Source organism: Solanum pennellii, chromosome 1 (genome assembly GCF_001406875.1).
Source record: "Solanum pennellii chromosome 1, SPENNV200".
Taxonomy (NCBI): domain Eukaryota; kingdom Viridiplantae; phylum Streptophyta; class Magnoliopsida; order Solanales; family Solanaceae; genus Solanum; species Solanum pennellii.
In genome coordinates this window covers 107,857,917-107,988,579 of record NC_028637.1, presented here as the reverse complement: position 1 = coordinate 107,988,579, position 130,663 = coordinate 107,857,917, and the positions used below count along the sequence as shown (strand labels likewise).

The window sequence follows — 130,663 nt, the reverse complement described above, 5'->3', positions numbered from 1 at the left end:
ACTAGCCCCACCCCACCCCCACCACCCAAAAAAAAATAATTTTATTTTTAAAAAATATTTTTAATTTCATAAAATAATTTTTATCCTAGTAAAAATAAAAGATGTCTCTCAAAAACATTTTTAATTCATAAATTAAACACTAAAAATCATTTCCGGAAAATATTTTTCTAGTTACCAACCAAACATGAGAAAATAAGTCCAAAATCTACTTGTTTTTCAGGAAAACATTTTCTAGGAAAACATTTTCCTCCATACCAAACACACCCTTAGTAATATAAATTTTAAATTATTTCTTTTCATCGAAAAATTAGGTGATTTCTTCTCATATGTTTACTCACGTTGAACACACACCAAAAAAAAAAGAAAAAAGTTAATAACCTATGTCGTTGTGGTTTCTAATTATCATACGGTTTAATATTTTAATTTTAACATTAAAATTTATTTATACATCATTATAATTTTTTTGGATTTGTTAGATTTTTATATTAATACTTTCTTTATTTTATATTAATTTTTTTATGTCGTGTAGGATTCATTTGTTTATTTATTTAAAAGTTGGATAGTTAAAATGTCTGATTGTACATTATGAAAGTTAGAGGTCAAAATTAAAATTTAAAACTAAAGTTTATAATTTAATATATGTATTATGATTTATGCCTGATTAAATTAACGATCTCTATTTTGATTTAAATTTTAAAATAAGGTAAATATATATACCAGAAAATCGGGGAAAGGAATATTGTATGCTATATTTGATTGTTTCATTAAAGATTTTGTGTGGAACCCAACACATCATCATTTCCACCTTTGGTTTTATCCTTTTTAAAAAAAAATAAATAAGCAAAGTTGTGGTTTGGTAAAGTAGTTGGTTTTTTAGTTCTTCATTCAGCATGATTAACGTTTACGAGTATTTTAAAACTCTTAAGAAAATTACGCAAAATTATTTTTCATACTCAATTTTTAAATTTTAAAAATAACTTTTTAAATGTTTTGTATGTAAAAAAAATTAGTTCAAGAATATTTGTATATTATTTAAACAAATATTATAAGAGGTGGGAGTGAAAATTTTAAGAGTGGGAACATGGATAAATATAATATACGTTGTAGAGTTGGGAGGAGATCTAAATTTTGATTTTTCCTAAAAAAAAATATTTACCAAAAATTTTACTAATAGAATATAGAAAAAATATTTTCTTCCATACGAACACACTTTAAAAGTTTTTAGATTGTTCCATCGAAATATTTAATACAACTCTATCCTATTTCTTTAGGAGTCATTTGATGTGAGGAATAATAATTCTAAGATAAAATATAATTAATTTATTTATCCGATTTTGATTAGGAATACAAATTAGTCTCATATTTATCTATTCCATATGTATATTATATTGATAAAATAAATTACTATATATAACGATAAAATAATTAATTTCATAAAATATCTCTATCCGAAAATTACTTTGCGTATCTAATTTCCCTATCAAACAATCTTTAAAGTTAACCACCCACTTTGTTTAAACTTTAAATTAAAAAATAAAGAGTACACGTATTTAAAAAAATATATGAACATATTATAGGTCATGAATATAGGAGTAGGGCAAAAAAGAAAAAGAGCATACTGAAGTAGAGGAAATGGCCAAAATAGTCCTTGAAATTTAGGTTTAGACTCAAAATAGTCCCTTAAATATAAGTTTGAAGCACTAATAGTCCTTATAATTTTGAGAAATGGTACACTTTTTAGCTGTTATTATGGAAGGAGACTACTAACAATACCAAACAGAACACATGTTTTCTCCCAATTAGAGTAAAATAAAAAGTATCATTTATTGGCCAATTTTATTACTTCTCCTAATAAAGCTAAAAAATTTAAAGAATAAAATATCAACACTAACACTTTGTTTGGATCATTGTTACCCATTGTTTCATAATTTATTGTATTGTATTGTACTCTATTGTACTGTATTGTATGGTAGATACAATGTTGGCTAGATTGTATTGTTTGTTGTTGTTCAGTAACATTTTAATTGTTTGGATTTGATTGTATTCGTATTATAATTTATAAATTTACTTAAATATCCTTAATTATGCTAGGGTAGGAGGTTTGACTAGATTTAAATAATTAAGGTACAGGATAAAATAGTATTTTAATGTATTATGTAAGATATAATTAAAAAAAGAAATTAAGTAACAATTGAAACACACCAAATTAATTTTTCTATAAAATAGGGATTTCTATTGTTACGTAACAACGAAATTTAATAATACAGTATAATATATTTTAAGTAACAATCAAAACAAATATTATAGATAATGTTGATAAAGTATAAATATACGATGAGACTATTTCCCCTATTTTAAGTCTTAAGTCTAAATTAAGTAATTTATTAAAAATTTAAATTCAGTCAAAGTTCGTTACCGATATTTTAGCTTAGCCCACCATCGAACAATACAAGGTTAGCTCAAAGACGACAAAACATGTGCGATGGTCTCATTTTATTGGGTACCAAGAAAACAACAATTCCTTCTAGAACACTTAATTTTAATTTTAAAATAAATTATTGATCGTATAAAATTATGATGTAAAATTAGATTGATTTGAAGGTAAAATTTTATTTGGACATGCAATTTAGTTTTTTTAAAAAAAATTATACTTTCCTTCTAGAACTCTTATTTTTAATTTTAAAAGAAATTATTGTTCTGTTTGAACATGTAATATAAAATCATGATTTAAAAATTAGATTGATCTGAAGTTGAAATTTTATTTGGACATGTAATTTATTTTTATTTTTTAAAAAAGTATACTTTTCCTTCTAGAACATTTAATTTTAATTTTAAAATAAATTATTGATCCGTTTGAGCATATAATATAAAATCATGATTTAAAATTAGATTGATTTGAAGTTGAATTTTATTTGGACATGCAATTTGTTTTTTTTTTAAAAAAAAATTATACTTTTTTCTCATAAACACAAACATTATAAATTATGAAAACTATCAATGTTTTTTCATTTTATACAATTTTATCAAATGAACAAATTATATATGATAAACACAAATCAAAATATAATAAGAAACCGCATTGAAAAACCACAATCTTTATGTTTCTTCTACTAGTCAACAATAACAACTAGTTAGTAATTCTTTACTATAATTTTTTCATATAATATAAACAGTCAACAATAACAAGAACTAGTTAGTAATTCTTTACTATTTTTTTTCATATAATACAAATAATCTCTTTAATTATGTTCCTCAGTCTTTCTTTTCAAAATTAAAATAATAACTTTTTTTTAAAAAAATATATAATATAAACATATAAAACTTCACATTTAAAATAAAATCACAAATTATGTTATTTAAAAAATTTAAAATATAAAATCATTACTTCAAATCACATGTTTGAAATGCTAATAATTCAAAACGATGATAAATCAGACGCAAAAAAAAGTATTTTTTTAATTACAATATATAAATATGATAATGAGTAGTTGCTATTCCTTACCAGCCATATTTATTGACGTAAACTTGTCACTTTGTTTTTTTCATAAAATTTTCACGTGCCCAATTCAAGTCACTAAATGCCACATATAATCGGTTTATTTTATTGAAATTTTCGATTTATATCTTGGTGATATTATTTATAAGATATTATTTGAGATGCAGAGACTTCAACCACTAACATTAACAGAAAGGGAAAACAAAATTTTATATAATCTGATAAGAGAAATGGAGCTGTCAAAGCCTATGCAATTGAGTAATATTAGGAGTAAATAATAATGTAATACCCAGGAGCTGATCTAAATCATTTATTAAAAAAAATCAGATCTCTACAAAAATGATTAAGATCTAAAAAACAAATATATTAAACATAAATAATTAGGAAATGTCCAATTACAAATTAATTAAAATTAATGAGACGACAAATTAAATACATAAAAAGTTGAATCTTCTCCCTCAGAATATTATTGCAAATCATTACTCCCTTTGTCCCATATTAATTTAGCATCTATTTAAAAATATTTATTTTATATTAATGGTTCACTTTACTAGATCAAAAAATCTTTAAATAATTTTTTCCTATATTATCCTCACAATTAATATTTTTTTTCACAGTATTCACATTTGCTGCAAAATTTTAAAAGTTTTAAGGAAAAAATTAGTAAAATTATTTCTTGTTTTTAATATGAATGTAAAATAAAAATGATCGACTAACATAAAATAAAGTGAGTAGTTTCTAAGCATCCTTGAGAATAATATGTATAACAAAACTTCACTAGAGCGTTCTTAAACAATTAATATAATTCAAATTAAGGATAAGGTTGTACACATAAATTCTCATTGTTTGATTTTTCTCTAAATCTCATATATTAATTAAAAGTTTAATACACTGAACTGTCTAAATTAGAGAAATATCAGATCATTAGCAACTCTGTATGCACATGCGTCGAGATTATATTTCAACAACATGATCAACTAACGTTTCCACGTGCTAACTTAATCATATTATATAAATTAGAAAAATACATTTAAAAAGACTAGAAAAATCATAACACGTACAAATTATGAATATTTAGTACAAAAACAATTAGTTGCATTATCAATGAATGTGCATGTATGTACTGCAGTACTGGCGTTTTAATTAATTATGAAAACTTGCAATAATGATGAGGTCCCAATTGCTTAATTATATACGATGAATATAAGAAATTAATTGAATGATATATTCGACTTTATCTTATACTTATTTTCTACTACTAATATTTAGTAACATCGCATGTTCATATGTAGTTGAGTACACGCTACAAACATGTAAATAAAATGAAAGAAATGAGGTTAAAATGGGATTTCAAAAATAAAGGCAAGATATTTATTCTTCACCTTACATCCAGTGTTTAGCATTTGGTTCATGGACAATTTTGATTTTTGGGGGCCTCAATATTAGGTGAGACGGGCTCTGCTCTGATACCATGTGAGATTAGGTTTTAGAATTAACTCACGTCCCAAAAGTTAGCTCAAAAGGAGGAGGATTGTCTAATTCTTATAAGAAGTTCACGCATCTCATTAATCATTGATATGGACTTTTGTCATTCTTTAACAATTAACAGTTAATAATAAAGATCAAATTGAAAAAAATATCTTAATTTATTAAGAATATACTAAGTAAAAGGAAAATATATTTTATATGCTGGACTAATAAAACATACTGGAGCAGTAGGAATTTTTTTTATAAATATATATTTTCATCATATAGTTTTTAAATATCTAAATATTTTATTTAAAATATCAAATTAATATAATATAATTTAATTTTAAAACTAAGCGTTTTTATTTTTTAAATAATCCCAAGGTATAATGTGCTTGGGATTGATGAACTGTAACGTTCTTTTTTTAAAAATTGTCGAGACTTATGTTTTACGAAGGTACAGACACAGATATTTTGCGTCTTAATTTAAATTTGACAATTTTTTCTTTTTTTATATTAATTTTTTCATACTAATAAATATTATATAAAAAATAATTTATTTAACAAATACTTTTAAAATAAATTAGCACAAATACGTGTGTTTTTTATCCAACAAAAATAAAAATCTTCATTTAAGCTGACCTACCATTTTTACCAAATATTAACTCTTCATCTCCATTTGATCTTTATCAATTCACGTAGATTTTTTCCTCACAATAACCCATCATTTTTCGGCAACAAGTTCTTCAAATAAAAGATAAAAATGAACTCCCCAAGAGAGAAGTTCGATAAGAACAATCAGATTTTGTTCTTGATAAGCATTTTCACAAGCGAAGAAGAAACATCATCCAACGAATAGAGATAAATCGTTGAAAATTATATCTAAACTTTCATATATATGGGTAAAATTGTCACATCTAAATTAGTTTATATTTATTTTAAGTAGGTTTAAAGAATGATTACAAGTAAATGGAAATAAGAGAGATCGACATAATATTGTAAATCACAAGAGAGGTGAATGTTATAGAGCGAAACCTGAAGGAAAATCTCTGAAATTATTCCAAAAATATATTTATCTTGATGTAATTTTTACCGATCCAACAATATATATAAGTTTTGATTAAATTTGTTGTTTTCTTCAAAATATAATAGTCCGACGATGTGATGGGATTAAAACAATACTCAATTTTTTTTTGGTCTAAACTTTTTGTCTTCTTTCATTATATAATTTATATTACCTTCAAATTATAAACACAATATATATTCTACACAGGTTTGATTTAGTGAATTTTTTCCTTCAAAAAATGCTTTCAAGTTAAGAATTTAAGCACAATTTTATTTGATACTTAACTGGAAGTTGAGGTAAATAATGATTTGACTTCTGAGGTGTAATAAGGTAATTAATATAAGATAATGGGAAGAACATGTAGTCATAATAGTTACATGATCTAACAAAATTTTAATGACGGCATCTATCTCCACTTTTCTTTAAAGAAAGATGATTGCGTGTACTAAACTTTCATTATATTTATCGTTCATAAACGAATTAGATTACAAAAATTTATTATACACAAATATATTCTATATTTATACGTAAAAAATATTATTTTTCAGATCACAGTAACATCTTGATCACATTTATTTATCAATATATATATCTTTTCCACTTTATGCCTTCTTATATACTGTATTCTTTAATATTTTAATATTAAAATACTTGAAAGTCCAACACAATAAATAATTAACATATAGAAAGCAGAAACATTAAATATAATGGCGTGTCGTAGAAAACGTAAAAGAAGAAAATGAATTTGGTCATGCAAAGCCTAATGCACGTTATAAAAAAAGAAAATAAAAAAAATACGGAGTTTCTTAAGAAGTTTAAGTTGACATTCAATATTAGTGTTATATTAGTTGTTCATATTATTAAATAATTATTTTAAATTATTTGTCAATAAAATTACTTATCTATTCCCATTTAACCCTTGTCATTAGTACTAATTATGCTTTTCATGAAGTAATTGAATAAATTCATAAAGTTCTAAAAGATGTCATGTTAAAAAATAAATTAGCGAAACTACTTTTCTATTAATAATTTTTAAAGAGAAAAAGAACGACTAATATAACACAAAAGAAATAATAAATCTATACACTTTATTTCAGAGGGCTGCCTATCTTCATTAATTATTAATCACGCACTAAGTTAATGTTGTCATTAACTGTCTTTTTTTCTAAACATTTTCGTGTTGCTTCATAGTTTACAGAACACGTTAGTTACGTTATTTTAATATATATATTTTAATTCCAATTTGGTAGGCTATAAGAGTCTGTAATATGTATACAGTGACGCAAAATAAACCAACCTTTTACTTCATCTTAGATGAAATATTTTGAAGTAAGTTACTTCTGAATTTGCACCTTGAATTGGTCAAATTACATTAATTGTGCCATGAAATTAAAACCTCACTTAGAAACATAAGTTATAAAATAATAATATCGATATATTAAGTATAATTTCATAAATCATATATCGGAAGAATATTATGTATATACAGATCTTAATCATTATCTCTATTTCTGTGAAGTTGAAGTTGTTTTCAACGAAACCCTCATCTCAAAAGAAATTTATTTAAAGAAGAGCTGCAAGAATATATGACAAGCAAGATAACAAAATACAAAACAAATGAAACGATAAATATAATACACGTTGAATAAAAATTAAAAATATGTAATTACTAATTATTAATATTACTGATAAGGATAAAAGGAGGGGAGGCTAACTAAGCCCTTACCTCTCCTTTGTAAAATATAACAACACTTAGATTACCTAATATAATCTTTGATTTTGATTCTCAATAATACTCAATTACCTACTCATAAAAAGAGTAATCTCACTAAAAAATTTAAATTCAATCTTTCATTATTATTATTTTCCTTTTAATTGCAGATGATCTAACATAAATCATCCTCTTTTACTAAAAAAAAACATTTAACATAACAAAAGTAATCATACTATATAATGTCTATATACATTGTTAAAAGACAACAAATTAAATAATTATGTCCTGTAGTTAGGTCATGGTGTGAAATGTGTGGAAGTCCTTCAACATAACCAAAAGACAAGATAAATAAAATTTTCTTTTTCAAAGATGAGCTAATCAATTGATGACATTACAAAATTAGTATCCATTTTAATAATGTCATAATAGTTATTTTAAAAAAAATTTATCCTCTACTGTGGTAGTATTTTATTTTTTTTCCTTGTATATAATAAGTACATGTTTACTTGACATAATAATTTATCCACTATGTAATAATTTCTCTATAATTATTTATTAGGTATGTTTTATATTTATATAATTATTTTAACTGTTTTGATATATGAATTATTCAAGTCAAGAATCTTTTGAAAATAATTTTTCTATCTTTATTAGTAGGGGTAAGTTTTCCTTCTATTCTTTCAAATTTCATTTATATAATTATATTGAATATGTTATTGAAATTATAAAACGCAGAACAAATTTAAAAAAAAGACTTTGTTAATATCATCGATGAAATATTATTATACAATTCATTGGTACATCGAAACCTAAATAGATTGCGTTGCAAGCACAAGGAAAAGGAAAACAATGATATTAAACAATTGAAAATCTTTCATAAATTTGACACATTTGCATTTAATCAAGACCTAATTTGTTTAGGTCACTCTCTATGGGCCATGGCTGACCTAATCCTCCTAAAAGAACATATTCTCTTTACAAAAGGTCATGTATTACTATAATCTATGATTACTTTATATCATAGGAGTTTAAGTTTCTTTATTTATATATAGTATATATACCAATAGTGTAAAAGTAGTTATACTTATACAACCATTTTTTGTTAAAAGTGGCTACATGTAAATATTTATAATAAGAATTAAATCATAATAAGAAGTTCGTTTAAACTTTTTTTAGCGAAGAATTTGAATACATGGAGTTCATTTTTACCACGTTAGAGTTTTATTAATACTTAAGGACGAATACAAAATTATTTCTTAGTGCCAAAAAATAAATAGACCAAAAATATAACGGTCGATAAAATTGAATAATAAATGGCAAGTTTTGAACTTTTCCCATATTAAGAATAAAAAATTGTTTAGGCCATGCCCTAATTTATTATTCTATCTTATCTATCCAATTTTTAAAAAATGCAAAATCAGAAGTGTAAGACATGTGATAATGTTTTTAAATCTAAGTAGGGTTTTTTTTCCTTCTTTTTTCTGTCATTGGAAATCAAATGCATGATATGTAAGATGACAAAACCAAATGAATTGGAGTGATTAAGTAAGAAAATGAAGAAAAGGATTTAGAAAATCTTCATAAAAAAGGACATTCATTAATAATATAAGAAAGGGAAAAATTAGCAAATTAGACAAAATTCCTAACTTAATTATTTTAAAAACATCTACACTTTAAAATAATTATTGAAAATGTCAATATTTTAGAAAAATAATTTGTATTCAAATTTTTATTTTCAAAATAGTCTAACTTTGAATCAAATTCTACGTCCATTACCTATTTACACTTCTTCCTATGTTTTAGTACCATTAAATTTATTTTTCATCTTTCACTTTTCAATTTTTTTTTCTTTTATCAACTTTGTTTTCACCATTCCCATTATTCACTTTTTCTCTTTTTGTTTTCTTTTATCAAAATTTCACCATTATTCTCTCTCATTATTGAAGAAGAATTAATTATTCAAGTTCGTAACAATTTGTTCAAATCTATCAATTAATCAAGAAATCTCTCAATCGATAAAGGTATTTTTGAATTCATCATTTATTTTGTAAGATTTTTGAATCACACATTATGTTGAATTTTCGGATTGTGTGTATTGAGGATTTTCCATCATTTTTAAAAAAAATTATGTGAGTTTGTTAACATATTCATCAAATATTTATGTACTTAAGATTTTTAGTGTTTAAAATAATTTTTGTCGATCTTTTTTTTATGATTTGTTTTTATATTTCAATTTAGTAGAATCCACATAAACATTTAGGTATTGAGTTATTTCGTAAAAGTATTTGAAAGTATTTTGAATGTTCTGTAGTTTGTAGTCAAATTTTATTTTTACAAAGTGATAATCTAAATACAAACCCGTATTTTGATTATTTAAAATTGTGAATGAATACGAAATCAAAGATAAATTAGTCGGTATAAACATATAATGAGCAAAATAAAATACAAAACTATTTGACTGATGCAATTAGAATGAATACACATATAATGAATACATAAATAAACTGTATTTTGGTTATTTATAGTTGAGAATGAATACGAAATCAAAATATAAATACAAAACTTTATGGTATACATTAGAACGAATACGAAATCAAATCTGAATACAAACTTTATGGTATACATTAGGACAAATACAAAATCAAATCTAAATACAAACTATTTGGTATACAAAGTGATGTTGGAAATAAATAAAATAAAATACATATACAAGATGGATGAATACATGAGTATTGTATTCTGAATACTGGAAAATTTCTTAAAAGAAGATACATAAACTTCATAACCTTAACATGTTTTAGCCAAATAACTTCATAAAATTTCAGACATTTTTAAAGATAAATTATAATTTCATAACGTCAAAATGATGCTTTAGTAGAATAAACTGGTTCAAATATGATAATGTATGGTAAATAAACGTGTTTAGAAACCAAAAAGATTAAGAAAATTGAATATTGAATTTTTAGAACAATGATGACAGGCGTGTCTTTTAGAACATGGTGAAAGAAGAATAAAGAGATGAAAGTGGGTGTATTATGATAAATTCTCAATTACTTTTCTGTTTTTGAATTTTTGTAACTGATAAGATTTTTAAGCAATTGTTTCTTTTTAATATTTTTCTCTCCCCTTAATTTCTCTTTTCTGTTTTTAACAATTGTTTCTTATTTTTACTAAATATTGAAAGTATCGACAATAAATCCTATTAAATGTCAAATTCTCAAAAATATTTAATAAATTATATCTCGTATCTCTTTAGATAAGAAACAAGTGGAGTAATTGTCATCATTTTTTCTACTACTTAAAAAACATATTTCAAGTGAGATAATAATATTCACTTATAAATTATAGTTTTTTTCTTTCAAATGAAAATTATGTTCAAACGTAATTACTTTCATAAATATTTTCATCTTGAACTCCAAATATTTAGTATTCATCAACTGTAATACTTTCTTTAATTCCTAACTACTTGTCCATTATTGAATTTACACACTTATTAAGAAAACAATTATTTATATAATGAGTTTATTATTTTATTCCTTTTAATTTTTGAAGTAGATTAAAAATTTAAGATTTTCAAGAAATTGTACCTTTTTCAAAGTAATTAATTGAGGGTATAATAGGTAAAATTATTTTGTTCTTTCTTGATTTGTCAAAATGGACAAGTAATTACTTATCTACTTTTCCTTTTTTAGTTGTACCCAACTACTTTGTCTACTTTGACAAATCAAGAAAGGACAATTTTTTAAAACTTATTCCATCCTCAATTAATTAATTTGAAAAAAATAAAGCTTCTTAAAAATCTTACGATTTTTTAGTTCACCCACATTGTAATTAATATGGGTAAAATGATAAACTAATTATATTCATCATTATTTTTTCAATATGTGTATTAATTTAAAACTAGACAAATAATTAGAAACATAAGAATAGTTAACAAAAGAATAAGAACCACATTATTATTGCAGCAATTATTGGAACGCTTATTATAACTTGATAGGGGTGCTAGACTATAGTGCAGACAAAAACACAAATCAATAGACAAATGAAATAAATTGTAAGGCAATATACATTTTATAATTGATGATAAATCAAGAAACAAATGAGACGATGGCCCATAATGGCGTAAGCAATCAGTTAAATATAAATAAAAATAATAATGTAAGGTAATACACTTCTTAAAAAATATTTTTATTACACGTGGTACATAGAGATTGGAGAATGAAAAACGATAAAGAAGAAAAGTTTTAAAAAACTGAACCCCATAGCTGTTTTTTTATGCAAGAGACTTTGAGCTTGTTATTGGGTAAATAAAAAAGATATTTTAAAATACATTCTTTTAAGTAAAAAAAATATAATTCTGTGATATTATTAGATTATGACAATAGTCGATAAAAAGACGAATTCAAAAAATTAATTCTTTTGAAACCAACAGTGTATCGAGTTGGTTCAACTATACTACAAATGGAGTTGTATTTATAGTAAAAAAATATATATATTTTAGACATAGCTGAAACAAGACTAGTATATCATATATGGTTTCTTAACAATTGTACTGTGCAACAAGAATTAGTTAAAATATTTTTTATTGAAAAAATATATTGTATATAAAAAAAATTGTATGAAGTATATAAGTTATAAATTACTTTCCGTACATATATTTATTCTTCAACATTCTTAGAAAATTTTTTACATAACGGTTGTCAGGCAACAAATATTTTTCTCCAGCTACCATATTGATAAATCATTTGGCTGAAATCCTCTTACAAATATGATTAATTCCATTTATATATTCTAGTTATATCAAATATGCTTCTTAGGTTGTTACACATAAAGGACCACAGTAATGAACAATAATAATATAGACAATATAATTTATAAGTAGAGTTTAAAAGAGCTGGGTGTATTATTCCTATCCACACTTTATGAGATAGGAAAGTTGTTTTTGACTTGAGCAAGGATCAAGTTTTGACCGGATTTTTTGACATTTGCACACAATGGCGGACTTCAAAATTCTCGTTCAGGAATTCGAAAACAAAAGTATAAACGTATATGTAAGCCAACAAAACGAAATTTCAAGGAAGTAGTATATAATTTTAGTGGCATACCCTTAAATTTTTTTGGGTTTGAAACCACGCTTTTAGCATGTTTTGTAAAATATAAAAACTAAAAAAAATTGTAAAAATCCAGAACTGAAACTGAAAAAGAAAGAATATTTTTTGGGGATCTAAAACCATGCTTTTAGCATGTTTTATAAAATAAAAAACTAAAAAAAAGGGACCTACTAGGCTATACGTTTCAGTTTGTCATTTAGGAAATTCAAATTATATATATCCATATAAATATAGAAATTACCTTATATACGCCGTATAATTTTATAGAGGAGGTTGACTGCGTGGATCCGCCCCCATTTGCACATATATCATAGTAAAATAGAGTTGATAGTGCCAACAATAAGTCCATAAAGAGCCAAAGCTTCAGCAAAAATGAGAATGAGGATCATCCTCGTTGACACCAAATTATGACCTTTCAAATTATAAATTAAATATCTTATTTCTTTAATTTTAAATAATTAATTTTATAAAATTTAAGATATTTATTTGTTATATTTTTTGTAATTTTGTCATTTTAAAAATAAAATATATGTTTTTATATAATTATATATATACAAGTAATACAATTTATAAGTATTCAAAAATCATCTCAAAAAGATTTTGTATATTAGTATTAGTTAGTCAATAGTTATTATTTTTTGAGTTAATTATTTTATTTTATTAAAGATTAAGAAGCTCGTTACTTAGTTATATTAATTCATTTCATTCACTTTTCAGCCAAATTCACTTATTAACTCAAATTGATTACATATTAAATTTAGCATTTTCGAGTTCAAACAACGTCCTTTATTTATCACGTTTGTCACTGTTTACAACAATAGTATAAATTTTTTGTTTTGATGTTCTGATGCCACTCTTTCTATGCTTTCTGTATATGTAATGCATGTGAAATCAATTTAAGTCAACTTTGAACTCATTCCTAGTATTTCATCGAGTTGAATTTCTTTGAGTTAGCCGCATCGGTGTTCGAGCGAAAGGGAAGATGAAACACAGGGCAAATGAAAGCTTAATATACAAGAGATGAAGGTAAAATAGGCTGATATATCTCTCATATACATAGATTATACTCAATATACACACAGCGTGACAGAGACGAAAAATGGGCCAAGACCCAATTTTTTGCAAGGCAGGTCCAGAAAGAAGAGAAAAGGGTTGAGGCCTGACTTATTTCAGCAGGACCCATTTTAGAATTAGGACAAGTTTGGGCTGCCAAACCCAACAAATTGAATTTGGGCAAAGAGCCCAAATTTTAAATTATTCCTTCATTCCTTTGTTATTATTTGCTTACTGTTATTTGTATATAACACTAGCTTTATTTTTTTAATATAAATTTAAGGGAAACTTTCACATATAGCCACTTTAAAATAATTAATTACTCTCTATAGCTATAGTTTGACAATTACAATTTGTAGCTACATGTTATTTGGAGGAGAGAGGCAAGCGAGACTGGGGGAGAGAGGAGAGAGGCAAGAGAGAGGGGGGAAAGAGTGGGAGAAAGGTGAATTGTATATGTATATTGGTTAGATAATTGTATATTATACATATGTAATTGATATATGGAAAGAGAGATTGGGAGAGGAGGAGAGAGGCAAGAGAGACTGGGAGAGAGAGAGGAGAGAGGCGAGCGATATCGAGAGAGGTGAGAGAGAGGTGAATTGTATATCTATATAATTGTATATTATACATATAACATTTGTATAAATAGCAAGCGAGATAGGGAGAGGGAGGAGAGAGACGAGCGAGATTGAGAGAGGTAGGAGAGAGGCGAGTGAGAGAGAGAGGAGAGTGGGAGAGACGTGAATTGTATATGTATATAGGCTAAAAAATTGTATATTATAATGTTTATTTGTATATCCTGACGAATTATACATATACAAACATGACTAATCATACAATTTCGAAGTCAGCCCACGTAATTAATGTATAATGTTAGCGCGAGTGGTAATTATAGCAAACTATAACTATGATGAGTAATTAAATAGTATAAGTTTGTTTATCCGCGTAATTTTTTGCTAAATTTAATTATATCCCTTCACGAGGAACCTTTTATGTTAATTGAATCTTTTAAGTGTTTTTACTTGATCTGAAGTAATTTTGATAAAATATAACTTTCTTTTTAAATTATTTCAAACGTGTTAACTATTTCTTTTCAAAGAATTTCAAATGTCTTTATAAACTTGCATTATTTTTTTTCAAAATCAATCCAATAAATGTTTTTCAAGTCGTAGAACAACTACGTGTAAGCGGATATTTTTAAGGGCCTTAAAAACTTTCTGGGAGTGTAAATAAGAACCCCATATCATTTTTCTCTAAATATTTTAGGCTTGATTTTGTTAAAGTCTTTAAAGTTAAGTTTCTCAATTTCTCTTACAAAATTAGGTGGCGACTCCTTTGAAAATTAATTTTTATCTTAAAGCTGGATTGATTTTAAAAATCAATTATTTCTCTTAATATAAAACAATCCCAAAGCTTAGACTGTTGAAAATTAGCCCTATAAAACAAAGAGTTGTTAAGTACATTTCTTGAGCTATGAGATATTAATTAGTCATTAAAAATTTTTGGATTCACATTAAGGAATTTGAGCTAACCATTCAGTTCAAAATTTTAACTCGAAGAGATTATTATGTTAATAACATTTTAACATTTAAATATTTCTTTACTTGATAAGTATATATTTATCTCTATTTGTTTTCATAAAATTTTTCATAAGTAATTCAATTATATTTTTAAAATAGTCAATATTTTTTTAAATTCGTCGATCAATCGCGTGTTAGCGGATCATTTAAGGTGCTTAAAATCTTCCTTAGAAGATTGTTTGAACCTATTTATTTTAAAGGTTTTGTTTCAAATTTTTTTTTAACGGTCGAATCCTAAAAATTAATAAATAACTAAGTTATGAAACGTTTTAAACTAATTTAAAAGTGGGTCTTAACAACTCATATATAAATATATGATCTTATTAACAAATTTATAATGATCATATTAATATTATAAATTACTAATTCTTTAAACGTACAAATATATATATAAGGCAATTTAGTGAAATATGATTTTATTGTGTTTTTTAAATTAAAATTTAAATCTAGTTGAAGTTCATCTCTAAATTTTCTTATTGCATTCAAAAGTTGAGTGTTAGTGGAATGATCTCTTTACTACTTTAGATATTTGATCTCTCATTGTTGATTTTATGATACCTTTTAAACGACAAAACTATTTTTGAATGTGATTTTAAGAAATTTCCTATATTGCTTGTATAGTTTATTTTCTTACCATCATACAATGAACAATAAAGATACAAATGAAGAATATTTAATTATCAAGAAACAATAAACGCTATGTATAATGAATTTATTTTTATGATAAATCATTAAATTTTCAAATTTATGTTACAATGATATATTTTGAGAAATATATACATATATTAAAATGAATCATCCACGTACAACGTACTTTATATATAGCAAAATTTATTATGAATTTGATAAATGTAATATAGCCTCTTTCTTAATTTTAACACCACATAATACAAAACAAAAAATTTTGATAAGAAAAACTAACAAGACCAAACGTTCTTCTGACTTTTTCTTGTTTTATGTGCTTCTTTTCTTTATGAATCACATTTACTTGGGTGATTTACATAGAGTCTATTATTTTAAGATTTAAATATTCATATTCACATTAGTTTTCATAATACATTTTTAATCATATTTTGAGTCTGGGGTATCTTGTACCAATGAATGTTTAATTAAGCAATAACTTTAAAGGGTATGACACATCACAATTTCTAAAGGAAATCAAAACAATTGAAGTGTTTCCTTTTTTGATTAAGTCAAGTTTAGATTTTTCAACTCAGATTCATTAATAATGTGTTGGATATATTAATGATATGTGAAAATCTTTAATACATGTGTATGTTTATTCATATACGTATATACTTAATTGGATACCCTGATAAAAATTAATACATATTAACTTAACTTAATAATGTGTCAATACATCAATAATTTCAATTTGATCCAAAAAGTTTTTTGTTTCTCTCATCTTTTCCTCGTTAAGGTTTATCACAATTACTGCATAAACCTTCTTTACATTTTTAACAAATCACATACTTTCTCTTTTATTCGTCAAGGTTGTTACATTTTTGGATTTTTAAATTTAAGCAACTAAAAAAACTGAAAATTGCAGTGGTAATTTTCATGCCTTTTTCGAGCAACAACAACAAATTAACATTATTCTCATTTTGAGAATCACTAGCCAGGAAAGAAAACTCTAAACTAATGGAGCTTTACCTTGACTTTCAAAAACTAGAAGACAACAAAATATGAATTCTATCGCGAACGCATGACTTTGAAAAAGATTAAACAAACACAAATCTCAAATTGTAAATCTTCAATAATATATGGATCAAAACATAAAAAGTGGTAATATATTATATATACATATATATAATTATTCGAAAGTATTACATGGTACGGACTAGTAATGTATGTCTAATAAGGTAATTTAACCAATTTACTTCCGGACTCAATATTGGCCCATATCCGGAATTCGTCTTAGTGGGCCGGCCCAAAGATATAGAGCTTTCAGCATCAAATTCTTGCTCTTCTTTTCTTTTTCTGCACGAATTCCTCACATTCTCTTTCTCTGAAGGAATCGAATTTGTATGTTTCTCTATCTTTTTCTCTCTGAATCCCCACCCCCCCTTCTTTTCCTGTATGATTCTAAGTAGACGATGAAACTTTGTACTTTTTGCGATGATTGTGAAACACGAATTTACTGAAATTGGATGAGTTCTAGTCTAATATCACAGATCTCTGCAATTTTTGCAAGTTAGATAAATTTTTCTTATTTGTTGTTGGAATAATAATTCAAGGTTGGAATAATAACACTAAGTTGTTTGTGATTTGTTATTTTTGGTATTTAATTAATTATGTATAGTTAGTATTTCTTTTTCCTAGTTCATATGGAAATATGTTTTCTAGTCTTAGTTTGATTTGGTTCTTACTATTATAAATGGGGATGTTGTAGTTACTTTTCAATATACAGAAAATATTAGAAGATACAGAAACACGCATACAAGAAAAACTTTTGAGGTTATAAATAAAATAAAGGGTTGAACTTGCGATTGTGTGCTAAATTTGCTGTAAAATCTGAAATAGTACAAAACTATGTGTATTTTTAATTATGTTCTCTTTTTCTATTACTGTTCTTTTATAGGTTAGCTGAAACAGTTGAGTTCGGGGTACTCAGAGGCAGAAATCATGGTAAATTTTCTGTTTTTTCATGATTAATATGCAGCAGAAGTGTTATTGATTATCGTTATATACTCCCATGGTTGTTCTGATTATTTTTTTTTAGTATAACTTAGTAAGACTATTTTAAGAATAGAAAGGACAGTCTGGTGCAATAAGCTAGGGCAAGGGTCAGGCCATATAGGATTTAGCGGAAGTTGTGTTGTGTTTCTGCTAGAGGCTGTTTTAAGAATATCATCTAATAATTTGTTCCCTTGAATAAAAGATGGAATTAGATCATGACTGAAGTTATACTCAGGGGTTTCTTAATTTAATAAGAGCTGAAGATTCAAGTGCCAGCTTAGGGAGCATCGAATTTGTGTATAGAATGTCCATCTGTAGGGGCTCACTTCCACCTTTTGGAAAAGAAAACTGAGAAAAGAGGAGGAAAATGATCTTTATGGTAGTTATGAGACAAGAGTGCATTAAATTACAAAAAGTTTGTTGTCAATTTCAAAAGGGCATGGACAACGGTTTCTGAGAGTCATCGGTTGTATATTTGGTTCATACACTTGAGCAAATATGGATATTATAGAGTCCCATTGATGTTATTACCAATAATACACCAGGATGAAGTAACAAAAAATATCCCTTCTCCAAAGAAAACGGGCTTGTACTAACATTTACAGGCTCATATCCTGTCTCCAAAGAAGCTGTGTACACTTGCAACAGAAGTTAAGTTTTGTTTAGAGAAGCATACTATTGAGAGCGGACAGCCTTTAATTGGAACTGGCTAAACTGACTTGATATTCTTTTAGCTTCCCTAAACACAGCCAATCATTAAATACATATACCTTCGAAGGGGCATTTCCTTTGTTGAAGGCAGTGATCTTGTTTATTTGTTTCTGTTTCATAGCCTTTACTTAAAAGACTACCACTAACCCTATTGACATATATCTGTGTCATTAGTGTTGACTTCATTTGTCATTATTGGTACTTTTTTATTTGTGATTTGCAGTTTTTTGATGGATATGGATATCATGGACGATCATTTGAGCAGACTTACCGGTGCTATCCTGCATCTTTCATTGATAAGGTTGGAATGCTTTTGAAAAGACAAACTTCATTTACTACTCTAATCTACTGTGGTAATTACCTGTGATGGTTTCACCAAAATTGTCTCATTCCTTTAGCTTCCATTAGATTGTCATGCTCACGAAATTTTGCTTAGGTCATTTTAATTTTTCATTCTTCTAATGTAGGTCTATGATTTACTTTGAGATAAATATCTAGAAGAGCTTTCCTCAAAATTTATTTTTAAGTTTCATTACATCTTATTTCAGCTGGTTGCATCATTCACATTTTGTTGTTTAGAGAAAGGGGTTGGGGAGTGAATGAATTTTCTTTTATTAAGGTGAAGAGGGAACAATTTAACTGTTTAGTAGTTCTTCTTGGTATAGTTGTACGCTGAAAGAAGTCTTTTTTTTTTACCTATATGCTATATATATGTGGTGGGAGATGGGTCTTTTATGTGTATTAAATTTGTATTTCAGATGTTTGTCCCACATATCACTTCTCCCACTGCAATTTATTTTGCTTGGTATTTGTTTGTGTTTTTTTCCTTAAATTCTGATTATGTATGTTCCATCTTTGCAGCCACAAATAGAAAATGGAGACAAAAGTAAGTAATGTCAATAGTTCTTTTCTGTATTTGCGGAAGGTTATTCGAGCTTTAAGTCTTATATTGTTTTTTCTTTATTTTTTTCCCAGTTATAATGCCTCCCTCTGCTCTTGATCGTCTAGGTCAGTATCCTTGTTCTTGTATCTGGGCATTTTCAGTTATTTAGATTTTGCACTTTTTCAGTTGGCAGCTGGTTCTTTTCTTAACCTTAGTCAACGTTGAATGTAAAATTTTGTAGCATCACTTCATATTGATTATCCAATGTTGTTTGAGCTTCGAAATGATTCCACGGAACGGGTTTCTCACTGTGGGGTTTTGGAGTTCATTGCAGAAGAGGGCTTGATATATATGCCATATTGGGTACATCTCATTTCTGTGTAATTCTATTTTCTTGGTTTCAGTTGACTACTGTGCATACACTCATTTTAATGTGGACCTTGTAGATGATGGAAAATTTATGCCTACAAGAAGGCGACACTGTGACAGTGAAAAATGTAACTCTTCCTAAGGGTAAATATGTCAAGCTGCAACCCCACACGAAGGATTTTCTGGATATTTCTAACCCGAAGGCCATGTAAGTTTGCTGAAGTTTTTTCCTTTTTAATAACTTTCTGTGGATCGGTTCCATTTTATGCTAGTATTTGGGTAGCCACAAATGTTTCTGCATAATTTATATAATTCATGGCACACTCAAAAGGAAAAATCAGCAAAGACAAAAGAAGTGCTCTTCACACTCTTTTTGTGGGGCATGATGATTGAGTTAAGAATTGAAACTTGTGTAAAAATGAAAGTGGGTTTAAGACTGTGGATGAAGTAATCTTTTTGAAATTAGTTAGTGCTTCTTCAAATTATAAAAGTAGGTTCCATAGCTTATTCTAATATTAACAGATTATTGAAAAAGTATCACATTTTGTCGGTAATAAGTTTACCTGACAGGTTTGGAAAAGAACATAAGAAGTACGAGAATAAATTGGAAACAAGTATAAGAGATAGTGGTCATCAAAATAGGAGAGTAGGGTGTTGTAAAAAATAAGAAGATGAAGTCAATCCATGTTCTTGGGTTAAAGAGGAATTTGAGGACAATTTGTATTTAAACATTTAGGAGGGATCACCGAGATTACATTTATTGTTGGTGTAGATAGATAATTACTAAAAATTAGAGTTTGACTAGTCTAATGCCACAATGCACTAGTTATTGTTCTTAATGAGTTAAAATCTGTCTTAATTTTAAAGTGAGATTGCTGCAGCAATAAGATGTATAAGAACTTTCTTTTAAAAATTGGGATGTATAAGAACTTCATAGAGCAATATCTCCTCTTTATTGCTGGATTGACTTTTTATGAGATGGTTTATGAGGTAAAATTTTCCTTGTAGAACTAGAATTACAAATTGGAGTGTCTTTGGAAAAAGAGAAACATTATGTTATCCTGGATTGAAGTTCTTTTGTCTGACCTGTATTTAAGTATAGAAGGAGGGCCTAGGGGAGGAGATAGAGATCCATGCAGGGAGTGCTCTTAGCTTCAAATACTTCCCCAATTAGTTTTTCTCGTTATTCTTTTACATTGAGAGAAAAGGATGGTCCAATGTAGTGGTCGAAATTTTGACAGATAAGACATGAATATATATAGTCCTTTCTGTGTTAAATTTATGAATATGCTCAGGATTGGCTTCTTGATGACCAAATTCATAGTATTACATACTTCATGCTTGAGGGCTAAGCATAGCTAAGTGAGATGATTGACAAGTAAGATTTATTTTCATTTTTTAATTTGAATTAGGAGAATTACATCTGCTAACTGGTATAACCGATATTTGCTTGTTCAGTTGCTTATTAATCTAATTTCATTTGCAAAATACCTGCATACTAATAGGAGGTTTAAAGTTTTGACTTCTTTCCTTTACTGATGCAGCTTGGAGACGACACTCAGAAACTTTTCCTGCTTAACCACAGGAGATAGTATTATGGTGGCTTACAACAATAAAAAATACTATATTGATATTGTGGAGACCAAACCTTCTAATGGAATAAGTATTATTGAGACAGACTGTGAAGTAGACTTTGCTCCCCCACTTGATTACAAAGAACCTGAAAGAACGGCTCCTTCTCGTCCAAGCAACTCTCCAGCAGAAGGTGCATATTCTTCAAATTTTCTGAAGTTAATTACTGTCTTCATAAATTCTAATAGTAGCACATATCAGTGTTATCAAAAAGCCATTTTAGGATAAAGTGAAACACCAATTGTGTAGTGTCGCCTCTTCAAGAAACCCTCATTCACAAGGAATTTTTTGTCTTTTAGCCTTAATGATGACATTGAATAGACATTAAGCAGCAAACCGCTCAACATGTTTTGAGCCTCACTTTAGGGTTTAAGCATGCCTTTGACAACACTGGACATATTGCTTACATTAGTTGATTGTGCGTGTGATTTCCTACCAACAAACAACTCCACATCTCGAACATATTAATTTTTTTTTCGGAAGTACTGATGATCACCTCCTAAAATCTATTCAAACTCTTTTATCTTATACTATTCAAATGGACAGCATCTTATTGAGACGAAGGCAGTATCTTGTATGGTTGTAGAGATCAGTTCTACAAATTCTTAATTACACTAGAGCTTGCCTGGGTATTGCAATTGCCCATCTTATGTGGTTAAAAAAGGCAGTCCAGGCCCCAATGCACTAAGCTTGCGACTTCAGTGCTGTAAATTTATGCTGTTCACAGTATATATTGTACTTGGATATCCTGAACCGGAAAACCTTTGATCAAGAATGCATCATCCTTCTTTTTTTTGTTGGACTTCTTGGAAATGCAAAATACTATGATACTTCCAGGTTGGGATGTTTGGTGATTGTTTGGCAAATTTTATTTCGCCCTTATGGTGCAGTTCTAGGACTTCACTTCTCACTCGTAATTGTTTCTTCCTATAGATTACTCGTTACTGCAGAACTTCTACACTTCTTTCTATAGCTTAATAATTCTTCGCTCATGCAGTTCAAGAGGATGCAACAGAAGTTGTTGAGCCAAAATTCAACCCTTTTACTGGTGGAGCGAGGCGTTTGGATGGTAAACCCTTAAAACAGCAGCTTCCACCTTCTTCTTCCTCTTCTGGGTCCTCAGATAAGCAAGTCAACGCTACTAATGGCGGTAAGAAATCTGCTGCTGCTCCAAGCTCCCAAAGCTCTAGTCGTCAGTCACAAGGGAAGCTTGTATTTGGTTCAAATGCAAACCGCGCTCCTGAAAAACAGAAGGTTTTATATCTCTCTATATATGCTAATAATAAGAGTCCTTTAAAAAATCTTTACTTGTCAGAAGCTTGCTAGTCTCAGCCTGTTAATGGTCTTGTTCATATGCAGGAACCTGTGAAAGAGGAACCTCAAAAGAAAGAAGAGCCCAAGTTTCAGGCTTTCTCTGGGAAAAAGTACTCCTTGAGGGGTTAATTGCGTATTAACCTTTTCTTTTGTCAGTCAAATATCTTAATTATGTGTAACTTGTTGACTATATTTTATACAATTTGATTTTCATTGCAAATGATGGAATGATGTACTCCCTAATTAATTGAGGAGCACATCCAGAAAATGGTTGGCCAACTCGATTCAAAATTTAAGAAGATTGAAGAAACTTCTCACAATCTTTGGGATTTTAAATTCAAGACGTGTAATGTATAAAATGATCATTTAGTGACATCTCCTTTAAATATATTAAAAAAGAAAAAGTAAGACACATAAATTGAAATAAAGATGACATTAGTTAGACTTTAACTAGCAACATTGACTTTATGTATATCGAAAAATCATTTTTCCAAGAAATATTTCTCAAACACAACTCTTTTCTAAAATAAATTTCGTAGTTGATTAGTGAGTGAATATATACTGTTAGCAAATTAGATAATGCCTCGCATATTGCTGAATTTATATGATTAAATCTGTAATGATAAAAAAATCATCTAATATTTTTTCAAAATTATAACCAAAACCGAAAACCTGTTAAATTCGTACTTAATGGTAGAAAAAGAAATCAAAAAGAAAAAATTTAATCAAAGTTTCTATCTTCCCCTTTTCTTTCTTCATTTTATTTTGGTCTGGGAATTTCCAGTTCAGGGCTAGGGTTTAAGGTACAGGGAACAGGGTAAAATCGGAGATGGCGATGACACAGTGGTGCAGCACAGTAGCGAGGAGACTGATGACTGTTATGGAGCAACGAATGGCATATTCATCTTCAGCTGCTCCGTCGGCCGCGATGGGAGGTCCGATCCTTTGCGGACGAGGGGACAAGAGGACGAAGAAAGGGAAGAGATTCAAAGATTCGTATGGAAATTCAAGACCTAAAAAGGAGAAGAAAATTGAACGCATCAAGGATAAAGTTGAGGTCCCCAGGTCTACACCTTGGCCTCTTCCTTTCAAACTCATTTGATTTCATTTTCTGTACCCTTCAAAAAGTTCTAGTCTTGTTTCGCTTTGCAATCCTCTGATTAGAAGATAGATTATGTTTTTTCTTATGATGAATCTGAATGTATTGACGTCTGGGCAAAATTGTGTTTCAATTGCTTTGTTTGGCCTTACTATTTGCATTCCATATGGCATTCTAGAATTAGGAGTTGAGAATAAATGCTGAATTACTGTTTCTGTTTCATAAAGGACACTGATTAATCGGTGCCTTATCAAAATCACTTTTGGTTATTTGATGTCATAACACAACTTAGCTTCACTGTGCAAATTAAGTTGGGATAAGCTATATGAATCGTAGTTTGACTATTTTTAATGACATTAACTGTCGACCTAAGGCGAAAGCTTCCTGTTTTGGGACTGTTATGGTTTTGCAGGTATTTTAGTCCAGAAAAACTGAAGATCCCGATTTAGTTATTTCAGCTACTGCTCATCAATAAATATCTAATCTTTATAGATATCAGCATCTCGGTTGCCCAAATTTGGGGTATAAGAGATACTTGTTGCTCTAGATATCCTGCAGCAAATATTGTGGGGTGATATGTATCGCTTTTCCTTGATTGATATGACTTTATGAGCTGATCTACTCTTGTGCCCGAGTTAAGATAGTGTGAGATTCAAATTAAAATATCGGCTAAAGGATATGAATTTGCTTTTTTTTCATGTTGTTAATAGTAGTTGCTTGGCTTGAAGGGTGTCTGTAGTTTTGGAACTCAGCCACTTCTGGCAGAACTGGTCTGATTATGGGTGGAATCAAACTAATCTTCGATCTAGAGAGAAATTTTTTAAGAAAAAGTTGCATAACTCTCCTTAAAATATCCTTGGGGAGGGACGGGTAGAGTTAATTGACTTGATGAAACTGCAGGAGAGTTTTCTGCAGCTTTCAACATTGAACTTAATGTTTTGGTGTGTATGATGCTGAGCAAGAGATATTCTCGCCTATTGACAGTTTATCTCATTAGATCAACTTGTGGAAGAGATTGACACCTTTCTAAAGTGACAGTCGACTGACTTGATACTCATGCTGATGCTGGAGTACATACATAATGGTGTATTCATATATTCGAAGTAAAGGCAAAAGAGTGCAATTATGCAAAAGGCCTATATGATCTCCTCTCTACTCTGTCAGTAGATGTTAGAATTGATATGACAGAGAGAACGGAATGGAGAACAATGAAATGTGATGTTCAATGATTTTGCCAATTACTGTTTTCTGGTGAAATCAATCTTTTGACGTAGACACTGTGATACATACATGTCTGCAGAGATATGAGTTTGCTCGTTCTTATGGAATGTGCAATAACAACATATGACACCTCTTTTAAAGAAGGTGAATTGTGCGTCTTTCATAATCCAGAGCTAATAGGCTGCTCTCTCATGCCATGTAAGTGAAATACAAAGGATGATTTTAGGTTGAATTTTTTCTTGCATTCGTAACAGTTCAATGAAAATCAATGTGCAAATGTTATATGGTGCATCAGGGCATTTTGACATAGTAGTCGAATGAACCATAATAAGTGTGAATGCCCATATGTTCAGGGGACGCATGCAAAGTGCAAATGTAGCATTATTTTGCTATTATGAGAACCCTTTGCGGGTTTTATACATTATAGGATTATGAGTTTTAGATCTAATGACTAATTAGTAATGGTCCCATTTGATTAATACACATTAAGAACACGTACGGAGTTCAACCAAAACCCAACGCATGAGTAGCAAAGCCATCTGTAGTTTACAACTCTATCAAAACTTTGCTAGGGTTGTTATAGATGATTAAAACTTAGTTCATGTGAAAAGCCAATTTGAAGTAGGAAAAGTCACTGTTATAAATCCTTTTAGCTGATTTTTAAGTTGATAGATAAGAATAAGACAAGACATCAATCTAATGCGACTTTGCTTGCTCTACTATGTATCTTTCATTTCATCTCCCTTCTAATCCAAGAGAGTACAACCACATCTATTCCATCTAGACAACTATTTGTCCGTCACTCTTGCAATAAAGGCAAGTATACAATCTTTTATAACAAGAAAGAAACTGTTCAAACAACAATACATTAATGATAGCTCACAATACTTTTAAAAAGAAGGTTAAGACATGAATAATGATTACTGAAATTCGACAAATTGTAAGCCAAACAAATTTCAAATCAAAATCTGACATTTATTTTTGCAATTCTTGGTATGCAGCTCACAACTACTAAACGGTCAATTTTAAGTGAGCATAGTGCCATTGCCAATTCCCATTTCTCTAAATATCAAACCAGAAAACATATTTAACGTTTCATTGTTCAAAGCTAGACGGAATCACTAAAAAAGAAGACAGGACTGGATGCAACTCTCCTTGCATGCCCACAACTTTATGAACCTGCAACCGAAAAAAATGAAAATATTCAATCAAATGGCAAAATTTACAAATATAGATCTTTACCAATGTCATGGACGTTGTTCAGTTTTTATTCATTGACATGTTTAAGGTGATAATTGAAACTACTTGGTATTCATGACAGATGTCGTATATGCCCAGTTAGCCGACAATAGTTTACTAGCTCAAAATTTACCAAAACTCAGGCCAGAATTTTCTTCCACTAGTTTTACAGGTGGTTGGGGTGTCCTCTTCAGTTGTTGGGGTGGGGGAAGCAACAGAGGTGATAAACATGATGAGAGTATTGATAAACATGTGTGAAGATTTTACCTTTTATTCATTTCATGGGAGAATATCATACTAGTTCAGCCTCTTCCTTGCCATAGTCATACACTATCTCAATCTGCATCAAGAGTCAAGGAGTTATTAAACACAAGGGATCCAAAAAGTCTGCTTGGTATAACAAGAATAGAAGAATTTGGGTGGCAATTGACATCAAATAACATTTTTCTTATGTGAAAAGGTAAATAGTGATCTATTGACCACCGCAGCACCAAGTTGGTGTTGCAGATACCAAAAGCAAAGAAACAAAAGTAATGTCGATTCTGTAGGAATTAGTGAACTCTATCATGGTTTCTGTGCATTTACATCAACTCCATTACACACCCAAACAAAGAAAATTAATACAATTGTATTGTAAATTTGTAACTTCCTAGTACAAAAGACACCAAAGTGATTGCATCTGGACCATACATATCCAACAAGTTTGACCCTTCTTTTACTTTGTTGTTCTGGCTCCCTCGAAGGGGATATACCCTTTTTGGGTCAAATATGGTCCTAAATGGATGAGATCTGGATTCAGATAATTTTTTACACATTGAGTCAGGTTAAGTGGGTCAGGGGGGGAGAGAGAGCATAGAGGTAGCTGTAAGTGTGTAACATTTGGACAAACATCAATCCAGATCTACTCCACTCCAACACTAATCTTTTGGACCACAACTATTCCCAATTCAAATTACTCCAAGATGAAGAGAATACATGGACACATGTCTGAGTGGATCCCTAGGAAGGAAATGAAATATGGCAGCAACCCATCCTGAATACTTGAGAGATGCAGCATTCCCTGGATACTTTTCTAATAAAACTATTCACTAGTAAAAAAATTACCACTCTTTAATGATCACAAGCAGGTTCAAACAAGGACTTGGCTTGTATGGGGGGAGCAGAGCATCTACTCCTTTCGTCAGAATATCCTTGTCCTACTTTTCTTGCTACTGTTGTAGATTTTCATCTAGTAATTACCAGTAGTACAACTAAGTATGACATCGTATTCCTATGACGTTGATGTGACATCTTTTTGATAAGCTCCCTCTTTGACAGTTTATTTAACTATCTTAACATCAACAATTTTTTTTAAAATGAAGAAGAATTTCCTCATGAATTGTGAATATAATTGGCATAAACCACCCGTTGTGGTCATATAAATGTAGGACAATAAGGATAAAATGTCAGATAGTGATTCATGATGAGAAAATAAAGATCAACACATGACATGACATTTAAAAAAGAATGAATTAGCAAGTGTAAACAGATAGAAAAATTAACAGTTGAAGAGTACTCCTGATGGTTGCAAAAACTGACGAAACAGGAAAGTAAATGGCTTAAGCAACTAGCATAAACTGACACATTGTCCGTGATGTACATAAATGTTTAAGCAAATTACCCCTTCTGGCGGCACTGGATTTCTGTTGAACTTGGAACCACCAGGAGCCCATGGAACTGCTCATCATTGAAAGACAAACTATTACCAGAAGTCTAAAGCATAAAATAGTTCACTCAACTTTTCATGTTTCCACAATTTACCACATTTCCAGAGTGTGTCATAAAATCAAAAGACTGTCCTTTCAAAATCTAATAAGTTGTTTTTTTGCATATCCTTTTTATATCTATCCACATAAAAAAAATTATAAAGGCAATCTGTTTACTGCTGTCAACATTTGACAAAAGTTATATGAACAAAAAAGATCATCACATAATCCAACAAGGAACATGCAAAGGTAAGTAGGACAAGACTTAAGGTAATCACTTGTCAATTAGCATCTACAAACTTCAACTAGATGAGACATATCCTGCAGATATTTTTCTTTTCTTCCTTTTTTTTCTCATGATCCACAAGACATTTCATCATTAGAGGCAGTCTCTTTTCACATGAAAAAACAATACTCCCTAGATCTAAGAACTTAGCACCCCTAACAGTTGGGAAGATGTGAAAGATTTCAACAGAACTTATGTCGGCTATAATTTCAAGGCTTCTTGTTGATAGCTGAGAAATCCCTGCTTGCCAGTAGTGACATTTTGAAATTCAGTCGAAAATGCGCTCCACCCTCTACCCTTCACTCAAAATACCAGCCTTTTTTTTAAAAAAATAATTTAAAATACCAGGCTTTTATCTGTGACATGCGCCTAACCCCACACAGTACAAGATGCTCTCTTACCACTAGACCAAAACCCAAACCCTGGGGGTCCTCATTCAGTTCAGAACCTGTATCTCATATAATACAGACTCCTCCATATCCTTAACATGTTTGTGGTTCATTGGATTGAAAATCCAGTTTATTGATAGCAAAAAACTCACAAAGAATACATAGATAGTGAGGATTCATATAGCAAACTTCAACTTGCTTGGGATCGAAGTGCAGTTGTTTGATACAAAACTCATAAAGAAGCATACCAATGTAAGGATCAGGGTGCCGCCACTTATTGTAGGATGCTTCACCATCAGCTATAAGTCTATCAATAGTTTCAACATCTTCCTGAATGTTAACAAACCAAGACAGAATGAACTTAAAGATAAAACTGCAAAAAAGAAAAACATAATGCAAAATATGTAACTACAGAATTACAATTCACTTGTTGAAAGAGAGAATGCAGATGCTCACTCATTTGGCCATTAAATTAGCCATCACTAAGATGAAAGCAGCGTAAATTTTCATTATCCATAAAGAACTTCAATACAGAATACTCAATCCCAGAAAGTTACTAATTGAACCAAAACCAATCCAGAACTAATTGTTTTTACTATATAGCAGAATCTGCAACATTGACCTCACACTGTTTCCAGCATCACTAGTGCATCAAATACGAATTGAGCATGACAAAGGTGAATTCTTTTTTGGAAACACATATGATCAGAACATATCATGTACAAGTCAGTCAATTTAACAGTAACCATACAAACTTTAATCCAAATATCGAGCTAAAAACACATGATCCCACCAGCAAATGCCAATTTGTATACTCCAAAAATGTGCTAGTACACATACAAATCACAACAAAAACAACGAAAAGAAGAATGAAATGAACACTTCAGGACTCGTACAGCCTAAAATAATTTTTATTTTACCCTTCACAAATACTTCTATCACTATTTGTATTCAATACTAATTAATACTTCAGCATTTTATTTGATAAATGTGAACTTTTATTGTTTTTTTGATAAACTATACATAATTAAAACATTACACATAACAAGTCGCTCTGTATAACACTAAAACATACAGACTTCACTCCCAACATCAAGCTAAAACCATACAATCCTTATCAGAAAAAAGAAAAACCACATAAAAAGGATAAGAAAAAGGAAAATAAAAACAAACCACTTTTCTGTTGACCTCAAATCGCTCCCTTAGGGCATCCGCCTGAAAACAAACAAACAAACAAATAAATTAATCAATAAAATGAATCACCAGTTATATATAAGTAAAAACAAGAACATATAGAGATCGAATGAAGGAAATGTGGAAAAAACGAATCAATGGAAGAAACCCTAGGAATTGGGAGAAACATTTTTACATCAGGATAGAAGAGATGACGATGGACGGCCCAATTTAGAGTGTCTCTGAGAGCACGCCTGTAGAGGATCCGAACCCTCTCCCTCTGCGATGCTCTTCGAGCTAAGAACGATACCGATGCTATTCCGCTCATCGCTTTCTCAATCTCTCTCCCTCTGGTTTACTCAGAGCTCTCTCCCCCTTTCTGGATCTTTGTATTCAGAACTACTTCCTACGACGTCGTTCCACAACATACCTTTTCATTTATAGGGTTTCATTTTTATTTGTCTTATTGGTGGTTTGTTAAAAATAATTATTATGTTATTTTAATTAGGTTAGTCCTTCTGAATAATGACATATGATCTATTACAAGCTAGTTAAGTTGGTATCAACTTTGAAGAAATGTGAATGGAAAATAAGAATAATTAAGAAAGATGTACATTGTAACTAAGGCTTCTTTGGAAAGAGACAAGCTGAAATTTGATATAATTGAACGTAGTTACACAGTTTGATATGCTTATTTCAAATTTAGGACTAAAATAAATTCAATTTTATTCACCAAAAAAATCAAAATGCAATGATAAGTAATTATTAAATAATTTTTCGACAAATAATTGTGACGGAATGAATAAGATCTCTTTACTCTTTAATTTTAATGAGAGGTAACGTTTCCTTTAAGGAATTTCATGCGGCATGAATTCAAATGGATCAAAGTTCCAAAATCAGGAACTACAGAATTAAAAGAACATGGTTATACATATCCTTGTGATACGTATAATAAAGAAAAATATAGCTAAAATTCTTGCAAATCTATTGTATGACACGTTAAACGGTGTAAAAAATTGTAGACTTCCTATGTCATTTAACTGGTTCTGGTAATCGCCAATTTATGGGATAGGTACAGCTTACAAGTAATTGGTTTTATAATATCATATGCCAAAAGAATTACTTGAACACTTTCTCCAATTCCAGATTTAGATTGTTAAGAACATTATCTATTACTATCAAATATGAAGCGAAAAATTATAATTGATTCCCCAGAGTAGTATTGTACAAACTTAAGCAAACTAATAAAAGAAACTATTCATCAATCCTCTAAATCAGTGAATTGGCAACATGTATCCAATCCAATTACATTCATCATAAGACTATTGCTAATTTCACCTATATCTTTCTTTTGCTACCGAACTTTCAAAAAGCTCAGATAAGGGATGACATACTGTTCTTCCAGCCAAAAGATCTCCTGCTCTTCCTCGGAGGAGGTGTAATGCTAAGCCCAAACATCTCCTTGAGGGCCGGACCCTGGTCAGAGAACCCAATCAGCTTCGCGACAATGGCAGCACTATCTATCACATGATTCAGATCTGTGTCATTCCAAAGACGATGAACCAGTTGGTGTCTCCTCCTTTTGGAGTTCAAATTTATGCCCCATTTCTGGTATATTTCGTTTCTTTCAGCTCCTGGTAACTTTTTATATATGAGCCGACAGAGCATACTTCTCTCGCGTCTAAGAGCTTTGAGGCTGTTAAATAAAAATGATAATGAATCATATTAGCAGATGTTACAGAGATGGTAGTTACAAAATTTTCATGATACCAGGCTATACATAAAGTTTAAGCTAGTATTTTCAGTCCATACGCCTCTTAACAAATTTACATTGGCATCACTTCACTCAAAACTGTTGCATTAATACACAAGACTAGTTTGTATGCACAGCAAGCGCATACACACCAAAAAGTGGGACGGGAATAGGAATATGAGAGATGCAGGGTAGAGAATATACCTAGATGCAAGTGTGATTGTCTGACCGCCTTGCACAGCTGAATTTCCATTTGAAAGTATTTCCTTGAGGAAGGAAAGTCTTCTTACCTCTACCTCCATGTAAATAGAATCCATTTGGTCACCTTTAAACAGCAGGAGGAAGTATGTCCTGTGGATCAATGAAATATGGCAAGTTTGCCAGAGTCCAATGATCATTTTCTGTAGCCTTCCAAATTCAAGAGGCCAATCTGAAGGAGCCTCCACTGAGTCCAGCATCGGGTCCATTCCAATACTTTTGAAGCTCCTTTTTGACTTTCCAGCCTCTTGACCCTGTGACATAGATATTATTTTTATACATACAAAATGATGATAAAGTGTGACATAAATCAAGTTCCGTCAAGTTATAAACTTAATGCTTACAACAATCATTGCAAAAATAGCTTAAACAATACTCTCAAATTGTTAATTGCTTACACATAATTCAATCTGAATAGTTGTTTTAGTATTACCTAGCACAATTACCACGTCATGCCCACGACCAAAAACAAGAGAAAGCAAAAACAGATCAAACAGCAAGAACTGATCATGCAAGCATTATCTGTCACCAAATCGACCAAAATAACATGATGCACAAAAACCAAATGATGCAGACATGTTCCAGTAATCCCATGCATGAAAAAACAAGCAAAAAAGTGCGAGCAACTCTAAACACACACAGCTGGTTCCAAGATATTTCATACCTGATCATGAAGTTGCTTAGCCATCTCCTTAAGACCTGCCACAAAATTGTCAACACTTGGGATATCCTCATCTCCAGGGACATTATTCCCATCCACAAAAGCACTACCAATGGAAGACTGTGAATTGTTTCTCGATAAGTTAGATCTGTTTGCTCCATAAATTAACAGGGGTAGTTTCCAGTGCTTCCGTTGGAAACCCTCAGGTCTTCCTGGAAAATCCTTATCCAGCACATTAGGTGGGGTGGTCTGGTTTTCTTCAGCTGTGTTGGGTGAAAGTGAGCCAATCATAAAATTAGCTCTACAGCTTTTGCTTCTTGTTAATTTATGGCTTCTGGAACCTGATATACTTGTTGAAAGGGAAGGTGAAGAAGAATCATCAGGGAAAGGTCTGACAAGAGAATTGATTGTATTCTGGATATCAAGCATTTTCTGCTCCCAGGCCCCATGAAGAGAACGACCGCTGGTGCTGCTTGCTTGTCCAAGTAACATTGGTGAGTGCTGTTGGAGGTCAGAATGTCTGATACTGGAAGCAGGAGGCATTGACATTCTTTCTCCATAGTCAGTGTTTGACAAACTGATGGATGCAGAGGTTTGCTTTTCACTAGACTCATCTATCTCAATACATCGAACTTCCTTGCAATGGTCATCACAATCTTCTTCTGACGAATTTACAGAGTCTTTTACCCTCTGCTGTTGACCAGCAGCAGGCACAGCATACGAGGTAGCATCACTTTCATTGTCCCTGATATAGGACCCTGCTACAGCTGATGAGCAAGACACAGAACATTCGTCTTCATATGTGTTCCCTTCTGAAGGTAGCCTTGATATGTCCTGAAACTTTGCGAAAAATAAGTAACAGATAAAGGAACATCTCTAATGGATAATCTAAGTAGGTTACTTAATACAAACCTTTTGGCTGGAGGTTTTATCACTTTTAAGCGTCTGCAGCAAATCCTTAACCCGCGATTGAGCAAGATCACGTTGCTTAGTTAGTTCCCTCACTTCTTTCTCTAGCTGCAGATATTTACCAGATTAACTATATAAACATTCTATAAACAAACGAATATCACATTTAATTGAACTCCATTTTAATACAACTGTGGAGCCAACAATTTCTCAGATGGACAGATAAAATTCGGAATTGAAAACATTTCAATTTTGTATAACCCTTGGAAAATTTTGCTGTAACATGAAAAGGATGCTTTGACAAATAAAATGCAAAATAACGGAGTGAAGAATAAGTGAACTCAGCAGTAAGATAAAAGCCTTGGCATGAACAGAAAATAGATTAACAATTGGTTAATTGGATCAATTCAACTGCTCATGGTAACCAATCCAAAGTCTAGTGGCTGAAATTTCCAGAAGAAGCAACAGTTAGGAAAGAAAACTCGCCTTTTCAATCTGCTGGTCTTTCTTTCTCAGCAATACCACATGATCACAAGTAGTTGTGGGGGTTTTTAATTCACTCTCTAATCTAGCCAACTCTTTCTGCAAATGCTTCACCAATGCCTTGTCAGACATTACAACATTGACTTGTGCATTAGTGGTCACTTCTTTGGCACAACAGGCAAATAGAAGTGTATTTCTAGATTGTTCTACATGACTTCGAGCAGGACTCAGGGTGCAGATTATGCCAGTTCTTGCATTGCCCCCCAAAGCAGGTTGAAGGATACGAGTTAGCTTAGAATCTCTGTAATTGACATGCCCATGTCTTCCCTTGCTGCAATTAAGTTAAATCGTTACATGCAGTGAAGCTTCAACAATAGGGTAGTGGAAAAAGATTAATCGAATGCACACATCTTGAATGTATATACAAACAGTCAAAGGGCGTGTGATGGATGTCCATACTGTGGTTAACATCATTCCATGTACTATTAATAACATACGCAATTCACATAGCAATACTATTCGACACCATAAAGCTTTTCTTAGCTAATCTGAGAAATGAAAAGAAAAAAATCCCCAACTTGCAATGTGGACATCAAAACTGAATAAATTTTTTAAAGATCATTCTGACATGTAGCTAAGTGCAGCAAATTTAGATGCCTTAGCAAGATGACTTAAGTAACAAGCAATCAACCTTAGCTTGCGAATAACAGTTCCCAAAGTCAACAAACTACGATTAATATGACAGCCTTCTTTCAGTCTCTGCCCAACTGACAGAGACTGAGATGCACGTTCGCTACCTGCTAGATCAACAAAATTCTGCATTCAAAATCATAAATTTGCCATCAGCAACTCAGGCTTCCATGAAGAGACTGTCAATAAAATCCTAAAGTGAACTAACTGATGCATACCACACTAGCAGAAAGAGTTGTTTTGTTGTCCTTCCCTATAAACTCACGGGCTGAACTTTCAATTGTCTGAAACAGAACGACAAAAAAGTATCAGAAGTATTCACACATCTCTATTCCATGATAGTATTTTACTGTTCTGTACAGAGAACAAAATATGCCAATACCAACTTTATCAAAAGGAAAAAAGGAGAGGAAGGCAATACCAGTCTAAGAATTTGATGAGACCTGGAGCTATTTTCATTAAGATAAGTTTCGCCAATTTGTCTTTGAGCTGCATAAGGACCATAAAAACTAGTAAATTCTGGAGAAAATATATAGGTGCTAACTTCTATATTGTGATTAAAACTAAAGCGTAGAGTTGGAGATTCGCACTACCTTCACATACCGACAAGAGATCTTTCAGATGGTCCCAGTCCCTTAAAGTTTCTTCTGTGAGTTTCTCAATAATGGTCCCTTTCTACAAAACTCAAAATCATTAGAAACCTTCATCTGCTCACTGTAAAACTAAGAAACAGAAACTCACTTCAGGATCATCGAGCAGCCTTAGAGGAGAACTATCTGAGCTGAGGAGGTCTCGGACAACTTCATTGTAGATCTCCATTGCAGAAAACTTCAAAACAAAAGCTCTTTCTTCGTGCTGAAAAAGCGAAGGAAATATCATGTTTGCAATAAATAAAGAAAAAAAGAAGATAAGATGCATTACGTCATGCACTGCTCAAACATTCCAAGTCAAAGAATATAATGTGACAGTTAACGTTAATTACCTTTCGCATGTAATCATATATGTCTGCTACAGTAAACTCTGTAATTCCATTCATCGTGTAGGTCTTTCCACTGCTTGTTTGACCATACGCAAAGATAGTTGCTGCATAATATGTTTAGGTAGTTGTAACAGTGAGTTTTCTTTCAAATGAACAATGAATCTGCAACAAAATGTGAAAGGCATATGACTGGAACACTCACAGTTGATTCCGCTGACAACAGAAAGAGCAATGTCCTTTGTTCCTCCCTCATACACTTCCCTTGTTGAGCAATCACCTCTATATACCCTGTCTAATCTCAGAAAAGAAAAGCAAGAAGATATGTGTAGCATCAGTAAATCATTTATAAATCGCACTAGAGCTACAAATGAAATTACCCCGACAAATATAAATAGTTCTGCAGAGTATAACAGCCCAACCCAGGAATTGATGTCAGACGGAGTTTGCAAGCTAAAATATCCAGATCTAAACCTCAATTCACGTCTCACTGTCATTTCTCATTCTACAATAATCAGGTTTACATGCAAAGGATGAAATAGGGAATTTTCTTACCAAAGGTATAAGCAGTCGGCAATCCAGACCGTTCCTGGAGACTGTTCCTATATAAGATGCTGGTCTCATTGATACATTCCCAATCTGAAACTTCATTCCTTGAAATTTCCTTTTCACTAAGAGGCCTCAGCCTTACCAACACCAAGATCTTCTCTTCACCGCCCAATGCAGCCCCTTGCATTTTCTCCCACTTCTTCAACTCTTCCCCACCAATAGCTCCCATGCCTATATTTTCCCCCCTCTTCTCTTTGTAGCCACTCCAATCACAATGCCAACGATGGACCCATAATCAATGGTCACCCAAAGGTAAGCGTAAAAAGAAGAAAACTTCTCACTGCCTCATATTGCTGCTGCCAACACCCAACAGAAAAAGGAAAAGACAGTTAAGAATGTTTGAGACATGGTGGTTGTGATTGCTAAAAGAATACAGTAGCCATTGAATGATCTATAACTAATCGTAGAAAGTATTTAAAAAATTAACCACACGATTAGGTAGGTCAATTCATGTGTTAGTTGTGATTAAGCACTTTGCTTAAAAACCTTAACACCCAATTTTTTCAAAACCTAAAGTTCCATAAAAAGCGCCATAACTCAATCCACTTTACTTTGCTTAACGGGGACCAATATTGGGACCCAATTATGCTTCAGCACCAAGTGACAATACTATTCTACTATGAAATTTCCACAGTAGCTCTGAAGCTTTTGAAACTTTTAGCAAGGGTGGACCCCAAAACCTATATAGAATACAAATATCCAAACAACAACAACAAACCCAGTGCAATCCCCCACAAGTTGAGTCTCAACAAGATAGGATGTTCGAGATTGTTGCAAATAGCCAAACAACAAATTTTATATACATATGCTGATAAAAAAATAGAAGCCACATTGACAAAAAGTTGACTGTTCACCTTCTCTATTGTTTCCACTGAAATAATGAGGACCTCAGAGATAGATAAGGGATTTCAATTCAACGGTCTGCTTCAATCCTTGTGCTGAGATTTAAATAACAAAAATGTAACGTAGATATTAAATTCTCACAAGATCCTAACGGTAAAAAAAATCGTGTTAATTCAGATTGAACAATTTAATAAATAATATTTCAACGGAAAAAAAAGTATTAAAAGAACAAGATCCGGATTATTCGATGCATACAATTTTTTATAAAAATAAATAAATAAAAGAGCTTGAAAACTGAATAGTCCTTTTCTTCAGCTGATTAACAAAAAAAACACAGATTGAACTTGAAGCTAATATACTATTGAAGCGTCATTCTCAGAATCTCAGTACCGAAAGATGAAGCTTTACGCATCGAATATAGTTGATCATGAATGAGAAAAAGAGAAAAAAAAACAATCTCAGTAAATATTACCTCCATTCTCAAATTCTCCATTAAAATAAACAACAATTTCAGTGGAGAAGACGATGTAAAATACACACACAGAAAATCACAGTGCACAAAATTTCCTCTTCTGGGAACTGCATACAGTTTTATGGATCGAAGAGAGAGCGTCAACGTCTTTTTTTCGTGTGACGGTAAGGACAAAGTGTAATGACAAAATTACCCTCTCTTGGTATGAACCACGTGACCACGTGGCTCTGGGATATCGGTGAGTAAATACGATGCTTTATTTTAACCGTATGGATTTATGACACGTGTTATTGGAGGTAGTGGTCCACTAAAACAGGGACCATTTTGGGATTATTTATTTCTTTAATTTAATTCGGTTAATATTTAATTAGTATTTCTCTTGTTTGGTCATTCTTATACCAAACAATACTTTAATTAATTGGGAAACTATTTAATTTATTTTCACAATTCTATGAGTATTTTATTAGTAGACAAAACAATTGTCAAAATTAGTACGACTTCTTGTCATAATAAGAACTAAAGACATGGTTTGGTAGGCAATTTATGATTATTTTTTCAAGAGATAACGTGTGTTTGATATGGATAGTTTTCTTATTGATCAAAATAAAAAGAAATTTTTTTTTTAGAAAAATAAAATTCTTGAAAATGAGGTCAAAGACGAAGAACAGATTAGTGATATTTCATAATATTAATTGTGTTATTTTGACCATTTAACATATCATATTTTCACCTCATCCCCTTGCACCCACCCAACATTCCTTTTTTTCGCTCGTATCTGTTATCGTATTTGTTTAAATTATATATACATTATACATTTTTTTAAAGAAATTTTAATGATACTTTTAAGAAATTGGCTTGACTAAGCATTCCCACCGGGTAAACATTTTGAACTTACATGATTGGCATGACTTTCTTCCTTTCGGCCTAAAAGGAATATTTGGCCCAATCAACCACTCTCCGATTAAAATAAATTTTACTTGGTACCGAATTTAAAGTTTTAAAAGAATTAAATTTTATGATGTTAACTCAAAGATTTATAAATATATATTAAAATATTGTTTTAAACTTATTATCTTAATTATGTCACGAAATTAAAAATTAAAACAGACAGAGAACAATTACCACATTAATTTCTAGGAGATAATTTTTTTCAAATTCTTATTATTAAAAAAATGAAAATAAGGTGATTGCTAAATTCAATAGTAGTTCTAAGAGTTCAAAGTGTCAATAGTAACATATGAGACTGACATATGGATATTAACTTTCAGATGTAATAATAATTTTCTTTGAGAAATCTAAAATGAGAAATATATTATTTTATTATTTAGAATAAGAGAAAAAGGTAATTCGATTCATCATGAAAATTGAAAGGTAAACCAAAGAAAAAGAAGTTATAGGAAAAAGTTGAAATGAGTAGTCATGGCCCTTGTCGGTTGAAGCAACTTCCATACACTTTCAAAAATAACTGCTTCTGCCCATTTTATTAGTACGTGATTTGAATTTAAATATTAAGTGTTAAATTTTAAAAAAAATGCTTAGGTTTATATATTTATCTTGATTAACTATAATGTATAATGATAAAAGATATAAATATCATGTCACAAGAGTTAGAAATTCTAATTTTAAATTTTGGTGTTATCATTATCACAAAAGATATTTTTCCTAGTTAATTAAATACGTGAAAAACAATATGTATCAAAAATACAATTGAGTAAATAACACAAGAAAACTCTTAACAATTTAAATTTTTAGGTTAATTGAACTTTTACTTCTAACATATTATAAAATTACATTAATCGTATCTCATAGAATGATAATTCAGTTGTTGCCAGGAGGAAAAGAAAAAAAACAAGGCCTTTAATTTGTTTCCATTCCCAAAAGTGGATCAAATCTGTAATTAAAATGTTAATAACTTGCTAAGATTTAGCTGAAAGGAGTTGGTTAATATAATGTCAAACCCGGCATTCACGCATCAGTGATTGCTTCAGCTGTCTAGTTATTCAGTACAGCTTTGCAGTGTTTATTCTTCTCCCTGGCTGATGACCGATTAATTTAGACTCACATAATAAAATTTATAATGATATAAAACGTTTTTATAAATAAATTTATATCAAAAATTTAAATTAAAAATTTACCACTTTATCATAGTATTTATTATTATCTTGATTCAAAAAAATAAAATGTAGTTATTATTTATTATTAAAGATTATACATAGTTGAAAAGTAAAAGAGATAGCAGATGAAAAGGGCATAGTTCACATGGTTTAATAATTATGAAGATGCTCGATTTATCGTGACACCCACCGCAATTTTCTCATTCTTTGAAGTACAACTAAAGTTTATATATTACAGTCATATTGTAAAAAGCAGCAATTTCAATTTGGAGATAACTTAATTTAATAATGTTAGTTGATATTGATAACTTTAAATAACTAAATCATGATAACATGTGAAATTACTGTTTGTATAAAAAAAAAACATTACTCTATTATTATAATTTATATCCCATTCCTTATGAGGGTTTTACCGTATATTACTACTATAATAACACATTTAAAAACAAAATTATATACATTACTTAATAATACTCCCTTAAGACTCATCTTATTATGTCATGAACTCGTGTTATTTGGTTGTGCATGAAATAACAATAGTAAAATATAAGATAACACGACTTTTGTACTTAACTTTATTTGTCAATCAGACCTTTATATTTACTACTTTGTTAACTGAATTTTAAAAAAAAAATTATCCAACCAAATACGAATATAATACAAACAAGTACACATGAAATTTCATGTCGTTTTCTAATGACACACAAAAAAACATTAAATATAAAATACTCTTTTAATTTAATATTAAGGAATTAAGTGACACGTAAGAAATTGCTACAAAGTTCCTCTGTTTTGACAGTTTCAAATTTCTACAAAAGTAAATATAAGGACTCCTTTCAATTTACTCACATTTTGGTGAAATTGGTTATCATTCACCAGAAACCATCTAATAAAAAGATTCTTATTATGTTTTTTTAGTTAAATTGGAAATGTCAGAAATAATATTAATGAGTACTAACTATTTATTCCATTGCCCCCACCAACCGCACCATTTGAAGACCAACAACAAAATAAGTATATATTATCTACCTTCTTAAATCTTCCTATAATTAGAACGTAGATAACTTTTTTGATCTTGGGCGTGTTTGGCACTAATTAAGGAAGATGTGTTTTACGATAAATATAATATTTTTAAAGATAAGTGATTATTTTTTTATTCGATAGATAAGTAAAAATATTAGTTAAAAAATATTTTTCTTCATATCAAATATATTTATGATTTAAACAAATATTAAAAGAGACTAAAGATAAATGAAGATGAGGTGTGTTGAAAGATAAGTCAGCAACGACTATCATGGAATGTCATCAACTTATTTTTCCTTTATTTTTATTAGAAAATTTCGTTTTCTCATTTATAATAAAACTAATTTTCTAGATGAAAAATTTTTAAAACGAAATTTTTCTCTATACCACACCCACTCTTTATCTTTTCAAATGCCATGATTAATCCCTCGACCCTCGAAACACTAATTGAGATAATCAACTCATCTTTTTCCATAGTCAAATTAAACCTTGAAAAGGCTTTGTCATAGCTTATAATTATGAAAAAGAAAAAGTAAATTATATTACCAATATTTTTTAGCTTACAATAGTATGTTACTTATCAATTTTATCAATATCAATAATATATACTAAAGATTTATACGTAACTTTTTATATAAAAAGTATTCTTATCGTGGAAATATTTCTTTAAAGTTGCATATATGGAATTATAACTTTGAAAGATAAAAGATAAAAAAGATTAAGGGCCCGTTTGAATGGGCTTAATAAAAGCAGCTTTAAAAAAGTACTTTAGAAAGTGCTGAAACTTATTTTTAAAATAAACAGTTATGCGTTTGGATAAAAGTGCTGAAGTTAAAAAAAAAATTGTTGATGTGTTTGGCAAATAAGTGCTGATAAACAACTTTTTAAATCAAAATGTCTGAAATACCCTTAAAAGCTGTTAACATAATAAAAGTTAGTTAATTTATATTTTACAGCCATAAATAATTATATTTTGCTATCATTCATATATTTCTTTCTCATCACAGATTATTCATAAGAGGAATATAAACTTATTATAGATTTTAACAATATATAATTTGAATAGATCAAAGAACGATTTAAGATTTTATTTTAGTTTCATCCATAGGTAATAATAATTATCTATCATTCACATATTTCTTTGTTATCACAAATTATTTATAAGAGGAATATAAATTTTTATTTAAGTTATATGTGCAACTTATTTTACATTTTAATAATATATAATTTGAATAGATCACTTGAAAGATTTAAGATTTATTTTATTTTCATTCATTAGTAATAGTAATTGTCTATCATCCACACGTGAAAAGGGAAAAATGGAAGAAAGAGATGTTAGGGTTATGAGGGTAATTTGGAGATTGTATAAAAATATTAAGGGCAAAAAAGTAAAAATGTGGTCAATTTAAAACAGCTTATAAGCTAAAAAAAAAAAGCACCCCTACCCTAGCTTTTAACTTCTGGCTTAAATTTTTTTTTAACTTAAAATAAGTTATTTTGAGTATTGCCAAACAGCTAAATAAGTCAAAAACCAGTTTTTAAGTCAGTTTGACCAGCTTTTAAGCTGAGCCAAACATGCTCTAAGCCCTTTCCAATTAGGATTTTCCGAGCACACAGATTTTTTTCATTTGAATAATAAGGGTTTCTCTTCCTTAACTAACTAGTTCTTCTTTTTTATTTCAACATCGTGCTCCTTTATTAAGCATCTTATTATAATTGGGTAGTTCAATTTACCATTTTTATAATTTCAAATGAAGCTTAGAAAACTCGTTTAAATAAAAACCAAACAATAACATCAATGAAATTTGTTTATGGTTTAATTGCAAAGATCATTAGTGTTAGGTTCATTTAAGGCTGCCACGTTAGGAACGTTTCTTACATGTTGAACTAATTAATAAATCTATGTCTGTTGGTGGTTGCTTAAATAGAGTCTTAACGTAATTTGATTAGGTGGATAAGTTGTTAATTAGTATTATTTGGTAAATAATTTAGAAATACGAACAAAGTCCTCTCCTTTCTCCTCTTGCCTTTGAACGAGCGAGAAAGTCAAGTTCAAATTCATTTAAATGCTTTATTTGTTTTAATTTGTTTGTCCTAATATATTTGTAGTCCGTTTTAAAAGGAAAAGTTTTTTTCCCTCTTTTTGATAACTATTTAATTAAAATATTCTACATGACATATTTAAGGTTAAAAGAATAAAATGACATTTTTTTATACATTTTTATATTAATCAAGACCACAAAAAGATTAAAAGTTTTTTTCTTACTTTCTTAAAAAAAATTATCAAGTTAAAACATGACGATTAAATTAAAATATTCCGTTAGTTATTATGAACAATGTGTTGGTATATAGACAGACTCGTGAAGAAGCAAACAAAAGTATGCTTGCTTGTTGTGTAGGTTGTAGCTCACTTTTTACAAGTTATTTGAGAAATTGAAAATTTACATATCTATATAATCACAAAAATGGGAGGTATATTTTTTTTCCCCTTTTAAGAAAAAAAAACACAAAAAACAAGGACCATCGTTTTATTGCGACGTTCTATTCAAAATTTAATAGAGAAATTTTCACATATAGTCACTTAAAAATAATCAATTACTATCCATAGCTATAGTTTGATAATTACAACTTGTAGATACATGTTATATGAAAGAGAGAGACAAGTGAGATCGAGAGAGGCGAGCGGGAGAGGGAAGAGAGTGGGAGAGAGGTTAAATTGTATACGTATATAATTGTATATTATACATATATATTTGTATATATGGAAAGCAAGATTGATAGAGGGAGGAGAGAGGAGAGAGGCGAGCGAGAGTGGGAGAGAGGTAAAGTGTATATGTGTATAGGTTAAATAATTATGTATTATGCATAAGTATTTGTATATCATGACGAATTTTACATATACAAACGTGACTAATCATACAAACTCAAAGTCAGCCCACGTAATTAATGTATAATGTTAGTTGCAAATGATAATTATAACAAACTATAATTATGATGAATAATTAAATAATATAAATTTACTTAATCGCATAATTTTCCAATTTAATATTCATAGAGTCCATGAAAAGATAATCAAGTTGAGAGACGTCGACGGAGCTTTGAAAGAATTTAATGGACCAATTTATTTGGGCCATAGCAAAGTATGCTTGAGAAGGTCTAGCCCATTGCTGTACCGATCCGAAGGTCTAGCCCAGTGCTGTACCGATCCGATATTAGCAGGTACAAATAAGGAAACCAACCAAATCTCAAGTCAATTGATGTGAATTAATTCAACTTTTTTTTAAAAATAATTTTTTTTTGTTATAGAATTTCCTTTAGGTTATAGCTGATTAAAAGTAGTAGATAAGTAGCAATTAGTAATTACAGCAAAACATGGAAATTAATATGAATAATTACTTTGTAAAGTTTAAATGAATAAATAAAAATGAACGGACAGAACATAATACTTGATTATTTCAAATCGTACTTTAAATCATCTTTTTTAGACTTTAATAGACTCGTAACTATATTTTAAATGTAGTTATTATATATTTTAGTGGATGACATATTAATTACTAGTAAACCATCCAACATAATTGAAACATGTGTTGGAAATCTAAAGATGGATAGTAGAAGATGTTGGAAGTAATGTCATCACCATAATTTGGTAGAGTGGAGTCATTCATAAAAAAATTATCATGAAAAAATAGTGGCATTAAAGATGTAACCTAACTATCGATATATAAAAAAGTACTTCATAAGAGATGCAAATTTCAATAGAAAATAGATACACTTAAGTAGTTAGCAATTTCTTTTCATTTGTTTAAGTTTTAATTAGTATAATTAATTAATATTTATATTAACAATTAAAATTAAATTGACTCAAACATCATAATTAGACGTAAATAAAAAGATGGGACCCGAAAGAGAAAGGAATTAGTGGATGAAAATAAAGGAAGAGGACTTTAGAAGTATGTGGCTAAAAATTGTTGTTTTGATCCTACTTTGTAAATTAGGACAATCTTGTGTATCAATAAAATCTCCAACAGCCACACCCTTGTTGATTCTCACGTGTCCAATGACCATGGCCCATCTTATTGGATTACTTGTGGACCTCATTTTTATCTACTTTTTATTTCAAATCCCCTTACCCACCGAACTCCTTTCGTCATATTTTATATGAATTAATTTAATTTAATATCAAATTTATAGCTGAAGAATTTTTTTTTTGAAATTTATAGTTGAAATAAGTAATAGATTATAGATATTTGTATGTTCGTAAATCATTAGTAACATTAAATTGTTATTTAATATAAAAATGTATTATTCTTTTTGAGACTGATTAAAAAGCAAAGTAAGTCATATAAAAAAGTATTTTTTTTTAATTTTGTGGTTTAAAGTTCAAGAAATGTCAAATATATCAAAATACTCGTTAATCTTATATTCTTAAATATGTCATGTGAAAAATTTGAAATTAATGAACCGCTAAAAAAAGAGAGGAAATGATCATTTAAAATGAACGGAAAAAAAAACATAAGTCAATAACATTTTAACGAACCAAGTAAAAAGAAGTCTTTTAGGGGGCAAAATGAAGAGGCGAAATACACTTTGATTAAATTTGAAGCCTTCAATAATTTTTTTTATAGTTACTTATTTACAATATGTTAGAGCAATTGGATAGTGTAAAACTTACAATATGTTAGAGCAAATATGTTCTATTGTAATTTTCTAAAATCTTCCAAAAGATGAAATAAGTAATTGGTGGTGTGTAGGATAATTGTCATTTCTAGAATAAAAAAGTAATATAATTGACATTTCAAATGTAGAACTATTGCCATCATTTCATTTTATGAAATTTGTATTAGCCTTTCATATCATAGAAAATATAAGAAAAGGCTAGGGTAGTGTGGGGGCAGGACAAGAGGAATAAGAAGGTTATAGGGGGGAATGGATTGTGTTGGCAAAGTCACAATGGCAACTTAAAACAAGGCCAAAGTAAGGGGCCTAAAAGATTGTGGGGAGGGTTTATTTGATTTTGTCATCAAGATTAGCAATTTGAATTTAATGTAGTATAACATATTGTCTAAAGAGGCCATTTTTCATTTCTTTAAAGGGGTTTAGTGGAAATTTGTAATTATCAACACCAAATAAATAAATAAATATTGTTTTATCTTTCTCTACTTGCTAATATTTCAATTCCATAATACATCAAGTAAAAGAAAAAAAAAATGACATCCAAGAGACGACAACTAAACTATTTACTCCTTGATTATTTTATTTTTAGTAACATATTTCAACTATTTCACCACATAATTGATATCTCTCTTAATACGTATATCAAATGATTTTTCTCAATTAAGATTGAAGAAATCACCTAAAGTATTCTTGTTTGTATTATTAAAGCGGGTAACACTGATATTAGATAGATACCTTTGCGAGGCTTAAGCTGAAAAATCGATCTAAAGTGTTTTTGGCTATATCATCAAATCCATGAAACCTGCTAACTGATATTAGGAGAACTAAACTATTTACTCCTTGATTATTTTATTTTTTAGTAACATATTTCAACTATTTCACCACATAATTGATATCTCTCTTAATACGTATATCAAATAATTTTTCTCAATTAAGATTGAAGAAATCACCTAAAGTATTCTTGTTTGTATTATTAAAGCGGGTAACACTGATATTAGATAGATACCTTTGCGAGGCTTAAGCTGAAAAATCGATCTAAAGTGTTTTTGGCTATATCATCAAATCCATGAAACCTGCTAATTGGTCGTAGCAAAATCAGTGTTTTTATTTTTTGTAATGATGTTGTTCGGATTAACTTGTACAAAAACTCAATTATTTTATCAGACAATCACTACCTCTCACCAAGGCCACCAATACTAATAAGTACCTCTATTAGGCTTAAGCTAAAGACACGGCCTAAATTATTCTTGACTATATCGAATAATGAAACCTTTTATTATACAAAACATAATCAATATTTTGACTTTTTGTAACTATATTGTTCGGATCAACTTCTACGTCTCAACTTCCACCAACATTCAATTATTTTATCAAACAATCACTACCTCCCACCAGAACCACCAACCAATACTATATAAGTACTCCGTAAAGCTTATGCCAAAGAAGTGATCTAAACGTTCTTGGCTATGCCATAAAATTTCAAAACCATGTAACATGATAATTGGACGCAACATCATCTGCGTGCCAAAACAACAAAAACCAAAACAAACCACTTAACATGCTAATTTGGCAACATAATGGATAAAAAAAGGCAATTTAGACAAGAAAATAGGAACATTAGAGCTTGAAGACTCAAATTATATATATTGTTGTGTCTCTGTGTGGGTCTGTCTCTTTGTTGATCCCATTTGTCCTCCACGCTTTCTTTTTTTCTCCTCTCTTTCCTCATTCAGCATTCTTCTTCTTTTCTTAGCACAGCTCGACCACTTCTTCTTTTCTTGTCAAGAACCCAAGATTCCCTTTTTGTCTCTTTATTTTAACTCTTCCTCTATCTTTGGCAAAAAAAACTTAAACTTTATTTCATACAGATTTGTGGGTGTTCTTTGTTTTTTGTTAAATCGACAGTATGATAAGTGAATCAATGACCTGAAGTGGATTCTTGAAAAATGAGTAAAGGAAATTGAAGAGTGAAAATATAGAAACAAATATGAGAACCCTTTGTGATGTTTGTGAAAGTGCTGCCGCAATACTTTTCTGTGCTGCTGATGAGGCTGCTCTCTGCCGTTCTTGTGACGAAAAGGTATTTGTCGAATTCCAATTTTTCAGTGTAACTCGATTTCTTGGTTCTTGATAGAGAATAAGTTGTCTAAATCTTGGGTTACTGATGGATCGAATTGTTGTTGTTTATGTTTAAAGATTGTCCGTTTGTTGTTGTACTATGATATCTTGAATTGGTTGGTTCATTATCTTAGTATTTGCCTTATTCATGTAGTTTCTTGATTTTGATATATGTTACGATTCATGTAGTTTCTTGCTTTTGACATATGTTGCCATCTCTGTTTTGGCTATAGCATTGATTTGTTGTTGTTATTGTTCCTTGTCAGGATGTTCTGTACTGTTTTCCTTATTAATTGCCGTATTTTCATTACTGCCATTTCTCTCCATAACTACTTGATTTGCTGCACTTGAGCTGGGGTCTTTCAAATACAGTTTCTCTACCTCCACGAGTTAGCAACAAGATCTGGGTACTCTCTGTACTCCTGTGACCCTAGTTGTGGGATTTCATTGGGTATGTTGTTGTTTGTTATATTCCAACTCAGGGTTTCTGCTTTATGAAGTAATACAAACTATCTAACTAAAGGGATGGAATTATCTTCTTTGAGGTCCATTCTGTTAGTTACCACTTTGTGGTACAGAGAGGGATCTAGGATTTTTAGATACTTTACATCTTCCACTGATGGAGTGCATATGGTGGTCTTTGTTTCTTTCTTTGTACTTACTACTTATACTATGCCTTCTCTTCTAGAGTATATAACTCAATGCAATCCCTTTTGGTACTGCACCTTCTGAAATTCCACATCCACACTGTTGATCAACCTGAATGGACTAGATACCTTATTTTTGTTTGATAAAGGTGACGTCCAGCCCATCTCCTCACTCGATTATTCCACTAAGTACCTCCTATCTCCCACCAATATAGGTAACATTACTCTCCTCCCCAAAGCTTAGGCAAGGTGAGAAGAAATCATTAGATTCTGTTGTCTCTGTGATTTTAACTGTGGTTTCTGATGGTTTTCATTGACCGCTAAACCACACCCTTGGGTGCTAATGGACTATTAAGGCTTTCTTTGGAATTATTCTCTTCATAAGACCTTTATCTAGTTAGGCTTATATATTCTGATGCGTGTTGGAAACTTCTCCATATCCAGCATTTGCTCATTCACGCCTCGTCTCACCTATATTTACTTCACTAGTGTTTGAGAACACAAAAATGATATACATGTTGCAGGATAGAAGAACATTCACTTGTAAGGAATTAATTTGGTAAAATATAATCTTCTGTCACATTTGGTTAGTACCTGCTTCTTCACATTTGTAACTCACTAGTTTTAATTCATCTGTTTTCTACTGAAAGAAATTCACGGTCCTTGATATATCTGATATTAGGTCCATATGTTCTGTCACATTTGTTTGGGATCTGCTTGTTCACTTTTGTGTCACAAATTTTAATTCATCTGTTTTCTACTGAAAGAAATTCACGGTCCTTGTTATATCTGATATTAGGTCCATATGTTCTGTAACATTTGGTTGGTATCTGCTTGTTCACTTTTGTGACTCACAAGTTTTAATTCATCTGTTTTCTACTGAAAGAAATTCACGGTCCTTTATATCTGATATTAGGTACATTTGTGCAACAAGCTTGCAAGTCGACATGTAAGAGTTGGGCTAGCGGACCCCAGTAAAATCCAGCGTTGTGACATATGCGAAAATGCACCTGGTATGTAGCTTCATTTCTTCTCTTTCCTCATCCTGTTTCTTTTGGCCAAGATGGCTACATTATATGAAGTTTTTGGTTCTTTGCTGGATACATGTATGTAGCTTTCTTTTATTGTGAGATCGATGGAAGTTCCCTTTGTTTGCAATGTGATATGATTGTCCATGTTGGAGGTAAACGAACCCATGGAAGATATCTCCTTATAAGGCAGAGGATTGAGGTTTGTAAATTCATGCTAAGACAAGCCCTGCTTCAAGTTCTTGTTGTGTTTAGGGAAGAGTCTATTTTATTACTTCTTTTATGTCCTTCTGTAGTTTCCGGGGGATAAATTGGGCCCTTCAAATGAGCAAGGATTGCCATCTACTGAACAAGGTGATGTAAGGAGGGAGCCTGCACAGTCCTTTAAACTCCCTATGATAGACAATCACCAACCAAACAGGGAGACTGCTATGACAGCAGTAGAAAATAACGTGAATAATAGCGTAAAAGTGGAGAATGAGTTGATTGACCTTAACTCCAGACCCCAAAGGATGCATGGTCAAACGTCAAATAATCAGGTATCTACTCAAATTGATAATACCATCTCAGTCACTTTGTTCAGCTATTGGTCTCCAGTAATTATAAAATTTAATGCAGGAACAAGTAATGGACATGCTTGGTGGTAGCAATCATGAGTCTGTCGGCGTGGTTCCTGATGGGCCCTTCAAAAGAGAACCAGAGAAGTGATCAAGGTATGTACTCTACTGAGTGAATTTGAGTTTGTAATGCCCTTCTATCAACTTTGTCAAAGTCTTGGAGTATCTTGAATAGTACTATTAATTTTTTACCATTACAAATTACAATTTGCATGTACATATGCAATATTCTATTCAGTCAGACATTTTATGGGTTGTGACGCCTTTTTCCATTAAGAGTGTATATAAGCAATGAAAGAATGATTGTCACTTTCTGCAAAAGGATCTCTGCTGTACTTAATTGCAGATTCTGAAGAAGTATTTAAGGACGTTTAGGTGCGCTTCAAGGTGGCTGGGTTAAAAAAGGTACTTGAGAGGCATTTGAACCTTTTCGGCTGAGATGTGTTGTCACTGCAATTTCTCTTGAGTGCCTCGCTGCTGCTAAGCAGTTACATGATGAGGATAACAAGTTTAACAAAGAGAAGAGGAATAAACCGTTTTCAGCAAGGAAGAAATTGAAGAATCGGTGAGATCAAAATATCTCATTTCTGGAGAAGCTGGAAGGAGATATAGAGCAGGAATGGGAGAAGAAGGATTGCCTTCCCAACTATTTCAATTTGATGGATTTGGTGGTAGTGGAAATAAACTACATACATGAATTGTACTTGGGCAGTTTTGAATTAGACTAAAAAAAACTGTTTATTTTGGTTCTATAAACCAATAAAGGAAGGTAACAGACGTAAAAATGTTGTTCATGCATCAAAGAGGATCATTTATCATTTTGTTTTTTGATGGGGTACTTATAAAGAATTGAGTTATGCAGAATGCACGAAGTAGAATGAGTTCTCTCTTTTAAGACAACTGATAATGATAGGATATTCAGTACAACAATAAGATACCCAGTGTGATCCCACAAGTGTGGTCTGTGGATGGTAGAGTGTACACCGACCTTAACCCCGATCTTGTGAGGTATAGGCGCTGTTTTGGGTAGACCCTCGCTTCAAGAAAAACATTTCAAGGCTGATAGGATGTTTTGTAAGAGAGAAATACTTTCTAGGTATGCAGGAATAGTGAAGGCACTTAATACACCAAATCAAACAGTGCATAAGAAATAAGCTCAGCATAACTAGTATACACCCACCCTATCCAGCTCTATTCTTATACACCCTACTAAAGAACCCTAATAGAGTTGTAAAAGCAGTAAGATAGTGAACTAGGTGCTAGATTTTCATCTTGAGCTGGGTACCGAATATGTACTTCAAAATGTAACATTTCAGTAAAATATCTAGCTTGAACTGTTCAGTTCTACGATGTTCATGGTCAATTTTGGAGCACTCATGTTCATTGTATGCAATACATGTTCTTTGACTATGTATGTAAAAATATAACAAAGCGAAACTTTGAAGATGTCTAAGTTTGAACTCGTGGAATTGTACTTGATAAATACTGCTCAGTTTATAAGGCTTGTAAGCATAACTTTCTATCTCTCTCGCATGCTTATCGTTTCCCTTTTTTGAAGTGTAGATGTGAGCTGCTGCCATTCCAAATTTCAAACTTGAATTATGAATTGGAGTTGCCGGCCCCAGCTGAGTTCTATGCAATGTCAAAGCTTTAAGAGAAGCTTTTGAACTAGCCGGGACCAAGTTGAGGTATTTCTTGAGTGAAGAGCTCTCTGAAGTTCATTATTCAACCACTTCATGCATATACTTTGAGAAGAGGATCAGAAAGAAATTCTGCCATCTCGCTTTGGAGAGAGGATAAGGCTGCAGTCACCACATTTGCCTCTGTAATTTCCTGTAATGAGTAATGAGAAGAAACAATCTCTACAGATTCAAGATGAACTGTATAGCAGTGACATTCATTTATTGTTGTTTTATTCATCAAGTTTCCACCATTACTATTGTAATTCATCTGGTTTGAACTCTGTTAAACTTTATAATCATTCAAGGTTGACACAAACTACTGGGGAGTAAATCCCCAGTACCAAACATGTTGAGTCCGATTCGGTTTAACCAAGCAGAAGACTGCTCTGGAATCTTATGACTGGCATTTCTGGGACTGGATTCAACATTTTCTTCTCTTGGATGATCATCTATGAGATTAACTCTAGGTGATCTTGTGGATTCTGTAACCAGGTTTCGAGTTTGAGTCCTTGGGATGGAAACATTCTTTGGTAAGGAGCGTTTTTTCCAGTAATAAGCACAAAGTATCACGCCAGTGGGATCCGGATATCGATATGCAACCCGGTTCAGATTTCCTGGAACACTGCCTCAACAGTAAGGAGCTCTACACTATTTCCTTCTAATCTTTATAGATTGATCTTGGAGCTAAGGTAAAGTTGTCTTTGTGTAGTCGTCATGGGCTCGAGCCATAAAAGCAACCACTACTACTTGCAGTAGGGTAGATTGTCTGCATTACACCCCTGGGGTGCGGCTGTTATGATATTATTGCAAGGCCTTGAGTCCCACATTGGTTAAATGGGGAGCCGATGTGGGGCTTTTATTGCTTTCGGCTCTCCCACCCAACCTCAATAGCTAGCTTATAGGGTGTGGTTCTAGTGAGGTTGTATCAAAGATTACAGGTCTTCAAGAATGAAGACCACAACTACTGCATATATCAATGTAGTTTTGTAAAATGGATCTTACTTTCTAACTTGCTAATTTTTCAAAATGTACATAAAAACTACTGAAGTCCTTAAACAGAGTGACATGGACGGTGAGTATTCATATAGTCGATCCGAGCTAGCCTAGGATGAAATCGTAGTAGTTGTTGTTGTATAGTAATTAAATGTCTCTCGGTGCAGGGGATCAAGATATATTTAGCCTCCTTCGATAAAAGAATAGAATCAATCATCTATTGGTAACAAGTATTGCTTTTAAAATGTCTGAAAACCATATGCTCACAATAAGTAATTTTCATTATTCAGTATGCATAATAAAACAAAGAGCTGGTTTATAATTTCATAAAGCAACACTAACTAGTCTCAATCAGCAAGAAAGTTTATTAAAGTTGTTAAAAAAAAAGTGCAGGTAATCAAATGAACAAAAATACTCTTCTCTATGGCTTTACTAATTGCATAACTTAGTAGTATGAGATAATTCATCATTTCTCTGCTTCACTATGAACCATTCAGCTCATAATCTTTGGTTTTTTTGCCCCTATTCTTCAAGGCTTCAGTGCCTAATAACTTAGTAGACATAGCCCTTTACAAACATTCCTTGTTTAGCTTCATCGGATTCACCCTCACCGGTGTACTTTCCGAGCTGAGCAAGAGAGTTCGCTTTGGCCCTGACAAGTAAAGTATCCTGAGCAGCCTTCACATTCTCAGGTTGTCCTCCCCATGTCTTCAAGCAAGTGTTCTGAAGAGCCCTTGCGTAAGAGAACGACACGTGCCACGGGTTTGGAGCTTGGTTCATGGCATTCAAGTTCAATGTAGCCTCAACTTCTGATTGCCCACCAGACAAGAACTGCTCACAACCCAACAATATTGAATCAATTAGCATAAGGCATGTACTTTCACTTATTCATCTACCCCTAGCAATGGACTAACAATTCATATTCTATATGTTGGGAAAGTAAAGTTACTATAAACTTCTTATTTTACCCTTAATGTCATGCTCTTATAGCCTGTTAGAATGTTCAAGACCTAAGTTTTAAAGGTACTTCTGATATGTGGCAAAAATTTTCTTTCTTAAACTTTGTGCTTAATCAGACAGTCATATAAAATGAAACGGAGAGAAACTTGCCATGATTCCAGGGACAGCTGGGGGAATCCTCCTCTTGAGGAGACTGAGAGTATAATCTGCGACCTGCTGAGGAGTGGCCCTGTCTTTGCATTCAGCACCAGGAGTAACCATGCTGGGTTTCAAGAGGATACCCTCAAACATGACATTGTTCTCAGCCAAGTAGAAGAAGACTTCAGCCCAGACCTTCTGTGCTACCTCAAAAGTCCTGTCAATGCCGTGTTCACCGTCCAACAAGATCTCTGGCTCCACAATTGGGACCAAACCATTGTCCTGAGAAATGGCAGCGTAGCGAGCCAAGCCCCATGCTGCTTCCTTCACAGCCAATGCAGATGGTCCGTTGGGAATGCTCACCACGGTACGCCTATAAGTTACCATAATTTTAGCATTAATCTTAACATGGGTCGGGTATATGAATCTTCACTGACTTGTCGCTCTAGTTTAATTCATCTCATACCAATATTGTGCAAAATAAGGATAGATTAGCATATAAACTTCTAACATGATGAAAAAGACCCTTTGAAACAACTATTTGGTATCGTCCATATAAATTTTTTCTTCTTCCGTTGTGCATTATGAGAAAATAACAAAGTGAATTAGGACTCCAAATGTACCATTTGGCGAAACGTGCTCCCTGTTGGTAGTATGCAGCAGAGCGCGAGGCAAGTCCATCAAGACCTTGACACCATGATTCATCATTTGAACCAGCAAGGGGAACCAAACCCTGTGAACAGATATAATGATTAGGAGATTGACAGAAATCTCATTTCAGTATAACTTGTTCTTGCTAAACAGTTATAACCCTGCCTTTCCTCTTCTATTGTTAGTATAACCACATATATGACCAAGCAAGTTGGGGTCGGTTATACAAATCCTCACTGATCATGTCATTCCATTTAAGTTTCTGCTCAGACCAATATTATACAAAATAAAAGTTCGCTATATTTTTGCACCAGCAACAATAACTCTTTACTATTGTCCTTTTTCAAGTTGTGGGTGCAGGTTAATATACCTTGTCAACTTTGATACCAGGAACAATGTTTTGCTCAATAAGAACATCAACAATTTTGCGTCCATCAACGGTAGACTGGTAGAGGGTCTCCTCAAAAAGAATAGCACCAGAGATGTACTGTCCAAGGCCTGGAGCTGACACCAGCAAGGTACGGTAAGCTTGGCGGTTAGCCTCAGTGTTTTCCAAACCAATGGAAGCCAAACGCTTTCCACAAGTGGCATTCGACTCATCCATGGCCAAAATTCCACGTCCTGGTGATGCAACAGTTTTCTACAAATAACAAACACTTCATTGTTAGCAACAAAAAATTGTACGGTACACTAATTCAAAGCTAAGAGTTTTAAGTTATACACAGTAACAGTGTAAATTTTTTTGTGTACCATCATAAAATTCATAGTTATGCACATTTGTGCGACAGATAACTGATTGATGCATAAAATTTAATCTTACAGTACACAAAACATGAGCTCGTTAAACTAAAACTTACAGCGGTTTTAATGAGCTCATCAGCATAAGAGGAAGCAGCGCGGACAGTAAGAGAAGTAGCATTGGTGGGATGACAACGGACCACTGAGACAGAAGGCTGACGAAGGCTTTGCCCCTTTAAAAACTCAGATTTGTCAAGAACTGGGGATGACTTTAGTAGAGATGCGGAGGCCATTTTTTTTTCTTTGCTTCAAATTTTTTCCTCTCTACAAGAAATCTCCTTATCTCTCAGCACAATCTATTCTCAGTGTCACTCTTTGCCACACAAATTTCTCAAGCAGAGTGCTAAAATTTATAACTGTGCTAAAGTGTAATTGAAGATGTATCACTTGAGGTGGTTATGAGCCAACCAATGACTTTTCGACATGTAATTTTGATTAGTTTGTCTACTTGGCACATTGTACAAGTTGTTGATTTAGATGGAATTATTGTAATGGTAGACAAACGTGAGGCTCTGATTAGCAATCCTACCTTGAGTGGCTTGGTAACATTTCCTTTTGTTTTGGTTATCCCAAGGTGATCAGTGGTCATGGTTCAGTTCCAGGATTGGGTTTGACAGTGACTTTCAAATATTTCTAACAATTCTTTTTTAATAATAATAGTGTCCAAACCAAATTGCGCGCACCTCATATAGTCCAGGATACCTTCAAAATTTGTAAATGAAAAATATATCTAACTACTTTTAGACGAGCTTTCACCTATTGCGAAAAATTCCTCACTGCTTACCGTCTCACGGCTGAAAGAAAAACTCAGAAGAATTTCATGCACCGAATCTAAAATCCCATTTATTGTATCAGCTAACAGACTCCAGTTCAAAAGGAAGGAAAGCATTAACTAAGTAATCTATATACCAATATACAAGGAAAGTTGAAGGACAAAAACCTGTTTTCTTATACTAGTTGTACTTAATAATCAAGCTAAATAACTAAAACATTGAGCAACATCTGCAAATTTATGCCTGAGCGAATATGATCGTCTTTCCTTCTTGGACCACGCACAGACATGCCAACCTCTTTATACGAGAAATCAAGTCAGAAACAGTAAGCTGCAAAACGGATTCGTTGAAGTTTTCTTCAAACTACCTCGAGCTTTGCATCTAAAGCAGCATGCTCCAGATCAGAATTTGGATTTGCAACATAACTTAATCAGTTGTTGGATTCAATGACATGTCATCGAGGCCAGAAACGATATCATCAACCAACTTGTTGACCAGTACCTCAACATTTTCAGAAGCTGGAGGGATGGAGTCCACGGAGCTTCCTACAAGGGCTTTGTTGAGCTGTTTAACAAGCCCATCTTCCTCATCGGGAATGTCAAGTTCCCAGACCTTGAATATATCGTCATCTAAATTTTCTTCAACAAATGTTGAAAACTCTGAATCTACTTCAGAATCGGAGGCTTCAACTACTCTCATGTCCTCGTTATAGGTGGAAGAAAAAACATTTTCTAAGTTAATTCTGGACCAAAAAATATCTGGATCTTTGTTATTTATCAGATGACGAGTAGTGTCCCCTTCTTGTTCATTAATTGGAGAAAAATCATAAATCGAGTCACCTAAAATCCCTGAAATTTCTGTCTCTTCAATGGAGGGGACAATACGAGAGTCTTGAGGAGAGTCATCCCTTATCACTGCAGAAAAGATTGCTTGGGAAGGAAAAGTGTCCAGTAAGACATGTTTCAAAGAATCCATGCCGTTGTCCAATATAGCAAGATCATTAATGAGGCATGAGTCAGCCCATGCTACATCCTCAGGTGAAAGCACATCTCCACTCTTGTTGCTATCTACAGAAATGAGGTCAAGCGGAGAATCACTGTCATCTTTCATGTCATCATCAACAGCCATGGCCATGGCCATGGAGAGAAGTTCAGTCATATTCCTTAGCAACCACCCTGCAACAGAAAGTACATAGGTAAAGCCTTCAGGAACCATCAACAAACATTTTATGATAATAGGATCCAAGATACCATCCCCTCATCAGTTTATGACTCCAAGCACAAGTAATTAAAATAAGACCACAATACAACGGTTTCAAATGTCATGAAACTGAGGTTTCAATAACAAAAAGATGGCAAAAAGTGGATTACTAGCATCAACAATTCATCACCAGGGAAATCTTCAGGATCAAACCTAAACAATTATAATACCAAGCAACAAAGAGACAGATGAATATCTTCAGCTGTTGTAGCAGACTAGTACTGCCTATAATTGATGAAATCAGTTAAAAGGCTTGGTGTGAGTGTCACTACTAAGAGCTAGACAACAATTAAACATACAGAAGCATCAAGGGAAGGAGGATTCAATAATATACTCCCTATTTGACCATACGGAAAGAGAGAAGCAAACTTCATTCAAATGAAAGAACCACTCATTATGAAAGGTCTCGGTGTACTTGATAGAATCCAAAGGCAGAACCATTGAAGATGCAGCAGACATAGCCAACATAATATCATCAGGAGTGACAGAGTAACCACTAGATTTGCATTTACTCAAACATCAGCGCTAAAACGTTAAACATCTTCTAAATCAAATCCTAAACTTCGACTATGATATGTCATTTTCTTTTAATTGGTAAGACATGTCATTTAATATTCAGAGACAATAAGCAGAGTAATCAAAAGTGTCCTTCACATATAGAAACCAATTATATGCAACTATTCCTCAAGGATGTAATTCTATGGTGACTAATACTTAAATGTATAACCTTTACTTTGTTAAGTTTCCACAGCAACACGAATTCAGTATTAGCTCATCACTACAGCTCCTACCTTGCATCCTTACCGGCCCTTCCTTTCCACTTCTGCCTACCTCAAGCTTCTCTCACACACAGCAAAAGGGTGAACGTAGCTGGTTAGTCCAAACTTAACAATATTCTTTCATATTGACTTTGGAATTAATAAGCAGAGGTTTTACACATGAAATATGAAGTACTATCAAAAATGCTAAAGCACCCAATCTTTTTCATGTACCAATGAAACAATCAGCACTTCTTTTTTTGATAACCATGGTGTCTCTCACACCTTGACTAATTGCACTACCACCTCCCACCAAAAAACAACAACTACCTGATAACTTTGTCCACCAAGACTAGGACACGTAGGAAAAAATCACCTATAGTCTCAGGTTAAACTTGAACCTGTAAGCTTCTCGACTAATTCCACGGATACCTGCCACCTCCCACCTCCCACCTCCCACCAACAACAAATATCAGGTAACACTATCTACCAAGACTAGTAGATGTGCAAAGGAATCACCTTTATATTTTCGTCTCTGCTGATATTTGAACCTGAGACCTAATGAAACAGTGAATAGTTTACAATCACATTTTCTAAACCAGACACATTCTGCAAATAGTTTAGCAAATATATTTTCACTTACTTCAATCATGCAATGCTCTTCTAACAAAACCGAATCCAGCAAGTATATGTTTTTTAGACTCAAACTCGAGTTCAATAGTTCCTCATATAATTTAATTTCTTTATAACCTAAAATAATCGAAACAACGAATCAAGACGAAAAACAGAGAGTAAATCCCCTAACTTTAAATAGCAGCAAAAATGTCAAAAGGATTGAAACGAAACCAAACTTGAAAGCTTGAACTCCTTTTCAGAAATCAAAGATACCTTAATTTATGAGTTCAAAAATGTGGAAGCACAAACCAAGAAAACCCCACAAACTTATATGCCCACCGCCCACCGTTTCGTTTCTCTCAAAGAAGAGAAAAGAAGTAATAAAAGCGATCCAATCAATGTTTCAGCTTCAAGTAGAATACAGGGATTCTTTTTGAGGGAATGTACGAATTTGGGCCTTTGAATAGAGGGATTTGGGCTGTATTTTTTGGGTGGGTAGAGAAAAAAGGAAAGAAATTTTTTTAGCAAAAAAAAAAAAATTAAAAATATAATTCCGTTGCCGGGACTTGAACCCGGGTCTCTCGGGTGAGAGCCGAGTATCCTAACCAACTAGACTACAACGGAATTGTTATTTATTTTTTGTTTATTAAATAACTATTACAAAACAAAATATTTTCTTATTATATGGTTTACCCTTTTCATATGGAAAAGGTTATATTATTAAAATATCTTGGAGAAAAAGATAGAAATCTCATCTTTAAGTTCTCTTATTACCATTATCCCCTATTAGTTTTACAAATCTCCAAAATCCCTCATTTTCACGCATTATATTAATGTATCAGTGCGTCAAATCAATGTATCTCAGGCATCAGATTAATGTATCTCGAGCATTGGATTAATGTATCTCACGCATCAGATTAGTGTATCATGTATGTATCTTATTTAACGACCAATGTATCTCGTGCATCAGATTAATGTATCAACGCTTATATTATTGTATTAGTTTGAGGAATTTTTGTAATCATAAACTTATAAAATATAAATAGAAATTTTACCTTAAAAGTATATAATTTCTGTCTTTTGCCCAAATAACTTTGTACAAATCACAAAATAATATTTGAACTGAACTTCTTAAAATATCATAAAATATAGTGTAGTCACGTGATATATCGTAATTTTCTCTTGTGGGAAGAGTAGTAAGTCAACATATCAATGCAAAGATCATATAATTTTAAGAGTGTGTTTGTCAAAATATTGATTAGACAATTGAATGTATTAAAAAACAATATATGGTCGTTCGGATCTAAATAGGCTCAATGGAATAGAGACAATTCTGATTAAGATTCAAAATTACAACTGTATTTAGGTCATCATTTGAATAGATCATGATATATATTTAGCACGATATATAACGATAATGATCTATCTCATTATGAAATAAAGTTATTGATAGATTATTTTTTGTTCCAATAAGATATAATTACCAAGTGACTAATTTTAAAAAAGGATTTGACATTTACTTTAGTAACTATATATTTTTATGACTTTATAATATAATGATTTTAACGTGTAGATGATGATTATTATTAAGATGGAATACATAGGAGACGTTATATAGGGCTTAGATTATAAGATTGAACACCTCTTCAACTGTAACCTAATTTGTTTTTGTTCTCATTTTTATATAAATAAAAAGAGTATTTAATTTTAATATTTCGTATATCTTCTTGACCTTTAATCATCAATTTAATAAGAACGTTATTGATAAATATTTAATAACCTCATTGAGAAATGAATGCCCACGCGTCTCTATCTGCCCCATGCCTTGTCATTTAATATGTGTGTGTGATTTGTCTATGTTGCTTCTTTTATTTCTTCCGTTTCCTTTTGACCAAATACTAAAAAGAAAATTGCAAATTAAAATGAATTCTTTGCATTTGGATAATATTATTAATAATCATCACCATCAATAGAAGAGGTCTGTTGACAAATTTACTTCATGACAACGGTATATCTGAAATTTTTAATCTTTTTATTGATTTGTTTAATATATTCTTAGAATTTTGATATATGAAATTTAAAATTTAAAGTTATTTTACATATATCTTTTTATTATTAATTTAGTCACGTCAATAAAAGTTTTTTATTAAAGATATGAGACGCAATATATATATATAAAATGTTAATAATTTTATTAAATGTTATCAATAAGAAAATATATTATTTTTTTTATAATTATTTAAAAAATAAATATATATTACATAAATTATGACCGAGAAATAAATAAGACTACTTTTAAATATGATTTGTGAGTCCGTACCAGCATGGGGCTTTGCATCTAGTATCATTTATGAATGTTCGAATAATCAATAACCAATTAATAGATAATTGATTCCTTTGATTGAAAGCTCAAACTAATTATTTCAATGGAAGCGTAAAAAATTAAACCAATCTAGAATAGATAAATAGATCAAATTCTCATTTGCCAAAATATTGATAGAGAGAGGATCCAACTATTTCAATTGCAAAATAGCCTTACATTCATCAAAATTAACAACATAAATTTCATGGCTAAAGAATGTTTCCTTTACATTCTTTTTCCAAAATAAAAGCAAACATGCAAGATTTTTACATGTTAAAAACTTTAACAACTTAATAATAATATACTCACTCTCTATAAAATGTCACAATAAGTCATTGTGACAATACATTCTCACATCATTTAAAATCCAAATTAACAAGGTTATTAAAAAGCCTCTTCCTTCTTTGCATGTGCAAGATGAGAGACTATTTAATTATATATACAATTCATCACCATAATATTAAATTAGGTATGGTGATCATCTAATTAACGTTAGGATTAGCTGCAAAGTAAGCAAGTGCACCAACAAATGGTGCATTAATATAAGTAGTTGGCTCAGATTTACGAAATTCATCTCTATTATCATCATAAACATCATCTTCTCCAGGACCACCAACAATTGCACCAACTAAAACATTAGGATTAGGCTGCGATGAGTTAAAATAAATCGAGCCCTCGTTGCATCCAATGACCTGAGGATGATCTTTGATCGATGGAATAGTCGATCCGCGATGATGAATTTTTTGAGGATAGTAATTACTATAACCAACCATGTATGATATACCTTTAGGATTTTCACCTAAAATGTAATCGACTTGTCTCTTACCAATTTTTCGAAGCATCGATGGACTAACACTTATAGTACCACAATTCAATATTTGTGATGATTTTTCTAAGTAATTTGCGTAGACTAGTAGTAGGAATGTGATTGTTGTGGCATGTTGTAAATTGCTTCCACCAGGCTTGTAAATTAGTCCACCAGGAGAGTATTGTATATGAGAAGATGATGATTCTGGGATTAATGTACACATGAAGCTATCTGCTGATGATTTATAAGATTGAAGGGAGTACGTGGTCCCATCCAACACTTCCTGCATTATTAATCTCTGCATTATACTCTATGGTAGATTACAATATGTGGATGACAACTGTCTAACTTATTGTTATTTGACGCGTTTGGTATGATAAAAATAAAAATTTGAATCTGACCTTGGAAACAAGAACATTTACGCCTGCGTGTTTATTATCCCATCCAAATTCATTAATATTGTCATCCGCACCAAGTGTCTGCCGATTTTCTTGTATGTAACTTAGATAATCGTCTCCTTGCGTAGCCCTTCTTAGCCACGCTGCTCCCCACAACAATTCATCCTAATCATTATTGTTCAAACACTTTAATTAGTTATATATAATGTTAACATCAATTTTGTTTCGTTGTAATTTTAACTTTGACACATAATTTAATAAAGTAAAAAAAATTAAGCTGTTTTTCAGAAGGTAAAAGTTTTTTCCAAGTACTTTTGAGAAAACTTAAAAGAAACTTTCAAAGACTTGGACAAACACTAATGGCTACTCAAAAGAATTTTTTAAAAATTCATGTGAATTAAACTCTAGCCAAAATTACTCTTTTAATTCGTTTATGTGAATTAACTCTAGAGTCCAAAGGCAACTAAGTAATACTAACTGACTTAAAAGTTAATCGAATCTATTTTTGAATTTGATTTTAATTTCTGAAAGTAGTTGACAAACATATAATAATTTAAAATAAGTATTTGACAAAGTTAAAATATAACTTAAAATAGGTTAAAAATCAAAAGTAGATTTCCCCTGCTTTTTATTTTCTTGACTTAAAAATTATTTCAGATTTGACTTTTATTTTGAACTTGAAAAATTATTTTTTAAAGTAAGCTCGTTAGACCCCCCCCCCCTTTTTTTTTTAACCCTTAAAAATATACGTACTTGATTGTTCTTTCTGTCCTAAAATAAGTATTAATCATTTCAACCATGTGAAAGAAAAATAATAACTTACATAGTTTACCAAAGTCATCCTCATTTATTTTGTTGAAAAAATTGAACACTGTTAAGCTATTTTCTTTTTTCTAAATATAGAAGTATAGTTAAAAATAATTATGGTATGTTAGGTCAAAATTTCTTGTATCTACAATAATGAGCTATTAGTTTGTATGAGATGAAGAATGCTTGCCTGATATCCATCAAAATCACAATAATATGGACAAACTCCTTCTCTAATATTGTAATTATCACTGTAAGCTCCACGGTTCCTATCTGCAAAATCAAACACCCTTGTGGATGTTCTCAAAAGTGTCTCCGCGTATCCGGGATCTGAGGGCCGGAAAGCTATAGATGCAGCTGCCAGGGCAGCTGCAGTCTCTCCGGCCACATCAGATGCCGGATTCGGGGCATCCACTGTGTACACTGTCCTAGCAGTGTCCATATCTTCTGGCCTTTCCCAACAGTCATGGTCCAGTACAGGATCACCCACCTAATTAAATCATCAATATACCAAAAGTAAATATGTCAGCTACCAAAAGTGATGGCTACTAATGTCCCATTTAATTTTTTCTAACCAAACAAATAAAGCATCACATGAGATACTCCTATTAGTTTTTTTTACACCTACTAAATACTCATATTTTTGGTCTCTCAATTATTTATAAGGTTATATATTCTGGTCTAGTCCTACTTGTTTATGGATCTAATATTTAACCTTTTATTAATTTAAGTGTATGATTTTAGTCCCTTTATGTATATGTTATGTAGAAGTATATCACCCTTAAATATGGGTAATTAAATAGTGAAACAATAGATAATTCTGAATTTTTTATGAACAGTCACATATAAATGGTTCGAAAGTGAAATTTTCAAATAATTGAAGATTATATATACTTTAGTCCAACAATAATACTAAGGCTTATTAAAATAAGAATTAACCGATGATTGAGAGACCAAAAGTGATATCAAGTTTTTACTTAAAGCTAGCAAATTATTTTAAACTAGTTTCAGAATTAACAATTAAACTTATTTTTATGAACTATTTAACAAGTTTTTAAATAAAATCATAATGGATTAGAGAGAATTGTTCAAATAGTAAGTTATTCTTTCGTTTTCAACTATGAAGATAACAAATTTGAATGATAAAGAGGATAAAGTAGGGAAGCTTATAGGGAGGGACAATTAATCTTGACCAAGAGAAATACAATTTACGCAACGTAGGACCAACATTATAGGTTCACGTGCTTGGAGTACGACAAGTTACTATATATCTATGTATAGCTCCATACTAACCTATACTTTTTATAATTAAAAAATGTACGAAAGTTATATATCTATGTATAGCTCCATACTAACCTATACTTTTTATAAATAAAAAATAAAGACGTTGAAACAAAAATTACTGCCTACTCACGCTAATATCCTAGCTATGTCCCTAAATTATGCATAGGAACATGTTTTGTTGCGTATGCAAATATCGAAAGGATAACACTAAACCAAAAAAAAACAAAACTAATATTACTAAATTGAAAAGACAGAAAAGTTTCACGCAATAAGGTTTAAGATTATGTAGGAGAATAACCATACATTTAAGCATATTTACATCAGAAATTAATAAATAATTTATTAAATTATTTCTATTTAACTATATTATTTTGAGAATTAAACACTATTAAGATAAGGAGTATAAAGATATAATGGGAAAAATGCGTGCGCACATATATATCATGTTAAATTTTTAAAATAACACTTATTCAGAAGCAAAATCATTTTAATAAAATGACACTTATTTTGGAATAGAAAAAATATGTTTATTTAGCTCCTTTGTTTTCCCCTCTATATAAAGAAATATGTATAGTTATTTATTATTAACTTTATTTATTTTTAAAAAAATCATAAATAAACAAATAATTTTAAGATATCATCCAATGAATATAATTTTTTTTTTTGGTTGAAAACCAAAACTTAGCGCCGTATGACCCAAAAGAGAAACCAACAAACACATCCATTCTAAGAATAAATTTCAACCAACCCATCATATTATCAACGTACATGTTTCTCTTTATCAGAACCACTATACCTGCCACTGTAATACTCCTTTATAAATCCAACCGTTTCATAAGCAAATCAAGTTTTTTCCCACCTAAACATTGAAAATTCTAAAAGATAATGACACGTCTAATTTAACCCTACAAGCTAATTCAGGGTGGTAATTGTTCAAATCTATATAAATAGATTGTTAGTTTATTACTATAGTATTCTGTGTGAAACTTCCATCCATACTAACAAAAGTTAAAAAAGGACCAAATCTTTTATAAGTTTCTCTTAATTAGTCTTTTCGTTTTAAAAAGTATGACCTAGTTTGACTTGAACAGAGTTTAAAAAAAGAAATAAGACTTTTAATCTTGCGGTTTTAAATTAAAGTTATGTCAAATGTACCAAAATTTTGTTTAATCGTATAATTAAAGTGTTGTCAGAAAAGGAAATAAATCATTCTTTTTTTTAAATAAACTAAAAAAGAAATAAGGTCTTTTTTTATAATTGATGTAACCGTTAATAAAGTTAACAAAAAGTCATGATATTAATGTTCATAATCCTTGCGAGGACTTTATAAAATGCTATTAAGTAATTTTTTTTCTTTTGATAATTTTTAATTATAATATTCCACGTAAATATAAAAAATGTTTTAATACAATTTATAGATCTTTAATTTAAAATTATAATTTTTTAAAAAATTATTTAAATTCTATGTTTAAAACAAGCTGCTCGTACCATCAATGTCCAGCTCAAAGTCACTTTATTAAGCACTTTAAATCACTTATTAAGCTAATCAATGTCAATTACTGACGTATGTATTCCATCAGTTCCATTTCATGTAGAACTTATTTACTTTTTTGAGTTTATTTTTCAGAAAATATTTTTAATATTTTCATGTTTAATTAAATAAGAATTAAAGATTATTTATTTGAAAAATAGATAAATAAATTTCATATTATTAATTGTTTCTCTATCCTCTCCATCACATTTCATTTTCATTCGACGATGCAATTTCCACCATTAGTTCTCATCCTCACTACACTCCTCCCACTTGCCTTACATTACACTCCCAATCAATTTATGTGATTTATTTTTATATTAAGTTTCAATTTAAATATAAAATGTTTGTTTTATTCTTAATGAAATGTTTTATAGTCACACAAATTCCTATTATTTATATCATTTATTTTGAATCAGAAAGTTTAAAAGGGTTCATTTCTTTCTTAAACTTCATTCCGAATCAAATTACCTCACATAAAATGAGAATATTTATTTAAATTATATAGGTAGTTTAAAATTACATATTATTTTACTAATTAAATATAACAATATAATAAACGAGAAATTTGCTTTTTTAAAAAAAAAAATTATTCTATACTGAACCCACTATTAATCTTTTTTAAAAATAATAACAATTTCGTATTTCTAAAATATTTTGGCTAATTTTTTCTTAAAAAAACATTACCTCTTAATTGATGAATGACATTCTTATAATCACAAAATGTAAAAAACAGAGGAGTAATATCTTTACATGCACAAAACATACAAAGTCCAGTAGAAACAGAGCATAAAATAGTTGGTTTATTTGCGGAAACAATTTTTCTATCTCTGCAAAAAGTGATAAGGTTAAATATACGATTTTACCCTTTCTATATTTCACTTGCGGGATTTACTGTTGTTGATGTTGTTGTTAATTTTGTTCGTTTAGTCCCATCCAAAAAATAATAAGTAAAAAAGTGAATAACCAACCTGGACGAAAATGCGATCTGGCTGAGAAACAGTTTTGAGAAGATAATCAGTGGACCAACGGATAGCGACTAAAGCATTCCGTAATTCAGTAGGCGGCATAATTTCCCCAAATTCAATTACACTCCACGCAAGCAACGTCGTCGTAAACGCCATCGGAAAATTAAACTTCACATTATCTCCGGCGTCGTAGTAACCGCCGGTCAAATCAACATTCATCTCCCATCCATCGCTTAAACCGGAATGTCCTCGCCAGTTCATTCTCTGGTCCTGCGGTAAATAGCCGGAGCGTTGGCCTTCGAAGAAGAGAATGGATTTGGTCAATGCGTCTGTATAATCAAGGTAGCTTCCATGGCAGTTTAATAATGGAAGAAGAAGGAGAAGAAGCAGCATTAATTTTGAAGAAATAATTTTTTTCTTCATTTTTTTTTCTAAGCTTCTTCTCTTCTCACTACTATTACTAGTAGGTGTGTGAAAAATGTTTGGTTGGGTTTCTGAATTTATAGTAGTAGTAGAATATAGTGATCTCTCTTTGTTTTATTTTATTTTATTTACACGATACTGTATAAGCATTAAGCTATTTAGAGCCTAGAGGTAGTTTGTTAGCGACATTTAGATTCAAATTTGGCTTATACATAAGTTAGTATATCTGGCTTATTATTTTTGATTTATTTTTATTATTTTAATTTTAAAATAAATATTTGTAAGTGCTTTTTATTTTTGTCTAAATATTTTAAAATTGCTTAAAAACTATTTTAGCTTAAAAATACTTAAAATAGGTCAATTTAAACGGACACTTACTTCATCCGTCGATTCTTATTTCTCACATTGTGTTTTTTTAATATTTATTTAATTAATTTTTAAAATTAAATTAGATGACATTAATTCGATATTTTTGCAATAAAATATTTAGATTTTTAAAAATTATATGAAGACTATTATAAATCGCTTTGCTTTCATATAAATATGATTAGAAAAAATACATTTTAAAATATTACTAATTTATATTTTTATATTTTAACTCTAGAAAAGGAAATTATGACAATTAAAAATTAACAGTAATAGTAGATGATTAGAGTTGAGTAGCTAATACTTTTTTAAATTATTATTGTTATTATTAGAGTTAGTTACAGGTGAATTCATATATTACTTCATATAAAGATTAATTGTCTAAGATTTTAATTATTTATGTATTTTTATCATTATTTTATATATGTTTTAGTTATACAATTTTGAGTTATAAAACTATCATAATAAAGAATGTTACCAAAATATAATAATAATACTTATGCATGATTTAATATAGAATATATAAATAACTTATCTCTAAACCACCTATCAAATATTTCAATGTCAAGTTAGGATACAAAAAGAAATAAAAATAAATTAACAAAGAAAACTCTCTATGTATATTTTAAAAATAAGTTATACAATACAAAAAGAAAAGAAAACTCTCTATCTATGTAAAAAAAATGGGCATAATATATAAATATGCCTTTTAACTTGACTCTCGAATCATATTTATGCCCTTCAACTTTGGATGCGAACAAATAGACACTTAAACTTGTATAAAGTTGAACAAAGACACACATGTCCTACGTGTCATCCTACATGTCATTTTTTGTCCTACATGGTGTCCTACGTGTATTTTGTCATGTAGGACTCATGTGTTTATTTATTTAAAAGTTGGATAGTTAAAGTGTCTGTTTATGCATTATGAAAAGTTAAAGGTCAAAATTAAAATTTGAAGCCTAATTTAAAGTTTCAATATATGTATTATGCCTAAAAAAAAATAACCTTGTTTTATGATACAATTTTCCAATTAACCGTGCAATTGATATTCTTTGGATGAAGGGTGACTGCCACGATAGATATGAATTAATGATAAAATTAGAATTTTCAATAAGAAAAATTAAAATATAAAATATAATTTTTTTTAAAATTTCAGCATCTATTTATTTATATAAAAAATTATTTAGATTATATAACTTTTTTTTAGGATCATTTTTTTCTGTTTATGACATGTTTATAATTATAAGATTCTAGTATTAAAGGAAAAAATCCTATATTTACACAAATAGTATATAATAATTTATAATTGTAAATTAATAATTTTTTCCCCTTAGAATTGTGTTAATTCAAATACTCTCTTTTTTTTAGAACAAATATGTATTATAATGTGAATCACCATATAATTTTTTAAAATAATATAAATTTTTCTGTATATATTAAATTTTAATAAAAAATGATATTAAATAAATATTAGTGGTTGCAAAAAGGTAGGAAGGGTCACGGGAGAGGAAAAATGAAGAGCAAGGATTGGATGAGTCGAAAGAAAGTGAAAGCAAATAAGCGCCGACAGAAGACAAAAGAGGACCAGTGTCAGTTAAATTCACATGTAGAGAGAAATGTGACTCTCTAGCAATTTTTTTTAAAAAAAATTCTATTCCTTTTTTTTATATTCATTTTTTAGCTCGATTAAATTTAAATTTTAAAAAAAATTAAAATACTTTTAGACTATAAGAATTAGCTTAAATATATCCTTAAAGTATATTTCGGCTCAAATATATCTTTACCGTCAAACTATTGAGTCAAAAATGTCCTTCTCATTAACAGAATCGGTTAAACGTCACTTAGATGCCATGTGGATGTCACATGGCCACATGAGCCAATAGAATTCCACTCATGCCACGTAGACTAATAAACTTATCCCTAATTTCTCTCAATTTTCTCCGTTTTCCGTAGAATTTAAAAACGACTTCACTGAAAAACAAAGAACCCCTTTTCCTCATTTCTCCATTTCCTTATAATGATTTCATAAAATACATAAGTTCTAAGGGAAGGGTATTTTTGACCCTATAGTTTGAGGGAAAAAATATTTTGAGGTGAAGTATAGTTTAAGGATATATTTAAGCTATTTCAAATAGTTTAAGAATATTTTGACCCTTTTCCGATTTAAATTAATACTAAAACATATATATCAAAAAAAATAATATTTCACAGTAAAAATAATTTCATATCAAATAAAATTTAAATTTAAAACGGTAAATTAATAATAAATGAATAGTATCGATCCAGCACCATCTTTTAGGGCCACTCCTCTAACATAACTCCTATTATGTCCCCATAATATTTGGTTTGTAGCTACTTCAACTTATTCCACCCAACAGTTTTTCTACAATTCATTTTTTTGAATTAGTTGTAGCTACTTCAACTAATTCCACCCGTAGGATGTGTTTTTTTTTAATATGTAAATTAAAAAATTATTTAGAAAATTTCTCTTTTTCTTTTCTATTATTATAGAAGAGTGGATTACTCTTGAGGGATCAACATATATACTTTGTCATTTCATGATTAATTGTTGTAATTTAAAAAAAAAATAATTATGTGCATAATATTAAGAGATCCACAAAATTATATATGCATAATTATTAATGAAAATCTATTCCTTCATATTGTTTGTTCATTTTTTTATTTACACACTTTTAAAAAAATCATAAATAAAAATATTTCTCTAATTTACCTTTTAATTCTTTTTAATACTTTATTCCTTCCTATTTGTTTATATTTTTATCTACACACTTTTTAAAAAATCATTAACCAAAAAAATATTTTTTTAATTTAATTTTTAATTATTTTTAACACTTTTTAGTTTACTTTGTACTTATTACATTCGTACTTGATATTTTTATTTAAAAAACAACAATTGATATGATTATTGAAGAGTATCTTTTACTAATTTACCTTTCAATTCTTTTTAATATTTTTTCATTTACTTTTTATTTATCACGTTTGAATTTAACGTATCTATTAAGAAAATAATTGTTGACATGACTATTTTACTACATTTGCCCTAATAATTGTTGTTAGTATTGTTGATTATTATGTAATATATGGAAGTTTTAATTTAAATAGATTGTTCATGAAAGAACATGACTCTTAAGTAATATATTCATTAAAGAACATGACTTTTACGAAAAATCATCTCTTAAGTTCTGTAAATATAAAGACTCTCTATAAGTTGTCTAAGAAAAATCTGCATGTATAAATAAAGCATTTTGTTGTATCCTAGTGGGATCCATTTGTATTTTTCCAATATGTATACAGATAATATCTCTTGAAAGTGATTTTACACGCCTCAAAGCCATCTTATTCGTCAATTATATTTTGTATTTTTTTTCTAACAAGCATTAAGTCTTGGAAACTAATTTAGGAAATAAGTAACTAATGTTAAGGATAAAACGTACTAAAATTTGAACCTTTTATTTTATGGTAGATCGAACACTCATCAACCCTTTTGCCTAAACTCGAAATTCTAGAACTATTACAATTCATATTCAAATCAAATGAATTCAATTTAATAAATATTATTTAAATTAATTGAATTATAATTATTTTTATTTTTAAAAGCATGTGCTTGCACGGACTTACCATCCTCTAGTATTATTATGTAACTTAGCAGATTATTACTTTATTAGGGGGTTGGAGTAGAGTATTAGGGCCCGTTTGATCATGTGATATGGTATCACGATATGGAATCATGATATGATATCATAATATAGAATTATGAGACGAAATTAAAGTTTTATTTGGACATGAGATATCGAAATTTTATGTTGTATATATTCTCATAAACATAAAAATTCATAATTTGTAAAACTATTGAGATAGTCCCAATTATTTATTTAATATTACCAAATAAACAAAAAATTATAAAATTTCATAATAAATTATTAGAAAGTTATTTGTTCTTCATTTAAGTAATTGTTTCATCTAACTTTAATTCAATTTTTAAAAAATTGAACATTAAATGTAGTGTACTAATCTTTAATATAATACTTCTATAAAGTACGGGCAATTTCCTTCTGTTGGACTTGCATTTTTCGATCATGTGACCGAGAAGACGAATCAACATTGTTGCTTTGAGTTGCAATAAATACAAAAGGGTAGAAGTAATAATTTGGTTTTGGAGTAAATGAAGAAAACAATTTTTTTACTCAACAATCGATTGGTGTGAGTTAATATAACTATATGCGGTGATAATAATAAACTTTATGCCGGTGAGAATCATAAATTTTATTTACATATGAAATAAATTGTTAGGCAGATATAAATATGGGGTCGTTTAAAAGAATATAAACTTGTGGATCATCTTTTGTAATAAAAACATCTCAAATCATGATATGAAATTTTCATATTATATTTTTTTGAAGAATATGAAATTACATTCATGATACGGAATCAACGTAAAATCGTACATCCAAACGATAATTTCATCTCACGATATAATATTGCATAACCAAACGCCTATTAGAGTCTCTAATTTAGGGATGGGCGGATGGCTCGGGAGCGGAGAGGGGTAGAAAAAGTAAAAAATAATATTTACATATTTGAGAATTGAGACTCTTAATTTAAACCTCTTGCGTTATTTTTTAGTCTATTTTTTTTTAAAAAAATATATTATTTTAAAAATATACAATAAAAAATTTATAAATGTTACAAATAAATATAAAGTATTGTCGGTCACTCGGTCTAGATGAACATAACTGATAACACTATTGAAGCTAAAAAGCAGTTTACTTTCCGCTGAGAAACCGTCGGTTACACTCCAACAATAGACCGGACGGTTAAAAGGACAAAGCAAAGCCAGGATTCATGTTTACTTTTTTTTATTATTATTATTTTATTTTAATTTTTAATATATTTTTTGCACCAGGCTTCATTTATACTTCAATTAGAATAGCGTCATCCTAAAGAAAATAAATATGCCTGAAAAAGAGATAAAGTAGTTCAATTTTTTTTTCTTGGTTGTTTATATTGGTGTGTGTCACATATATTTATTTATTTCAATTTTAAATGTATTTGAATTTGATGAATATTGGGGCAAATATGAACTATTTGAATATCAACATCAAATAATTACTAGGAAAAGGGACCAGTATATTTATTTGTTTATATTCTTATCTCATTTAAATTAAGGCATTTTTAAAAAGGACACCATGAGTACTTGCTAGTTAGTGTATACAGTGATGGTTAAGTGACCACTCACCAACCAAATTGTGAAGTGGAATAGTAAGGTCTTACTATTTTTAATTATTTTTAATTAGATGTATCAAGTTCAAATTTTTAGATATTAAATAAATGATTTGATTTTATGATAATTATAATTTGATTCGTTTGTTGATTGTTATTAGCATAATTGGACGGTGTCCTATCATAGCGTAGGCGAATGCATCGTAATATTTATGATAATATTTCATGATACCAATTATATAGTGTGTTTAAAATTAAAATAGACTTATCAATAGATCAACTGTCAAATTGTTTTTGAGTGAGTTGAACCACAATGGTAATTTTATCCATTGAACTAGTTAGACGATATTGCTCTGATCGAAATACTAAAATGTTAAAATCTCTATATTCAACTATTTATGAAGTAAATTCAAATTAATTAGATCCGTAAAATTCGGACATTGAACCCTTGAAGAAGGACAAAAACAAATAACTCTTATGTTATAATCATACAAATCCTTAACTTACTTTACAAGATCTACAAACAGTAAAATCCAATACATATTTGTTTGTTCTTTTATTTATTTAATTTTGTTTCAAGTGAGGATTGGAGAAAAAGATTGTGATTTGTGCAGAGTTAGAGAAAGCAACGGAAAAATTGATTTTGTAATCTATTACAAATTCATTTATAGTTTAAAGCTCGTGACAAGTAATGTGTGATGTTATTTCATAATTTCAATATCTCACGTATAAAATCAAAATAAATTATAGATTTTATTCTTTAGTAAACTGATCTCCAGGGTCATCTTATAGGTTAGCTAGATGTTATTGCTTCGATCAAAGCACTAAATGAAAAAGATCTACACATAAACAACACAAGTACCCTATTAATAAATTAAAAAATGTAGAAAATGCTAAAACTTTTATATTCATTTTTCTAAACAATCTTTTCTAAAAAATAGTTAAATTAGTAAATTTCAAACACACTACACACTTTTTTTTTTAAAAAAAGCAAAGAAGTTGCAACCAAACAAATCATAGACCCACTTTAAAAGATCTACAAACAGTAAGATGAATAGTTTTTTTGTTTTGCTCTTTTATATTTTTGGATTTTTGTTTGAGTGAGATGGGAGAAAAGAATTGTGATTTGTTTTGAGTTAGAGAAAGCAGGGTACTAAATAGTGCATAAATAGAACACATTGCCAATGGCATAAAGCTAAATTTATTTTTATAAATAGACATAAAAATCAAGGATTATCACCTACTTCCTCCATCTATTTTTTCATATTTACTTTCAGAAATCAAAAAATAATTATTAATCTTTTTACATTTATTTTATTTTTGTCACTAACCACTATTTATTTTTTAATATTTAAACAAGTCATAACAATCAGAAATAATATGATGAAATTATCATTTAATTTATTATTTCTTAAAAAATATGTCACATCTGTACAAAGAAAATATTAAATAAAAAAATAAATTAAGAATGGTGTTCTTAGCTAAGTGGACATACCAAACAATTAATAAAAACGATATCTACATAAAGGACCCCCCAATTAATTAATAGAAAAATTGTATATAATGACAAACTAATATATCAAATTAATTGCTATAATCATCTTTTGATTTAATTGTGCCCCGTAGCAAACTGTTTGTCAGTCACCTTTCTCCCTCAAACTCTCCCTCGCCACTCTCTTCTGTCGCTCCATCTCTCGCTCGCTTCCTCTCACTTTTATACAACCACAAGTGTATAAAATCTATTTCTATTTTTATAGAACGAGAGAAAATTGTATAAATACATATATTTTTGTTCCACCTCTCTCCCCTCTCCCAGATCTGGCTGTCACCTCCCTAATCTCGCTCGCCACACTCGCTTATACAAACAGAAATGAAACGTATAAATTGTATATGTATAGCGAATTATACATATATATGTTTGCTATGGAGTGCAATTATGCAAACCTTGCTATAATATACAAATATGAATTTTATTGTTTTTGCTATATGTGAAAGTTGCCCTTAATTAAATGAATTACTATAATTGGCCCATAAACTATTACGTATCTAAAAAATTTGACACGAATTTTAATTTTTTTTGCACCATAAATATTTTGTGGGAGCACTTACCTTATTCTTGTCGCATACTTTTTTTTTTCTTCCTTATGTACCACATTTATGTCCATATGGAGAACTCCAAAAATCAATTTTTGTTTTCTTCCTCTAATTGAAAGCCTTAGACACAATATTGTTTAAGTGTGTGAAACACTAATTTCTAGCTAAGTGTACAAAGCTTCCTATATTGGGAACGTAAATCAATTTAGTATACTACCTTACAATCCTTAATCATACTACAATTCTTTGTGATAAAATTCATTAAACTCTCAACCTTATCCCTTTAAACTCTGATCAAAAGTTATTTTGAGGTGGTTCAGACTTGATCAAAGATTATCTTGAGGTGTGTTGTGTATTAGACACGTGGAGCATATGGACCCGCACATAACTTTAGGGATGGTTCAGGGTCGTAAAAATATTAATCGTTTCATTGTAGGAGCAAACAAAAGTAGCTTAAGTGGTAAAATAAATTTGATATTTAATTTTTTCATAAAGTAAAAGATTAGCTAGTGATCGATGCTCGTGACAAGTATGTGAGAAACTTGCGCACTACAAATTACACAAGGCCTAGCATTGAGCTACTCACCACAAACATTTCAACACAGAGGCCACAATCAAGATTTAAAGACAGTAGGTCGCCATCAAAGGCTAATGCACCTTAGTTAAAGCATATTATTCAAGATGGATTTGTGTAATTATTTTATTTAACATTAGAACTATAAAACTAATGTACTAACATGTAAATATGAATTAAATGACTGTTGTATGTATGTTGTCGTTTTCTCACTAATGAATTTTTTACCAAAAGTGTTCAGTGCATCTATCCCAATGCAGAATTGCAGATCTATCTTTTGTATGTGACTGCATTTACCTGAAGTACAAGCAAGAGGGCCGCCATTCAGATATTTATTAAAAAACAATCCCTTCTTCCTGTGATGTAGGAAAAAAAGCTTAGTGCTGTATTTTGCCGGTGGGAATTTAAATGATCTGACCCCAGGAGTACCAAATGTTTCCAATAATATCATAACACCGACGGAGCTTCAATATGAGATTCGAGAAAAGCATGCAAAGCACATTAATCAAACTCAATGAAGGCAACTGTCAGTACTTACTCAGACACAAACATGGACGGTTGAGTAGTGGGTTATAGAATTTAATTTATATACACGGACAAGTTATTCAGTTCATAAATTGCAATGAAAAAATCATTCAACTACTAGAGGAGGGTCCATATGAAAAGTTATGCATTTTAATACTCTGTACAAGTGGATGAACACATAACAAGTGATCCAGATCCATTATTGAAAGTCTAAAACACAAAAATCCAACATTCAAGTCTCAGTCATGAGCACTAATATCACATATACCAAGAAAACATGTATAACAAAACCCCATCTCTTCATCAACCAGCAGAATCACCAACTAAATGTCGATCGTCTAACTAAAAGTTACCATTCTATACAACAATGTTAACTTTGAATGAGAACAGAACGTTTTAAACAAAAGGAATCAAAATTACAATTTCAAAATCTAAGATAGTTCAAATGTCAACTTCACTTCACTAACAAGAGGGAACAAGATATCATCACCCCCCACCTTATCATCATGCCATATTTCATCTATAGTATCTTGTAAGGATTGGTCTATAAGCCTTCGAGAGAGGCATTCAAATGGTGTCCTCCCCTCCCACCCACTCCCCAAGGAGGGACAAATCATCGTGAGCACAGCTACCTGCATACAATGTCCTGTTATCCTCCACCACCAATGGCCCAAAGTCCAGTACCCACTACCCAGTCTTCAACAACACTGGACCTAGGACAACTTTCACATTCGCCTCAACTATTTAACTGGATACCTAATATACATTCAATATTTTTATATGTACACAGTAATTCTATCCACCGAAGCTTAGACAAATGGGAGATAAAAGCACCTAATAGGACTAAAGCAATGAGAATTTCAACTGTTCGAATACAGCAGCAGAAAATTTCCAAGAAATAAACGTGTTTTAAAGAGAATGATTTTGTGCTATAATGAACAGTCAAGTATACAGCCTGAAACATTTGCTAGAAATTTGATGTCTTCCTGCAGAAGAGCTGCCGGGTAGAAATCAGACAAGTAAATCAATCTTGTATGGAGCCACGTAACTGACTTCCAGTTCAAGATGACCATCTGCTAGAAATCTGATGTTTTCTTGAGAAAATTATAACCGAATATATTCAGTGTAAAACATGTAACAGAGAGTGGTCAGACTCTTATCTTAAACCTGTATTATACTGGGTAAGAATAGCTTTGGTTGCTCCAGTTAAAGCATAAAACAAATAAATCACTAAGTTCCCACACATGAACATAGATGGATTATCCAGTAAATTACTCGATTAGCTGAAATATAATTTGCTGAAAAAAATCAACAAGCTATTTCTTAAATCCTTACTACAGATCTGAAGATGTCTCTTTACCCCCACAAAGGTAGGGGTAAGGTATGCGTATATCCTACCCTCTCCAGACCCCACTTGTGGAATTACATTGGGTATGTTGTTGTTGTTGTTAATTGTTACTGCACATCAGAAAAAGGTGTATAAACCAAGAATGAGTGACTGTTCATATAACTGGAGATGAAGGCCCTTCCAACTGAGGTTGGCTGAGAATAGGCTAACTCTGAGCGTTTAAGAACTAAATCCTTGCAAAAAGTTTCCCTGAAAATGAGAAGCTAGTTCAAACTAAACGTAAATAGGAAGCAATGAAAATATATGTGGAGCTTAGGCATTCCAGACTGCAAATGGCAAAGAGGGATTTCAATTTTAAGAGAATAATTACTACCCTTTTCGTTTTGAGAAGGTAACATATTTATATATATAAAAATTAACTACACAAAAACTGTGTACTCATCCATATTTACAATGTGATGCAATTTAGATGGAGCACACTGTGGTAGGATCTTCTCATACCACAAAGATAATACTTGCATACCAGGACCCCTTTCAGAAATGATTATTAAGTGCAAGTGAAGAAGAATTCAGCTACAAGTTCACAAAGACACTCTTGTCAAGTCAGAGCATTAGACTATTCAAGCTATGAGAACAGCTTTGTTGGATCTGTGACAGTTGTATTTCTTCCTTTTTCCAGTGGTCTTGTTTCATGAACCTTTTCTTTTCTAATTGAAACTAAAGTAGAAAATACTAGTTTTAACCACAACAGTTGTCTTTTTAGATTTAGTGAAGTCAATTCCTTGCTCACTCCTCCTCTGAGGGGCATTTCTATTTAAGCTTAGAGAATCCTGTTCAAGTGGAAGACTACGTAAGTACAGTATAAGGTCCAATCAATCACCTCCAACAGGCAATAGACGGCTCTGACATGACCACGGTCAATCAGTCTATTCTTCTGGTTCTATATAGTCTAACCCTATCCCCAGTTTCGACAACAAATATAGGTTCTATAACCAGACCATGCACACTAAGAACACAGCGGATTAGAAGGAACAAGAGGTTCTGCTCATCAAAGTATGAGACACAAGATCAGGAGATTTTAACTTCATTAAGCATGCATGATGCAACGTATTCTCAAAGAACCATAACTCTGAGAAAGTGAATGGTGTTACCTAGCAGCATCCAGCAAATAGCTGGCTATCTGTTTTCTTCTGTTGGAGGGAGTAACCCAAATGGCTCTAATACCACATAATGCAGATACAGCTTGCTTCTCACACAAGACTATTCCAATGACGCTTTCATCTGACTGTTCACGACTTCTGGTTGAGTGATTTCTTCCTATCATTTCCCTCTGGAAACTCACTCCCCCAAATTGGAGTGTGGTTGAAGTCCGTCTCACTTCCTTCTCAGGTGAAACATTACACCTGCTGCCCACTGGTTTTGAGAGAATCTTATAAGCCTTCTTTATGCGCTCTGCTACAAGACATCCAGATATCCTTTGGGAAGATATAAACATATACACCTGTTAACAGGACAAATATATCAGAGTTTCATTCACAGAGCTAGTCAAACTCAGCCTGTCACATAACCACCACACAAAGGGAGAATTCTTCATAAAAATTAGCCAGCAAATGAGAACAACAATTGAATGTCAGAGGATAATTACGAAACCACATTGAACTCAAGTAACTAATACTCAACTTATAAAATAAAACCTAGCAGAGAATAGGAGCTGGACAGTTGAGATTTGATGTTGATTAGAGCATAATTTTCAACAATGAGGTTTGCTTTCTATTACTATAAGTTTCATAAAATTGCAAGAGAACAAAACCTTGCATAGCTGATGATATATCCACCCATCTCCAAGTTCCATCTCCATCATCTTCAGAACTTCCTGTACCTGTCAATAACACTCTCTCTAAGTCTATGAGCTATGCTTATCTCTAAGTCTATGAGTTATGCTTAACGCGATTAACTAGGGAAATATCAATTGTGAAAGTCAAAACATGGTTTTTCATGCATAACCAAATAGTATATATAAACCTTGTTTCTCTGAGGAGGAGGGTCATCATCCAGCACCAGGATAATTCTTCCAATTTCAAGTGAAGGAATTCGAAGGTTTCTTTCATTCCGCCAACCCTGGACATTTTATCAAAGCATGGTAGAATAGAAATTTAATTTTTTACTAACTGTATATCATCAAGCAGAACAGAAAATTTTGAAATACCAGAATTTGTTGCAGAATTACCTTAAATGGAATACCATGCGTATAATTCTTGTGAGACGTCTTATGGAACTTTTCGTCCTCTTCATCACCTCTGGCATACTTGAAGCCACAGACAGTACAAGTGTGTAAACAAAAATCAGACTGACCCATTTCCAAATAGAATTGGGCATACTTTCTCTTCTTATTCAGAACTTCCCCTGACTTCATCACCCCTAGGTTTGGCACAATATTCTCCGAGTCTATTTCCTTGGATGCTTCATCAGTTGACGCACCATTCTTTTCACTGGAAAATCAGCTTAGCATAAGCAAACAACTTGAAGAGGAAAGACAAAAGTTCAATAATGCTACGGTAGCAACAACTCTGGTGTATAATTTCTCTTAAAACACATGCTAAACAAATTTTTATGCTAAATTTGGTCAAGAAAATTAAGAAATATTGTGTAAGGTGGAGGTACTCAAATGAACTGGAGTTGGTATTGTCAAAATCTACAGGTGTGGTGTTACTAGTTATGGTTTCAGTCACATAGTCCATGCCTATGAAAATATCGTCTCTGAGGTCTCTACAAATGTTTATGATATTTGGCATATGAGCTAGGGAAAGATCCAGTGCCTCCCACCAATATATCGGCCACATGTTACTGAGCCATGAACATGTTAAGGAAATGATAACTACTACTATAAGATTATTAAAAACGGATGTGCTTAAACGGTTGTTGGCTGAAAAAAAGAAACAATTGATTGAAGAGAAATGTGACAACAAATATCATACCAAATTGAATTTTGAGGTCTTCGCTGGTATGTGACCAGAATTTCTGGCTGTACCCTCCCATAATCGAACTCAGCCATGCAACATTGAGATGGGTTTGTACTCTTGCATGTAGGGGATGAAGACAAGGGCTTGAAAAAGTTGTTAATCTTCGATTGCATGCTTCAATTTCTTTGTTGTTTTCATATACTCTCAACCTTTTTCACCCTTCACAGTTGTATATTGGCCATTCCTACCCAAAAAAAAAAAAAAGCATTATATGATTGCCCAAGTTCAAATATGCTGATCATCTATCTATTCCCTAATCAATGTGGTACTCTAAACCAATCTAACACCCACGCATAACTGGATCAAGGATGGGGAGTCCAAAAATGGATTGACCTAACTCTGATATCACATAAAGAAACGGCCTAACTCAAGTCCAAAAGATAGTTCATGAAGAGAGACGGTTCAAATCTATCCAGTTTATTCCACAATCAAAGTATAACTATTAACACAGTCTAGCAAGCTCATTAACATAGGACAATTAAGAAAGAAAAAAAATGGGAGAAATCCGAAGTTGCCTAACAATGGAGATGAATTATTGAAGGGGTGGTAACAATAATTAAATAGAAGAACCAGAAATAACACGGGAATAAGCAATTCTGCAGCACACATCAATTAAAACAAATAAAAGAAGAAGAAAAAACTCACAGATTTCGAGAGTATCTCTGAGAGTAGGAATCAGAAGAAAACGAGAAGAACCTTAGCAGCACTCTTGGCTTCTTTTTCATTTTTTTTTTTTCTTATCGTGAATTTGGCGGGTTTTAAAATTAGGCCCAAAATGGGCTTTTCCTCTTTGGGCTTTTTTTCATTGGATTGTGGATGAGGAGTGCTTTTTTAATTTTATTTTATTTTTCTAAAATGTTTAATTTTGGCAGAAAGTTCTATCAATGTGTATTTGTTGAGAATTTTGTAATTATTTACTACTTAGGAAAGTAAATGTGTAGTTCGTTATTAATATCATTTAAGAGTTTGTGATTTAATTATTTGAAAAATTTTGTATGTCATATAACTTTTAACATCATCACGTCATATGTACATAAAAGAAAACACTCAATCTTTTATTTATCTTAGAACAAGGTCCGTTAGAGATTAAAATGTTTTATCATTAATTTTTTCATATTAGTAGTTGTATTAATTTGATGATTTTTTGTTATTTGATCTATGTTATTATATTTTTTGTTTTATTATATTTAAAATATTGTATCATTTTGTTATAGTTTATGTTCTTATATAAGAATATTTTGACATTCTTTGTTTAGTGTTTATCATAACTTTTTCATTCTTGTTTTGGAACACTTCTATTTAAGCTCATAATTTTTCGAAAATACTTTTTTTTATCTTTCAAGGATGTGGAAGGTCAGGTATATCTCTATACGAGAAATTTATACACAATAGCAAACATTTATCCTATATTATGACTACATTTTATTTATCCTATATTATGACTACATTTATAATTTAAGAAAAAATTGTATTTGCGAGTACAGTTTCTTCAATTTTTGCTATTTGATTTTTGAATTGTATAAATTTAGAATTTGTATAATTTTATTTGTATAAAGCTATGTATATACTTATTTATGTAGGATTTATGAAAAAATCATAACAAAATTGCCCTATTTATATATTGACAAGTGAAATATACAAAGGGGCAAGCAAAATATATAAACCACAACCTCCGGTGGCAAATAAAACAATAACTATAAAACACAATTATCTAAACTTAGCTATAAAGTGTATAGTATTTTATAGGATAGCAAAAAGACGTTGAAATTAATTTCTTCCGCCATAAACAATGTACAACTAACTTGTAAAATTCATTAACCAACACAAGTCACTTACCATTCTTAGCTTGAATCTCGCGTTTCTCTCTATCAGTCCACACCTTTCAATATATATATATATTACATACATTTTACGATTCATCAGTTACTCCGAATTTGACTACAAATTCTTCTTAATTTGTTCTCATTGCTGCATTTTCAGTTATTAGTATCTGAAAGAATCAAACAATTTTTTAATTTTTTTTTTGCTCGCAAAATCCAGGTTTCTGTTAGGATAATGCGAGCAAAACTTTGAAGAAATTTAATGGCTGCTGTTAAGCGAGTGGTTCCATTAGGTGTTAATTACGGTATTAGTTTGTCCAAATTGGGAGGGATTAACAATGTAGCCATTAATGTTCATGCAGCTTCATTGCTTGTAAATAGGTCTCAATGCATAGCCGATGGATATAATTTCAAATTTTACAGTTCGTATTCGTCTAAATCTTCTGCTCATAACAAGTTTGGGTATAGGCAGATGTGTCAAATGGTTAAGCTGGATGGAAAACGTGCCTTTCTCGTTGATACATTAGCTATGGTAATTTCCTTGTTTTGAAATATGATACAATCAAACCTCTCTGTAACAACGGTCATTTGTCCCATATTTTTTAATTGCTAAAGCAAATACTGTTGTAGAGAATACATATTGTGTTATATAATACAATATGAACGATTGGTTCTACAAAAAATCTAGTTGTTACAGTGAAAATGTTGTTATAGAAGATGGCGTTTACAGAGAGGTATAACTGTAATTTGCAATTTTAGGCAATGTTCTAGTTTGTTCGTGTTAATATGATGTTATATATTTATGCCCTTTTCGAGTACATATATTGTTACTTTTTGTCTGGTATAATATTGGTTTGAGATGAGTTTAAATGGAGCGACATTGCTAATGAGGATTTCCCTCAACTTGCTTGAAATTGATTTGAGTTGTTGTTGTTATAATTAGGATTTGGTATGTTTTACAGGTTCGTAGATTAGAAGCACAAGGTGTACCTTCAAAGCAGGCAGAGGCAATAACTTCTGCGATCACTGAGGTTTTAAACGACAGCTTGGAAAATATTTCTAATTCTTTTGTTTCACTAGCCGAAATGCAGAAAGTAAGAGATTCTCAGATAATAAATTATTTTTTTTTTGGTTTTATAACAATGCACTATGGTTGTACCAATATGAAAATGTTCTTTTATGTGTTTGTCTCTGTAGTCTGATTTGGTTCAAGAAGCCAATCTTTCCAAGTTCAAATCCCTACTACAAAATTCTCAGGTAAATATATTTCAAGTATTAAGTTGTCAGAAGGTCTCATCATGTGATATATAGCAATCTGCTCTTTTTTCTTTTCTAGTTTGTTGAATAATTACTAATCAAATATCAAATGTAAACCTTTTGATTCTCTTCTCGGCCTATTTCGTACCAGTAGTCTACCTTTGTCTAATCTGGTTATGAAATTGTAATGCGTGGAGATGTATGATTTTGAATGCTGTTTGGAGCCAAACAGTTCATTGTTTAGTTTGTGAAAAGATGCAATCCTAATGTGACAGTTATAAATGGTTCTATCTTCTTCTCCTCTCATCAGGCTATAAATAGAGATTCTAAGGTATGTTTTGAGTTGGATCTGCATAGGGCTCTGCACGTATTTCTTAGGATCGAGAGGCATGGATATTTGGCGGTTATTCCTATTTGCTACATCAATTAAACATTGTAGGAACTCCTAATCGATGCATTAAGTTTCTTAGTCCAGATATTGATTCATAAAAATTCTTCACATTTACGGTTTGAATTTTTCTAAGCTGAGTGAACTATCTAGACTTACATCACAAACTTTTCACGATGTTCTTTCAGTTGCAGCGGAAGAGGGAATATTCCAATTCTGAATTTATTGTTTGAAATGATTGCAATTATACAGTCAAAGTTCAATTATCTTGGACCCTCTTGTTACCTGGTGTCTTTTTACTTTGTTTAGTTTAAGGACTGGCCAGCCATATTGATCAAAATCCTGTCAGAAAGAGCTTTTGCTAGAAGTTCTCTCAAATCATTTTTAGATGGCTAAGCACAATACTTCGAATATTTTCTAACAGTTCTTCTAGATGGCTCCTAATAGTTCCTATTGTTTTTCCATAAAAATACTCCAGTAGTTGAGGATTGTAGTTTGATACCCCTTTTTCCTAGTCATTTTCTTGAAATCTAGACTTTAAACTGTATGCTCAAAAGACCAAGGCGTAGTTGTTGTTGTATGTTCAAATAACTATCTCTGTAGTTCCAGATACAAATTCCTTTATCAGAAAAGCTTATCCCTATTCTTCAAGATTTCAATTTAGGTCAAGGTGAATTCATACATGTACTTTGATTCAAAATTACATAAGAAAGTGAACACAGAATATAGCCAAACAACTCGCCAATATCATTTATTCGGTGATTACTCAGATAGGTTCTAATAATATATCCAAGTTTAGGGAAGTCATTTTCCCAGGATGCTATTGATTGGATCAGATTGTGTATCCTTTAATGAAGGCTCGCTACATCCACAGTGTTATGAACGGATCAAACGAAGAACCAAAAGGATCTAGTTAATCTTGCCAATTGGAAGAATGACAGACTATGTGACATTATGTGAACACTGAATCCTTGGATCACAATGTCACATAGTCCATGATTCCTCCATTTAATCAGAGGAATTAGCTTCAAGGAGCAATCCACTTATGCTATTCAGGCTGTTTGTTGAATCTTCTACTACGGAGCAATCTAAAGTAAGCTACCTTACTAATGGTATGTACGGAAAGTCTGGTGGCTTGAAATGAAAGTTCGACCTTGTTCATATGACTGAGTTGTTCATTCGATCTCCTTATCTAATTAGTGAGTGATGTGATGTCATAGATCCTAATCTTATGCATAAAAGTTGTGATGATGCAATGTGGAGCTTTAAACTCTATTTGTTGGACTGTTGATCATTATTGCTTACTGTAATGCCTTGTGCTTTTATGTTTCCAGACTTGCAAAAACTGATTTTGAGTTTAACATCTGAAGTTCTCTGATTGCAGGAAAATCATCTGTCTCTATTGCAACATGAAACTGAAAAGTTTCGGAATGATATTGAGAAAGTGCGTACTGAATTGAGGTACATTTCAATTGTGTGAAAGTTGATTCTACTTTTATTTGCCTACTTTGTGAATTACTTATTTGCTGATATAGGTATGAGATTGATAAGCTTACTGCTGGTCAACGTTTGGATTTAAATCTCGAAAGAGGGTAAGACTTTCTAGAGTTCCTAACTAATAATGATGGACATTTGTATACTCCATAATAAATCAATATCTAGTAGTGGTTCACTCCAAATTGCAACATGTTGCAGAAGCATTCGCGATGAACTTGCCAAGCAGAGTACAGGGACCACCTACCTTACAAACAAGCTAGATCGAGTAAGTGTTTTCTCTTGGTTACAATAGCGGAACTACACTAGACATAGTTACTTCTAGCTCGGACTGTCTGTCTATATAATATTATACTAAAAGTGGGAAGCTCCAAAGTTCACTACGTTTTGTTAATATTGTGATACGTGAATAGGAAATCCATGCCATGAGGGCCCAACTTGAAGCTGGAAAATATGAAGTGATCAAATATTGTATAGGAAGCCTTGTGTCCATCTCAGCTGTTGGCCTTGCTGTGCTTCGATTATATACTTAAAGAGATGTTCCAAAAGATATTTATATTGACTCAAAAATAGGAAGAAATATGGTCTATTTTGGGAGCTTAAGAAGATGTTTACTCATAGATGAACCAATTGTAATAGTATTCGTAGTGGCAGAAAGGTTAACAACTTTGTACAGATGAGTACTATAATTTAACATACTGTATCTTAACAGGAAGGAATTTTCCTTTTTCTCTTTGTTACTTTTTTTGAAGAGACATTGTAAAAAAAAAAAAAACATGCCAGAAAATTATTACGTTCAAGTTCAACCTTTTTAGTGGACAATACACATTCTTGCAATTATAGACTCGTCGGCTAAGCTTCTAGGAGGCCCATGATAAGGCAATTGAGAGTACTCCTGCTATAATTCAAGGATCATTCCAAGAAATATGTCAAGGAGCAGTTAAACGGACGGGAGATAATAACAGAATAATAATTTATATCGATAGATCTAAAGAAAGTCTCTGGGAGGCGAAGGTCATATGACCAAGAGAGAGAAAAAAAGGCAATGGCCATCATACTATGTTCATAGAATGAGCACATTTTTTAAATTGTTAATACAATTGACTGATTCTATTCGAGATTATCTTTTTCCCTTTCAGAATTGCATAGAATTATTTTTTATTCGTTATTGATGAATTATTCTTTAGAATCAACATTCTTTTTCCCCTAAAAAAGACACTTTTTGGAGATATTTTGGCTCTATAATTGATCTATTTGAAGTGCTGATGCAAATAAACTTGAAACTTTAGACTTACCTACTCTATTAATTCCTGTAATCCTATTATTACTATAATGTACTAGTATTTGACTCAGTCTTTAAGAAACCAAAATCAATGAATTACCTTTCTCATATTCTTCAAAAATCAGATATCACAGCTAACAATCCATTGCGTAATGTTTTTTTTTTTACCCAAAAATAATGATTTGTATAAAAGTTAAAATAGTGTAAGAAAACGACAGTTATGGGCAGACGAACCCCATGTTCTTTCATTACAGTTAGCACGTCCTTAATGATTCCTAACTACTCCACCATTTCACATGTCCACATGACATGCCCCCAAAATTATTTATTTACACCCACAATATTTATATCAAGTCCCAAAAAAAATAGTAAATATAAAAATTTAACCATGAAAATATAATATATCAATTAACAATAATGAACTTATATGAATTTATATCATATCCACCAAATATATCCGGCATATATTGTCTCTCTAAATATAAGGTTTGTATAATTTTCTTTGTTATTATCCGCACTTAGTGTTTACAAAATTAAACCTCACTAGTTAAAAACTGTGATATATGTGCTCATGGGAAATCTCTCTACATTAATTGGTTAGGTGTAAACTGTAATATGGGCCTCATTATGGATGGGCCATATGTCTATTACGGCCCAATTGGCCCAACCTTCCAAAAAAAACCTATGATAGGGCCCAAGTTAATGAAGTTCGTAAAATAAATTGAATCATTTTAATTGGATAGAAAAATAGAGCGAGTGAGTCAGAGAGCATTAAAAGTGGTCACAAGTCATTACTGAAATTCTCAATTATTACAGAGGGAGCTGTGGTATTTCTGGTACTTCTATTACTTCTTTATTATGTTTCTCTTAAGCCGAGCGTGTATCACAAAAAATCTCTTTACTTTTATAAGAGTTACAGTTGCATACGCTTTATCATCCCTAAATTCATTTTATAAAAATCATACTTAATAACTTTATCATCCCTAAATTCATTTTATAAAAATCATACTTAATATGTTATTATTGTTTTTGTTATAGCAAGAGATATTACACCAATAAAAGTGGGCATATATACCACACACCACACCACCCTTAGTGGGCTCCAACCCACCTAATGACGTAAATACGAAATGGGCCCATTTACCTTTGCCTTTAACGTTACGATAAACTACACTCACCAATGCATTGAATGTTCCCTTTTTCTTTTCCTTTCTTTATTGTTAGTAAGCTAGTGATAACATACCAACATGAGTGGTATACAGAGTGAAACTGATTCACACTTAATCAGAAAGCTTGAATAGTGACACAGTTTCACTAATGCTTGTGTTTGAGCTTTGAATATAAAGAAAATCATATTGAGGGTGTCACATCAAAATGACATAAAGAAAATCATATTGAGAGCGTCACATCAAAATGATTCTCGCAGTGCATGATCCAAGTTTAATCAGAGCTTTAATATGAATTCTGAATATCGAATGGAAAATAAAAAAAATAATGATAACTTAATTTTTACATACTCTCTTCGTTTCAATTTATATATTTAAATTTGACTCAATAGGAAATATATATCAAATGTTCTTTTAATCTCGTGATTTTAACATGTAATATACAATAATGAGTGTGAAATGTTAAGAAACTGACATTCTTCTCAAAGCAAATTATCAGGAAAAAAAAATAAAGTGAGATAGATCAATTGGATGTTGACTTTTCCAAATCAGTGTTCTAATCTAAAAATAGAACAATTTTAGTGATTATATATAGCTGACATTCAAAGAAATGAAGTCAAGGGGCATATGTTAAATATTGACAAAATAGTTTTGACCAAATTGTCAGTGTTAAGAAATTTATTAAGTATATAAAAATTTAATTTAAAATCTATTGATTGTTTAGTTAAACATTCTTTGTTAAAAAAACAATAAAAAAATAATATAAGTTCTGTTAGCTTGTATGGTTATTTCTAACAAATTAAAAGACTAACACGGTTGTACTTTGAGCTGCAGTTGTTGTACTAAATTTGGCAAGTGAATTAATGATATGAGCATTTAGATTTTTTAGAGTTGTCAGAAACCGCTCAACCGTTTTGAATTTTTCCAACCTACTTTTATCAAAAATAAAAATAATAAAAAACAAATGAATGGTTTCTATAAGATTGACCACTAAACTGCAAATAAATTAGATTTTACACTGCAAAAAAGAAATTTAAAACTGATAAAAAAAAAAAAAAGTAGCAAAATTCTAAAAGTAAAAATTACAATAACCTCCCTAAAATACGTTACATTTCTACGTCTACCCTTCCTACTTCCCACAATTTACCAAAATTTTCACATTTAAACCGCAACCGAGCTAGACCTACTAGACCGCTTTTTCAACTGAACCGGGTTTTTTCATTTCAACAAGTTGAAATCATAGAAGCTAAACCGGAGTCAATAAGCTCACCGGTTTCCTTCTTCCGCCGCATCTCCAAAACTTTCCGGTGGCTATTTGAGTGAACTTCTAAAGAAAAAGTTGGACTACAAGCCGGTCTATACTCAGGAAAAAGCCGACCGGATTTGTATCTAACACCACAAGCGTTGCACAAAGTTTTTGGACCCAATGGACCGGCTCGCCACTGGGGTGTTTTTTGAACCTGACAATGAGTACACCGACGGCCTGAACCGGTCTCTGCTGATGGATTCTTTTTTGGTTTCTTCAACGGTGGCTTTTCTACGCTACAAAACAAGTCACCGTCATAAACCGGGTTCGTGAAAAAACCAGACGGAAACGGTGAAGAACCGTACGACGAAGAAGTTGGAGAAGAAGAGTCTCCTGAAACTGCCGTCGACGGAAAAGACCATGTTCTTCCGGCCTGTCTGGACCGTTTGCTTCTCGGTTTCACAGGAAACGGTAAAGGGAAACATGGAACTCTCGTTTTCTTAACAACTGGTCTAACCACCGGTTCAGACCGGGACTCTGTAAAACCACCGGTTTTGTCCTTGAAACTTTCGGCAGGACACAACAACGAAAATTCCGACGGAGTATCATCCACAAATTGGGATAACCATTCAAGATTCTCCATTTCATCAACCTGTTAAAATGGTTTTCCATAAAAATCCAAATATTACAAAAAAAAGAATTAAAAACAAAAAATTGGCAAATTTCTCTTTTTCCCAAGGCGAAGGCCATGAGTTTTTACCGGAATAGGGAGTTCGCCGGCTAAAGAACCAAAGCTTTCCATGCCGGAAAAAGTAGAATCCTGTGAATTTCTTCTCTGAGAAGACCCAGAAAAGGAGGTTTTCTCATCATCTTCATGCAGTTCTGGGTCTTTGAAATCTTTGTCAGAAAAATCCAAAAGATCATCAACTGAAAAATCCTCACTCGCTCCATTATTAATCCCTGTTACACACCATATATCGTCAAGAAAAACTTGTTGGGTATTTTTCATAGCCATATCTGAGAGAAAACTGGATTTCAATGCTCTTGCTTCAATCAACTCCATAGGAAAAAAAAATTGAAAACTAACACCAAAAAAATGAAGTTTTGTTTTCAAAGGTACAGAGTAGTTTACGTTGGTTTTTATGGTATGAAAATTGTGAAGAAGAAGTTGTATAATTGCAGAAGAAAAAAAAGTAGAGAAGATGAGTTTTTGGGTTAAAGCACTGAAAAGGGGGCGAAACTAGTGGGTGGGTTATTGTTTTTTTCCTCTTTTTATCTACTTTTTCTCTCTCCTTTTTATCAGAAAAATAACTGTAGAATTGAATTATTATTTTTTTGTTTAATAATTGAGGAGTACTATTTATTATTACGGTGGGCCGTTACGCATGAAATTTTAATTTACAGATGTTGTAATATTATTGGCTAGGTGACAAGTCTTTTCTTTTGTGACTGGTTCAGAATTTCAAGTTGATTTTTTGTAATATTCTGCTTTTTAATTGTATTTGTTGGAAAATAAATTTAAAAAGAAGGCTATTTATTTGATTTATGGTTTACGATTCAAAGCCGGGAAAGTGAAAATGAAAGCTTTGATTAAATTTCAAAGTTTTTTTTTAGAAGAACAATAAGATGGAAAAAAAAAAGGGTCAAAAAGAGAGGGCTATTCTAGAAAGACAGCCCTTAAATTGTCAAGTTATTACCGCGTTGAATTTTAATTGAAGTTTTGTAAATATAGATGAGTTCTAATTCTCTCTGGTCCATTTTAAATATAATATTTACCATAAATAATTGACTTAAAATAATTAATTTATCTTAATTATTCCCTCTGTCCAGAAATATTTGTTATGTTGCGCTTATCGAAAGTCAATTTAATTAATTTTGAAAGGTAAATTATATCACATTAATTCGATATTTTAAACAAAAATAATAAATACTCTAAAACTATATGAAAAGTACTATAAATTACAATTTTTTCACATTAATATAATGAAAAAATGCATCTTAACAATGTTAGTCAAAATTTTTGTATTTTGACTTTAAAAATAGAAATCATAACAATTAATACTGAACTAACAGAGTAATAAATATGAAAAGATAAAATAAAATTTAAAAACGTACAAAAAATATGTCAAATAAAATTAATTGTGAAGTGATTAAATTTAGCTGCGATTCACTAGGCATATACGCGCAAATACACAAGTTTAAGCAACAATTGGGCCTCGATTTCATCAGCATTGAGATACAAATAAATACTTCATTTCTTATTTGTTTTTTTGGTTGACTTAATTATTCAATATTTTTAGCAAACATAAATAATAAACAGTCAATGAAGTAGTGGGAAAATAACAATTTTGATGAAATCTCACCATTTAGCTTGTGAAAATTAGTTTTTCTAGCACCTCATGAAATACAAAATTCCAAAAGTTCACTCCATTTTATTTTTCTAATTCTAATTTTGGGCAATCATTTTTCATTAAGTAGATAATATTATTTATTTTATATAGAACTACATATTTTTTGGCTGATTGGTGATGGAATCATTTTTCTTTATTTTATTACTCTCTAATTTCACCTAATGTTCAATGCGCATTCTTTTGTATTAACATTAAATTAATGATGCTTTTGTTTTACTAATTCTTTTAAATTTGATACATGTTGAAATTCTAAAATTAAAAAATTATTATAAATATGATAGTGAAATTGAAGAAAAAAAATCATATCATTATTCGCTAAAATGAGTTAGTAAACAATAAGATTTTCAATTTTAGAAAATCCAAATAAAATAAAATATTTGATTTGTGTGATCAAATATTTAGTAGTCACATGTGGTCCTATTTGCCAGCAAATATTAGAAGATATTATAAGCATGTATTTAACAGAATGACAGAGATCTTGTCAATAAATTTAAATTTTTAGAGGGGGTGATTATTGGGTTGGTGGGGGTAGTATAGGTCAATAATCAAAACTTTAGTTAGGCAACACAATGATTATTGTCTTCATGGTGGTTTATCGAGAAGCATTTGCTTCTTCTTTTTTTTTCTTCAAATTTACGAGGAAACAATTTCATCTATGAAATTTTTATATTCGAATTGAATATTGAAATGGAGCTAGTAGTCTCTATGAGTTTCAGTTGAACTCGATAAATTTTGTTTAAATATTTTATTATATTAATAAGATCATTAAATATATACATATACTAAATTTAAAATTTATTTATTATAACTTAAATCGTTATTATTAAATTTTATAGGTTTTACAGATTTCCACTGTTCATTAAATACATACATATAAGATTTTCACTATTTGGATGCATTTTAAATATTTGAAGTTTGTATAATTTGAATTTTGAATTTCAAATTTGAAAAAAGAAGAATGTTAAATATATCGTGATGATATTGATGGTAAGCATTTCCAATGTCATGAACGACAACTTTTTATTATAAAAGAGAGAAAAATAAATAATTCATATCATAAAAAGACAAGAATAATGTGAATGAATAGTTGGAAAATATGGCGCTATGAAAATTCAAAAAAATCAAATTATACCATCTATTGATATTTCTTTTAGACATATATTTATTTCTGTTCAATTATAGTTGTCCATTATTAATTTGATATATATCTTAAAAAATAATAAATTATAGAGATAATATTACAATATTATCTTTCACTTTATTAAAACTTCCATTTTAATACATTGAAAATATATAGAATGGATAAATAATATTTCATAAAAAATTTAAAATAAACAATAAAATATATTATTTTTAATTTTTTAAATTAGATAAATATTATTGAATAACAATCTGTGGAGATAATTTTGACAAAACGAGAGAAAAGTAGCCAAACTTTGCCGCGTTGATTGCGCCGCTATGATTTGGTATATTTTGGAATTTTCATCAATCATTCTCCCGCCTCATCCATTCCTATTTTGATTTCGAATGATATACAATGCGCCAAAAAGAATTACTCCTCCTGTCTCAATTGATATTGATTTAATTTGATTTATTATAAAATTTAAGAAGTAAAAAGTATTTTTAAAATCTGTATTATATAATAAGTTATAGATATTTATATAGCAAAAAATTATTTTATTAAACATGAATGGACATTTAAATATGTCATTTTTTGGGATACTTGTTAAAAAGCAAAGTAAATCATATAAATTGAACATACAAAATAAATATTTTTATTGTCCGAAGCGGTTCAACAAACTTGATAATCAAGGTCAAATTTATATTGAAAAATTATTTTTTAAATATAAAATTCATATTATAATGTGATACGGAAGAAACTCACATGACTTTTATCTAGTGATAAATGGTAATAGCGCAATAAATGATGTGTGAATTAGACATAAATTTAGGAGATAAAATTTTATGCAAATACATATCATTTAAATTTAGGTAGTTGAAAAAACATTTTAAAACGTGTAGTTCCAATAATATGTAATTGAAAAGAACATTTTAGAGTAAAATGTGTGTTCAAGAAAATATAAATTTGAATAAGAGTAAGTACTCAAATAAAGGGTGCTGTAGAAGCAAGTAAGCAATAATTAGTAACCAAGTTAGAAGACTATATGTAGAATGTATGTTGTGTTCTTAATGTACGGTAAAATCTCTCTAAATTACTATATGTGGATCATAAAATATTAATATTTTTATAAAGATATTATTAAATAGTAATAATTCTATATTTATTAATTTAATGAGTATTTTGACACTAAAAATTATGTAGGGAAATCTCAGAAAATTTGAAAGAATTTATTCGTGAAAACATGAAGTTGTGACTAATGATTTTAATTACCGCAATAATATGAAAGTTAATAATATATTGAATGGTAAAATGATACATGTTCAGAGGTCCAGATCTTTATCCAAATTGTGGATATCATTGGAAAAAACAACATTGATGATGAAGTTAAAAATTTGAAACTTGTTACACGTAAGGAAACACTTATCACGTCTAGAACTCTTCACAATTTTATAGTGAAATTAGAAAAGACAACACCTTTTTTGGGTGCAACAACAAAAGTTAGAAATGAGCTTCAATTATATATTTTTACCAAAGAACAGAACATAATAAAATCATATTTAAGTAAATTGCCTTAGATATATTTGTACTTTTAAGAAATTCTTACTCCATATATAATAATATTAATGAGACCATATATTTATAGGGTGTAATCTAAAAATATATTATCTGATTATCTTATCGAAATGAGTGATTTTTTCAATTGTTCGAGTCAAAATAAAAAAATTATTGTAGAGAGATTATTAATTAATCGAGTATTAATTTAATAAGATTTTATTTTAATATTTTATTGACTAAGTAATGTTCATTTTCATTATACATTTAAATTGCTTGATTTTGTAAAACATACTAAGTTCTGAGTAAATATTTATCACATAGATTTAATTTTAATTATGTATTTTCTCTTAGATTTTACCAAACTTATGTGAAAATAGGAATATATTATAATTCATACACCAAAGTAGTAGTTGCCTAGTTGGAGGCGTGTCTTTCATGAATAGTTCACATCGTGCGTCGCCTGGCCGGCAACTACCAAACTTTTCCAAACGGCGAAAAGTCATCGGACCATCCCACCACTTCCACACTTTTTATTTTATTTTTTTTCCATTTTTGAAGAAAAAAGTGATTGGAAAATGAATCAGCGTGTTTAAATTTTCATTTTATTTTATGTGATATTATTAATTTAATATAACTATTTTAAAAAGATTTAATTTATAATTTATATGATTAAAGTAAATAAAAATTAAATTTTTATTTATTTATAATAAAATGATCTTTTTCCTCGGACGAAATAAAAAATAAAAATGTCAAGCAAAATAAAATGAAAGGATTTCACGATTATTATTTTTTTAAAAAAAAAAAAGTCAAAAGCGGAAGCTACAGCGCAGGAGTGAGGAGCTCCACATGTGAGTTCTATCTGTCAATTTTTCATTTTTTATATATATAAAAAAAAGAAAGTGTACATTTTTTTTGTTTTGTTTGGCTTTTTTTTTTAACGTCAACTTGATTTTTAATAATAGTAGTTACTACTAACATAGAGTTTTACTAGTTCCCTAATATATGGCTCACTAGTCAACAATTTGGACAACTTGAACTCTTATATTATGAGTTTGACTGTTAATAATGATTTGATCATTACTTCCAGTATTATGGAATTTTCGTTTTGTGATACTTTCCCTTTGTAGTCAATTTGAAAAAAAGATATATATATATATATATATTTTTTAATTTTCATAGTTTTATAATTTTAATTTTTTATCTGGCATATTTAAAAATTTAGAAGTATTTTAATTTTATAATTTGTGTTGAATTAAAATAAGTCAGATAACTTTTGAGGGAATACATGAAAATACATTAACTGCATTTTAACCTTAAATTAGTTCGAGGCGGCTTTAATTTATAGACTTTCTATCCACAATCATTTCAAAAAATTTAAGTAATAGATAATTTTGTATTTTACTAAAATAAAAGTGTTGAATTTTCAACGCGAATCACATGATCACACTATACATTATAGTAATTGTATCAAAAATAACGTTGCTAAACACTAATCCCCGGCTATATATTTATTCATTGTGAATCATTTGCTTTTTAAAAAAAATAAAACTGCATTAAAAAATGGTGTTAGAGGAAGGAGAATTGGGGGAGAGAGAATCATAATCGAATCATGTATTTGCTTCAATTTTTTATGTGAACATAATAGAAATATTATAGTATATTCACAAATTTAATCATCGTTTTTCGTATGATTTTGATATTTATGTCAATTTAAGCACATCTCAACTTATTTTAAAGGAACCCTATCACCTCTTATAAATAACAAATAGCAAATAATTCTATTCATAAAAATTAAAATAGATAAAAAGAAATCGCACCTGTTATACGTCTCCTACTGGAATTTACATATTGCATTACTACTAATTTTCAGTTTGCATGAAAAATTCATATTATACAACCAAATTAAACCATAATATATAATTTCTCATTCTCTCCATCCTCTTATTCGTTGACAACATTTTAATTAAAAACGTTTAGTAGTAAGTAGTGCTAGTCAACCATATCATAAACGAGCTAGGACCAAATTAAACTATGAACTTGCGAAGACGACAATTTTTCGTGGTCCTTTAGTTTCATCTCGTTTTAAATGAGCCTATATTCTAGAATGTTCGAGTGTTCAACATATTAGACACTTTTTTTTTGTAATTAAGGAAAAAAATACTACTATATTTATTATTACATACAAAAGTAATACGTGCCTTCATATAATTTGAGTTGTTTAATTAATTTCCTCCTCCTTTTCTTTTTCTTCCGTTTTCGTGTGTAATAGTGTAGAAAGTTTCAAATAATAATAATAATAATTTTATATTATTATTATTATTATTATTATTATGAAAATTGCTAGTCAAAAGTCTTCCACAAACTAACACGATTAGAAACGACAAAGTCTGGCCTGCATACTACGTCTTTTCTCCGCCAATTAGATGTCAGTCATGTAGTATTTGTTATCTTTTTCTCTAATTTTTTTTCCTAATTAAAGAAAAAGATTTCTTTTTGTTTTGATAAAAATAAAATAAAATATGTTACTCGATATTTAAAGTATTCATGAGCCAGTTTAGCCAAACAATCAATATTTTGGTAAATATATTTGTGTGACAAATATGGAGATGGCGGCAGAATGATGTGGGGTTTGATTTATGGTTGTTGCCCCGTTTATGTATTGGTTTACTATTTTTATTCGTAGCTTGAAAATATACACAAAAATAAATAATAAAATGTCTATGGGCTTGGACATTTAGTAGACCATAGTAATGATTTTGGTGACATATTAATATCTATAGTAGTGTTTTATGAGTCTAGTAATACTCTTCTCCACGTAGTCAGTGTAGCTCTTATAAATCACATAAAAGAGGCATTAATATTTCTTTATTTGTAAACTTAATTGTGAAAACATATTTAAAAACATGAAAACTAGCATTAATCTAATTATAAATGTATCGTGAACGGTTGACTACTATCGAGCTACAAAATATAGTGAATTGATACCACTTTTAGGGGTCCATAATTGTGCAAAGTTGATAGATGAATTAAAAGATTAGACTTAAATTATTTTAAAAGTTATTATTAATATTCATTTCGATATTCAACCTTACACTTATTAGAAATTGTGATATAATATTGATTTTTAATAAGTGCATGTTACTGCAGTACTTTAAGCCTATTATGCTTACGTACGTTGTAAAAAACCCACTAATACGCATATTTTTCACATCAGTTATACCTAATTATCACCAAACCTTATTTGACTAGCTAGTCACAACTCACATGTCCACAATTTGATGAATACCAGCTGGCCAATTTTTCTTTAATATAAAATTATAATACTACTACTCCCAGTTGATACGCATTAAAAATAAATTATTGAGTGGTGGGGAGTGGGGAATCCATGTCATGTGTAACAAGAAAACTAATACTTCTAAAATAATACTTCAATACAATTGCTATACTAATACAAGATAATACTACACACAATTTTTGTGTCATCTGTAATCATTGGTATAATCAGAAATTTTATAAAAAAAAATTTAAATTTAATTATTGCAGACACATAAATTAACAAAAAAAAAAATCAAAATTTACTATATATGTTTAAAAAGTTATTTTAATCACATATAATAAATAATTTTCATCAAAGGGGTTCGAATTAACCCATTCCACACGTGGCTTTGCCCATGGGTCATGTGTTAGATGCTATAAAAAATAATTTTTAGAAATAAATGATTTTTTAAATTATTCTGTTGTATTCGATCATAAATACAAAAATATTATCTTAAAATAATTATATGTATGATGTGTTCGATACGAAAATAAATATTTTTCTACAGAAATTAGGAAAATAAATTATTGCTTCTTGGATTCGACATGCAACTAATTATTTTTTTTTATCTTCTAACCAGATTTATACATTCAACACAAAAATATGAGGAGCGGTGGTGGATTACTTTTATGGAGGAAGTAGTTTTTTTTTTAAAAAAAACTCGTTTTCATAAATAAAAATCCCAATGAATTTGTGTTTGAATATTCGCTAATTAGTGAATTTAATGACTTTCTTTCTTTCTTCTTTTTTTTTTTTTTTTTTTTTTTGAAAATTTTCAACTAAGTCTGGTACTTTATCAAAAATTGAAACAAATGAAAAATTCCAAACGATATATTCTTCTTTAAAAATAAAAAGAAAAAAAATATTAGATTGATGTTAACATCGTACACATCTAAGATAGGAGTAATCAGGAATCCAATAACAAGAAAATGAAAAATAAGTGTTTTTATTCCTTTTTTCCCTTTTTCGTGTTTGGCAGGCATTCCACTTCCACTATGCAATCCTTCTCATAATAATACTAGAATTAGAAAGTCAACTGTAACATATATGCTTACATACATTCTTCAATTTATTTTATTTATCGTTCTTATTAAATTATATAATATAAATAATTACAATTTAAAAATGAGAAAGTATCCCTTCAATCTATGCCTGAAATTACAGAGACACACTTATACTATACTAAGATCATATTACCCCTGAACTTATTTTATAAGTAATTTTCTATCCCTTTTCGGCCTACGCAACACTAACTTGAAAAAAAATCAACCAACGTTGGGGCCACAAGATAGTGCCACGTAGGCCGAAAAAGGGTAGAAAATTATTAATAAAATAAGTTCAGGGGTAATAGGACCTTAGTATAGTATAAGTGTGTCTCTGAGATTCGGACATAGATTAAGGGATAATTGTGCATTATTCCTTTAAAAATCAAGATATAATTATTTTTAATCCATAAATAATAAATATAAAAATTAATAATACGGTACAAAAGAGAAAAAAGTAGTAACAAAAATAAATAAATTAGTTAAACCATCGCTAGTTAAAAGAAATACTGAAGAATAATTGTTATCCTTTTTCTTTTACGGGGGTGGGGAGTTTTTCTTTTTAAACAACTAAAATTTTTAAAAAGGCACTAATAATCCTAAAAAATTCAACCATTGTTAGTAAACGCAAATTTATAACTACAATTCCGCTATTATATGTAGCATATATTTCTCATTAAATTCCTAAGTGGGACTTTATTTGTATTTTCACTTTAAATAATTACAGTTTTAGTAAGATGGAAGTTTATTAAGCTATTATCATTAGAGATTCTAAGTGTGATTTTTAGACTCATCGTTTGAGTCGGCCATCTATTTTATGCAACAACTTATTAATTTATCTTATGTTGCACGTTTGGATCTTTTATATTTTTGTTGTTAGCAAAACTTTCTCATATTTGTCTGTGACTCTTGTAGAGATATAACCAAGGTAACGGATTCAAAATGATGTTTTTCTAAAAATAATTATTGAAGATATTTTGAACTTGGACTTTTCTCCGAGCATTCAATATTTTTAGCGTGTAAAAATGTAAACAATAAAATAATATAATACATAAGGTAAAATTAGGATATTTCAAATTAAATTTGGAGTTGTTTTTCAATTGGGTTGAAAATTTAAAGATATTAATCTCATAAATGAACTTTTAATTTATAAATCTTCTTTTAACTTAATTACTTCATGCTTAAAATTAATAGGGGTACATTTGACTTTCAATGGTTATATGAAATGAATTATTCATGTATTGTAATTATATAGAACTTAAATTTATCGTGTAAAAACAATAGAATATGTACCCTCTTGAGTGAATTAGTGGGTCCACAACCCATGCTTATAGGCCCTAAATCTAGAAGAAGAAAAAGAAAGTTGAAGAATTGGCATAAATAGCCGCACATTAAAATAATAGTTAATAAATATATATTTTTTGTATATTAGAAAATGGCGTACGTAGAAATATTACACTTTTGACACAAAATAGTATATGTATTTTTCTATGTCTAGATAGCAAATGTAATTATTTTTAGGAATTAACCTATCGTTCTAAATTATAATTCATCCAAAAAGGAAAAACAAGGCTCCAGCCCCCATGACTTAAAAGTGTGTCAAATTCAGTCCATGTAAGTGTAACATATCAAGTCAGCCCATTTTGGGTGAGTTGGGTTCGAAATTGCATCCAAGAAGTTTGTTAGGCCCGTTTACAAATTTCTCAAATAAAATAAAGGAAAATTGTATATAATTGCAAACTAATAAATTAAATTAATTGCAATGACCATCCTTTGATTTAATTGTGCCCGTAGCAAGTCACCTCTCTCCCTCAAACTCTCGCTCGCCACTCTCCTCTCACACTCCATCTCTCGCTCGCTTCCTCTCACTTTCATACAAACACAAGCGTATAAAATCTGTTTCTATTTGTATAAAGCGAGAGGGAATTGTATAAATACATATATTTTTTTTCCCCTATCTCCCCTCTCCTAGATCTCGCTCGCCACTCTCTCTAGTTTCGCTCGCCACCCTCGTCTCTCGTTTATACAAATAGAAACGAAATGAATAAATTGTGTTTCTGTTTGTATAAAGCGAGAGAAAATTGTATATACACATGCAAATATATATATATATATACACACACACATATAATTATACAATAAAAATACTCCCTGCCCAGTTTTATACAAATTCAAATTGTATATATTTCTCTCTTTCTCGTTTTATACAATTCGATTCAATTGTATATTCTCTGCCCAAGTCTCTTTTTCCTTTTTCTCTTTCTCATTTTATACAAATTCAAATTGTATATAATCGTTCTATACACTCATAATTATAAATTCGTTTTATACACTTCATTTTATACAATTCACTATCCAAGTCTCTTTTTCTTTCTCGTTTTGTACACTTCGTTTTATACAATTCACGTTAATTGTATATGTATAGCGAATTATACATATATATGTTTGTTCTATAGTGCAATTATACAAACTGTGCTATAACATACAAATGTGAATTTTATGTTTGCTAATGTGAAAGTTGTCCTGAAATAAATAATGTTTGTCCATACAATTTGTTATTATTTAACAAATAACACCAAAAATTTAAATATTGGAAAAAATTAGTATTTGGGTCAAGTTCATTATTTGAAAACTTTTAATGATTCAAATTCTATACCAAATTTATTTTTTTTACAAATTCACCCTCTATAGTAGTTATTTTACGTAATTTTTTACGTGAACATAAAAGTAGTGATAGAATATTCACTAAATATGAAAGTGATGATATGGTATTGATAGAAAGATAACAATCGACTTCAGGTAACAAAATCTTGTACTATGTAATTGTTAATTTTTGATAGTTTTAAAAACTTATGAGTAAAAATTATATTTCTTCAAAAGGAGAAATATATTTCATAAATACTATAATCAAACACAAGATAAAATTTCACCCAAATTTTAACCAAATAATATTTGAAAATTTATGGGCAAATGCTAATTTAAATAAGGCTACATGGCTAACCTTTAATTTATCTTTTCATAGTAGGAAAACATTATTTATTTGTTATGATTTGATTGTCTTTGTCAAATTATTATTTTTTCACCTTTGAAACAAATTGAACATACTAGACAAATATCACAACAAAATCATATCCTAAAGACGTACTTGTTGCGATTACAACAAAGGTTATCACCCAGCAAGCCAGCAACATTATTGACCACTATTTTAGAAAAATCAATATTCAACTTGAACAAATGAGTAATATTCCTCTAGCTACTGCATGTAAAAAATTAATGATCCTGTCACTCTTTATATACGAGCACAACCCTTTAAATAATAATAGTGCTCTAACAATTTTTGTGATTTAAATATAGCTAGGTCTGATAAATAGAAAAAATAAAGTAAATTGCTTGTGCTTTTAAAATCGTATTAATTGATTGAATAAGACTCGCTTATTCCTTATTTATATCTATTTTTTTTTCTTATTTTTTCAATACTTGATTAGTGGGATTGATATCTTTTTCACTAAATGACTTAATCCATGTTATTATATATACATACTACATACGAGCTTAATTGTCTTTATTTTAAGCAATTATTTGCTCCAAAATGCACAAATGATAACTTTTTCATTTTTTATATATATTTTTTTTAAAAATCAACTTACTTTTGACTCCACTCACTAGCAATAAGCTTTTATAACAATGTAAATATTATAACATATTTAAGACCATACATTTCAATATTATATTTATACAAATTTTATGGCATGTTGAAAAATATATATATTGCTTGAGGAATATTTCTTATTCAAGTTAAATGATGAATCAAATAGGTTCACATAAAATAAAAATAACAAGAAGAAGGGTAACTTGTTGAATTTCAAAAACCTCAGGGGAAATAGTGCAATTTACAGATCTTGTTCAAGTGATATTTCCCTATTTTCCGAAACAACCCCATTCGAATTTAATTTTCTCATTTCGAAAATTGGCTGTCCGTAATAAGGGAATATCACGCTCCGACGAATCGGACCTAATCGCACAATCTCAAATCTCTCTGAATTGCTACAGATTTTGAAGGTCCTCACTTGGTTCGTCAATGGAAGCGATCCGAAAGCAAGCTACAAGGCTCAGGGAACAGGTCGCTCGCCAACAGCAAGTACGATCGGTTTCCTCTCTCTACATATAAGCATATTGTTACTCTGTAATTCGTAAATTCTGAAGGTTTGTTGATGTTTCTGTAGTATATGTATTGATCCGTTGTAAGCTAATTGTATCAATTTTATCGTGTAATTGTTCAGTGATTGCATTGATCTGTGAGAATCGTGCCTTGTTCTGGTGTATTCTAGCTCAGCTTTTGAATATCCTTATTTCCTTGTTCAGTTATTTGTTGATTCATGTGCATCCGTAGATTTTACGTATCAGGTGTTTGGTAATTTTAACTTTGTGAAATTTATTTTGATTGATTTTAAGTAGATAAAATATACTACTTTTCTATCACCGTTAAAGTAGTATCATATCTAAGTAATGCCCAGTTATAGTTGGTTTTGTGTTATATGTCCTTGTGGACTGATGGTAGTAAAGTTTAAATTTGTTTTGATGTATTGTTAAATTATACATAAACATTCCCCGTGTAATTCCACTCTGGGAGGGTAGAGTGTAGTTAGACCTTACCACTAGCGCAGACTGTTTCTTATAAATCCTGGACTCAAGGAAAAATATTGTTTTAAAATAATCAAAGAGAAAATAATGGGATGTGTACTAAAATTCCCTGATTTTGGGCAATTATGCTTTTTGCTAGGCCTGATAATCTAGTAATTTTGGATGCTTTGAGGGGATAAACTCATCATCTACGATGAGAATGCATTGTTTGTTCTGAAATGTCTACACTATGAAATCCTTATGACTTGCCTTAGGCACTCTTTAATTAGTACAACACTTGGACTTTCTTATAATTTTGTTCAGTCTTTTGAGATATTAGATATCGAAAATGTTGAACCTGAAGCCCTATGTTATATTTTAGTTCGGGTGTGTGGCACTCGAATTCTTGTAGACAATCTTGCGACTAACTTCTGTATGCTCTTCAATTTATTTATGAAGTGATTTTTCTTGTCCAAATATCACAAACTATACTAGATTGAGTCATATTTTCTTGTATTATAGTTATAGCTTAGGAAATTAATGTTCGAGAAGTAACGTTTTAGGAGGTCAGTTAGTCTCGTGGAAGATTGAGTTCAAAGTCTTACATTATGATTTATCTATTTTGCGGCCCACGATTTCCATCACAATATTTATCAAGGCCTCTATCTAGCTCCTTCATTCATAGATTCTTGATCCAGGTTAGCTTGTCCAGCTTTAGCTTTGATCTCATGTTTGTGGCTCCAATCATCTATATCTGGTCTCAATTCTTTGCTCTTTAGGCTTTTCTTTTTAATGAATAGTTCTGGTATTTAGTTGTTGCAATTGATCAAATTACTGCTATTGAAAGTCCTTAATATTTTCTTCACTTCTCTCCTTTCAGGCTGTCCTCAAGCAGTTTGGGGCTGGGGGATATGGTTCAGATCTTGTGACTGATGAAGCTGAGATGCAGCAGCATCATAAGCTCGAAAGGCTTTACATATCCACTCGTGCTGCAAAGGTTGCTCTTGTTAGCTGATAATATTCCCTTTCCCCCCTGATTTGTAGGAGGCCTTCGCATTGAGATTAGGAAGTTGAGTCTCACTTGCATATTAGTTGATGTAATCTCTTAATTAATCTCACATTTTATCTTCTGCTGCATGGTATATCTGTTTGATTGTAGTTTTACATAATCATAGTTTTGATATTCTCATTTATAGAATCTTATTGTAGATGAACTATGCCACATACAGACATACTTGTATGCTTTAGTTGCATTACTTCGAATTAACCAACCAGTCAATTACTTCTCAATTTATAATGAGTTGGGATTGGTTATGTAAATCCTCCAAAATGCATTTCTGCCTAATCTAAGTTCTTTTTTGTTCTAATTTTAAATATTTGCTTTCTAAGGAAAACTAGATATTTTCTAAATTTCATACTTACACCTACAAAATAATTAGTTTTTGTTCCTATACAGACTACTTCTTTCGTTGCTAGTTGTATTTCTTCTCCTTTCTAACTGGAGATACATATACAGAATCTTTGAGCTAAAGCGTGAATAATTAAACATTTGTCATCTTCTGAAATGCAGCATTTTCAAAGGGATATTGTCCGTGGTGTTGAAGGCTATATTGTTACTGGGTCTAAACAAGTTGAAATAGGTCAGTTTCTGATCTCTTCCTGATTGTTTTTTTTTAAGGCCCAAAGCTAAGCTTATATATCTGTTGACCACCATGGGCTTCTCTCCAACAGGAACTAAACTGTCAGAAGATAGTAGGAAATATGGCGCTGAAAATACATGTACAAGTGGTACTACATTGTCAAAAGCTGCATTAGGTTTTTCACGTGCTCGTGCTCAGATGGAGAAGGAGCGAGGGAATCTATTGAAAGCCCTTGGAACACAGGTTAATGAGATAGTCTCATTTTTATAACCTTCTCAATTATATATAATGTCACTCCCTGGAACAAGTAGATCTATCTAATTCTTATTTTGGATGCATATTTTTTGTGGTTCATCTTTGGTTTTAGGCGGAAATTGAAGTGAATTGGCTCCAACAATACTCTGTACTTCTAAAATTCATCTTGTCTTGTGGGACCTTTTTATGTTTTGTGCATGTTTATATCGCGCTTTTTAAGTACTTCCTTTTTCCTTCTAATCCAGGCATCAAATAAGGCACAGAATCATTTTGGACCAGTACTTCTTGTACTGTAACCACCTTTTTATTGTTGGGGACCATTTTTTCTGCTAAGCCATCTATTGTTTTGGCGATGGCGTGATTTTCCAGGGGAAATATAGTTGTAGTTTTTTACTAAACGTTCTATGTTTTGTGAGAGTTTATTGTAAATTGACACGTTTTATGCTACATGGTAGCATAACGCAATCCCTCTCCTTATCCAGGCTTGGGACCAGCAATATGAACAAATTCATACTAGGTTCTTTTTTAACTTTTAGAAAATGTCAGTTTCTTTAAAATGCCGAGCACTCTGTCAAATATAATTAACAAAGGACTAGAACTTGGAGAATGGTATTCATTATATTGCTTGCACATCACAACCAAGCTGGAGATGTCTTATTTATATCATCTGATTGTCATGTGGTATCTCTTTTTAGTCTTCCATGAACCTGCAACGTGTTTAAAGCTTTTGTTTTGGGCAAAATTATGCCTCATTACAATAAATGAAGTCAAGTGGAAGGCTGTAGGTTCTTGAGATTGACCTTGGTTGTACTTGAAGTTCTTTGGGTAGTTCAAAGAAAAGTGGGTTGGATTTTGTCCCATTAGATCAAAGATGAACTGGATTTATATGTTTCTATAGATAACGATGTTCTTTAAGGTTCCAAAATCATGCTGCATCAATCAATTGATGATTTTGGTTCCATATGTTCTATTTGTAGCAGCCAAGATTTGCTGAGCTCTAGAAAATGTTATTTATTTATTTTAGATCAGAGAGTATCCTTTTCTTCACTTATGTTGAAGTTCAGAAAGACACTTCATTTTGGTCTAACCGTTTAGGACTCAAGTGTGAAGACCCTTCAATTGTTCTCTGTCCGGCATGCCAATCTGTTTCATGCCATCCACTTGACTGTTGATGTTGTCTTTCCAGGTTGCAGAACCATTAAGGGCCATGGTGATGGGAGCCCCATTGGAAGATGCTCGACATCTAGCTCAAAGATATGACAGAATGCGGCAAGAGGCAGAAGCACAGGTATTTAGTTGCTTCTTTGTTTAAAATTGTAAGGCAGGACTCCAAAACAATTTATGTGGAAATTTTTTCTTACACATAATGTAATGTGTTGTTTTAAGTTACTTTGATGAAAATAAAATTATTGGAGCAGTTGATTGCACTTGCTAGATGCCAGTTCTCTTTTCTGACTAACCTAGATAGGCTGTTGAAGTATCCAGACGACAAGCTAAATTGAGAGAAGGAACAGGTCATCCTGACATGGCATACAAACTGGAAGCAGCTGAAACAAAGCTAGACGACTTGAAGTCAAACACAAATACATTAGGAAAAGAAGCCGCAGCAGCTATGGCTGCTGTTGAAGCTCAGCAGCAAAGATTGACTCTCCAACGATTGATTGCCATGGTAACCATCCTCCTGGAGCTATGTGCTGTTAAAAGACACCACATAAAGTAAATTTCATTATTATAAATGCCATTTCATCTTTGTGATTAGGTTGAATCAGAACGGTCATACCATCAGAGAATCCTTCAAATTCTTGATCAGCTAGAAGCTGAGGTACGTGTGATTTGTTTAAATAGTTCCTTAATATGATGGACTCCCACTTATTTTCCCACTTCACTGAGCAACTAAGGGTAATTTGTTTTATGATTCAGATGTTATCAGAGCGCCAACGTATTGAAGCAGCTCCTGCTCCTGCTCCTCCCGTGGATACTATGCCTCCACCTCCCTCATATGAAGAAGTAAATGGTGTCTCTACTTCACCCGTACAAAATGGATCAACTGATAATATGGGTTACTTTCTCGGAGAAGTGAGTATTTTGAAATTTCAAGTAGATGAAATAAATCTACCAAACTCGTAGAGTGCTCAATAATATTGCTTCTTTCTCGGTTGGTAACAGGTCATGTACCCATATCAAGCTGAATCTGATGTAGAGCTTAATTTGTCTGTTGGAGAATATATCGTTATTCGCAAGGTTTGTTAGTTTATTTTGCTCTGCTCGAAATGCACTTCTGCATGGTGGTGTCATGATTTTATGGGTATTTCTCATCTAAACTTGAGAAATGACTTTAAACAAAAGGCAGTATGATGTATTTACTAAAATTTTTCTGGAAGTTTTTAGGTGCCACTAATGTTAGTTACAGGTGTTTTACTGAATATCCTCAGCCTGTGATTCAACTCCTACTGATCTGAACTGATATTTTGCATATTGGCAACCTCTACGGCTAATAGACTTCTTGAAGTTCATGATGTTTGAGAGAGTGATATTCTATCTCGGAGTTGGCTGTGCTGTAACATCTGTGTTCTGCTAGAATTCTCTGTCAACTGCAGCAGTGTATATTTTATGAATTGTTGATTTTGTCCAAATCTCTTATAGATAACTAGCCAGTGTGTTCCATTGGTTTATGCAGGTTTCCAACAATGGTTGGGCCGAAGGTGAATGCAAGGGCAGAGCAGGATGGTTCCCTTTTGGTTACATTGAAAGAAGGGATCGCGTCCTAGCTAGCAAGGTGGCCGAAGTTTTCTGAAATGCAGGGATTTCTTTTATTCTGAAGGAGCCATCAGACTTCTGTATCTTCTGCTGCTTGCAATCGTTGCTGCCTTTTTGTAACATCTTTATGTTGTCCCCTTAAATACTCCTTATAGGGGTCTTTTTTTCATTTTTCTTTTTCTTGATGTTTTATTCGATCTTGTGGGTAAATTCTCATTTATTTTCTTTTTTAAGGACTTGGAAATTATTGTTGTATGTTGCAATTGTTGTGATTAATTTTGTAGCAATAGCTATCTTAGCGACGTATGTTCCTCTCGCAAGTTGCAACTCCTTATAATTTGTTCCCTTTTTATATTGGATTTCGGAGAATGTGAGCAAGTAATTCTGTTTTGCCGTTAGCAGATAAGAGATAGCTCCTTGATAACTTTGAAGAATTCTATATCAATACATTTCAAACTGCATAGTCTGGCCACAACACACTAAAAAATAAGCTTTTTTTTTTTTTTTTTAAATGTAGCCAGGTAGATACACACTCCACAAGGCCAGAACATGGGTGATGGCTCCACAACACTTTCAACCTACTGGCGTTCCACAATCAACAACTCTCATTCGAAAAAGCAGAGAAGAGTGATGGACAGGATAAGGTTGTAAAGAACAGGGAAAACCTAAGCTGACTTATCTGTAGTTTGATTAGGTCCTAGTATATTCAATTCATGAGCTGATTTCTCTCGTGACATTAAAATAACAGTGATTATTTCAAAATGTGGTTTCTTTGAAGAAAAATGATTTTCTGAGATGATAATTATAAGTTGACTAACCATAAGAAATTTCAACCCTCAATTCACTTCCGAGTGCGATTAGAATTTTCCCTTAGAATTTTCCCTATGACAGGTAAGTCGGATCAGCTTGTCTACACTTCAATATTCCACCAGTATTAGCTACCTTCCACTGACATGGGTTAACTATACTCACTAGGAGACAGATAGGAAGTAATCACATGGTGTTTTTATTCAAAGCCTCAGTCATATTTCCACTTGATTAACCACTAGGCCACGTCCTCTTTAATAGAAACGGAAAATTATCATGTGCAGACTGCAGATGAAGATAAGGATAACAATAACGTTCCAGGAAAGGTCCTCGAGTACTACAAATATGAATTGTTCTCTTCACCAGGTAGAAGTATTTTCCTTGCGTGTATTTACAAAAATATTTTCCTTAAAAGGGATATTGCACCCTCTAAGAGACGCGTCACTCTTCATTTCATTTTCACTTAACTGCAATTTGCTTCCAGTTCTGGAGAAACCTCTGAAAATGTGTTGGCCCGAATACAACGACTTTCTGTAAACACGTCAATTTACCACAAAATTGGACATAGTATTAAAATGAAATGTGCATTACGGAAAAACGTCTCTACAACACTTGGAATTTGCTTTCCTAGCTTGCAAACAAATACATACCCACCTGACTGCCATAAATAGGCTTTCGTAATTATCTGGTCTGGTTGAAGATGCAACTATTAACTTAATGAACATAGTAATACAAACATAACAATTAGCAGTACATAATTGGCCAAGAGTTTGTGCTGTCTTCCTTGACCATACTTCATTTTTGTAGACCAATCTACAAATCAGGACAAAAGAATCCGGGTTAACACTCTCCACCATAAAACTGAAAGGGATACAATTTCCATGTCTTTATGTTGACTCTTTACATAGTTTTCCTTAAATTTCTGATACACATTTTCTATAATTTGTTCTTTTTCACTTGGAATTGGAAATCTGTGATGGCAGAAGAATGACATAACCGAAATTAGTTGTCAAATACGTTCAAGGATAGGAGGAAAGTGGTGGTTTCTTTTAAAAAACGAATTGGGCTGAGTTGGGAGGAAAGGTTTTTGTGTTTATTCAAAAAAACAATGCAATCTTGAATAGCAGGTAATAGAAAAAAAAAAAAAAAAAGAGAGGATACAAATCATAATTTGGAAAATTACTGTGCTTATTGTTTAAAGGCTAGATTTAAAAAAAAGGTCATATAATGACACATGCTTATCATTAGACATCAAGTCAGAAGCTTAGGTGCATAGAGGGTATATTTCTGAACTACTCGGCATGCATCTAAAATAATTGGCATGCTACTCAAGTTCTCATGATTAGATACTTACAAATGGTCTAAGACCGGCTGCCAGAAAGTTGTGCAAGAATAATAGCCAGTATGATGAAGATGACAACAATCTGCAGTAAATTTGAGAGAATAAGAAAACATCTAATGCTATAGACATATTGTATCTAAAGCATTAATAAACAATCAGAGCATAGAACACTTACCAGAACTGGACTGTAATTAGGCTCGTTCCTGATTATGTAAGATTTCCTGTTGATAGGTACATTCATTAGTTGATATTCACAGAATTGTGAAGATGAGAGCAACAAGGATATGTGCAAACCTTTTGTTCAAGGTTCCCGAGTCTCTGCAAGTTTTCAGGATGGCATCAAGCCTCTTCAAAGTTTTTGTTGCATTTGGATCGTTATTATTAACCTAAAACCATAGCAAGGCAGCTTTAGTGGCAAGTCTTTACATGAAGAAAGGGAACTTTGATATATATATAAAAAAAAAGAACACAGATAGCAGACCGAATGAAATCCCATTACTATTGGCCATTGAGCAAAAGTTTCACCAATTTTGTACCACCAGTTCAAATAGATGATAGATGTATCAGTTCAATTGCTAAGAGATATCAGTATTATAATAGGCGCATGTTACATTTAGAAGTGCACTAATTTGTTCTATTCTTGAACTACACAGTTGTACATAAAAACGAGAGAGAGAGAGAGAGAGAGAGAGTTTACTGGGATAACTAATTTGCAAACAACAATAAGTATTTCTGGAAAAGGACTTCTAAATCTACGGAGTGACAGTCATTTGTATGCACAAGGGTTTCTTGTAGCATGATGCAAGGGTCCAGATAGACACCAAGCCACAAAGGCACACTGCGCATATACTTCTTCCAAGACAAGACATGGATTGTTAGCAAAGGAAGGCGTAATCCTCAATGACCCAACAAATTCAACATTATCACATTATAACTGGGTAATTAGGTATAATACAGAATTAAATAAGTTCCACACCTTGGATTTCAGCATACAAGAAAAGTCAAAAAAAGCACCATATACATCTGCCATAGTCTTGGTCCGGTCAATGACCTTAGCAGTAAGACCTAGAAAGAAGAAACCAAAAGTCAGTATTATGATAGGTAGACGGATATATTAAGAAGCCGAACAAGCATAGATATATTAAAAACTGAAGCCACAATAATATTCAAAAAACACAATCTATTATAAAAAATATCAATCTGCAAATGTAGTAGAGCATATAGATGCATGAATAATACATAGATACAGGGAGCTGTGGAAAATCTGAAAGAATGACCACAAGGTGAGGAAGTTAGATTTTATTCAACCAATGAATATACAGTAGACAGTGTTTAAGAGTAAACCCCATAATTACATGATGAATTCTAGAGGAAGAAAGTCACTTTGCGTATGACAATATTACTATTGTCAAAAGGATGGGAATTAAAAAAAGTGGCCGAACTTCAAGGAGTCAAATCGCAATCGGGTATGAAGTCACAAGAAATGCATGTTGACAAAAATAGTTCTTACCACGCCTCATTTTTACCACTCCTCTGAAGACTTCAATGTTGTCGTAGCACATAGCTAATGTCCCAATTGCCATGACCTGATACCATTAGACAACACAACAAGGCAAAAGTGTGGTAAAGAAGGATGCTAGCAAATTACTAGTGTAAAAACAATGTTTCTGTATGCTGTAGAAGGCAAATGGAACAAAAACAGTAAAAAAAATTCTTGTTCTACAAGCTCATATTTAAAGAAATGTGCCCAATCTATTTTCTTTTTTGATCGCTAATGTGCCATCTTCATGTAGGAAGCTTTTAGCTTGATAAATAAATAGAAAGTAGAAAGCCTAGAAAATAATCAAGAGGATACCTGTGGAATGGCACAGAATCGAAAGATGGCAGGATCATGCAAATTGAACATATAAGTCAAACAATCTTCTACATGTGACAAAGCATTGGTGACCATGTCATTGAGACATTGCACTGCCTTAACCGAGTTCTCCTCGTACTTTAAGTCCTGTGGGAAATAAACAGAGATGTCAATTAAATTTATAAAATGAAACCCATCTTTGGACTTGGACCCAAACAACAGCACTTGCTAGTGTGCACTCAAGTTAATTTGATACCTATGATGTCAGGGAAAACAAAATGAGAAATTCATACAAGACCAGGGAGATGAAGAACTCAAACCTCAAGTTTATTAACATATTTACTCCAAATCTCACGGGGCCAGAACATACGGCACTTGGGTACTTCATTTATATCTTCCAAATAATCTCTGATAATGTTTGTTTTCTGCAATATATAGCAAATATGTTAGTATTAGTGCCCTCAACAAAGAAGAATCTCAACAAACGACAGTTGGTGCCTTCCACACATGTTAAGGTCCAAACCTGAAGAAATAAACCCATAGAGTTGGAGAGAGAATCTGAAGCCAGATCTTCTTTCCCAGAGGCATGGAACAGTTTCGACAATCCTAGCCCAACAAGCCCAGCTACATAGTGACAGTATTCGTCATAATCATCAGTTGTTTCCACCTGCAGGAAGAGATTTATTGAAGCTGAAATACGCAGGGATTGAAGAGCATTCTAGAAATGAAACTTGGAGCAAAAAATTATTAACTCGGTAAAGTAGCTTCTACACATTAGGCGCGCTTAAAGGTTTAAACTACCTCTCAAAACCTAACAAGATTTAGCGCTAATCAACCAAATAACATATACTTGTTTTCTATTGTTAATAGCCATGTTTTGCTTAACAAACAAAGACTGCGACAATAATTCAACAAATATCATAGTATTCATACAAGCTAACAATGCTTAAATTCGAAGAACAAAAATTTTCCAGTAAATATCCAAGGAATATATGGGTGAAAAGGACACCTAATCTCAAATAGCATAAATACTAGTAACCACGCCAATCACAACGTACTGAAGCAGAGATCATGGTTTATACTCTTGAGGAGGTGGAATAATCCAATGTCTTGAAGACGAGGAATTGCATGAAAAGGAAAACTTGAGATTCTAGCCAATTCATACAAACGAAAAAGGCAAACAAGTATAAATTGCATTTTGTGAGTATCAGAAAATTTGAACTTATTCTTTTTGGTATATCTTGCATACCTCCTTGCATATAAATTTTGCCATTCCTGCACCCATCCTCATGGTAATGTCCTCAATTGCCTGCTGATAACTGCACAGATATAAGAACATAATCTTCATTATAACCTACTATTCATACAAAAGGAACCCAGAAGTATACAACATACCCAATGTTATCCCACAAGTGGAGTGTAATCCCGCAGAGTTTATAAGTTTTGAAATTCAGAGTTCACATTTTTTGTTTAATAAGTAATATGATTTTAGGGTTGAGCAGGAAAGAGGAAACTGCACCGCTCATAAGTAACATTTTTGATTCACATTAGGTCACGTGGATTGAGTGTTGAGTTTGGAATTCTCCAAGCCTTGCAAAAGAGTTCAAATTCTGGAGGACACACTGCTACATTATATTTATTGCGTGTCTGAATATTGACTTGTATTGATGTGAGACTTTTCATTATTTGACATGGATTGCCAGGAAATAATCATCACAAACAGGAAATTCGCACAAAGCAATTATTTGAATGAGAAAATAAAACTCAAGAAAGTCTCTAGTTCTAACAGCAAGAACCCTGTCCAGTGATCTATTTCATCCAAAATGATATCCTAAAATCCCTGATAGAAAGCTTCACACTCGCTATTCCATGAAACTCTTTACAAGTTTCCAAGTATAAAGGGGCTTCTAAATTGTCATCATAAGAACACTCGAGCGATTTCTGATTTAACTATTATTTTATACCAAAATTTAAGGTCAGAAGAGAGCGCCCATTATCCCGAGTTTTGAATGTTGTTGGGGAAAAAACTGTCTTTACAAAATATGCTGATTGTAACCTCTCAATTGAGCAAAATCGTAGTATCAGAAAAACACAAAAGCTGGGTAAGAACTCACAGTTTTCCAAGTTCCAGAAAAGCAGTCGCTACATGATGGAACTGGTCCATGAGAACCTTGTACTCCTTCGTACCACCTAACATGTTAAAATTGGGATTAGGAAATCAGTCTATAATGCTTCAAGTTGTTCAGGAAAAAATGATCATGGTCCACCCAAGACAGAATGTCTTTGTAGGGAGGGCAATGTGCATTTCAAAAGATTAGAGTAAGAAAAAGCAATTCCAATATAAATAATGAAAGAGAAAAGAACTTATATTTAGTGTAAGAAAGTGCAGCAGTATAAACAAGTAATATGAATTTCAGAAGATTCCTAGCTTGCTCCCTTCCCCTTAGCATCCTACCTTTGAGTCAGGTTCACCCATAGGGCCAACATGTCAACACATTTTAAGGAGAAAATTGACAAAAGAGCCAATTACAACCACTAATAATGCGGAAACCATTCCAGGGTTAAAACATAGATTTTGAAGCTCATTTCCCTATCGGCATCCTACTATTTGTATATTGAAAGAAATAAAATCAACATAGGTTATTTACCCAGAGCAAATGAAAAATTAGATTAGAGGACCCACTAGAATGTCCTAGGACTTCACATATTATTTTATTCAGCTCAACGTTCTAGTGCTGGCTATCCATCAGATGTGAAAGCTCCTCCACGTTTATACATGAACCAACAGGTGTATATTATAACTAGCAATACAAATCACAACAACCTGCCATGAGCATACAGATGATGAGCTAGTAATGATAGGGTTTTTAGTTTTATCCCCCTCCCCCCTAAAGTATGGATTTTTTAAAAAAAATCAAAAGGTTATTGAGAATGAGACATAATATAATATGTAATCAATAGTGTGCTCTCTCTAACAATTTAAGTTTTTAGATAAAACCAACATGATATTAGAGAGAAAGAGACCCTATTTCAAATCTCACAGCCACCTAAAAAGAAAAGCAAAACAAATTTCCATGTGTTTGGCCCATGAAAAAGAATCAAATTCACACATGAGAGGGTCTGCTGCAACATATATAATTCAGTAAATAGAAAATGGTGCTTCTTTTAACAGGATTTCAAGGATTATGAATTGTTTGGTGTTGAATGACTCATGTCGACAGTGTCTCTAATATGGTAGTAAATAGGAAATTCAAGAGGAAGCTATGGCCTTTTGCAAAATGTGTTTTGACAGACGACAACTTGAGAACAGGGAATGCATTATGGACCGCTGGTGACTGGTGCAGTATGTGCAAGAAAATAGTAGAGGACGTGAATCTTGGATCACTGGTAAGTTACAGCATAAGTGCAGCAAAAGAAAAACATTTTTGGGTAGACAGTGAAATATTTTGCATTGGTTTCCATCTGACTTATTCAAAATAATCTCCTTAGTAACCTCTAAAAAGTAGTTGAAGTCATTCCAACTTGGGATTCTTCAATTGCAAAAGTACGCTCATAATAAGAGATAAGCAATATTGAGAACTTAGGGAGATCAACAAGTTGCATTCAGAGACTTACATGCAAAGTGCCATTCGCGATCATAAACATGCTGATGAAAAGAGATCAAGATAGGTACTTTAACATCGGTGGGTATGCTGGTATCATCCTCTGTCCACAATAAGAACACCCAAATATGAAAAATAAGCAAAATATGTGTTACTCAAAAATATGACTGCAACAACCCTTGAATCAGCTAAGATTACAACCTAAAAACTACCTTGTGAATGTCTAGAATGAAATGAAATAATAAGTAGCATATGATAATTCCTACTAGTATTTAAGCAACAAAAGTTAGTCAGAACTTGTTTATAACCAAGAAGAGTTCAACAGGAAGCTGGTAGGCAGCGCAGTATCATATAAGCTAAATATCAAATACCAATATAACTAGTATGAGAAGAACGACTTGCTTCTTTTCCTTTTTTTTTTTTGATAAGGAAGAACAGCTTGCATCTTTTCCTCTTTTTAATTAATAAGCAGTTGAAATTTTCAACAAGTTATTATTCCCTCTCTCGTCATCTTTTGTTCCTCTCAAGAAGCAATAGAAGATAAGCATGATGAACTGAATCAACGATTCAACCTACTCTTTCAAAGATAGAAGACTAAATTAATTACACCAAATTTTGCATAAAAAATGAAGAACTAATACTTTCTGAGTTTCATATCTCCTAAGCATTCATAAAGTACAAACAAATTTAGATGATAGTAACTGAGCTTACCAACAGTGTCAAGTGCTCGAAGGACCAAATAGAATATGCATACCTGCAACGTTCAATGGAAGTTCAAAAACAAATTTAAAACAATAGTAATATTAACACATCAATCCAGCAAAATTAACACAAATTCAAAAGGAATAAGAATAGATTATATCAATTCCGATCAATTCACAGAAGCAGAATATAAATTCTTCCTAATTAAGCAAAAATGCAAACTTCTACAAAACGAATATACGCGCACACAGAGAAAAATTTAAAACAGATTGAAAACCAAACAGAAATTTAACGAATCGCAAGCGGTATAGCATAAATGCCAGAGAAAACATTTCTCCTGAAGAGAATAAACAAACTTACAGCATCACGAAGCTCGACAGGAAGCTGTTGAATGACGAGAGCAAAACTACGAGAGACCTTTTGAAGCATTAAGTAACAGAAGCCCCAATGTGGCTCCGGCGGGATCTGCTTTTCCGCATGTCTAGCCGCTAGTTTGAGCTTTATCAATGGATACAAATCATCTGGATTCTTCAGAATTGCCCTCAATGTTCCCATTCTTCTCAACAAATTCAAACACTGTCCCGATCCACAATCAAATCACACACAAATACGTGTTGATGTATGAAGAAAACAAATCCAGAAAGCGAAAGGGAGAGAGGGAATGGCGTGGGAGTGTTCGGTAGAGAAGAGCGTTTGCAAAATGACAGTATATGTAGAAGTTATTGAATAATAATGAATTTGTGGAAACGACTATACCTATGTATAATGGTGTAATATTATCGTCTGACGTTAAAGGAATCTTCCTGCTGTAATTTTTACTACACTTGTTTACAAAATTTGGAATTATATATCTATCTGCATATAAAATAATAAAATTACATTTTTCAACTTTTTTATAAATCACTCCTGGGATTTTTGTATATAAATAAGTAATTTTTAATAATTATATGATACATATTATTTTTAATATAATAATTAATTACTCACTAAAAATTCTTTCAAAATAATCTTATTATAACTTGTCTTCAAATGAAAAAAATTTGTATTTGCTAACACGTCTCACATCGATAGAGGGATAGAAATTTGATCTTCTTATATGGACTTGGACAAACCTCCCCCATGAGATAACTTTTGAGATGTGCATTACGTCTAAGACCTAATTTAACATAGTAATAGAGTCAGACCAATCCTAATTTATTATTCACCAGTGATGAGCTCCCATTTAGAAGTGTTCACGCTCCAGTTGGACGTGCAGGAGAGTGTTAAGATGCCCAGATCGATAGAGAAAGTGAATTAGGCCTAAGACCTAATTTCACAATATTGATCCATATGTTTGATACGACTAAGAGAACCAACCCCATCTTCAACTCTAAAGATATAGTAACTTATAAGTAAGAGGTAACATATATTATGTTCATCCAAGTCTTTAATATATAAAAAGTGATTCATCGTGTCTTCATACTTTTCAGTTACATTAGATTCATTCATTGTGATTAAAACGACATGAAAATTTACTTTTAAAAATTATACTTTTTTTTATACTCAAAAATTAATTGAGTTGAAAGTCTTTTGAAAATTATTTCTCTAATTCACGGGAATGTAATAAGATTTTACGTATATTATAATTTATAATATTCTCTACAAACTTCAGTAAAGATATTATTATCCAATATCATTAACCCTTTCACCACATTTACCTTTGTTTTCAACTAAATATTATAAAATTATTTGTAAAGTGGTTAGGTGTGATTTCTACTCTGATATGGTTTGTTACTTGGTGTGAAGCCTAATTATAAGACTGTATTTACTTAACACCGGACTGCTTCATTAAAAGATCATTATTTTATATAATCATTAATATTATATTTATATTATTAGTATTATATTGAGATGATTATTTAATTATTTATTAGCCCGCATTGTTTGACGAACTTCCCGTTGAAACGGGGTATGGAGTTTAGATGTTTAATTATTTACCGCGTTTGGCACGATAAGTAGGTTTTCCTCCTATACTTCTATGGTGCTACTTCAACTAATTCAGTGGATATACTGTTCTCTTCCTTCTTTTTGAAGGTAAATAAGTGACTAATTATGATGGATTAGGATTTTTCGCACTTGTCAAAGAATTAAATAAGTGATGATTGCAACCCAAAACCACTAAGAAGTAGTTTGGATGCCTGATGCAGATATTTTTTTAAGAAATATAATACATAAACGTGTTATTTAATTTGATATTTATATCTTTCAATTTTGACATTTAAATTTCAATTTTATATAGAATTGAACAAATAGATATATGTATTTATGTAACAATTTGCGTCCTATGTAACATCTTACCAGACATCCTACGTTTATTATATTACGTATAATATACATAACTATGTGTTCAATTTATACAAATTTATATATATATTTATAAAATTCAAAATTAAAAAGCATAATTAATTATAAACTAAGGCCAAATAGTGACTAAAAAGTATTTTCATATATCATGCATGTCTTGTAGAAGTCACCAAAGAAATTGGTTGTCATGAATAGGTAATTTCTTTGGATTATTAGAAAATGATTTTTTTCAAAGAATTGTTTTCTTATCAAACGAGCAAATGACTTTCATCATTCATTGTGAAAAAATTAAATAATTATTACTTTTTAAATTCTTATTATTTGATCTAACTAACATTTAGGCCTTATTTGTTTTTTATTAAGATTAAATCATCTGAATCTAAATACACATCTAAATATTAAGATATATATTAAGATCTAGAGTGAAAAATCTGAATAAACATCTTAATATTAAGATATTGCCTCTGAAGTTGAACACTAGATTATATTGGGACGGTTTGTTTTCAATATCTGAAAGTACATATGAAATTAAATGCTATATCAATAAAATATTATTAAAAACTCATTTTAGTAAGTAGTTTTTCACATAGAAAATAATATTTTGAACATTCTTATCATAACAAGGTAATATGATTTATTTATTAAGAATTTAACATTAAATTTCATCATTAGTATGACTATTCTATCTTTACACTCAAAAACTTTGAGAATCTAACATAATGCAATGTAAAATAGTTTATATAAAATAATAATATAATGTTTATGAAAACATTTTATTTTATAATGGACATTTGTTATTGTTATCGATCAAATAATTAGTACTTTATAATTCTCTGGAACCATGCTAAATATTATATCATGAAGTGCTTGTCAATTCAAATATATTAATTAATTTATGAAAGTAAAAAACGTATATTAAGTTAGTAAGAATAAATGAAATTGATGAGCATATAATTAACATTAATTAAATAAGAAAAAAAATATAAATTGTTATGATGTAATTGAATTAAGGAGTCTTATTTGTAAGTACGAATGGTGTTAAGATTGTGTTATATATCTGATTCATTCATATTCAGACTCATTAAGAGATTTATAAGGAAATAAAACAAACAAACTTAATGAATTGAATTTGAATAATTAAGATTCATTCCTAAAAAATAAACATATTTAAAGAGGCAAATCTGATTAATTAAGATTCAGACCTCCATTAAGTGCAAACAAATAAGGCCTAAGCCTTACTAAATATTTAATATTCTTAAAAAAATTATCAAATCAGCTTATTGATTTGTTAAATAATTATTAATTTTTAATATAGTCCTTCAAGGAATAATTTTTTATTTATTCACCTAAGAAAATATCTCTTAACGTACAAAATACTCTGAAAAATATCTCTCATTGATCTCTCTCCTTTCTTATCTGAGTTGCCTCTTATTTTTATTTAACTAGGTTACTTGATCGTGCTTCGCATAATTATTAAACAATTAATTTGTTTTCATCAATCTTATATTGACACTGTTGTCTGCTTAACTATATTATATGAACTCTTTATTAATTTTGTCTATTTTTTTATATTCTCTAATTAAAATAGTGTCAAAGTTAATTGTTATTTTCTTATTTCCTCCATCCCACTTTAAATAGGTCACCTATACTACAATTGCTCTCATTATTTATGATTCTAAAAAATCAAAACATTTTTTATTATGAAAATCCTACCCAAATAGAACTACATCTAAAATAAATACATTGAAGATAATTATAAAGCAAAAGAGTAAACAAAAAAGAGAACTTCTATATTATAAGTATTTGAATTAAATAAAAATAAAAATAACTTACATATTACGAATAATTTGTTATTCTAATTTCATATATTAAATTAATTTAAGATAATTATACAAAGTATACTTTTATTTTGTGATTGAAAAAATAGAATGACTTTCTAAATGAAATATCAATAGTTGAATGATTTTTTAAGTGAAATATCAATAACTGAATGACTTTTGAATTATTAAAAAAATAGAATGACTTTCTAATTGAGTAAACAACAAAAGAAATTAACAAAAAGAATAAAATACTAATAAAAATGAGTAGAAGGCCAAAGATTGAAAATAAAAGAAAATACTTTTGCTGTTTTTATATCCTTTAATTAAAAATTAAGAGTAAACATAAAACTGAAAAAAGTACAATTGATAAATTAGAAAAAAGCATATAAGGAAACGAAATTGTAACATAAAGTTTATATTTAAGTTACTTTATAAATAAAATAAAAGACAACGTAACTTAATATATGCTATATCTATTTTCTTAACTTTTAATGATTATTATTTATTTACTATATTTAGAATTTTCTGTCTCTAACCTTTTTCTTTTTATTTCTTTCCAATTAATGTGATATCTTCTTCCTTTAATTTTGTAATATCATTTAATATTCAATAGTTCTCATTCTTTGTAAATCAAAATGGTAGAAAGAAAGAACTAATGCTTTGTAATGATCGTCATTCTTAATATTCACAATTTGACTGTAGATTTTTGGTATGTTGAGCTTCTTTAATGTATATTTTGATAGATTTTGTAATAATTTTATTTTGATATCCATATTTGAGTTTTTATAGACTTTAATTTACAAAATAAATATTTATAATTGATGATTTTATTTTCAAAATTCTAACTAAGAACAGAATGATATGAGATTAAACCTGACACTTACTTTAACGAAAGAATTTATCTATCAATATCTTAACATCACCAGGCACCACATTGTACACATATACTTTTTTTATCTTCAAATATAGGGGAAAAAATTGCTTGCATATTTTTATTTATTATTACACAATATACGTATATATAATTCTAAATATCTAAATAAATTTTGATAAAGAAATTAGAAAATGACTTGAGAGTGATGATGTATTAATATCTTACCATCACCAAGCATCACATTATACACATATACCTGCTTTATCTGCAAAATATAGAAAAGAAAAAATTACTATATTACAGATTTATAAAATTTGATAAATAAATTAGAAAATAACCTGAAAACTATGATGAGAGTAATGATACATTAAACAGAAAAAAAACCAATACATTTCATGATGTATTTGAAATCTATAGCTAATTCAGTACTATTTATAAGATTATTGTTTCTTTTGTTGTTAATGCTGCAGTTATGTTAACGTTACAATTATCGTGGATTTTTATAAGTCTTATTTGCACATTTAGTATTTATTAATGATTATGATTTAATAGGTTTCATGTAATTATCGAGGGTGTTGAATTTTTTTATGTCAATTTATGATTTTGTGATAGTGGACCGACTGAGAAAAACAGTTACATGACGTTATTTTACCACACATTAATTAATAATTAGTTAGAGTCAATTAATTACTATAGCCTTAATTTCAATCCATTTACATGTTAAATTAATAATTAATTAGAATCTATTAATTATTGTAGCCTTAATTAAAATTCATTTACATAAAAAAATAGGGAAAACCCCCAAAATTTGAAAAAAATAATAATATAAATTTCCTGGCCATTGAGACATGGCACATCAACGGAATGATATTCATTATACATCTATTCATTGATTTTATTTTTTTTTTAAATTTGTCAATTAACGTGAAAAACAAAAGTTGGAATATCGGATAGTTTAATGGAGGAGCATTAAAGTATATAGACCCTCATTAGTACTCATGTGACAGAGAGGTGGACCTACAGGGGGTGGGTGTTCATTTCATAAGCGAAGCTAGGTGGAATTTATAAATTCGAATGAATCAATTAGTTTTTTGTAAATTAAATTTTTATGTTAGAAAATTAAATAAATATATATATATATATATATATATATATATAAATATGTGAATTCTTAAAAAAAAATATTTAAAACTCAAAATTTCTAATATTAACTTCGCTTCTGACATGTGCTTCCGTTAACTTTAAAAAATTGATGTGTATATATATATATGTATATAACATATTTATCTTGAAAAACTAACAGAAACTAGAATATTAATCAATAGTGCAGCGGCGAGCAGCATAAAAGTGTCATGTTGGTACTAGCTGAATTATTCAATCACAAGATCACATTTTACTAGAGTCTTTTTTATTATTTTTATTTAAAGTTTAGCTTAGAGATCATATTTGGTGTACACGAACTCACAAAGTGTTCAAATTCTGAATTCGCCTCTGATGAGACAACATCTTTTGCGTACCAATATTGACGATAGTGAAATATTCGTGATATTCTGTAGGAGAATTTTGAAGTTTAAATTTTTGAAAATGATAAAAATAAATAAATTGTTGGGAGTGTCTCCCTTACCTAGTGAATTCGAACGTAAAAGTGGTCTATAAAAGAAAGTTTAAAGGCAATATTTTAGTTATTTTACATAATTTATCTCATAATAAGTTATTTTGAGATTACTATTCCAGAAAGAGATTACTTATCTTAGTAGCAATTGTTAATAAATTATTTTAGACTTGCAATCTACAAATTAAAAGGCATTCACAAATTATTCTGAAATTAACTCTTCTTATTATCTATCACACCGAACAATCCCTAATAATTTATTTATCTAAACTTCTTAAATCAACTTATTTTAAAAAGTTTTTACAAGTATTTTGCAAGAAAAGTATTTTTGGTAAAAATATTTTATATTTGGACAATAAATTTAAAAAGCGCTTTTAAGTAATAGTTAGTATTTGATATGAAAATTAAAATTAAAATGCCTCTACTTGTATTTTTCCCGAGAATATTTCTTTTAAAAAATTATTCTTAAAGTATTATTTTTAGCTTTTGAAAAATATTTTATCATAATTTCACATAAACACTTATGTTCTCCTACCTTTCAGAAAAAGCTTATCTAAACAGGAACACTTTTTTTTCCATATATTTAATGTTGTAATTAAATGCACTATGGGTCCACTCCAATCTCTATAAATTTCAACATGTGATAAATTGAGTTTATCAACGAGTGGATCTGCGAACGCCAGTTTTTCACAATGAGACAATTTTGATTAAATACTCTTTTTTGTCCAGCAACATTTTTTAATGGTTAACCATGACTTAAAATTATTATATTATGTGAAATTATTCTGGTTATGATAGTTTTGTGTCTGGGAAAGATTTGCATCATTTAGGAATTTTCTTCTAGATAACCAGTAAATTCAAATTGGGCGTTTGGTCATAAGAATTAGAATAAGAAATGAATATTTCAAAATTGAAATAAGAGTTAGAGTTGTGTTTGTTGTACTTTTTGTAATAAATATTTTAAATTTGAATGTACTTTTTAAAAAATTTAAAGTGGTTGAAACATAAAATATAATTTATATAAGTAAAAAAATAAATAGAGGGTAAAGAAAATTTACATAATTGAAAAAGAAAACGTATAAGTGAAAAAAGTAAAAATAGGGTTTTAGTATTTTTTTAAATACAACTTCTTTGTTATATTTTCTAAACAAACAAAAATTGTTTTAACATATATTATTTTAACAAATATAATCAATAAAATATACACTTTCTTCGTAAGGGTAAGGTCATGCATTGTACTCCACTCAAGGAAAATTTAATATAAGGTGTAATTTGACTAATATAACTTTATTATAGCAAGAATATTAAAATTTAACATAACTTTTCAATTGAACAAAATAAAATAATTTTTTGAGTATAGAATTGAAAAAAAATAACTAATTATTTTTTAATTATTTAAATTTACAATTAATCTTAAACATTTAATTTTAATATACCCTTCAAATAATTATAAACAAAAAAAATAATAATTAGATAATGAATCTCAAAATAAATTTACCCTCAAATCAAATAAGCCTTGAACAAATTATGTACTTTTGATTCTTCTAGAACTATGATCAGATAAAGATTTATCGAACAGAACAATCACTTAGAAGTTACGTAATTTTGATTGTTCTAGAAACATAAATTGGATAAATACTATCAGCATTCAATGCACATTAAATTAGTAATTTTGTACTTAAAAGTCAAATAAAATAATAGTAATTATTAACATAGTAAATTAATTATTTTATTCTTAATAATTATAAAATGAATATTAAAAATTTAAAATTTTCAATTTTTTTTAACTTTTTTAAAATAATGAATTAGAATACAATAAATAAAAATAAATTATTATTTTTTATTTTGTTAAAATAAATAATTAATTAAAGATAATTAAAAAACAGAGGAAATACTTATCTGTTAACCAATGCTAAAGAAAAGATATTTGCATGAAAATAGTGTGCGTTTAACTTTTGCTCTTAGTTCGATAGATGCAAGGTCTATCATGCTTAGAATGATGTGATTTCGTCTTTGGTGATATATTTATTTACTTTAAAAAAATTATGCGGTCTTTTTGCATAAATTTATTAGTTGAATATTAATTATTTTAAGTAGGCATAGTTGCAAAAATACCTCCAGGAATAGGATATAGAAATTATAATCATGTCCATAATTGAAATATCAAAATCCCAATTGTCCTCCTCTTCAAATTTCTTTATTTGCGTTATAGGTACTCGCTTTAAGCTTTCGTCATAAATGATAATGATGTTATTTATTATACCGAAAAGTATGGTGAAATAAAACATGTATATTTATTTTTAATTTAAAAAAATAAATTTTTAATTATCAAATATAAAAATCTTTGATAAAGAGCAGTTTATGGATGTTAATCAAACGTTAAAATTTTAAATTAGTCAAGTCAATTATTTTTAATTATCATAAGATTATTTTTTGGAAAAAGGGTCTGATATACCCCTCAACTTTGTCATTTAGAGCTGATACCCCTCGTTATAAAAGTGACTCATATATACCCCTACTTGTAAACAAATGGCTCACATATACCCTTTTCCTCTAACGGAAATGAAAAAAATAATAATTTTAATCTAAAATTTTATTTTATTTTTCTAAAAAATATAGTCTCATATAAAATCCTCGTCAAATATATTTTTTTTGACTTTTTTTTGTTTCAATGACTAATTTATAATTATTATTTTGATAATCAAATTTATTTATGTTTCACTAATATTCTTGTAAAACTTATTGTAGATGACCAAATTTTTTCTTCGAATACGAAATTAAATTACAATACACACAAAAAAAATAGTTTAAATTTTTTTTCTTTAAACTAAGGAATGAAAGAAAAAAACAAAATAAGAATAAGAAACTCAAATAATTATAATAAAAGAAGTCAAAAAATAATTTTTGTATGAAAAGAATTAAAATATACCTTGAACTTTGATAGAAGAATCATATATACCCCTAAATAATTTTTTTTTAAAAAAAATTAGAAGTAACAAATATAAATTTTAAACTAATTTTTTAACTTCCGTTAAATGAAGGGTATATGTGAGTCATTTTGTAACGGCAGGGGTATATGTGTTGTATAACGGTAAGGGCATATATGAGCCACTTTTATAACGAGGAGTATATCAGCTTTTAGAAAAAAAGCTATCAAAACCACTTCTTGTGGCCCATGACCCACTGCACGTGGAACGACTATTAACACACGGGCAAATAACTTGGGCCAATTGTTAAGGGGCCGTTTGGCAGATAGATACATTAGAAAATGTAGTGTACATTTAACTCCGTATATTATTATTCTCTCAGTTTCACAAAAAATAATCTGATTTGACTTGATATAGAGTTTAAGAATAAAAAAAAACTTTTGAATCTTGTGGTTCTAAATTAAAGTTAGGTCAAATGTATAAAATTGTCTTTTGATCTTGTGGCCTTAAACATGCCACGTGAAAAGCTAAAATTAAAATGTTATTAAAAAAAAAGAGGTCATTTTTTTTTACATACTAAAAGGAAAGAAGGTCATTTTTTTTAAAACGAAGAAAGTAATATTTATTTGATAAAATTTTTAATTTATGTAATATGCAAAAAATTTAAAAAAAATTATGATATTAGTAAAGCCATGAAATTTTAAATTATAATGCATGCATTTGCATGTATAAAGATATAATTATCGCTCAAAACTTTTTTCATATTTCTTTTACCATATTTGAGGAAAATTAGTTAAGTTGGATAATTTTGTTAGTTTTTATAAATTAGAAGATATAAACCATACTTTAAAAAATACATGTAAAATTCAACTATTCTTTTTGTAAAAATTATGAACCAATCATAATTTCAATTTTGACAATTTTAAAAAAAAAAGGTAACTTTTGTTATTTTTCAGAAATTTGTATACTTGAAAGAAAATATCCATTTAACAGATTCAAATTAAAATATTCAAACAAAATTTTAATTTTAACCTAAATTCAGATTATGTTCAAACTGTAAGTCACATAGCTCGTAATTAAATGGTAGCCACCCACAAGGCCATTAAAATAATATAGGAAAAATGGTAACTTGATTTATTATTTGTCCTGAACTAGGGGAGTTAAAACTCATTTGGTCCCACGTGTGAATTTTTATCGTATCTTTTAAAATTATTTTTTTAATATCTGATCTCTCAATCTATAAAAAAAAAATCCAAGATTTAAATTGGCATTATTGTTCAATAATTTTAGTTTTAGTATTAGAGCCTGTTTGGCTCAGCTTAAAAGCTGGTCAAACTGACTTAAAAGCTGGTTTTTGACTTATTTAGCTGTTTGACAATACTCAAAATAACTTATTTTAAGTTAAAAAAACTTATTTTAAGCCAAAAGTTAAAAGCTGGGGTAGGGGTGCTTTTTTTTTTTTAGCTTATAAGTTGTTTTAAGTTGACCACATTTTTATCTTTTTGCCCTTAATATTCTTATACAATCTCCAAATTACCCACATAACCCTAACATCTCTTTCTTTCATTTTTCCCTTTTCACGTTTGGCATAGCAACTTCAGCACTTTTATCCAAACGCATAACTGCTTAATTTAAAAATAAGTTTCATCACTTTCAAAAGTACTTTTTTAAAGCTGCTTTTATTAAGCCCATCCAAACGGGCCCTTATTATACAATCAATAAAGACATTGATGATAAGACTTTTTAAGGGGTCTGTGTTTAAGTAGATAAGCCATCAAGCATGGCATTTGGACAATGTTTTTAAAATGAAAAGAGTCTTGAGATGAATTATTTAATATCATTATTATTATTAATGTGATATTCTGGTTATCATGCAATATTTAACGCAACTTGACTATGTTGTGGAGTGGTTATCATGCAATGTTTAACATAATTTGACTAGATTTTTGGAGGAATCAACTATCTTTCATGCGTCTAGATATTGAATAATCCTATATTGGGACACTAACCCTTCCAATTTTGCTGATTGAGGTCCCGTGTTTCAAGATTTTGAATCATTCGAATTCACTTTAAAAAAGTACTTTAAAAATAAAAAAAATAAGAGTTTAAACTAAATGAATTTTAAATTAAAAAATAAAAAGTAGGGAAAACCTATTTTTGGTTTTGACTTATTTAAATTTGTTTTAAGTCATTTTTTACCTTATTAAAGACTTCCTAACTTATTTAAATCATTTTTGACTTATTTTAAATTATTTTTTATATTATTAAAAACTAACTTAAAAATAAATTTAAACAACTTTTAAGCTAATCCAAACACTCTCTCAATCTTTTTCCTTCTGACATTAGAAAATCACTCTTATAGTAGGAGTTTTACTATGTCTCAACTTCTCTTTATTAAGAAAATAGGTTATCTACTATAATAAAATTAATTATCATAAAAACAAAAATTTATAATATAGTTGGACCAAATTTAATAAATAAAGTTCGATAAAGGGTCATTTAAAAGTTAATTAACATCATGCATATACTAATTATTACAGATTAATTCTACGAGTATCATCGTTTTAGTTATTCAGAAATATCTATATGAGAACTAATTGTGCGAATGCATGGCTTGGTTATTGATTATATGTTGAGATTTTTATACTTTTTTTTAAATAATCAAACAATATAAAACAATGTATACATTTATGTTAATTTTAATTCTTGAATGACTACCCCTCTAGAAAAAAAATCCACCTTGTTCATATCATCCTTCCTTACTAGCTACCACTAGGATTTCATTTTTTTTCCCTCAGGTACTCATTTCATGGTATTAATTAATTAAAATTCAATCTACTTGATTCGATTTTTATCTTGGACAAAAATAACACAAATCTCACTAGTCAAGAGTAAATTGATTTATGTCATGTAAATTTTCAACAATTATTAATTTTACCATAATTCGGCTTACAAAATACAAGTTCATGTATCTTAATGCACAAGAGACATGCATCAATCATACACAGTGCCAAAATTATATGTAATTTGTTCTATATACATTTGTATCTAAGTAGACTTACATGTATTTGACTCTCTCGTTTACCTCTCTCTTATTTTGCTCGCCTCTCTCTCTTTTTGTATTTGCATTTCAAAATGTATATGATATTCCAGATACACATATCTAATGTAATTTGCATGTATCTAGAATACTCAGACTCTCTGGGGCTTGCCTCCCTCAATCTGTCGTCATTTCCCTCCTTTCTCACTCTCCTCTTCCTATGAATATGTGTTCCAGAGTATAATGTAATAGCAAAAATATATATATCTAAATATATCTGATTTGAAGTATTAATTTAATGAGACAATATGTAATTTTTTTGAACCATAGAAAAAATTAGTAAACATAATAAAAAATGTCTGTGTAATTAAATAATCTTTCCAAAAATTTTTTATAGCCAATATTCAAGTAGCTCTAAATGTATTGTACTGGGACTCCCGTACAAACTACGTATGAATTGGCCCAAAAAAAAAATATTTTGGGTTGGACCAGCCCATGCTATGCGCCTAACACTATTTTGTAGGGGCAAGTGCAAAGTTGTGTATGTTTCCCTATTTCGGCATAAATTCGTAAACTAGTAAAAAATCTTAACATAATTATTAAAAATATTCATATTTTATAAATATTAGTAAAAATATCAACATTTTAGTAAATATTGTGTATCTTAATTTAGACTCTATTTTATCTCACCTTAATTATATCTTTTCCGACTCATTCTCTATCATATGTTCTTTTTTTTTAAAAAAAAAAATATTTTCTCTCACACTAATTTCCCTTTTTCAATTCTTCTTCATCTTTCAATTCTCACTTCTCTTTTCCGTTCTTTTTCTTCAGAAATTGGGAAGTATATCTCTAAAGATATTCATAACAATCCTTTTGATTAAGGTATGCATCTTCATTCAATTTTTAGGTTTGTTTACTATTTTTTTTGTTTAAATTTTTCATAAATTTTATTCGTAGTTGAGTATTAAATCGACTTACTTTTGTTTAGGGTTTGAAAATCATAAAATCACTCTCTAATGGTCAAATCTAAGAGGATTACAAGAGGTATGCAACTTAATCAATAATTTTCTAGCGATTTTTCATCTTTTAATATATACGTTACTCAAGAAATAACAAAAAATGTAGGATCCACTGCTAAAATAACGGAAGAAAGATGATCAAAGAGTTGGTGTTTGCATCTTTTTGTATCACTACTAATAAAAGTAAAAAAACAAATTGGGTGTAAAAGATTTCGAAAACTTGTTGAAGACCACGTTGAGGAAGAAAAATTTTCTATTAGTTTGTTTTGCATTTATAGTTCTTTTTTAGAATTTGGTATTCCTTCTCAATTTGTATTCAAATCATTATGTATGCTATCAATATTGTATTTATTAAAAATCTCATGTTGCATAGATTATAAATCTTGTATTTGTCCTAAATTTGTATGCATACTAAAGGTATGTCAGATAGCTATGTATTTTATTTATAGGAAGAACAAGTTTCGATTAGTTTATTTTGTTTTTATAGTTTTTTTTTTCAAATGAATTCTTTCTCGATTCGTATTCAAACTACTATCTATGTTATTAACATTTGTATTCATTTAAAATCTCATGTTGCATAATTTATTAATCTTGTTTGTTCCTAATTATATTCATCTCAAAGGTTAAGCCAACTAGTTATGTATTTTATTTAAGAATGATAGAAACAAATATTCTCGTATTCTTTTTCAATTTTATATTTCATTCTCACTTTTCCGTCATATTTTTTTGTAGTTTATACATCATTATATAAAATACAATATAAAAACTAGAATGAATATAAATACAAATGGTGGTATACATATTGGTATGAATACAATTTAAGCTAGGATACAAAATTTTGAAACATAAAATAAATACAC

At 30.4% G+C, this 130,663-nt stretch overlaps 13 protein-coding genes, 1 long non-coding RNA gene and 1 other non-coding gene across 25 annotated transcripts; 6 read left to right on the top strand and 9 right to left on the bottom strand.

Moving 5' to 3' along the window:
- Window positions 1-17,432: 17,432 nt before the first annotated feature.
- On the top strand, window positions 17,433-23,398 carry LOC107008334 (ubiquitin fusion degradation protein 1 homolog). 2 transcript variants are annotated; one of them, XM_015207324.2, is made up of 10 exons: window positions 17,433-17,515; window positions 18,072-18,118; window positions 19,104-19,181; window positions 19,742-19,766; window positions 19,856-19,888; window positions 20,005-20,126; window positions 20,210-20,340; window positions 21,677-21,897; window positions 22,762-23,018; window positions 23,124-23,398. In XM_015207324.2, exons 2-10 carry the CDS (start codon window positions 18,116-18,118, stop codon window positions 23,205-23,207), a joined length of 954 nt encoding a protein of 317 aa, XP_015062810.1. In that variant the 5' UTR covers window positions 17,433-17,515; window positions 18,072-18,115; the 3' UTR covers window positions 23,208-23,398. The 2 variants fall into 2 exon arrangements, with proteins under 2 accessions (XP_015062810.1, XP_015062811.1); XM_015207325.2 differs by lacking the exon at window positions 17,433-17,515 and adding an exon at window positions 17,596-17,727.
- A 295-nt stretch (window positions 23,399-23,693) lies between these two features.
- LOC107013339 (30S ribosomal protein S31, mitochondrial) lies at window positions 23,694-24,446 on the top strand. Its single transcript, XM_015213272.2, has one exon. It carries the CDS (start codon window positions 23,908-23,910, stop codon window positions 24,178-24,180), a length of 273 nt encoding a protein of 90 aa, XP_015068758.1. The 5' UTR covers window positions 23,694-23,907; the 3' UTR covers window positions 24,181-24,446.
- Window positions 24,447-26,209: 1,763 nt separating this feature from the next.
- On the bottom strand, window positions 26,210-30,647 carry LOC107016851 (NADH dehydrogenase [ubiquinone] 1 beta subcomplex subunit 9). Its single transcript, XM_015217207.1, has 6 exons — window positions 30,427-30,647; window positions 30,231-30,272; window positions 29,306-29,387; window positions 28,298-28,353; window positions 26,905-26,977; window positions 26,210-26,577 (listed from the first exon to the last, which is right to left on the bottom strand). The coding sequence occupies exons 1-5, from the start codon at window positions 30,556-30,558 to the stop codon at window positions 26,930-26,932; spliced, it is 360 nt and encodes a 119-aa protein (XP_015072693.1). The 5' UTR covers window positions 30,559-30,647; the 3' UTR covers window positions 26,210-26,577; window positions 26,905-26,929.
- Window positions 30,648-31,383: 736 nt separating this feature from the next.
- LOC107007838 (kinesin-like protein KIN-7E) lies at window positions 31,384-38,042 on the bottom strand. Of its 4 annotated transcripts, none has more exons than XM_015206639.2 (15): window positions 37,885-38,042; window positions 37,424-37,507; window positions 36,516-36,865; window positions 36,166-36,255; window positions 35,967-36,067; window positions 35,726-35,839; window positions 35,578-35,659; window positions 35,406-35,473; window positions 35,203-35,268; window positions 34,986-35,110; window positions 34,298-34,625; window positions 33,815-33,919; window positions 32,906-33,742; window positions 32,188-32,495; window positions 31,384-31,926 (listed from the first exon to the last, which is right to left on the bottom strand). In XM_015206639.2, the coding sequence occupies exons 3-15, from the start codon at window positions 36,736-36,738 to the stop codon at window positions 31,605-31,607; spliced, it is 2,769 nt and encodes a 922-aa protein (XP_015062125.1). In that variant the 5' UTR covers window positions 36,739-36,865; window positions 37,424-37,507; window positions 37,885-38,042; the 3' UTR covers window positions 31,384-31,604. The 4 variants fall into 4 exon arrangements, with proteins under 4 accessions (XP_015062125.1, XP_015062128.1, XP_015062126.1 ...); XM_015206642.2 differs by having other exon boundaries at window positions 32,906-33,736; XM_015206640.2 differs by having other exon boundaries at window positions 36,516-36,862.
- Window positions 38,043-47,156: 9,114 nt separating this feature from the next.
- On the top strand, window positions 47,157-52,134 carry LOC107001191 (B-box zinc finger protein 19). Of its 2 annotated transcripts, none has more exons than XM_015199341.2 (6): window positions 47,157-47,775; window positions 49,377-49,473; window positions 49,575-49,690; window positions 49,785-50,027; window positions 50,107-50,201; window positions 50,452-50,890. In XM_015199341.2, the coding sequence occupies exons 1-5, from the start codon at window positions 47,683-47,685 to the stop codon at window positions 50,194-50,196; spliced, it is 639 nt and encodes a 212-aa protein (XP_015054827.1). In that variant the 5' UTR covers window positions 47,157-47,682; the 3' UTR covers window positions 50,197-50,201; window positions 50,452-50,890. The 2 variants fall into 2 exon arrangements, with proteins under 2 accessions (XP_015054827.1, XP_015054823.1); XM_015199337.2 differs by lacking the exon at window positions 50,452-50,890 and adding an exon at window positions 51,669-52,134 and having other exon boundaries at window positions 47,158-47,775.
- Window positions 52,135-53,051: 917 nt separating this feature from the next.
- LOC107001184 (fructose-bisphosphate aldolase 1, chloroplastic) lies at window positions 53,052-55,824 on the bottom strand. Its single transcript, XM_015199332.2, has 5 exons — window positions 55,387-55,824; window positions 54,900-55,169; window positions 54,502-54,611; window positions 53,891-54,251; window positions 53,052-53,611 (listed from the first exon to the last, which is right to left on the bottom strand). The coding sequence occupies exons 1-5, from the start codon at window positions 55,558-55,560 to the stop codon at window positions 53,333-53,335; spliced, it is 1,194 nt and encodes a 397-aa protein (XP_015054818.1). The 5' UTR covers window positions 55,561-55,824; the 3' UTR covers window positions 53,052-53,332.
- Window positions 55,825-56,143: 319 nt separating this feature from the next.
- On the bottom strand, window positions 56,144-59,181 carry LOC107012315. Of its 4 annotated transcripts, XM_015212141.2 has the most exons (3): window positions 58,762-58,981; window positions 58,638-58,676; window positions 56,144-57,275 (listed from the first exon to the last, which is right to left on the bottom strand). In XM_015212141.2, exon 3 carries the CDS (start codon window positions 57,256-57,258, stop codon window positions 56,527-56,529), a length of 732 nt encoding a protein of 243 aa, XP_015067627.1. In that variant the 5' UTR covers window positions 57,259-57,275; window positions 58,638-58,676; window positions 58,762-58,981; the 3' UTR covers window positions 56,144-56,526. The 4 variants fall into 4 exon arrangements, with proteins under 4 accessions (XP_015067627.1, XP_015067610.1, XP_015067635.1 ...); XM_015212124.2 differs by lacking the exons at window positions 58,638-58,676; window positions 58,762-58,981 and adding an exon at window positions 59,007-59,181; XM_015212149.2 differs by lacking the exon at window positions 58,638-58,676.
- A 103-nt stretch (window positions 59,182-59,284) lies between these two features.
- Window positions 59,285-59,357, bottom strand: TRNAE-CUC. The gene has a single exon. It is a non-coding gene; the product is annotated as a tRNA-Glu (tRNA).
- Window positions 59,358-61,247: 1,890 nt separating this feature from the next.
- LOC107008229 (endoglucanase 24-like) lies at window positions 61,248-67,428 on the bottom strand. Its single transcript, XM_015207171.2, has 4 exons — window positions 66,895-67,428; window positions 63,299-63,598; window positions 62,305-62,466; window positions 61,248-62,186 (listed from the first exon to the last, which is right to left on the bottom strand). Exons 1-4 carry the CDS (start codon window positions 67,312-67,314, stop codon window positions 61,578-61,580), a joined length of 1,491 nt encoding a protein of 496 aa, XP_015062657.1. The 5' UTR covers window positions 67,315-67,428; the 3' UTR covers window positions 61,248-61,577.
- Window positions 67,429-76,380: 8,952 nt separating this feature from the next.
- On the bottom strand, window positions 76,381-81,217 carry LOC107013038 (protein CHROMOSOME TRANSMISSION FIDELITY 7-like). The gene is made up of 7 exons (XM_015213027.2): window positions 81,131-81,217; window positions 80,441-80,669; window positions 79,693-79,954; window positions 79,488-79,583; window positions 79,276-79,344; window positions 78,617-78,966; window positions 76,381-77,714 (listed from the first exon to the last, which is right to left on the bottom strand). Exons 2-7 carry the CDS (start codon window positions 80,596-80,598, stop codon window positions 77,573-77,575), a joined length of 1,077 nt encoding a protein of 358 aa, XP_015068513.1. The 5' UTR covers window positions 80,599-80,669; window positions 81,131-81,217; the 3' UTR covers window positions 76,381-77,572.
- Window positions 81,218-82,402: 1,185 nt separating this feature from the next.
- LOC107029449 (protein FMP32, mitochondrial-like) lies at window positions 82,403-86,244 on the top strand. The gene is made up of 7 exons (XM_015230868.2): window positions 82,403-82,837; window positions 83,268-83,399; window positions 83,503-83,562; window positions 85,335-85,411; window positions 85,486-85,542; window positions 85,646-85,712; window positions 85,858-86,244. The coding sequence occupies exons 1-7, from the start codon at window positions 82,568-82,570 to the stop codon at window positions 85,975-85,977; spliced, it is 783 nt and encodes a 260-aa protein (XP_015086354.1). The 5' UTR covers window positions 82,403-82,567; the 3' UTR covers window positions 85,978-86,244.
- A 2,599-nt stretch (window positions 86,245-88,843) lies between these two features.
- On the bottom strand, window positions 88,844-90,470 carry LOC107008577 (GATA transcription factor 5). Its single transcript, XM_015207676.1, has 2 exons — window positions 89,899-90,470; window positions 88,844-89,790 (listed from the first exon to the last, which is right to left on the bottom strand). The coding sequence occupies exons 1-2, from the start codon at window positions 90,199-90,201 to the stop codon at window positions 89,116-89,118; spliced, it is 978 nt and encodes a 325-aa protein (XP_015063162.1). The 5' UTR covers window positions 90,202-90,470; the 3' UTR covers window positions 88,844-89,115.
- Window positions 90,471-102,519: 12,049 nt separating this feature from the next.
- LOC107008510 (SH3 domain-containing protein 2) lies at window positions 102,520-108,177 on the top strand. The gene is made up of 10 exons (XM_015207576.2): window positions 102,520-102,723; window positions 104,086-104,202; window positions 104,776-104,845; window positions 104,937-105,088; window positions 106,287-106,388; window positions 106,569-106,769; window positions 106,860-106,922; window positions 107,021-107,176; window positions 107,267-107,341; window positions 107,778-108,177. Exons 1-10 carry the CDS (start codon window positions 102,664-102,666, stop codon window positions 107,892-107,894), a joined length of 1,113 nt encoding a protein of 370 aa, XP_015063062.1. The 5' UTR covers window positions 102,520-102,663; the 3' UTR covers window positions 107,895-108,177.
- Window positions 108,178-109,210: 1,033 nt separating this feature from the next.
- On the bottom strand, window positions 109,211-116,905 carry LOC107008117 (squalene synthase). 3 transcript variants are annotated; one of them, XM_027919487.1, is made up of 14 exons: window positions 116,526-116,905; window positions 116,175-116,217; window positions 115,477-115,566; window positions 113,976-114,051; window positions 113,111-113,180; window positions 112,385-112,528; window positions 112,182-112,286; window positions 111,862-112,008; window positions 111,517-111,592; window positions 110,981-111,071; window positions 110,301-110,387; window positions 110,182-110,227; window positions 110,019-110,088; window positions 109,211-109,477 (listed from the first exon to the last, which is right to left on the bottom strand). In XM_027919487.1, exons 1-13 carry the CDS (start codon window positions 116,718-116,720, stop codon window positions 110,026-110,028), a joined length of 1,233 nt encoding a protein of 410 aa, XP_027775288.1. In that variant the 5' UTR covers window positions 116,721-116,905; the 3' UTR covers window positions 109,211-109,477; window positions 110,019-110,025. The 3 variants fall into 3 exon arrangements, with proteins under 3 accessions (XP_027775288.1, XP_015062521.1, XP_027775287.1); XM_015207035.2 differs by having other exon boundaries at window positions 110,301-110,392; window positions 110,983-111,071; window positions 116,526-116,904; XM_027919486.1 differs by lacking the exon at window positions 109,211-109,477 and adding an exon at window positions 109,499-109,635 and having other exon boundaries at window positions 110,301-110,392; window positions 110,983-111,071.
- A 12,656-nt stretch (window positions 116,906-129,561) lies between these two features.
- LOC114074214 lies at window positions 129,562-130,099 on the top strand. The gene is made up of 3 exons (XR_003574658.1): window positions 129,562-129,666; window positions 129,773-129,828; window positions 129,910-130,099. It is a non-coding gene; the product is annotated as an uncharacterized LOC114074214 (long non-coding RNA).
- Window positions 130,100-130,663: the final 564 nt, after the last annotated feature.

Bases quoted from the DNA above. Each gene is read 5' to 3' on its own strand.
- LOC107008334 (XM_015207324.2), top strand. The intron at 20,127-20,209 runs GTACATCTCATT...TGGACCTTGTAG, and splicing joins TGATATATATGCCATATTGG to ATGATGGAAAATTTATGCCT. The intron at 20,341-21,676 runs GTAAGTTTGCTG...TTACTGATGCAG, and splicing joins ATTTCTAACCCGAAGGCCAT to CTTGGAGACGACACTCAGAA.
- LOC107013339 (XM_015213272.2), top strand. From the start codon at position 23,908: ATGGCGATGACACAGTGGTGCAGCACAGTAGCGAGGAGACTGATGACT.
- LOC107016851 (XM_015217207.1), bottom strand. From the start codon at position 30,558: ATGAGCGGAATAGCATCGGTATCGTTCTTAGCTCGAAGAGCATCGCAG. The intron at 30,273-30,426 runs GTAAAAATGTTT...GTTTGTTTTCAG, and splicing joins GTCATCTCTTCTATCCTGAT to GCGGATGCCCTAAGGGAGCG. The intron at 26,978-28,297 runs GTAATTTGCTTA...CTCTTGATGCAG, and splicing joins ATCCAGTGCCGCCAGAAGGG to ATTGAGATAGTGTATGACTA.
- LOC107007838 (XM_015206639.2), bottom strand. From the start codon at position 36,738: ATGGGAGCTATTGGTGGGGAAGAGTTGAAGAAGTGGGAGAAAATGCAA. The intron at 36,256-36,515 runs GTAAGAAAATTC...TTCTGAGATTAG, and splicing joins GCCGACTGCTTATACCTTTG to ACAGGGTATATAGAGGTGAT. The intron at 33,743-33,814 runs GTTTGTATTAAG...TTTTTCGCAAAG, and splicing joins ATAAAACCTCCAGCCAAAAG to TTTCAGGACATATCAAGGCT.
- LOC107001191 (XM_015199337.2), top strand. From the start codon at position 47,683: ATGAGAACCCTTTGTGATGTTTGTGAAAGTGCTGCCGCAATACTTTTC. The intron at 47,776-49,376 runs GTATTTGTCGAA...ATCTGATATTAG, and splicing joins GCCGTTCTTGTGACGAAAAG to GTACATTTGTGCAACAAGCT. The intron at 49,691-49,784 runs GTTTGTAAATTC...GTCCTTCTGTAG, and splicing joins TTATAAGGCAGAGGATTGAG to TTTCCGGGGGATAAATTGGG.
- LOC107001184 (XM_015199332.2), bottom strand. From the start codon at position 55,560: ATGGCCTCCGCATCTCTACTAAAGTCATCCCCAGTTCTTGACAAATCT. The intron at 54,612-54,899 runs GTATATTAACCT...ATCTGTTCACAG, and splicing joins CTGGTATCAAAGTTGACAAG to GGTTTGGTTCCCCTTGCTGG. The intron at 54,252-54,501 runs GTACATTTGGAG...GGTAACTTATAG, and splicing joins GGAGCACGTTTCGCCAAATG to GCGTACCGTGGTGAGCATTC.
- LOC107012315 (XM_015212124.2), bottom strand. From the start codon at position 57,258: ATGACTGAACTTCTCTCCATGGCCATGGCCATGGCTGTTGATGATGAC.
- LOC107008229 (XM_015207171.2), bottom strand. From the start codon at position 67,314: ATGAAGAAAAAAATTATTTCTTCAAAATTAATGCTGCTTCTTCTCCTT. The intron at 62,467-63,298 runs GCAAGCATTCTT...AATAATGATTAG, and splicing joins GTGATTTTGATGGATATCAG to GATGAATTGTTGTGGGGAGC. The intron at 62,187-62,304 runs GTCAGATTCAAA...TTAATAATGCAG, and splicing joins TAAATGTTCTTGTTTCCAAG to GAAGTGTTGGATGGGACCAC.
- LOC107013038 (XM_015213027.2), bottom strand. From the start codon at position 80,598: ATGCAATCGAAGATTAACAACTTTTTCAAGCCCTTGTCTTCATCCCCT. The intron at 78,967-79,275 runs GTTTTGTTCTCT...TCCTGTTAACAG, and splicing joins TATATCATCAGCTATGCAAG to GTGTATATGTTTATATCTTC. The intron at 77,715-78,616 runs GTAACACCATTC...TCTCATTTTCAG, and splicing joins TATTTGCTGGATGCTGCTAG to GGAAACTTTTTGCAAGGATT.
- LOC107029449 (XM_015230868.2), top strand. From the start codon at position 82,568: ATGGCTGCTGTTAAGCGAGTGGTTCCATTAGGTGTTAATTACGGTATT. The intron at 85,412-85,485 runs GTACATTTCAAT...TTGCTGATATAG, and splicing joins AAAGTGCGTACTGAATTGAG to GTATGAGATTGATAAGCTTA. The intron at 85,543-85,645 runs GTAAGACTTTCT...AACATGTTGCAG, and splicing joins GATTTAAATCTCGAAAGAGG to AAGCATTCGCGATGAACTTG.
- LOC107008577 (XM_015207676.1), bottom strand. From the start codon at position 90,201: ATGGAGTTGATTGAAGCAAGAGCATTGAAATCCAGTTTTCTCTCAGAT. The intron at 89,791-89,898 runs GTAAAAACTCAT...CCATTTTAACAG, and splicing joins CCGGCGAACTCCCTATTCCG to GTTGATGAAATGGAGAATCT.
- LOC107008510 (XM_015207576.2), top strand. From the start codon at position 102,664: ATGGAAGCGATCCGAAAGCAAGCTACAAGGCTCAGGGAACAGGTCGCT. The intron at 104,846-104,936 runs GTCAGTTTCTGA...TCTCTCCAACAG, and splicing joins GTCTAAACAAGTTGAAATAG to GAACTAAACTGTCAGAAGAT. The intron at 106,770-106,859 runs GTAACCATCCTC...CTTTGTGATTAG, and splicing joins TCCAACGATTGATTGCCATG to GTTGAATCAGAACGGTCATA.
- LOC107008117 (XM_027919486.1), bottom strand. From the start codon at position 116,720: ATGGGAACATTGAGGGCAATTCTGAAGAATCCAGATGATTTGTATCCA. The intron at 113,181-113,975 runs GTGAGTTCTTAC...ATATCTGTGCAG, and splicing joins TTTCTGGAACTTGGAAAACT to TTATCAGCAGGCAATTGAGG. The intron at 110,228-110,300 runs GTTTGCACATAT...ACCTATCAACAG, and splicing joins TCGGGAACCTTGAACAAAAG to GAAATCTTACATAATCAGGA.